Source organism: Martes martes, assembly GCF_963455335.1.
Source record: "Martes martes genome assembly, chromosome: 9".
NCBI classification, from domain to species: domain Eukaryota; kingdom Metazoa; phylum Chordata; class Mammalia; order Carnivora; family Mustelidae; genus Martes; species Martes martes.
Window position 1 is genome coordinate 78,959,919 of NC_137896.1, and position 111,153 is coordinate 79,071,071.

At 37.5% G+C, this 111,153-nt stretch overlaps 2 protein-coding genes and 1 pseudogene across 3 annotated transcripts; 2 read left to right on the forward strand and 1 right to left on the reverse strand.

Moving 5' to 3' along the window:
• Positions 1 to 6,759: 6,759 nt before the first annotated feature.
• PUS10 (pseudouridine synthase 10) lies at positions 6,760 to 81,954 on the reverse strand. The gene is made up of 18 exons (XM_080813118.1): positions 81,894 to 81,954; positions 78,025 to 78,165; positions 74,868 to 75,131; positions 74,031 to 74,117; positions 38,894 to 38,928; positions 31,907 to 32,018; positions 29,768 to 29,829; positions 29,410 to 29,455; positions 27,186 to 27,250; positions 25,748 to 25,833; positions 24,548 to 24,673; positions 19,262 to 19,318; positions 18,323 to 18,399; positions 18,174 to 18,229; positions 16,814 to 16,931; positions 12,574 to 12,716; positions 10,035 to 10,134; positions 6,760 to 7,801 (listed from the first exon to the last, which is right to left on the reverse strand). Exons 2-18 carry the CDS (start codon positions 78,148 to 78,150, stop codon positions 7,763 to 7,765), a joined length of 1,599 nt encoding a protein of 532 aa, XP_080669244.1. The 5' UTR covers positions 78,151 to 78,165; positions 81,894 to 81,954; the 3' UTR covers positions 6,760 to 7,762.
• On the forward strand, positions 46,234 to 69,674 carry LOC308349851 (annexin A2-like; annotated as a pseudogene). Its single transcript has 2 exons — positions 46,234 to 46,281; positions 68,689 to 69,674. The product of its transcript is annotated as an annexin A2-like (transcript).
• Positions 81,955 to 82,473: 519 nt separating the features above from the next.
• On the forward strand, positions 82,474 to 109,597 carry PEX13 (peroxisomal biogenesis factor 13). The gene is made up of 4 exons (XM_080812917.1): positions 82,474 to 82,603; positions 103,331 to 104,025; positions 104,596 to 104,721; positions 106,963 to 109,597. Exons 1-4 carry the CDS (start codon positions 82,512 to 82,514, stop codon positions 107,259 to 107,261), a joined length of 1,212 nt encoding a protein of 403 aa, XP_080669043.1. The 5' UTR covers positions 82,474 to 82,511; the 3' UTR covers positions 107,262 to 109,597.
• Positions 109,598 to 111,153: the final 1,556 nt, after the last annotated feature.

Here is a 111,153-nt window from a genome sequence, read left to right on the forward strand (position 1 = left end):
AGAAACCCATTAATGAACAAAAATCTAGCTCAGATTCAACATATCCGAAACTGAGTTCTTGATCTTTTCTCCTAATTTGCTTCTCCTTTGTCTTCCCCAAGTTAGTAAATAGCAGTGCTATGCTTCTATTGTTGCTCAGGTCCAAAACCATGGAGTCATCCTTGATTCTTTTCTTTCTCTTCCAGATTCAATCCATCAGCAAATCTGGTAGGCCCTGACTTCAAAATATACCCAAAGCTCACCACCTCTTTTGACCTCTACTATTAACTTCCTCTTCTAAGCCACTCTCATATCATCTCTTGCCTAGTTTGAAGCTATAGCCTCAGAAGATGCTCTTACATCCTTGTGCCCCTATAGTCTCTTCTCCCCAAAGTAGCCTGAATGAGTATTTTTAAAACAAGTCAAATGGTATCATTCACCCGCTCAAAACCATCAGGTGGCTCCCCATTCCCACTCAGAGTAGAGACCAGAATCTTTAAAATTGGCAGGCTCATACATACTCCGTCTCCTATCTCATCTCTTAGCGTTTTCTTCTCATTCAGCTCCAGGCATTCTCATAGCCTCTCTTCAAAAACACCAAGTATACTCGTGCCTCAGACTCTTTGTACTTGGTGTCCTCTCTGCCTTAACTATTTTTCTCTCAGATACATGCATAGCTCACTTCTTAACATCCTTCAGATTCACTCATCTGATACTGATCAAGGCCTTCCTCGAGTCTGTACATATCAGTACTCCATGTCTCCTCTCCTTTATATTGTTCTGTAGCACTTACCAGGTCTGACCTTTACTAAGCACTTATTTTTTATTTTAATTTTTTTTCCTTTACTGGAATATGTGCTCTACAAGGGTAAAAATTTTTATGTTTTGTTTGTTGAATCCCCAGTTTGTAGGATAGGGTCTGCCTCATATTAAGCACTCAGTAAATATTGGATGTTCAAAGTACTACTAATAGAACTTTGTTTTTTGAAAGAACAGCTTTAATTATTAGATGTTCATGATTTTTATAATTCTATTTAATGTGACATTGGGTTTATGTCAGAATCATACACCTTCAGGTCAAGGATTAATAATGGTAATCCAAACTGTTTGAAAGCAAAGTAATCCCAGTTGCAAAATGATGGTAGAATTTAGGCAGTAATCTTAGTTGTGATAGAGTTGTCATGATGCTAAGTAACTGAATTATTGAAGACTTACTCTGTTTTACAGCTAGAGCCTACCATAAATGTTGAGCATGTTCTGAGCTAGAAACAGTGTGTCATTTCTTTTACACAGTGTCCAACCAAACCAGTAAGTTTACTGGAACAATCAAAATGGGAAATGTATGAATGTCTGAATGTCTGAATCTCTAAAAAAATCTGAGTTGAATGATACTGGGAACTGGGAAGGAGAGTAAGATAAGACTTGGGGTTAGGATAGTCTAGGAAGCAGAAGAAGAAAAAGATTAAAGACACCTAAGTACCATTAATATTTCTCAGAAATTATGATTTAAAAATGAAACATTTGTTATATAATTTTAAAAACCATAAGCATGTAACATACTTTAGAAGAATTTACCAGGGAGAAAGAAAACCTTGGAAGGCATCATTTCTTTTCTGTTCAAAATATGAATGAACCCAGGATATCTCCAGATAGTGGTTGATAGGTAGTGAGCTTTTTAAAAAAAAAAAAATACAGAATCCTGTAATTTTGTAATAATTAGCACTGGCCAGCTTAAACACAGACTTTAGGATATCTGACTGGATTTTTGCATTAAATAAGCAATTCACTTGTTTTGCAGGGTTGTGTTTTGTCCACCGTCCCCCATCCCCCACCCCATGTAAGCTGAATTAAGGCCCTGCTACATCTGTGTTTAAAGTATTTCCAGTGGATTTTGTTTTTTCATTTTTCGGGTGCTACTTACTGATCATAGAGTTTATTTTATAATATAAAAAGAATTTGGCAACCTGCTTCTCATCTATCTCTAAATGTATTTGTGTTTTCACACTTAGTTTCTGAGGAAAAAGTACCCCTCTGCCTTTCTACATTCTACTTGCACCCTGGACCCTGCTCTGTCTCCCATCTTGTTTCTGTATCCTCACATCACCATTTAGTGGTGGTTTTCTTTGTATAACTGTGGTGAACATTTTCTTTACCCTTAAAAGAAAGGAAACAAAAACCTTTCCTACTACCTTCATGTTCTTTCCTTCACATCTGGACTCGGGAAATACTTTCAGCTTCTATTTCCTCAGCTCCCAGTCATTCTTTGGCTTACTAATCTTTCACCTCCTATTGTTTTTTCTTTTCTTTCTTCTTTTTTTTTTTTTTTCTCTTTTTTTGGTGGGGGATGGCATGCAGGCACGTGTACTCTCAAGGGTGGGTGGAAGGGCAGAGAGAGAGAGGGAGAGAGAGAATATTAAGCAGGTTGCAAGCACCCGACCTGGCATTCATCTTGTGACCCTGAGATTATGACCTGAGCCAAAATCAAGAGTTGGACATTTAACTGACTGAGCCACCCGGGTGCCCCCTCTTACTGTTTTCTTATGATATTCTGGGAAAAGTGACCAGAGACACTTTTCCTTGTCAAATCTAGTGTCTTTTTATCAGTCCTTATTCTGCCTGACCTATCCATAACCTTTTTTCCTATTGGCTACTCCCTTCTTGGATACTCCTCCAAGGTTTCTGTGGTAGATAGGATTCCTCTCTGAGGTTGACTTTTTTTCCAGAATCTCAACCCCAGCCCTCATTTGGTGCTATTTTTACCCTGGGTGACCTCATCAGTGCCTACAGTTTCAGCTTTCTCTCACGCTACCCAAATGCCTTTATAAACTGCCTCCCCCTTTTGCATTCCCTACTTTCATTAATGGCATTATCATTTATCCTGCCGTCCAAGATACTTAATTAGAACCTCAGAATCATGTTTTATTCCTTTTCTCCCTCATTGTCCTACTTAGTTATCAAGTCTTTTAAATTCTGCCTCATAAAAATGTCTCGCATTTGTCCCTCCTTCATTCCTACTGCCTTCTTAGTAAAGGCCTTCATTCCTTTTCCCCAAGAAGAATCTTCTATGTTGGTGCTTCAATAAATTGGGTTTTCAGGGGTATCAGCAGAGTAAATAAAATACATGTTTTTGATGAAAGTAAACATCTTACCTATTTTTCTTCTTTATTATCTAATCAAAACAGTATAGCTTTGCCTAAAATGTAGTAAGAAATAGGTTAAGATGGAGTATTGGAGATCTATGTATAGAAGTCTCTCAGGAGACTTCATTGGGGTTATGGTTCAGACTAGATGAACCCCTTAGTGAAAAATTCTAACTGATGAATTCAGAACCCTATAGAATGGCACTATTCTGTTTTTTACTGTGCTCAGTATTTTGATATGCTTTTTAGTGAGTATAATAAATTTAGAGATACTGAAAAAAGTATTTTTTTTATTTAATTTCTTTTCATTGTAACAGAATTCATTGTTTATGTACCACACCCAGTGTTTCATGCAATACATGCCCTCCATAATACCTACCACCAGGCTCCTTCAAAACCCTCAGAGTATTTTTAAAGTTCTCAGATTATTTAATGTTAAATGTGTTAAAAAGATGCAATCATTTGTAAAGTGTCAAAATCCTTTTTGTTGTACAGAATATTTTATTACCTTTGTAATATCTCTGTATACAGTGATTTTTTTGTGGTAATATAATAAATGGAAAAACTTTAAAATTCCTAAAATTTTGTTGTGATCTGACTTTAAAAATATTGGTGAGATTTTGTTATTTATACCATCCTCCTTGGGAAGGGTATTTTGGTTGCTAAGAAACATTAGGCATTTCTATGGAAAGCTATAGCTGAAAATACCTGCACATGTAACTATCCTTTGAAGTGATAATTTTTGTAGAGTACTAGAATGCATTTTTAAAAGATTTTCATTTTCTGCCTTCCTGATTTATTTCCTGCCTCTCTCCCTATAATTCAGGACAAACGTCATTTACTTATTCTGAGCAAGGTACAGGTAAGTACTACCACAGGGGCCAAAGGTGGTGGCCCAGTATGGGATACAGGGTGAAACCTGAGGAGCACATTTGAGGGCAGTAGTATGGAGGAGACTCTCAGGGATCTGGAATAAGGATGCAGCAAGAGTAGACTGGTTACTTATGAGGGGAACTGATCTATCAAGTAAAAATATTAAGGCTAATGGGAGCCAGATTTCTGTCAGAGAAAGGTATTATAAATTTAAAAAAAAAAGGGAGAAAACTAGAATAAGGTTGAATTGGATGTATTGGTATACAACTCCCAATTTTCAATATATGTAAAGAAATATATTATGTGTGCATGTATGCATTTGCATTTGTTATTATGACCTAGCAAATAAAACAGGAAGCCACAAATCCACAAGAAGGGGAAGTTCTGCCTTTCAGTGGAATGCTAAGCAATAAATGGAGAAGGAATGGTGGAATTAGATCAGTTTTTGACAAATCTTCAGTAAATGCTAAAACTAGTAGATCAATATTTGATGGTTTCCTTACAAAATACTTATTAATTAAAGGGAAAAAAGAGTAACTATAAAAGTAGAGGAGCTTGGCAGACACGACCTTCATTAACTGATTAAAATCCAGTCATCAGTAACTGCATAAATCAAAATTGTAGGACACCTGATAAGCAAGAAGATAATACCTCTTATGTGGTATTCTTGCTAGGAAGGTACAACCTCAATCTAATAAAAAGGAAACATCAGGCAAACCCAAACTGAAGAGCAATCTACAAAATAACTGACCTGAAATCTTCAAAAATGTTGAAATAATGAAAGCCAAGGAAAGACGAACTGTTTCAGATTGGTGGAGGACTTATGTGCAAAGCATGATCCCTTGCCTGTGAAATGTTACTGTTGAGACTCACAACTGGTGAGACTTGAGTGGGCTCTGTGGATTACATGGTTGTAATATCCGGGTTAACATCCTGAATTGATAGTCCTATTGTGATGAAGTAGAAGAATGTCCTTGTTTGTAGAAATTGTATGCTAAAGTATTCACATTCACGGTGACAGAGCATCACCAGCTCAGTGGGTTGGGGGGATATTTCTTTGTACTTCTTGCACCTTTCCTATAAGTTGGAAATTATTTCAAGATGAAAACAATTAAATGAGTGTCATAAAAGCAGTATTTTTTTCCATAATAAAAGTACCTTTTTTTTTTTAAAAAAAAAAAACGTGGGGCTTGAACTCACTACCCTGAGACCAAGACCTAAGCTGAGATCAAAAGTCAGACACTTACCGGACAGAGCCACCCAGACTCCAAAAGGGTACCAGTTTTAGAAATCAGAAAACCTTGCATCAAAGTTCATTCTCATTATATGGGCTTAAAAATCAAGAATAAAGCTTCAAAAGAAAAGATTAGCCTAAGTAAGATAAATAAGATTTTTCTCTTTAGAAATCAAAATTTAACTTCTAAGTTTATTTCATATAACTTGTTAATGTAACCAGTTATCTCACTTGCTTACTTGGGAAATTCTTCTTTTCTTTCTTTCTTTTTTTCCTTTCTTTCTTCAGCTTTTCCAGGTATTCAGAATTGAGCTGATGTTTTTCCTAAACTAAATCATAGACTATATTTGGGACAAAGAAATACTAAGAAGTAAAAAAGGGCTCTTTCTCTATGTTTTATTAAAGATTTAACTAGAATTTAAATGAAAGTTTGAAAAAAAAATAAAGCTATGAATGGGTATTAAGGAGGGCACTTGTTATGATGAGCACTGCATGTTTTTTGTAAGTGATGAATCACTGAATTCTACTGAAACCAATAGTACACTATATGTTACTAGAATTTAAATAAAAAATTGAAAAGGAAAAAAATTACAAAATAAAGCTATGAGAAAAGATCACAAAACTAATTTTAAAATAATTGTGTATAGGCAAAAGCGAAACTATAGTACTTTCATTACTTAATGTTCTCAGTTCTTGCATAAAACAAAGACCTACATTGATTTTTAACAATCTGTGTCTCAGAATATACGAACATATGGAATAAGTTAAGTATATACAGCTAATGTCTACTTTTTGCTGGAAATTTTGCATAATGTCAGGAATAGAAATTTAGGAAATAGAAATCTTCTGTTAAAGAGGTTCTTAATTTTTCCCTTTTTCAGATTCCACTAAATTCAAAGCTGAACCAAAAAGAAACATGGAAAACACTATCTCCCAAGTTATTTAAATCTTTTTTGTAGCAAAACTTTCCCAGAAAGGGAGAAACATTCACACAAAAGTTCTTACCTGTTTATCAGAAGTTTATTTCTATTATCTCTTTCTTGTTTTCTGGCATTGAAAATAGCAAAACAATTATTTGCTAGTATTCACATATGAAACTTCTAAATGTCAAATAATTTTCCTGATAAATGAATAATACATCTTGGTATCTATGAAGTATATTTAATAAAGAGATGGGAAACAATCATCCAATACTATCCAAGTCACATGTGTTCTAAAATAAGCTCAGATAGTTGAATCAGGGTGATAGGAAATACCCTTAAGTCTGAAATTTTAATGAGATTGCTGAAACGTTTCTCTTAATGACCCAACCGTTTTCTTTAGATTTAGCTTATTTCATTTTTTTCCTCTTCATAGTACCAACTGATGATTAACTTATTAACAAATAGTAGTCATATAAGATCATATGAAATATACTTGGGCTGTTTTTTGGCAACCTCCTTGATTTGGTATCTAAATTCCAAAAGTCATTTCTGAGGCTTAGTGCATTTGTTTTATTTGTTCATTTTAATTATTTTATTTATTTATTTATTTGGTTAGTGCATTTAAATGACATTCTCAGGTGCCTCCTTCACACAATGGGTACTCAATAACAAGATTTATTAAGAAAGGACCCTAGAGACAGGAAACTTCAGTTTAGCCCCTGATATGGAAGTAACTAACGATTTTAGATAAATCATTTAACTTTCATTCTTTGGTTTTTATATTTATAAAATGGAAATTATAATATCCACTTGATGAAGACGTTTGAAATTGGATAATACACTGAAGCACTCTGGAATAATAGCAGATTGTTTAGCAATCCTAATTTTTCAAAATCTTATCCCTGGGTTTGAAGTTACTGAAGGCACTTGTATCTCCTTATTTAAAAGATTTATGGAAGTCTCTTAATAGAGTATGCCTCAATTCCTAAGGTTTCATTTTCCGTCCCCAGGAAAAGTACTGATATTTTTAAGTTGTCAAAATAGTTACTTGAAGTCATTAAGGTTGTGATAGATTATATCAAAAAGTACTTATGTTGGTAGTATCTTGCTTAAAGCCTACTGGGAAAAATATTAATGATGTTAGATTTGCATTTGATATATTAGAATATTATAGGATACTGTGCTGTATATATCTAGATATAACTTTTATCAAGATCATTTAAGAAAGTTTGAACATGATTTCGAAGGTGGTTATGTCTTGTGGAGGGAAATTTTGCTAAACAAATGATAGCCTCTCAGATTATCAGAGAATGTAACCTGTTTGTGTACGCTCTAAGAAAGAATTAAGAGAATGTTTTCATTATTCATAGTCTAGCGTGTAGGGTTTGGAGAAGGAACAAGAAAAATCCTAAGACATCTTTAGAACATTAACACAAAATATACACATACATAGATCCTGAGATGTTACAACAGATTTTAAAATACATAGATCAACATGATCCAAATGGTTTCCAAGACACTGTAATGGTGAGTAAATAGCCATTATACAGTGTATGCTGAATGGAGGTCCGCATCGTTCCACAAAAACCCTATTCTGTTTCCACATTTGAAAGCTAGTCATCCAGAGCAGGGGGCCAGTCAACATCTACAGACTAGAAGGAAGGAAACAAGACATGAAAACATATTACTGTTCCGGTAAGCATTTGCTGGTAATGCATAAACTTAATAGTTTTAATATAAGGCAGCAGCAGAAGCTGAATTTAAAGAAAAGTCATTGAATACCACAATTCAACACTCAAAAACCCATGGTCGACGTTGAGATTCTTGGGCCCAAGGTCTGTATCTGAATGGTTACTCAGCTGTTTATATTAATCGTACCTTTTGGCCAAGAAGAGACTAGAGTACATCTAAATTTTGTAAATGTTATTTATAGGTAAAGTAACAATTTCAGGGACAACACCAACTTTCCCTCAGAAGTCTCAGCAACTTTTATTCTTCAGATCATTTCCATTGTCTCATCTTGCATTTAACAAGCACTCAAATAGTCTATACACTTATGGTTGTTATTTGTAACTTAGCAACCGAATGAGAAACAAATGAGTATGAAAGATCGCCTGGAACTAGAAAAGGATAAATGATCATTGTATATCATTTCAGAATTCTTGTTTCTTTTAAAATCAGATTTATCTGTCTCTACTCACTTGGTTTGGCTCTTCTAGAACAAAGCCTTGATTTAAGTCATAATGAAACTACAGTAACAGACTGGTTTTTTTCTCCACGTAGAACAATCATGTTCTAGGCTTTTAGAAGTACTTGAACCACCGTAGAAGGCCGAATTTGAGAAGTTTAAAAAAGTCCACTGTACCCATGTCTTGTTAAAACTCAAAATGCTTTACCACAAGTGATTTTTAAAATAAATCTGCAAGTCACTGCCAGAATCAGGAAATTTTATTAGAAAAGCCCAAATAACTGTTGTGTGTGTATATGCGTATCTTTTAGAAACCCAAGAAGATATTTTGGTTTTGTTTCAGAACACAGCCACATACTGAAGACCCATATATAAGCTAATGGGTTGTTTCTCATGCCTGAAAACTAAACATTTCAGGCCACAGTCTTGTAAGTGTTGAAAGCAGGGGACGTTTGTAAAGCTCTATAGGTGTTTTCAATGAACAAACATGGATGAGGAACACTGGCCTGTCACTCTGACATTGCTAAGTTGTTCTAAGAATTAAGATCAAAGAAGATGAATGCAGTTGAGATTTACTTTAACAGAAGGCTGTCTTCCTCAAAATAACAGTCCCTCTGAGAATGCTCCCTGCAACCTTGAAGGTGCTATCAATGGCTGAATGCAGGAGCTGTGTAAAATCTAATCTGAAAGCACTCGAGAATTGCCGGTAAGCTGATGATGCGCCAGTGATCATGGGATTACCATAGCTGTTTGCACACGAGGCCACTAAACCCACTTCTTTTGATAACTGATAATCCCAAGTGCAAAACACTAGCCTCCTAATATTTTCTTTATGCAGGGGGGAGGCATGGGAGAGGGACCCAATTCTTCAGATATTCATCAAGGAGCACAAGTTATGACTCAGTACCTATTGACGGTCAAATGAGAAAATATATTTATGGAGAACTGCCAGAAGGACCTATTAAATTCACTCTTTTAAATACTTAAGAATTTAACCTTGTTTCAATTCAGACCCTAGGAGCAGAAAATTTATACCACATAGGGGTCCCTTATAGAACTATTTTGTGTGTTGTGTGTTTATTTTTTTCCCCATTTTATTTTATTTTATTTTCAGTGTTCCAAGATTCATTGTTTATGCACCACACCCAGTGCTCCATGCAATACATGCCCTCTTTAATATCCACCACCAGGATCACCTAACCCCCCCATATCCTCTGCTTAAAATCTTTTTTTTATTTAATTTTATTTTTTTTCATTGTTCTAGTAAACATCAGCTGATCCCATTTTCTATCCCTGTCCTGAATGTATGTTTCTGAGTAGGCTGCCTTAAATTTTTTGTAAAACAAAACAGTTATGGGAATGAACTCCGTAGAGTCCGAAGGACATATGAAGGGTTCTTAAGTTTCACTTCCTTGACCCACTTAAGGGTTTAAGATCTCATGCCCCATGTAAATTAGCTATATATTTCCAAGGAGCTATATATTTCAATGAGATCTTGTATTTCTTAAGAAGATAAAAATTCCAAAGATGGTCCCTCCCTGCAATACAATGCTACTGTGAGATTTTGACCATTTTCAAATAGCCATTAATATGAGTGGAGATAGATACCTATTTGGCTTAATGCCCACCCCCCCCAAAAGCATAACCTTGGCTGAATTCAATGTACAAACAGCTACTTCCACAATAAAATGCTTTACCTCAACATCCAGCTCAATAATGTCTGCAGTCACATTCATTAGAGAGCCAATGTTCGGCTTGGTTCTCCCAAAGTCTCCATGTACAAACTCTTTAATGTAGCTGGGCTTTGTTTAAGGAAACAATGGAGATAGCTATGCTAGCTAACTGGTGAGATTTGATAGGTGAAAGGGAAATGACAGACGAAAGCAGAAATGTTACAAGGGAGAGGTTATTTCTGAGCTGTGACCCATGATGTATGTCTTAGAAAATAAGCTTTGGCAGACTGGTTCCTACCAGCCTGGCAGCTAACAGCAGGACTTGGCACCTGTGTTTACATCAAACTTACCAAAGTCATGCCTTTCTTTTTCCTTTAGCTCATCTCCAAGTGCCAAGGTTTGGATATGGATTTTTTTTTTTTTTTAGTTTTTTTGTTTTGTTTTTTTAACTAACTAGAATTTAAATAAAACATTGAAATAAGAAATGATTTTTTTTTTTTTTTAAGTAATCTCTACACCCAACGTGGGGCTTAAATCCATAACCCTGAGATCAAGAGTCCTGGGGCGCCTGAGTAGCTCAGTGGGTTAAAGCCTCTGCCTTTGGCTCAGGTCATGATCCCAGGGTCCTGGGATCGAGCCCTGCATCGGGCTCTCTGCTCAGTGGGGAGCCTGCTTCCATGCCTCTCTCTCTGCCTGCCTCTCTGCCTACTTGTGATCTCTATCTGTCAAATAAATAAATAAATAAATAAATCTTTTTTTAAAAATAAAAAAAAAAAAAGAGTCCCATGCTCCACTACCTGAACCAACCAGGCCACCCTGGATATGGATTTTTAAAATGAACTGTACTTCAATGCTAAACAAAACAAAACAAACTTTGCTGTTTTTTCTTTGCCACAGATTACATTTTGTCATCTTTTGGGTCCCATTTTTCAATAACGCCAGCTGGCATCTGCCAGAAGAGCGGTTTCCACAGGGTCACGCACAGTGACTCCAATGATGGTTTTCCTGGTAATGTGACCCAGTGACACAATAGCAGTAGGATGGGAGGGACAATGAGAATATCAATTTAGTTGTTGATAAAGACCTTTCAGAAGGATTATCAAGGGGCCTAAGTTTTAGCTGTTTGCACTCTTACATGGTTAGCAAGAGAATTAAGTCTTTTTTGAAAGGGGCGATTTCATGTTTCCCTTGTTAGTCTTCAAATTTTTATATCAATGGCCAATCCTGGAATTACTTATTAACATTACATTAACATTCCTTATACAGGACTCTACTACAGCCTTGAAAATTGTTATCTGAGAGATACAATTTTGCTAGCATTCAGTAAAAACCCGTTCAGTATTATGTTGTGTTCTATAAACTGGCACTTAGTATAAAAATTTAATATAATTCAAATAGGAAAAATAAGTTTATTCTCAGATGACAAATAAAAAACTTATACCATGAATATGCTGATATTATGTCCTCCTCACTTTCTGAAAGTGTATTCACTCTACTTTCACCAAATGTTTTCACTCAAGCTTAAGACATGTAATTATCTAGTAACTGCCTTCTTTACTGAACTCATACTTACTCAACATTTGTCATCCCTTTTCTCTTTCAAGAATGCTACTTCCAAATAGCAATGACGAGAGGAGATGACCAAAAAGCCCCAGAACAACCAGTTAAAAGGGTTCTTATTCATATCCAGAAGGATGAGGTGTAAGTCAAATGAACTAGTTCAGCATACTGAGCAATATATGTGGAAAAATTCGCATACTTTTGTGTATAACCACATGGTATCTAAAGCTTTAGCAGACGGTTTTTCTTGGCTAAGCCCATAAGTAACATATACATGCCTGGTCCTAAAAATGTTTAATAAGATTGAAATCAAGACATTTCTTCAAAAGACCCCTGCATTTCACCTAGCACTCTAAAATAAAAGCTGGAATTAGGTAAAAAGGTTTTCTTTGATGTGATTCCTTTGATGAAATGTGGATGAATATGGATGGCAACTCCCTGATGTATTTTAACTAAAAACTCAGATTGGATACAAAACCACACAAAACAGGTGAACACAAACCATATGAACCATATGAACAAGTGATCATTTCTGGACTATTCTCTTGTTTAGAGCCAGTGGCCAAAATGAAGTGAAGATCAGTATGTAAAGTAGGGCCACTCCCATCTACTATCAGTGTTTAGTGATTTGGGGCAAATGCTCAAAATGCTGAAAGGATCCAAATGTGGTTATGAAAATGTGAGTTGCAAAATGCATAGAGGCAAATCAATAAATGAATCAATCAAAACTGTTTCCTGAGTATTCACTACGCAGTCAGTATTATGTGACACACTTTTAAAGTTCACGCTCTATTGGCTGCTGCCTCGTGGTTTAAAATGTCATTTTGAAAGATACAAATTAGTTGGGAACCCTCCTTCCCCACCCCCCAAAAAAGGATTCTTCCCCAACCTAATCCTTACCCTAATCGTTCCTAGATCAAGTTGCACCTATTTTCTAGGGCAGCCTGAACTCTTCCAACAGGGTTCTGGTTAGAGTATTGCTATGTGGAAGGCAAAAGGATACGTTCCAGCTTGAGTCTTCAGATAGAGGCGGAAATGATGTTCATCCACATAGCGTGACTCCATGGAGTGAATGATGCGAGTTCTCACAGCCAGGGGCCTCCGGTGAAGGACCCGCAGAGGTGTTTTCTGGTCGACCTTTAAGTCCTAGAGGAGGATGTGTTACACAATCATGGAGTCAGCTTTGCTGCCCAGGGAAGCCTGTCTTAACACCTCTGTCATCCATGGCCCACCACAGATGTTTTCTTTGGAGGACCTCATCTATCACTGTCAGGGTAGGTACTAATAGTATTGTAATAGTAGTATAATAGTAATAGTAGTAGTAGTAGTAGTATAGTAGTATAATAGTAATAGGGAATACTAAGTAGTATTCCCTAAGGTTCAGGCTCTGTGGAACTTCTCATAACGTCGTCCATAGTTGCTCACTTACTGGGCCCCAGTATGCCATTTTTTTTTTTTTAAAGATTTTATTTATTTATTTGTCAGAGAGAGAGAGAGGGAGAGAGAGTGTGCGAGCACAAGCAGAGGCAGAGGGAGAAGCAGGCTCCCTGCCAAGCAAGGAGCCCGATGTGGGACTCGATCCCAGGACGCTGGGATCATGAGCTGAGCCGAAGGCAGCTGCTTAACCAACTGAGCCACCCAGGCGTCCCCCCAGTATGCCATTTTTAAAAAAGCTTTGAGGTAAATGATCCCCAGCTTCTCTTTTGCTCTAATATTTAATTAATTAATTAAATTGAGTAGGACCCTGGAGTTCTAGCCGGTCCTTCACTTTTAACAGAGTTCTTCTAGAAGACCTATTCTTCCCTTCCTCTCCCCTCAACCCAACAGATGACCTAACAGCTGAGGTGAGAAATGGCTGTTTGTAGAAGGTGAGACCTCAGCATCACTGGTGTGTATGGGCAGTGTGCATGTTTTAAGGATAACCATGACCTACTTACAAGGTTATTTTGTTGTTGCCGTTGTTATATGAAAAGAAATATCTAGAAAATTAATAGTTGCATCGCTGTTTAGGGTAATGTTTCAATATAATAATTACAAAGAAGCATGTACAATAAACCAGGACCTCTCAGTATTTGTAAGCCAGTTCAAGTTACTTTAGAATAATCATACTGCATGTCTTTTTTACAATTCAGATTTTTTTTAGGGGCGCGGGCTTATTTTTCTTATAATTAGAGATTTCCTTTTGTCACAAGATATATAATTAAGAAACAGAGATTAATATTGTAGAAGGTCAACTAATTCCAAATTTTAAAAATAGATATTGGGCATAACAAGAAATGTAGGTTCATAAGAACTTTGAATCTTCTGCCATTTCTTGTTGGAACAACTCCTTCCTAATTTACATGATTTGGGAGTGCCTGAAACCATGCTAAGCAGAGAAGGATTTCTGTCTGGTCTTCCCTCTATCCAGTTCTCCACCAAGAAAGAAAGAGCAAGTTCTGACAAAGACTATACTTGAAATGGTGTGACTGTTTTGATCACAGCAGTGAGTCAACGGCCCCTCCTAACTCATGGGTTTTATGACTCTCTAAGGCTTCAAATTTAGAAGCACTTTGTTCTGCTGATACAGGCTGTCTCCATAAGGTTTGACATTTCTCCAGCCAAAAAGACAAAAAAAGGACAAGGCTGAACTGTTAAGGAATCTGTACAGATATGGCCTCTGTACAGAAACAGCCGGTTTTAAATGAATGACTAAGGAGTGCTCTTCTGCCTGTTTCCTTTCTTGCTACTCACTCCCAGGCCTGCGAACCATGAACTAGTCAATGGAAGTACTAACTGAGCTGGGCTTCCAACATAACACTTGATCACCACACACTCCTGTGTGTGTTTTGTGTCTATTTTCAGTAGATGCAAGGGAACCATTTACTCTAACGTTGCACTCTGCTGGCCACTTTCTGCTGAATTTTCAGAAACACATATACACAAAAGTTGTTTTGTTTTGTTTTTTCCTTACAAGTAGGTTGCCCTTAAAAAAGAAGAGACAAATAGTTAAGTCTGAAGAGACTCTTTCTCAACATGGAACAGTAACTCAGTTTTTTGTATTTTTGATGACAATAGTAATATTTGAAAATAGCCTTAACCCCAACACAAAAAATCAGAAGTCAGCTAGTCCCATCAGTCTATTTGGGCTGTGAACCATTAAAAGAGACCCTTTCACTGTTTACTCTGAACCTCCAAAAATCATCTTTCAGCATTATACGGCATTATTTCTGAATTAGCTCTGAATTGGGCTACCTCCAAATAATGAATCAATTTTTTTTTTTAAAAGTAGTCTCCACACCCAGTGTGGGGCTTGAACTCATAACCCCAAGTTCAAGAGTCACATGCTATACTGACTGAGCCACACAGGTGCCCCTGAATCTATTTTTAAAATGAGTTAATTTTCCCCTCAGCATTCTGACTGACTTGTACACGTGACGGAATAGAGATTAAGAAATTTGTTTTGCAACCTTAAAGAGATCTGTCTAGAGTTAAACTATCATCCTAAAGACCCCAGATAATGGACGAAAAGCCAACAGCTTTTGATATAGCATCACAGAACCTGGGACCTGGAGGCCCTCTGGGGGTGATCTAGTCCACCCTCCAGGTTAGAGATGAACTTGTTTAAGCAGGTAAATGACTTGTATGCCTTCACCAAAACACTTATACTATAACCATGATTCTGCACTTCACTTTCTTTCTCATAATGTCTTGGGTGTTTCTCTAAGTCATAGACGTAGACCTACCTCTATCCTTTTTTACAACAATTTTAGGTATATAGACATACAAAAACATAAACTACGTGGGATCACATGCTGTTGTGTTTTTTTTTAAATAGCTTTATAATATTCCAGCTTGTTCTTCCCTTTCCTTTTTGAAGGAAATTCACTTTGTTTCTAGTTGTGTTGCTGATTTTGCCACTTTGAATAAAGTAAACATCTTTGCACACATATCCTTAAGCACTAGAGTTTTATTTCTTCAGGACAGATTGCCAGTAGTAAAAGTGTTGGGTAGAATACCCGTATATTTTTAGTTTTTATAGTCATCGCTACACTGTTTTCCAAAAAGGCTAAACACTTTACATTTCTACTGACTAAGTATACGACTAGCTTTCTCCTCCATGCCACCCATAAGGTGTTGTTAGTTTCAGAGGACTAAGTGAGGTCTTACTGTTACTTCAATCCAGAAGTGGAACATCTTTTCAGATGATTCTTGGCATTTGGAGTTGCTCATTTTCAGCTGCTTATTCATATCCTTTGTTTACATTTCTGTATTGGGCATTTGTATTTTTCATAAGTATAAATCCCATTTATGTTATCTTTTGCCATACAATTTGTTTTCTACGTGGTCATATATATGTGTACACATCACAATGTATCACCCTCTATGTACTCTTTATAGCTTGTTTTCTTCTCCCTTAGCATCTACCAGGAACATTTTCCTTTGTCAATAAATAGTTAGCTACTACATAATTTCTAACAACTGGCTAGCAATAATAGCTCATCACACAGATAAACCGTAAGATTAAGCCATTCTCCTTTAGTAGATCACCTAGATTATTGTAAAATATTGCCCATTTAAACAATGTTGTGATAACTGTACACATCTCTGTGCTCATTTAGGCTCATTCCTTGCATTTGAGAGTAGATTATCTTTACAGGAAGAGGTGGGGACAGGTGGGAAGAAATATGCAAATAAATAGGCAGACCCTCTACAGTGATATGCTCATAGGAGGGGAAACCTAGCAGGTGCCAAAATATTGGTGCTGCACATATACTATCCTTCTTAAAAATGTATAACATGTTTTATTTATGCACTTAATCTTAGCATCAATTCTATTAGATCAATTCTATTATGTATTTCCTTTTTACAGATGGCCAAATATAATAATAGGATTGCTGAGGTTTTCTATGTACCAGATACTGTTCTAAGTGCTTCATATGACTAAACTAATTTCATTCTTCTAACTAATAATATAGGTGAAAAAACTGAGGCATAAAGAGGATAAGCAACTTGTCCAAAGTCACACAACTATGAAAGGCAGATCCAGGATTTGCACCCTACCAATCTGTGCCCAGAGACAGGCTCTTCATCACTGGCATGTTGTCTCTCAAACCGGCCCAATGAATTGCCCCATCATTCAACCAGTAAATGGCAAGCGAGGTCTCACATTCCCCAAAGCCTATGACTTGCTAGTAATAAACTAAAAGTGAAAGGACTTTTTTATAAGCAATCAAAAAATAAGAAAGAGAGCACTTAACTACCTTTATGTCATTTAGGAATTCAATGTCTTTCTTCTGTATGGCGTTATTTGTCCATATTAAGGCACTATAGGACTTGGTCTTTTCTTCTTCACCTTCTTTCATATGTCCTATTGCCTCTCTAAACAAAAAAAAAAAGGGGGGGGGGGAAGTTTGTCTAAACACACAGAATACATACAAGCCTTGCCCCAAACTTCCCTTTCTCTAAAAATAGCTTTACTGAGATAAGACTTACATACAATTCCCATTTTAACTATACGATTCAGTGATTTCTAACATGTTTACAGAGTTGTGTAGCCATCACCACAATTTAATTTTAGAATACTTCATCAACCTAAAAAAGAAACTCCATAACTATTTGCAGTTATTTCCCATGCCCTACTTCCCCCAGCCTTTGACAACCACTAATTGACTTTATGTCTCTATAGATTTCCCTACTCTGAATATCTCATATAAAATAGAATCATAGAATATGTGGTATGTGGTATCTGGCTTCTTTCACTTCATAACGTTTTCAAGGTTCATCCATGTTGGAGAATGTATCAGGACTTTTTCCTTTTTATTACTGAATAACATTCCACTGTATGGAGATACCATATATTGTCCATGGACATTTGGGTTACTTCTTTTTTTTTTTTAAAGATTTTATTTATTTATTTGACAGAGCTCACAAGTAGGCAGAGAGGCAGGCAGAGAGAGAGGGGGAAGCATGCTCCCTGCTGAGCAGAGAGCCCGATGTGGGGCTCGATCCCAGGACCCTGGGATCATGACCTGAGCCGAAGGCAGAGGCTTTAACCCCCAGAGCCACCCAGGCGCCCCTGCTTCTACTTTTTTGCTATTATGGATAATGCTATTGTGAACATTCATGTGGAAGTCTGCGTGGATGTACATTTTCATTCCTCTTGGGTATATATCTAGAAGTGGAATTGCTGGGTCATAATGGTAACTCGACGTTTAACCTTTTGAGAAACTGTCAAACTGTCTTTCAAAGTGGCCACACGTACACTCCCACAGCAATATACAAGGGTTTCGATTTCTCCACATCTTTGCCAACATTTTTTTTTCTGTCTTTTTTATTATAGCCATCCTAGTGAGAGTACAGTGAGCTATCACTGAGGTTTTGATACGTCTTTTCCCAATGGCAAATGATACTGAGCATTTTTTTCATGTATTCATTCATTAATTGTACATCCTCTTTGGAGAAATGCCCACTTAACCATCTCCCTCATTTTTAATTGCATTGTTTTCTTATTATTGAGTTGTAAGAGTTCCTTATATATTCTGGACATAATTCTGTTAACAGATAAATCTTCTACAACCAGAACTTCCCTTCTGAGATCATCTCCTGTGAGTCCACTCTTACCTTGTGACAAGCTGCAAGTCACGGACTTGGATTTTGTTAGATGAATTATTAATTTTCTGTAGTAGCAGAAAAAGAGAAACAATTAGCAACTCCAGTCCAGTTATAGAGTTGCAGAAACATGACAATTTCCATGTCATGAAGTGGTTTACCTGCTGAAGTTCCTTAATTTCTTGTGAAGTGAAATGTACTCTATGAGGATTCACCAGCTCAATTGCAAAGGGCCTTCCTGGCAGCACACACCCCGTCATGAAACAGAAACGTGTTGATGGAGTTAACATTTGGGCTAATGCAAGAGGGTTAGGAGGTGTGAAAAAACGAGTTGAGCTCTAGAGGACTGAAAGTTTAGTGACGTGACTACATCTGGGGAAGGGAAGGATGTGTGAAAGAATCAAGGGGCTTTTTGGGGGCTGCTAAACCCCAGTACAGTCAGTATGTGAAAATGACTGCTTTCCCAAAGGCCCATGAACAAGCCTTGTTAATTACAAAATAAAATCCAAAGAGCTGCTAATTGACTTGGTTACACTAAGGTAACATTATCACACACGGCAATGCCCAGGTATACCAAACTGAAATCCATCCTCCTAAACCTAATCCACTAGTGAAATGGAAAAGCTATGATTCCATAAGGGGAAGGGACTATTAATCTCAAGTTTAGGATTAACTCTCATCATCTTTTTTGTAATGCAACAATATAAAATGAGAGAAATGGAGGCTAAGAGAGCAGAATCGCTTTTTAAATGAAGATGTGCACTTTGAAAGCTATACTGGTGCTGCTGAACTGTTATCAAATGGAACAATTAATAAGCGAACTTTTGGAAAAACTCAGGCACCGCCTTGTTAATGCACATGAAAGTCCCTTACAACCTACAGGCATGTAATAAGGATGACCTCTTAAGAAATGAATCCTGTTAAGACATAATCGTATAATTTATAAAGGTAGCTCCACAATCCACAAAGCTTCCTCGATGGGAGAAGCTCTGGGCTCTGCCCACTTTGGTTTTAACTAAGCGACTACAGCAAACCTGCTGTCTGAGAAGGGTGATAGTCTGAAAGTTAGTTCTAGTCAAGTGATGCTGTTGTAATCTTACCATTTCCTAGTGTTCTCACATCTACATCTTCTCTTCCAGAGGAGGAAAAATTAAAACCTTTGCAAAGTAGATAAAGAAAAGCAATCAGTAACACAGTAACCCTAAGACTTTCATTCTTAGAGACTTCATTTGTCTTGAACAATCTATAGGAAAATTCCAAGGGATAGTCATCCTACCTCTAATCCCAATCTCCAATAAAAGTAGCAATGATAGTAAGAAACACCATTGATGGAGTACTTGTTTTATGCTGGGCACTGAGCTAAAATTCTGCATACATTATTTCCTTTAATCTTTATTATAACCTTATGGTGTAGGTATTAAATAAAAGAACACCAAACTTCTAAAACAACATGTACTTTTCCCAAGATCCCATGATTGAATGGCAGAGCTGCTCCTCATGTCCAAGCCAGACTTTAACTGTCATCCTATGCCACCATCCTGTGGGAAAGCCAAAGGGAGAGAGCACTATTTGGAGGAAGGACCCACTATAAGCCTGGCCACAAGCTTATGGTGAAAAATCTATCCTTTAAATCCTTTAGAAATTTAACCTCTTTTCTTTTTTCCTTAAAGCAAAACAAAGCAAAAACATTTATTTGAGAATTAAACTCTATGAAAAGAAGAAGAGAGGAAAAGAAGGGTTTAAAAGCAAACTTTTATGTTAAACAAACCTAGGCTATCATAACAAAACTAGTGCTCATTCTAAGATAGATGGATCACACTAGCCTAAAAAGCTGCAAATATTAGAATGGGAAATGGCGTTTAAAAAAAAAAAGGCAGGGGTTATATGACAACTTTCCTAGACACAAAACTGACAATTTCACCATCATCACCATAGGAAACATTACCAGAGGCGGGCATTATCATAAATGTTTCATATATGTTAACACTATGAGGTAGGTATGCTCATTATCCTCATTTTGCTTACAAGGAAAATGAGACAGATGAGATAGGTAACTTGCCTAAGATCACATCACTGGTAGCTGGTAAGGCCAGGATTTGAACCAGACAATCTGACTCCAGAGTCTCTTAACCACCACAAAGACAGTTCAAACTCGTCCCAGGGAAAGCAAGACCAGTATTCTGAAAGAAGGGATTAGAAAAGGCTGGAATGTTTGGAGAACTCTGGTCAGTCCTTAGAGTTTGGCAAAGTGTAAGATCTCTGAACACATACTTTGGAGACTAGAATTCAGACTCACACCCTGATTTACTTACTCAGGAGCAAATATCTACAGTGGGCATGTGCAAGTCACTGTTAGATCCTGGGGAGAAAAACAAGATGGACACAGGGCTTACTGTTTGTGGAGGGATAAGAACTGTAATATAGCGAGTAGGGCTAGGACAGGAAGCATACAGGAACATTCCTGTTCTAAGACTACAGTTGCAGCATGAGCTATGAGGTTTGTATTTATTCCTCAGTGGTCCAGCCACCTTGAAGAGCACAAGACAAGAAGAACAAGATAGCTGGGAAGAACAAATGGGAAAGGCGGAAGGAGGGTGAACACTATTCTGACAGCCACCTTTTTCCAAGGAAAGAGTCTGCAGGTAAAGGTCCCATGTAGATTTTAGAAAGAGGAGAGTGAATAAGCTTAAAAAGTCCTATGGAAATCATACTGAAGATTAGCCCTCTTTCCTAGGATGTGTAGCTGTGAAGAAAGGAGAATTTCATTCTTCTTTCACCTCTAAGAAATCCCTTTTGCAAGCCAAGGTCAGCACGTTGGGAAAATAGGCTCTGAGCTGTTGTTTGTCATGTACTACCAGGGTCAAGTAGGCGCCTCTCTTCCCACAGGGCCCAAAGCTATAGGTCTTACCAAGAGAAGCAACACAGAGCTGGTTAGGTAAGCACTAGACATCCAAGGTAGGCCTAGAATGTAAGCTTCTGTGTTAACACCTGAGAACTGGCCAGGTAAGCAGCCATGAAACTACAGGATCAGGCTCTTCTTGAGGCAGAGAATCTAAGAAAGGCAATGAGTAGGATTCTGTGAAATATTAAGACCCCAAGAACCCTCCATTCCATGTTTACACTCCATTTTTAAACTGTTAATAAAACCCATAGTAACATCAGCGGCTGCTAGTCAGAGTCAACAGACTCAGGAGCAGCACTAAGCAGGGGTAGGGAGCTAAACGGAGAGTTCAGAGGGGCATCTGGGAAGATACTGACTCCCTCGGTCTGTGATCTGTCTTACACCTTCCCACCTCCATCTCTAAAGCAGCCATAATGTTAGCAAACCAGGGGATCCATAGTGACTGAGCCATAACCTGTGACAGGCAGGGGTGAAGGGAATGAACAGGACACAAAGAGATAAGTCTACCAGTGACAGCTAAATCAGACCAGAGATTTCCAGTTCATAAATTGGCCCATAAAACTTCCACAAGTTCTAGCCCATTAATAAGAAAGAGCTGCAGAAAACAAGGCTCTTGAGAAGTCCAGAGAAACACTAAATCTAGACAAAGGAAGAAGGGACACTTATTATATCTTTTAGAAAAATATTTCAAATTTGGACACTTCATTGAGAAATATTTTGGGGGGTAACCTTTAACCCTTTATTTCTGTGTAATTATGAAATTAGCTGACAACAAAAGGAAAAGGAGTACCACCTTAAGTATTAGGAAATACATGTTTAAAATTTGGTTGAGTTTTCATTCTTTCTTTTTTTTTTTAAAGGATTTTATTTTTAAGTAACGTCTATACATGGGGCTTGAACTCAGAACCCTGAGACTAAGAGTCGTATACTCCACCAACTGAGCCAGCCAGGTATCCCGCTTGAGTTTTCTAAATTCACATTATGCCTTGTCTTATCCCCCTAATCCTGTGAGTTCTTTGAGCCTTTTGCTCAAAGGAACAGATATTTCAAAAACCAAAACAAATCAAGTGCAAGAATGATCAGAACTATCAGCAGTTTAGCTAGTCAGCAGCGGCCCTCATACCCACGGCAGACCAATGATGGGACTGACAAATGGGCAGATGCAAGAGGATAAAGGCCTCAGAAGATCAAATTCAGTAGTTTGGACTTTAATCCTGTACGTAGTCATTGGCAAGTTTTCAGCAGGGAAATAACATGACAGATATTTATTCAATAAGTGAAATAATAAATGGGTTAGGGGAAAATTTCTTAGACACATTGACTTTGAGAGTGTGTCAAAGTTTATTACTCATTAACTAGGGGATTAACAAGTGGATAATATGATGTGCCCATTGAAAGTGAGAGAAACAAGTTTGTATCTCCCATTTCGGAGAAGGAATCTTTGGTTTTTTATTTTTTTTTTAATTTTTTGAAGATTTTATTTATTTGAGAGAGAGAGAGAGAGCACACATGGGTGAGAGGGAAGGGGAGGGAGAATCTGAAGCCAACTCTGCACTGAGCACAGAACACAGAGCCCTATGAAACCAAGCGAGTCGGATGCTCAAACTGCTGAGCACCCCATGGGGAAGAACCCTTTATGTAAGCAGCTAGACTACTTCATACAATATTGCTTATTTTCAGAGAGTTGTAAACCATAGAGGTACAACAGTCAGAACTATCTTCCCAGAGCCATCAGACATGAACCACAGAAAGAACAAGTAATATATCTCGAGATGCACAGGTTTAGCAAACTGATGCTACCAATCAGGCACTTCAAACAACAGGCTTATCCCCTAACAAGGAGCCAGTAGCACAGGGGTCCAGAGGTCTGTTTTTTTCTCAGGCAGCTCTCAATACATTCCTCAGGATAAAATTACGGATGCTAAACACATAGTTTGCTTCATTTTCAGTTTGTGTATAATTTTTTCCCCCTCAAATGGAAAATGAAACCAAGCTAACTGCATGAAAGATAGCAAGGGGGAAACAGACAGCTCTTTCAGAGCCTCCCAACAGCCCTATTGGTGATGGGGGCTTCCTTGGGACCCAAATAATCAAAACTGAAAGTTTCTTGAATCATCTCATAGAAAGAGAGTAAGGTGGCCCCATAGAATTTGAAAGAGACTTTTTATGCTAAAGCTTGATTTTTACTTCTTCATAACTTGGATAATTCTCATGGGATAACCAGTATGTAAATATTAAATAGGTAAAAGCTCATGCCAATATCGCAGAGTCTTGATTGCTGAGATTTTGGAAAATGTTAGGTTGTTAGGTTAATTTCTTTTTTCAGTAAACAATGTTTTTTTTCACGATGTTATTTATTTGACAGAGAGAGAAAGAAAGAGAGAGCACAACCAGGGGGAGCTTCAGGTGGAGGCAGGGGAGAAGCAGGCTCCCTGCCCAGCAAGGAGCCCAATGCAGGGCTTAATCCCAGGACCCTGAGATCATGACCTGAGTCAAAGGCAGATGCTTAACGATCTGAGCCATCTAGGCACCCCTCAGTAAACAATTCTTAAAGACCCTTAAAAAAAGGATCCACCAACCCAATAGGCAACAAATTATAAGAAGGATGTAGTTTTAAAGTCCTCTTTCCTCTTGACAAGGCAGAGAGCTGGAAGGGACAGCCATATCTCTTCTCAGTCATCTGCCTGCCATTCCTCAGGCAGGCCTGCCTTAAGGTTTTCAGAGTGAATGGTGGGTATCAAGCTGGTTCCTCAACAAAGGTGTTCTAATTATGCCAGGAGACCCACTTCAAAGTAAATCATTATTTACTGCCTACAGTTTTTCCTGATGTACAACATGACTTTCTGCAATTGAAATCTTGGCCCCTTTCCTCTAGTCTAATCCCAGGTGACATCACAAGGATCCATGCTGCCTATGACCCAATGGACCTACTGAGACAAAGAAAACATAAACCTGATAGGATCTGACTCATTCCACAAACCTGGGCTCATTAATACCTGGAAAATGAAACACAACATACTATCATTAGGTCTTTGTGAAATGAAGCTGTTGATCTCTTTTCTCTAGTCTTGAACTTCATCCCAGGACATGTTAGCAGTTAGGCTGGGAGCCAGGCATTTGCCAGTGATTGTTCTTGAACAAGCACTGGATGTGGAAGTTGGGTTTTAATTTCTTCATATTCCCCCAAAAGAGGCCAAGTCTGAGGTGTCCCAAGGTCAGAGGTTAAATACATTCACTTAAAATAGCTTGAGGGGTTTTGGATTTGCCCAGGAAAGAACAGTCATCTTGAGAAAGGAAAGAAATACTTGGCTCAAATCCAGCCCAAGTCAGAGGTGCTCAGGCCATGGTGACCCCTGTTCATGGGAAGCTGCCAGGTAAGGAGGCCAGATTCGCTGGGGATTTACAAAATTCAGAAATCCTTCCTGCCACCTCCAAGAAATCTATTCATGAATGACAATGTATTTAAAATATAAATAACACTTACTCTCTGCTTTGAATACTGCCAAAAGATGATCTGAGATTAATTCTTCCACTGAAGATTCCAGCTTCCTTTCTCCATCGATTATCCAAGGAGTCTGTGGTAGATTCCTAGAATATTTATTATATCTCCCTGCCAAAGATACATAAGGTAGCCTGGATGGAATGCTATAATTAACACAATAGGATAAAACAACTATTTATTGAGTGCCAATATCCTAGGTGCCACGACATAAAACAATGTTTAGCCTTCAACTTATAATAATCTTATAATCTAATTTGGGGAGCTAGCACACAGACATATAAATAATTAAATTAAAAGATTTAAGGTAACAGTAGAAGAGATGGCTAAGGACATGATATGAATCATCAAATAAGCTCTAAAAGAATGCTCAGTATATTTATTAATCTGATTGTCTGACTGAACAAGTTATATTATGGAACACCCCAAGGATCATCAGAAAAAAAAAACAAACAACAATTACTGCTTTTACACCTGATTAATAATACTTTTAATGCAATACTCATTGGTGATAATATATTCCAAAGAGTTCAAATATAGGAAATTTTGAAGTTTTTATAATTAAAAAAAAAAACACAACATGACCCTAATAGAATAGGATTCATTGCTTTATAAATAAAGCTGCACTAATGGCAGGTGGCTTTCATTACCATGGGGCATGATGTTATAGTTGAGACTAGAGAGCAATTTCATTTCAGCTATTACTGTGAAATCGATGCAGCTTTCAAAACAAAAACTATCTGCTAGATTACCTCTTGGGAAGGTCAATGCAACAATTTTTTTTTTTTTAAGGCAGAAGCTCAGTCTTCAGTCATTTTGCAGATAATAAAATTACTTTTTTTTCAAGTTCACTTTCATGCTCTCTGTGGCTAAGTTTCTCCTGATCAGTTTCGGGTTTCTGTATCTACCCATATTTCTATGGGTACTGGCCATCTCTGATGGAAACTATTAAAATATGAGAAGTGTCATTTCCCTTTGGCATGGCATTTTAAATAACACAACTAAGTGGACCTTAAAAATGCTTATAGAACCTAAAATAAGCTTGGCTATCATTCCTAATTCTCAAAAGAGGTAACTAACCAGAACCTAATGATAAATATAAGAAGGAAACAAAGGAGTCATTTGAGTTTTTCAGAAAGGAGAGTAAGTCGACAGTGTAAGTATATTCTAGACTAAATATTTTACCAGCCACAAAAACAGCACCATGAGCACACTCAATTTCAAGAACAGTGCAAACAGCCTTTGGTGAGTTTGGAGGACAAGGAAACTGCCTGCAAAACAAAATAAATTTTACAGCTACTATTTTCCAGACATGATATCGAACCACATAACTAGGATGAATCAGCATTGTCTGAGACACACAGAGCCCAAGCCTCTCCTGGATTAAGCCACTCCCTAACTTTAAGTTTTGGAATAATTGGGGTCTTTCAGGCCTCAAGTACATTTTAATACATGAGAGTGGCACTAAGCAAATCAGGGCTCTGCTACTACCTTTCACTTAGGAGGCCTCATGTTCCCAGATGATAATTTCTAACAGCCTTGGGGTTTGAGAGAAAAACCCATACTTACGAAGTGGAAGCCTTTCTGGGTTCTTTAGTCATTTTGCTATCCATGAACACTTGGTGCCATCTTACAAAACCCTTAATCATTTGGGTAAAGTTGGTGTGCATTGACAGACTAGTCACAGGAGTAAACCCCACCCATGGAGAGGGTCTCCGCCATTTTTCTTCTCATTCCAACTATGACCTCAGGGCCAGAAAAAGTGGAATGTGGCAGACTTTGCCCTTTAGCTAAGACACTTCAATCTAACTGAAGACAGAAAGGAAAGAGCAATATATGGCTTTATTTTCTGTCTACCATCTGGGAACTTCCAAAGCCATGGACTGGAGTCTACCTGTAAAAGACTAGATATGGATTTACTCCAAATGCTTGCCTTGAAAATGTCATAGTTTCCCAAGATGTCTTAACAAAAAAATCACTTAGAAACTCAGGAACTATTGCTTGTAGAGAGCAGCTAACTTTACCTTCTAAAATTTAATAAAAGTATTTCCATTTCCTGAGGCTTGCTTTTAGTCAGTAAAATAAATAAAACCTGCTTCAGAGCTCCATTATTTGAAATTTATTCAAGGATATTCTGGAAGGAAAACTACGATAATATTTTATTAAATAAAATGAGCACAATGAGAGTTAAAATGTAAGGTTTACTGTATTTCATTATATTTTAACCAGTGAAGAACTCATGAGCCTTTCTCTCCCTCTTCTGGAGATGGATAATACTCAAAACGCAGAATGAGGGATGTAATGGAGAGTCCAGAATCCTGGCTCTAAGTCCACTCTATTACCCAGCTGAAACCTTAGGCAAGTCAACTCCCTCAATATCCTCTTCTAAAGATAAAGAAGTTGGGTTTGATTCATGAATTCAAATGTCAGTTTGACAAACATTTATTGAACACTACTACCCACCAGGTACTGTGCCAGGGAGTAAGAATATAACAATGACTAAGACACAATCATCATCCCTGAAATACATCCAGTTTTGTTTTAGAGATAACCCAGATTATCTCTAACATCCCTTTTATTCGAAAATTCCATGATGCTCCCACGTTTCTATACTTCTACTTACTTGTGGAAATCCTCTTCTTTTATCTTATTCAACGCTTTCATAACTGCCATTCTAGTGAACACTGACTATATAAAGTAAAAATGAAAAAAAAAGACATTTTGTCACCCAGACAAGAAAACATCAGAGGTGAAACACAAAACATAGTTGGAGAAATTACATCATCTTAAACTATACTTACAGGAGAGAAATACTTAAGAGCTCCAAGAAAATAAAACACAAGCATTCATACTGTCAGTTCTCCCTACAACCCTTCTTTTCAATTTAGCCTATGTCAATAATACCAGGTAGGTCTAGCAGAACAATTTAATAGCAGGTTGCCAGCTAAGAGGTAAATACAGCCAACCAGCCTGCCCTGGGATCTAGCAACTCAACATCACTCACCAGCCATAGATAAATTAAACGAATTCACCATGCTGAATAGAAGGGCATCTACAACAAATGTCCCACATTGGGTTTTTCAAGATAAGAAAAGCCAAACCACATGGTAGATATACTAAAACAAATCAGTGCATATATACATGGCTTACTACGAAAAATCACAACTGTCTCTTCAGTTTGGAGTAATTACGCTTTACTCTAAAGAGGCATAATGTAGGCATCTCAATGGTTTGTCATCAAATCAACGGTTTTCTAAACCATATTTTGGAGAACCCAAAGATACAAGGTTAAAACTGAAAAATAAGTGCCTATTTGTTAAGATATGAAATCTCAAGCCTGAAAGAATCTCAAAAGGTCATGTAATTTGTTCCCAGCAAAAAGGCAGGAAAGCTACATACACCTATACTACTGGCCAAATGATGTGGTGTCAATGATGCTTTGACAAAAATTTCCTTATCCCATTACTTGGTGCTTGTACTTGTATATTTCCTCAAAAACTGAAACAAGATTTTTAATATAAATATGGCTACAGGTCTTTTGGACAGAGCTTTCCAACTGATATGACAAAGCAATAAGCTAAAGTTCTACACAAGATGTTGAGCCCTCTAATTCACAAGGGCAGAGGGGCAGGACCTGGATGGAAAAAACTCCCAGGCCCATTGCTTCCAACTTGGAGCAACTTCATCTGTTAACCTCAGGGTGCTGAACAAACATGCTAATGTTCTAGGTGTACCATGATGTGAGAAAGGTGGGAGGCAGTGCTTTAGGCTTCGTCTGCATTTGTAAATTATTTTCTCACAGGGCATTCAACAAATGTTACAAACTCTCCTCCACCCCACAACCCTGAGCCCAGTTCCAAAAGACTCAGCAATTAATCAAAACAAGATTAAAGACCAAAAGATGTATATTTGGTAATAAACTTATATATATACATATTTTTTAACAACCATAACAGCGAAATGGATGTTAGTAAAATTAAGAATGCTTGAGTCTCTGTATAAAACAGGCTATGTATCTGTGGCATGAAATCTTGCCAATACCATTGCCATGCCATTCCATCCTGGCATAGTAGAAACTAAAAATACATGCTAACTAATTCGCTCACTAACACGAAGACCAGCTTATATCAAATAAAGTGAAGTTTAAATAAAATGCCCTTTTGCAATATAGCCTGAAATAGGCCATATTAATTCAGATTGTCCTAAGTAAAATAATTTATTTTGGATTATATTTCTTTTTTTTTAATATTTTATTTATTTATTTGACAGAGAGAGAGATCACAGGTAGGCAGAGAGGCAGGCAGAGAGAGAGGAGGAAGCAGGCTCCCCGCCGAGCAGAGACCCGATGCAGGGCTCGATCCCAGGACCCCGAGACCACGACCCGAGCCGAAGGCAGAGGCTTTAACCCACTGAGCCACCCAGGTGCCCCTGGATTATATTTCTTAAATATCAATTCCTAGAAAATGAATATTAGGTAAAAGTTTGGAATGCTAATAATTAACATGGATTTTCTCCAATGAGGTAACTTTGGGATTAAAACCTAAAAGCTGGATTTCCCCCAAATGGAAAACAGTAACATCATTGAAACACTGGTTCTAAATTTAACACTAGGGAAACAACCCAGACAGTGACACAAATATGAGAATGTTTGTGTTATGACTTCCAAACCAGAGGCAAAGATATTCAGGGTTGAAAAAAATAAAAATAAATGTAGCAAATGAAAATATTTAAAGAATGATTCTTAGTATAACATATTACCAGGATTTCTAATGCATATCATTTTAATGCATATCTGAATATTCAGCTCAGACAAAACTCAATAAAGAATAAAAAGGAGGAATCCTTACCTGTTTGTTTTTGGCTGGCTTGAAGCAATCCGGGCATATCACACGTCTAAGTAAAATTCAAGTTTATAAAAAAAGTTAGTGGGTTTATTTTGGGGTGAATATAATTCAAATATATTTTATATATTTTAATATATATGGCTGCTAAACTCAACATATTAAGAGCAAACAAAATGATTCCCTATATCAGCTGTACTGGTATGCTTACGTAAACCTTTATATTAGACAGCACATTTAAACCTACTAAGACATGGTTAAGTTCTGATAGGCTCTTTACAAAGAGGAGGAACACTGTTTCATGAAAACCAAAAAGCATTAACAATGTTACACAACTGACATTGTTGTTTATGTAGCAACTTACAGGAAGTGGCAATCCTCAACTGTTTCTGGGTGAGCAAAGACCACACTCACTTCAAACAAGCTCTAAAAATTATAAAGACAGTTTAAAAATGAGCAAAAGGAAACCAACATCTAACCACTTATGAATGGAAATAGAAATTAATTCTCAAAGATTGGCTCACAAATAGTGACAAGGAAAACTGGAAATACTACTGTTCTCGAATCAGCTTGTGCACAGGGCAGCTGCAAAGGAAATAGTTTTGTTTTTTGCTTTTTACTTCTAAAGTTCAGTCACTAGTGATTCTACAAAAAAAATTTTTTTAATAAATTTGTATGATTTTTGTGTATGTATATAAATTCAATGTGAAGATGAAAGAGAATTCAGGGAACTGGAAAGAGATAACAGAAAGGAGAATTGTTCCTATGATTAGAATTATTAGCAAGGTGAAAGCATTTCATTATATACATGCTTAAAATCTCTATGGGAGCCTTTATTTTTTATTATTTATTTTGTGGCACTTTGAGTACTCACACTTCTTAGTGGATTTGAGTTTTAAAAGAGAGATCTTAATTTTTATTATAAAAATGATACATGCAAGTTATAAAATAATCAAACAGAATGTATTTTTAATCTCACACCACCGAGGTAAAACATAGTAACAGGTGTGTTTCCTTCTAGCCATTTTTATGAATATAAACATAAATATATATACTTCTTACAATATTAAACATACTTTTAGAAAATTGCTTTATTTAATTAACATTATGTTGTGGACATCTTTCATCTCTTCAACTCTAGGGACTGTTGGACATTTAAGTTGTAAACTTTTCCATTATTAAAAAATACTATAATAAACATCCTTGCATACAAAAAAAGTACAATTTCATACTCTATATACATTAATCTTCACAGAGAATAAAATTCCACATTGAGAAAAATGACAAATCCCATACCATGTAACAATTTTATCTTTTTAATTGAGTATTTCTGTATTTACTGATTGCATTGGATTGTTAACAAGCATATTAGCTTCTCTAGAATCATAATACTGAATAGCTAAATTTTTTCTTTCCTCTCTATTTAACAAAGTAAAATTAAAATTTTTTAGTAAAATTAAAATTATAAGACATTGCTTTTAGTCAAGAAAACTTCACTCATTCTGAATCTCTTAGAATATTGTTGCATCTTTTGTTTTCCATTTTCTGTTCTCACTAGCTCAACATGTAAAATTACTTATGCTTCAAAACTGAAGTTTGAGGTAAAAATATTTTGCATCAATGACTTCTCTAATTTCCAAAGTACTTTCATTACCTCATTTCCCCTCCATATATGTGTTATTCTCTATGCTGTCAGTATTCAGTTTAAAGGAGAGAGTTTATTCTTACTAACAGAAGGAAACAGAGCTATATAATTCTAAATGGTGAATAATTTTTAAACTATTTATCTTTGGAAGATGGTTTTGTGATTTTACTTGAATAGGGGTGTGTCTGATATTCAGGGAATTTCCTTCAAGCAAAATCATTAAGCAATGAGGCCATACTATTAAAGTCTAATTTAAGATGAGCTAGGAATATATCCTGTTTCCACATCTGGAAAACTATTGAGCTCTTCCCTAAACTTCAGTCCATTCTGGAGACTGAGGCAAGGTCCATTCTGGAACAGGGGAGATGACTAAGTGTTCTGGCTTCAAAGGCAGTCTTTACCTAAAATTGAATAGAGGGACTTGAGATACAACAAGGTGGGACAGGTTGAACCCATGCTCACTAAAGTTGACTGATCATATTTGAAAACAAGATTAGCCACAGATAACCAAATTTAAATAGTCTAGAGTTAACTCCACACTTATTCATAGTTACTTATGTATTGCTTTGTATCAGTATATGTGTCTCTCCAATTAAACTATAAACATATTGAAGGCTTAGATTTTTAAAGTCAATTAGGGTACACTACATTTGTTACACTCATAAATGCCTTAGATCACAAAGAAGTCTCTAAAAATGAAATCTTTCTCAATTTAAGACTGCTAGAAATTAGTATTTTAAAAGCTTAAAAATTCTCCATCGGGTTATTTAAAAAGAAGATTATTTTGGCTAATCAAAATTCTGCCATATAATGAAGTAAAACCAGAGAATGAAATTAACAATGCTGATGACCCAATACCTTTCCATCAATGGGAACACCCAGTTCCTCTGAAATCAGCGGGTGAGTTATCCATTTGTAGGCTTCTTTAAGCTGAACGATATCATTTCTTCCCAGACACAGACTCTGTTTTCTGAATAACATAAAAATTAATTCACTGACATGAAAAACTTCACTTTTTCTGCTAACGGCAAGAATTTATGCAATTATTTAAAAATATTTATTGAGTGCCTACTATGTTCCAGGCACTATTTTTTACACATTAGCTAGAAAACAGAGAGGAAGCAGACAAAAATTCCTCCACTCATGGACCTTATAGTCTAGTAGAATTTAAAAAATGGCTTTTTAAAATGGTATATAAGACAGTTTTTAAGCTTCAAAGACAAAAGTATACTGAAGAGTTTTTCTGAGCTACCAGATTCTAGGATTTATACATCAGAGGACAGAAAGGTGGAATAGAAGGGATTGTTTATTGCTCAGAAACAACAAAACTGTGTATTACAATAATCTCATCCAGACTAAAAATATTTACATCTACTCTCGTCCTGATAATGGGGCTTACTTTTGGGAAATCAGTATGAAAGCTATACTTCAGTGCTAAAGAAGAAACATTAAATCCTAAAGTATCAATGTGCTGTAACGCTTGTCACTTTAATATCAGAAAAATGTCTGAATAAAAATCTGATATTCCCCCGAATCTACTCATAAGCCAATAAATAGGTTTGGGGAAGTCCCAGTTATGATCTCAAGCTTTTAGTTTGTAACCCAAAATTGTTACAGAAAGGAAGTAAAGGGGGTGCCTCATGGGACGCTTGATCTCAGGGTCATGAGTTCAAGTCCCACGTTGGGTATGAAGCCAACTAAAAATTAAATAAAAAAGAAAGGAACTAAAGTTTTTAAAAAGAAAGAAAAACCTGCATGGTGTGATATTAATAAAAGTGCTTTGCTGGGGTGCCTGGGTGGCTCAGTGGGTTAAAGCCTCTGCCTTCGGCTCAGGTCATGATCCCAGGGTCCTGGGATCGAGCCCCACATCGGGCTCTCTGCTCCGCAGAGAGCCTGCTTCCTCCTCTCTCTCCCTGCCTGCCTCTCTGTCTACTTGTGATCTCCGTCAAATAAATAAATAAAAATCTTTAAAAAAAAAAAGTGCTTTGCTATGCCGAGAATACTATGATATCACTAATGAATTAACAAGTTCACACCATTCCAATAATTAGTCTTATTCAAATAATCAGTCTGATGGCTATAAACAGGGCTGCTTTTAACAAAAGAGATATTAGGACCAACTTGTGAATCACTTCTTTTATGTCCAATTTTCACTGATACAAATGACGGTTTATATCAAAAATTCATTGTAATTTAATTCTTGAAGATAAAAATACACTACTAGGGGTGCCTGGGTGGCTCAATGGGTTAAAGCCTCTGCCTTCGGCTCAGGTCATGATCCCAGGGTCCTGAGATCAGGCCCCACATTGGGCTCTCTGCTCGGCAGCGAGCCTGCTTCCCTTCCTCTATCTCTGCCTGCCTCTCTGCCTGCCTGTGATCTCTTGTCTGTCAAATTAAATAAAATCTTTTTAAAAAAAAATACACTACTAATATAGGTAGAAAACAAATTTAGCTAATGGCTAAATTTAATTGATCTAAAAAAACATATAACAACAACTATCCTCTAAGAATACAAATTAAGAGATGGTTGATGTACACTTTCTACCCAGCTGAGAGTGTAACTGGTTACACAGAATGCTTTCATATGCTTTGGGATTGTGGTTTAACAATGAAATACTCAGATAAATCCTACATCTGACAAATAATCAAACTACTCTCTATATTCAAGGACTTATTGAAACACTGTTTGAACTTTTCTTTCTTCTTTTTAAGATTTTTTATTTATTTATTTGACAGAGAGAACGAATAGGCAGAGAGGCAGGCAGAGAGAGAGAGGGAAGCACGCTCCCTGCTGAGCAGAAAGCCTGATGTGGGACTCGCCCCCATGACCCTGAGATCATGACCTGAGCTGAAGGCAGCAGCTTATCCCACTGAGCCACACAGGCACCCCATGAACTTCTTCTTCTTCTTTTTTTTAATATTTTATTTATTTATTTGACAGAGAGAGAGCACAATTAAGCAGAGCAGCAGGCAGAGGGAGAGAGAGAAGCAGGCTCTCTGCTAAGCAGGGAGCCTGATGCGGGGCTCGATCCCAGGACCCTGGAATCATGACCTGAGCCGAAGGCAGCCGCTTAACCAACTGAGCCACCCAGGCGCCCCCCCATGAACTTCTTAAACTGTTCCTAATCTCTGAATATCAGAAACTTTTAAAGTATTTTAAAAGACTATCTTGATATTATACCAACAGTTTAATGATATTTGCATAAAATAGTATCACAGTTGAAAAGGAATGTATGAGAACACATTTCAAAGGATAAAAAAGTTGAAATGTGAAACACAAGAATAGAAAACTATTTAAACATTGTTTAGACTCTAGGGGCGCCTGGGTGGGCTCAGTGGGTTAAGCCTCTGCCTTTGGCTCAGGTCATGATCTCAGGGTCCTGGGATTGAGCCCTGCATTGGGCTCTTTGCTCAGGAGGGAGACTGCTTCCCCCTCTCTCTCTGCCTACTTGTGATCTCTGTCTGTCAAGTAAATAAATAAAAATCTTTAAAAAAAAAAACCATATTGTTTAGACTCTAGAGAGCACAAAGACTTGCAGCAAAAAGCAATCCTAAATATGGGTTAAGACTACTGGTATTTTAAATTCTTCATAGTCTTTGAAATATATTTAGACATCTTAAAAGGAAAAAAAAAAAAAACTACAGGTATTTTTTTCTTTCCAGATTAAAGAGTAGTCAAAAGGAGTTAATAGACATCTTGGAAACATTAACCTTCTATACAAGGCAAAAATTTAACACTTAAAATACCAGATTTTCAATCCTGCAAATTCAGTGTGCCTTAATAACTCTCCTAATATAACTTAGGGTAAATGTTTTCAGAGGTTCTTAGCATATGCCTGATGGTCTTGCAGGGGAATTGTGGAGGCCAAGAAAAACAAGGCTGTACCCACCTCGAGTCTAGCCCTGACATAAGTGCAGCCATCTTGATTTTTTGGGTTCTGACCTACTCAGGTTAGCACTTCAAACAGTCCCTCTCTCCTTTAATGATTGATTTAAACCCCTGGACTCAGCTGCCTCTGTCTTTCATAACTTACCTCCACATTCCCCAACTGACCAGTGTTGACCTGAGTAGGTAGGGACAACTCTATGCCCCTATTCAGCAGGAAGAAATTACAGAAGATGAGACCTTCCACCTTCAACAACCTTAAAGATTTAAGGGTCGAAATTGTTCAGGGGGAAATGTGGAGGCTGAGAAAATTAAGGCCATCCCACCTCAAGTTTAGCTGATGTGGGAAATGGAGGCACAAGAAAGTCATTAAAATTCTTTACCTACTAACAAGCCCTTGAAACAGACAGAGTGGCTCTCCCCTGGGGACTTAACTGCCCTCACCTTGAGGTTTTGCTAAGGATAATCCTAGCCTGATTTCGGCCTCAGGGAACTTTTCGGACTCATGCGGGGGAGGGAACACAATTATAACATCAGAAAAAAGCGGGCTCTTATTGACACCGCTCAAGGACGAGCACAAGGACTCTGGGCCTGCCCTGGCAATTTAAGAAATGACTGGAAGACCTGTGGTGGCTTAGAGGGTGTTTACTGTAAGAGCTGGAGTTGTGTGACCTCTAATGATGGGCCCCGAAAGTGGGCTGTCAGGAATCGGGATTTAGTTAATTTCACTTTCAGAGACCCCAACAACAGGGTACCCCAAGTGCGTGTACAATTTAACCAGGAGCGGGCAGAAAGGGGAAAGTCCTGGGTGTCCGAGTGACTTGGGGTTTTCAGCTTGATATGGGCTGGCTCTCCTGGGCCGGCCCTTACCCAAGTAAACTGTTAACCGTTAAACTGTTATCCACGAGGCACAGAAAAACACGGCTCCTGTGGGTCCAAATCAGGTACTGGCTCCTCCCGCCCCTACCAAGAACCCAGGCACTTTGAAAGGGACCATGAAACCCCAGAAAGTAATGGATGGTGGGTATGTTCTAGGACTGGCCTCACCCCATGCCTCTCGACCTTGATCCTTAACGCCACTAAGGAGTTCTGTGTCCTAGTGACTGTGATGCCCCGCATTATCTACCACCCCGAGGAAAGCATGTATTCCCACTGGGATCAAGGCCTGAGCCTAAGGAGTAAGAGAGAGCCTTTCACTGCACTCACCACTGCTACCCTGTTCAGTTTGGGAGTAGCTGGGGCCGGAACTGGCATAGCCTCCCTGGTCACTCAACAGGCAGGGATGTCATCCCTGAGAGCAGCATAGATGAAGATACAGAAAGAATAGAGACCTCTATAAGTCATTTAGAAAAATCTCTCACCTCCCTGTCCGAGGTGGTACTCCAAAATAGAAGAGGGCTTGATTTGTTGTTCCTCCAACAAGGAGGACTATGTGCCATGTTAGGAGAAGAATGCTGCTTTTATGCCAACCATACTGGGGTAGTGAAAGAATCCATGGCTAAGGTGAGAGAAGGATTAGCCAAGAGGAAGAAGGAGAGGGAGGCACAGGAGAACTGGTTTGAGGCTTGGTTTAATAGGACCCCCTGGTTCACCACCTTGGTTTCTACCTTAGTTGGCCCATTTGTTTTGCTTGTGTTCATTCTAACTTTTGGCCCTTGCATTCTGAATAAGCTTATTAATTTTGTAAAAGATCGTGTTAATACCATCCAGCTCATGGTCTTAAGACAGCAGTATGAGAAGTTGCCTGCTCCTGAGGGCCCCTACGACTACCCTACCAATGAGCAGGATTTCTCATTATACAAAACTAAAGGGGGGAATGTAAGAATGGGTTAGCAGGAGAACGGCCATCTCAAAGGCCGGGAAGCCATTTTACTGAGCTGAAGGAAGAGGGACTAGGGGAAGCTTGAAAAACAAGTTTTGAACAACAAGTTTTGAAAAACAAGTCAATTCTAAGCACCAGAATATGGGCGGCTGCGGACTAGATGCATTGGTAGAGATTATCTCACTAAACCACCTGGGAGTGATGCAAAAGTACAGTCAGAGTGTGGCACCAGATATGAATGTAACTATGGAAAATTACCGTGTGTTAAGTGTTTGAAAATGCTATATAAACCCTTGGCTTTGAGTACTTGGGGTCCTTGTTGAAACCCGCTGTGCCGGGCAGATACTTGGACCCCAGCTAGCTGGAAATAAACCTTGCTGTGTGACTTGCATTATCGAGAGTGTTCTCTGTCTAATTGAGGGGTAGTCGACTCTGTACCCTAAAAGTAATTAGTTGTCACTGAGGTAAATTCAGTCCCAGTTGAGTACTTAGTAACTGCATTTCCCTCTCTCCTGTGTCCGATAACTACCGATGAGGATATCAACTACAATCACTGTTACTATAGATACAGCATGATGACCACTCCAGGGGAAAGAGGAGCCCAAATACCTAAGCACGATTAATTTTCCTAAGTTTCTTGAATCAAATCTTTAATGGTGATTCCTCCACAATATTTTGAATGTAGAATGAACTTACAGACATGGAGGAAAAGATTAGTATTCTGTATTTCCACTGTGCCAATATCTCTATATTGAACAGGATCTTTTGGAATAACTAAGCTTAGTTCAAAATTCTTCTTTTTTTTTATTTTTTTAAATTAATTTGACAGACAGAGATCACAAGTAGGCAGGGAGGCAGGCAACGAGAGAGAGAGAGGGGGGGAAGCAGGCTCCCCGCGGAGCAGAGAGCCCGATGCAGGGCTCGATCCCAGGACCCCGGGATCATGACCTGAGCCGAAGGCAGAGGCTTAACCCACTGAGCCACCCAGGTGCCCCTCAAAATTCTTTGATAAAGAATAATAACAGCAACTCACAGCCAATGTGGATGGCAACTGGAAACATTTAGAAAACAGCATGCCTTGACTATGCTAAAAATTTATCAAGCATAGGATCAAATTTTATTATGCCAGAATCACAAGCATTTGAGACTAATTTAACATAACCTAACCCCAAAACCTCTGATAGATACACTGCTACTACCCTTTCAGAAAAGCAGATGTAAAATAGAAAATAAAAAAACAAAAAACCCAAAGAATTACTTTTTTTTTATAAATCACTTAACCAAGTATAAGATTCTAATACAGAAATCTATACTTCTCTTTGTGCTTTCTCTTTTCTCTCCAGAGCACACAGGAAACTTCAGTAGTCACATGGCCCTTTTTATATTGGTATGGAATTTTTAGTCTCAAAATCTCAAAAGGTCTGGAAAATTAAAGATTTTCTTTTCTTAACTCAGTTGGCAACCAAACAGTGTCTTGAACATGCGAGGCTGTTTAGAGATTTTGTGTATCAAACTTAGTGTGAATATTCACGTTTCACTACAGAAACATTAATGTGTTTAATTATAGAGTACCACCTCAGACCATGGAGGGGAGGGGTATGTTATATATGATATTTAACACCGAATTACATTTCTAAAATCTAAAAAAAATTTCAAATTCCAAAACACATTTGGTCCCCAAGGGTTTCAGATAAAGGACTGTGGGCCTATGTTTTATATATTTTATTTATGTATAAACTCACTGTGGTTCCGCTTTAAGTAGGATTTTACTTTGTGTCTCTTATAGTATAGTTTTATAATTTAGTTTCTAAGATTAGTATAAAATTTATTCTTTTATAATAGCTTGCCAAGCTACATTATAAAAGCCTAATGTAAAAATATAAAATACATATTTACATTCATGTTAAATCTATAAAAAAATGAATCCACTTTAATAGACTACTAATAATGTACCATCCAAATAAACTAATTAAACAAAGATGACACCTAAATTCATACAATAAAATTTTTCTCTTTCTATTTCTCTAAGAGCTAGTGAACTCACTCTAAAAAAAGAGATAGTAGTAGTAAAAATACTTTAAGAATCAGGTAGCTTATATTTAAATGGTAGAAAAAATTCCCTACCTAAATTACTTACCCCATTTCCTGTTTTACCAGCAACCATGCAGCATGCTGTAGGCAATTTAGTCACACCCAGAAGAGAAAAGGAGAAAAAATGTTCATTGAAATGAAGTTCCAATATCATTACTAAAGTGCTTAGCTAATTTCCTAATCAAAGTCTCTTATTTAGGGGAGGAGTTAGTGTTCAGAAATGTGGCAATGACCTCATACTCATTTAAAATCAGAAATGAAGTAAGATGCCACTTTGCAGTGTTGGCTTGCTTGTGGCCTAGGAACCTAACAGGACTATCTTCCTCTTCCCTACAGATTTCTATTTCATTAATGAGGTATCAGTATTTAACATGAGTAGCTTATTTTTTTCTTAAAATATCTTACTAATTCACAGAGGAAGGCCAAAAGTGACCGAGGACATACTATGTCCCCCAAACAGAATTTGAAGGCCTCAGTTTTTTGTTTTCATTTTTTTTAATAGGGCTATCACACTTTTAACTGTATCTAATTAATGATATCCACATGTAAGTGTTTAGAAGTAAAATGTACCAACATCCGTAACTCACTTCAGAATACAACAAAAACTAAGATGGGTGGATGGATAAACTGGTGACAAGATATACAATAAAGGAAACGATTATAGAATCTAGGTGGGTATATGGGTGTTCACTGTACAATTCTTTGAACCTTACTGTATGCTTAAAAATTCTCTTTTTTTTTTATAAAAGATTTTATTTATTTATTTGACAGACAGAGATCACAAGTAGGCAGAGAAGCAGGCAGAGAGAGAGGAGGAAGCAGGCTCCCCGCTGAGCAGAGAGCCCGATGCGGGGCTCGATCCCAGGACCCTGGGATCATGACCTGAGCTGAAGGCAGAGGCTTTAACCCACTGAGCCACCCAGGTGCCCCTGTATGCTTAAAAATTCTCTTAATAAAATGTTAGAGAAAATGTTCTGGGAAGAATTAATAAAAAATTGAAAAAGTTGCTAAAATGGAGACAATAACATTCAAAATCACAATTGTCATAAGGATTAAATTAAATTCATATAAAATGCTTTACACAATAAGTGTGTGACACTAAGATTTCTGTTTGCCAGTAGGCTCCCAAAGCTGTCACTTGACAGAAAGCTAATGACATATTCTACCTCAGTATGTCATTTTCTGAACATGACAGAAGTATACATGCATAAGTCGATAAAAGACCATTATGTAGTCTCCACATCCACCTGTCACAAAAGTGGCCATTCATTACCACGCACATCTACCTCAAGACCTGCCCCCCCCCACACACAAATGTTACCATTCATATGTAGAATCCTGTCCTTTTACACTTCAAGTGACCACTGAGGCACTAGATATCTGTGAAGACTTATAATCATTTGGAAATCTTAAGTGTATTCCATTGTTCCGACATGAGTCAAGCAGAATAAATTAATTACTGGCCAAGTAAGAACTAGAACTGTTCCCAATGCCTAAACACCTCAACAGTACCTTCTGATTCAGTAGTATGTTTACTTTGCTAGCTAAAAGTCATCATGAATGGGGATTAGTATACTGTTTTGGAATAGAGGCTATTAGGACTTACAAGACTTTAAGATCAGAGAAAAAAATGAAGAATGGGGGGCGCCTGGGTGGCTCAGGGGGTTAAAGCCTCTGCCTTCAGCTCAGGTCATGAGACCAGGGTCCTGGGATCAAGCCCCACGTTGGGCTCCCTGCTCATCGGGGAGCCTGCTTCCCCCTCTCTCTCTGCCTGCCTCTCTGCCTACTTGTGATCTCTGTCAAATAAATAAACAAAATCTTAAAAAAAAAAAAAAAGATTTACAAGACTGATTCCTTTCCCTCACTTCCCAAACTGTCTGCTATGAATAGTCCTGGAACTTCTCTCATCAGTGAAATCCTCATGGGTATCTAAGCTATAGAGAATTATCTGTCCTTTCTTTAAGGGGACTCAGATTCCTCTGTCCTTTTTTAGTGACCTTTTTCTCTCCTCTTTGGAAGCAAATTCTGTTTTCTACAGTCACTTCCAGGTGATACCATCGAATTTGCAATGTGTCCTGCCATCCTCTGATTATAAAATAGGGCAGAACTGGAGGTTGCCAAGGGAAACCAGATTACCATGTATAACATATAAAATTAAATCAAATGTCTTCAGTACCTGAGATTTGCCAAAGGGTTTTTCCTTCCTAAACCTCTGCAGGCTTCCTGCTCAAGCATGCTAGCAGGTTGGACAGAACTAATCACACAGCAGGGGCTGGAAGGCTGAATCCCAAAGAAGTCAGTGTTGCTCAATTATTCAATTTTTACTACGTGCTAATAACGTCCTAGACCTGCTTCTGCTGGGGAAGAAAAGTACATTTTTCCCTTTCAGGTCACTAAGATAATTTTAATAAATGTTCTATTCCTTAGTCAGTGGGAAAAAAATTATTCTCTAGAGTAAGCAATTTAATTCTTCCTCCCCAACAGAACCAAGTGGCATTAAAGTTATCAAGTTTAATCAAATTTGGTACCAAAGGCAATATGTCATCTCCTGAAAATTCAGGAACCACACAACTTAATCCTTGACTCTGTTTTAACTTTATTGGAGAATTCTAGTCAAGTGCTAAAGAGAGCAGTTGAATAACGTGCTTACTAAAGTGCTCATGTACTCACTAGCACACGCACGCACGCACACATGCGCACCATGGAAAGTTGATGCCTAGAAATGGCTTTAGATCTTAAGAGTTCTGAGATGGGGGTTCATCTAGCACCAACCAATGAGAGTGTGTAACAGCAGGTCAGAAATTGAGGCTGATTTAAGCAGAGGTGTCAGGAAGGAAGGATTGAGAGAGAGGCATTAAAAAATGGCATGTTGATTGGGGAAGGTATGTGCTAGGGTGAGTGCTGTGAAGTGTTTAAGCCTGATGATTCACAGACCTGTACCCCTGGGGCTAATAATACATTATATGTTAATTTTTTTTAAATGGCATGCTGGGGAGCAACAATTCAGTAAAGCTGGTGCTTAGCATATATATAACGTACATATAAATGTGAGTAGGGGTTCAACAACTAGAGATGAAACTGGAAAGGTCAGCAGGTTTTAAGTGCCAACCTAGGGCATGACTCCAAAGAATGAAACTATAACAGAAGAAGTGCCACATTTATGTATATCCAAAGTCCTATGGACAACATTTGATCTTTTTCTTTTTTGACATTTGAACTTCTCTAATTCATCAAGTCACAATATAACTACCATCTGCACACTATTTTTCTTATATGGTAGCTTAAAAAGAAAGTAAAAGAGTTCTTATACCAAATTACTTCATTATCATACATGGGAAAATACAGTGTGGGGATGGAGAGGAGTACATAGCTTTAAGAGAAAATGGAGACAAACCACCAGGACTTGGCGACCAGCAGTGACACTATGGTTTCTAAATTACCACTAAGGCCCTTTTTATTTATTTTTTTTATTTTTTTAAAGATTTTATTTATTTATTTGACAGAGAGAGTCAGGGAGAGAGAGAGAGGAGGAAGCAGGCTCCCTGCTGAGCAGAAAGCCCGATGCGGGGCTCGATCCCAGGACCCCGAGATCATGACCTGAGCCGAAGGCAGAGGCTTTAACCCACTGAGCCACCCAGGTGCCCCACTAAGGCCCTTTTTAAAACTCTAAAATCTTTTGAATCTTATACATCTCCTGGACTCATTTAAAATAACAAAGATAATACAGGGGCGCCTGGGTGGCTCAGTGGGTTGAGGCCTCTGCCTTCAGCTCAGGTCATGATCCCAGGGTCCTGAGATTGGTGGTCCTGGGATCGAGCCCCGCATTGGGCTCTCTGCTCAGCGGGGAGCCTGCTTCCTCCTCTCTCTCTCTGTCTGCCTCTCCGCCTATTTGTCTGTCAAATAAATAAATTAAAAAAAAAATCTTTAAAAAAAAAAAAAGAATACAAATATAGACTTGTATCAACAGGAAAAGGACAACAGTTGTGTGGACCATTAGAGGTATTACCCCTTATTTTCTCTTCTTCCAACACACACACACACACACACACACACACACACACACACATTTATGTATTCTACTTGCACACAAACAGGCAGCTGAGAATTAGGCTCAACAACGAGGTCAGTAACAAGTCACTCTTCTTTCCTCCTCCCAACCATGAGTACCTGCCTCACCAGGGCCCGCTCCTCACTTTGTGTCAGGGTTGGTGGCAGGTTGGTGGCAGAAAGAGGAAGGTAAGAGAGGAGGGAGGAGAATGCATTCCTATAACCATTGCTGGACTCCACCACGTCAGGTGAAAACTCCTCGCCCATGTCTCCTAACCTCTACCACCTCCCTGCCTCAATCTCACCCTTCTTTTCCCAAGTCTCTGATGTCACATCCATGATGTAATGACAAACAGACTGAGTCTGAGTATCTCTTTTCATGAATAAAACATCAGCTATCTTTGAAAATCCACCCATATCCTCTACATTCTTTCCCTACAGGCTTGAGAGGGGAAAAAAATGAAGTGGGACATAAACCCTTCTCACTCCAGCTTTTACTACAGTCGATAACCCAAACCTTCGGATAGCATTAAAAATACTGAGCTTTTGGGGCACCTGCACGGCTCAGTGGGTTAAAGCCTCTACCTTCAGCCCGGGTCATGAGCTCAGGGTCCTGGGATCGAGCCCTGCATCAGGCTCTCTGCTCAGCAGGGAGCCTGCTTCCTCCTCTCTCTCTCTCTCTCTGCCTGCCTCTTTGCCTACTTGTGATCTCTCTCTGTCAAATAAATAAATAAAATCTTTTAAAAAAATACTAAACTTTTTATTTTTGACAGAGCAGGAAGGGAAAAGCAAGGACAAATCAGCAAAGACAAACTGAATCTGTGGGCCAAAATAGGTTGCACAGCTCTACTGATTTAGTTCCCAGGGGAATCCTATTTCTAAGATGTGAATTTTAAGAAAGAGAATTTCTACTGTGTTATCCAATATTTCAGGTGCTGATGTTCGCCTAGCTCTGAAGAATTTAATTGGAAATAATCACAAGAGGAAATTCTATGGGGGTGCGAAGTGAGGTAGGAATAGAGGTGGGAAGTGGGATCAGAAAAGACAGAACAGGGGCGCCTGGGTGGCTCAGTGGGTTAAAGCCTCTGCCTTCGGCTCAGGTCATGATCTCAGGGTCCTGGGATCGAGCCCCGCATCGGGCTCTCTGCTTGGCAGGGAGCCTGCTTCCCTCTCTCTCTCTCTGCCTGCCTCTCTGCCTAGTTGTGATCTCTCTCTCTCTGTGTCAAATAAATAAAGAAAATCTTAAAAAAAAAAAAAAAAGAAAAAAGAAAAGACAGAACAGCTGCAATGAATGAAAGGCTCTGGGACAGACATGAAGAGAGATATCACTCATGTGCAGAATCTCAAAAAAGAAAAAACCCAAATGAATAAACAATCAAAAAGCAGAATCAGACCTATAAATACAGAGAACAAACTGATGGTTGCCAGAGGGGAGGGGGCTGAGGGATGAGTAAGATAGGTGAAGGGGAGTGGGAGATACAGCTTTCCAGTTATGGGATGAATAAGTCACAGCAATGAAGAGTGTAACATAAGGAATATAGTCTTATATCCTGGTCATATATAATATCATTATACTATCAGAGTAAGGTATCAGAACAGATGGTAGCTACACTTGTGATGAACATAGCATCATGTATAAACTTGTCAAATCACTACGCTGTATACACCTGAAACTACTGTAACATGTGTCAACTATACTCAAATTTAAAAGTTAATAATAAAAAAAGATATGGTTCAGCCTTGTCCTTTAGTGTCATATGCTAATGAGAGGATAACTTGACAATTTCAAGTAACTCTGGTGTTAATATCACTGAAACAAAGACATCTCAACAAATACCTGTTAGCAATGGGGTGTGGCTGAGGGGATGCAAATATATTTCCTCCTAGAGTTTGATTTTAAAGAACTAGCATCCTCACTGAAATACCAGTTAACATAAAGTGAACTTGCAGATTCAATAGACATCGATGTATTTAAAGACGTTGATGTATTTAAAGCTCAATATCAAGTCATAAATACAATTTTACTTCAAAATTACTACCAAGAAAAACAGCTTTTAATAGTAAATGTTAAATTTTAGAATACCAAAGAGACAAATTAATTGTTAATTGCTGAGAATCTATTCATTGTTGAAAAGGTCTCTTCAGGGCACCTGGGTGGCTCAGTCATTGGGCATCTGCCTTCGGCTGGGCTCGGTCATGATCCCAGAGTCCTGGGATGGAGCCCCGCATTGGGCTCCCTGCTCGGCGGGAAGCCTGCCTCTCCCTCTCCCACTCCCCCTGCTTGTGTTCCTTCTCTCACTGTGCATCTCTCTGTCAAATAAATAAATAAAATCTTAAAATAAAAAAAGAAAGAAAAAGGTCTCTTCAATAAATAACTCAAGAATTCTATAAAAAGAACTATTTAAAAATTATTCCAAGTTATCACAAGAAAATTACAAGACTGAAATCATTCTGTGTTGAACTTGATTTGCACTACATACATTCTTAGGGATAAAGACTGAATTTTATTTAAAAAAAAAAAAAACAACTTAGGGGCGCCTGAGTGGCTCAGTGGGTTAAAGCCTCTTCCTTCGGCTCAGGTCATGAGACCAGGGTCCTGGGATCGAGCCCCACATCAGGCTCTCTGCTCAGCAGGGAGACTGCTTCCCCCTCTCTCTCTGCCTGCCTCTCTGCCTACTTGTGATCTCTGTCTGTCAAATAAATAAATAAAACCTTTTTAAAAAAATAAATAAAATAAAAATTATTTAAAAAAACCTTAGGTATTACTTTTTAAATATGCAAAAGTAATCTGTTATTATAAAATAAAGACTTGTGACCTGTAGAATAAAGCCCTTTCTGTCTGATTCTCCTTTGGAAAATCATCCCAAAATAAGATGGAGAATGACAAACAGAAAAAGGAACTCCATCTACAATGAAAAACAAAAAATTACTCATCACCCCAACTCTCCATATATGAAGACAAAAAGGGAATGTAGGAGTGGAAAGTGGCAGAGCCCAGGAAGCTGATTCTTAAGTGTTGGCAGACGGAAATACCTGCCCCTGTAAATCCAGCCAAACTGAAAATGGAAGTGTAAGACAACACAGGGTGAAACCGGCTAACAGAGGGGGAACGGAGAGACCCAGGTCCTCTCCCTGACACCAAGTAAGAGGAGATTTCAACTCTGGAGGCCAAACTAGAGGGATCTACAGTCAGCAGCTCCTGGCAAGGCCTGCAGGGGTTCAGTTGGAGTTCACCGTTCACCTAGAGCCTGCAGCTCCTACCCTGTGCTGGGTACTCAGGCAGCCAAACTTCTACCTCTGTGTTCAGAAGATTCAAGAGTTCATCTTTGGATAAACGGGATGGCTTCTGAGAGAAAACTTTCAGAAAATGGCATATGGTCTCTCCACGTAAAAAGTCAGGTTACTACCTGTTCTCCTCCAACAAAACCCAGTCAACAAGCCCACAAACCTGCTCCCTATAGACATAACTTTTCAATCAGTTTTTAAATGCCCTATGTTTAACAATGAATGGACAAAGATCGCTAGTCATTTAGAGAAAATCTCTAACATGAAAGGAAAAGAACAAAACAATAAACGTGAAAGTAGAAAAAATAATACATGAATTCCCATGCACCCTTTGAGCAGCTTCAAATTATCAACATTTTGCCAATCTTGTTTTATTTATCTCTATTATCTTTTTTTTTTTTTTTAAGAGAGAGAGAGATAGGCTCCAGTTTTTTGGTGTTTGGTTTGTTTGTTTGTTTGTTTTAAGAAAATCCAATCCTGTGAATACCTACCAATGGAAACATTTTTAAAAGTGATATTCTTTACTACCAATCCAATTTATAACTGAAATATTTTAAATGTCAATTTAAAAATATGTGAGAGAGTACATAGTTTCTAAAAATGCTTTTAGGGCAGGAGAAGGGTATATAAGCAAAAATGTTTGAAAACCACTGCATCTTAGTATAAGCAAGCACCATTAGAAATGAAAAAGGGGGGCGCCTGGGTAGCTCAGAGGGTTAAGCCTCTACCTTCGGCTCAGGTCATGGTAACGGGGTCCTGGGATCGAGCCCCACTTGGCAGGGAGCCTGCTTCCTCCTCCCTCTCTCTGCCTACTTGTGATCTCTCTCTGTATGTCAAATAAATAAATAAAATCTTAAAAAAAAATGAAATGAAAAAGGGACTAGAACCACACATTTGGAGAAGGTTTGGGGTTTTCCCCCTCATTTACTTTTATTCTTTTTAAATAACATGTTAGAAAGTACAAATACACTGTCATTTCTCTTGGAACGTAATTTCTCTGTCTCTTTCTCCACTGTATATCATCTCAACCTCAAAGGTTTTCTGTTTCTTCGGCAAAGAAAAGAAGTGGGAGGAACGCTGCGGGGTATGGGAGAAGGTAAGACCTCCCTCCTCCTACTCACCATTTCTTCCTTTTACTCTGACCACTGCATAGATATAAAATGCTGCTGTTACTGCTGGGCACTTGGGCAAGACATGCCGAATATGGTTCAGAGTAACCACAGTATGATAAGTAATTGTGCATACCCCTGTGTGTTAGGCATCGATGAGTAAACAAAACAGACAAGTATAAGTAATTGTGCATACCCCTGTGTGTTAGGCATCGATGAGTAAACAAAACAGACATAAATCCTTGCCCTTGTAAAACTGATAGCCAAGAATCAGAAAACAAGCAAAACAAGTAAGTCACATATCATTTTATGAAGTAAATACAATGTGAAGTGATAAATAAAGTGCAGAAAACTAAAAAAGGAATGGGGAATAGAAGAAGTGATTTGCAATTTCAAATAGCATAGTCAGGGAAAGCCTCACTGAGAAGGCCATATTTGAAGAAAGATATGAAGACAGTGAGGCAATAAGCCACGAATATATCTGAGGAAGAAACATTTTAAGCAGAAAGAACAGCAAGCAAAGGCCTTGAAGTACAAGTTTGCCTGGTGTGTCCAATGAATAAACAGCAAGGAGGCCAATGTGGCTGAACCTTGGAAGAATAGAGAAACAAGCGATGAAGTCAAAGAAAACTGAGGTACAATGCTAGGGTAGAGCCAGTAGGGGCCCTTGGAAGCAATTAAACGACTTTGATTTTACTCCAAGGGAGATGGGGAGACTAGGAGGGTAAGCAAAGGAAGGACTTGAACTGACTTTTAAAGTGAGAGGCGACAAACATGGAAACAAAGACAGCTGTTAGGAGATTATTATAAAAATCCAGGTAATTGCTCAACCTATCTATGCACCCTCCACGTCAGGATAAAGGAAATGACTTTGAAAGGTACAGCAAGGAGTATTGGGGTCTTTTCCAGTCTAGGATCTCACTGCCTTCAAACTAACTTTTGCATAACAGTCCTTAGTCCATTTCCTGAAAGAATAACCTGAGGCTTTACCAGGCTACAACCCTGTTCTTGGTCTTAGTCTTGGCCTGTGACTCTATGCCTCACACTGTATCCTTCCAAGAAGGAGTTTCTGGTGCACGGGTGGCAGTTAAGAGGTCCTGGGCCCACAGAACTGTGCCCTTCAACAGTCTCTGTGGGTACTGACCTTTAGAGCCAGAGGCTTCTGAATAGTCATTATAGACAAGATCAAATAGTCTAGCTCAGTGGAATTGGAGAAGGGAGTGCACTGAGGACAGATGGCTGGTAAGCATAGACTGCAGGCCCCCAAACATACTGGTCATGGTAGGTATAGTGGCCAAAACTGTACCATGCAGCTTCAATCTAGGGACACCTCTGAATTCTTACTTTGAGCAAGATATGGATTTCAAGAAATCCAGCTTAACCATCAGAGGATGAGATTGGTCTATGAGACAAACTTCTCTGGGGGGACTCCCACCCTTCCTGCTGGGGCTAGGAAACTCTGTGCCTTTCATTCAGGCCTCCTACCTGAAATGTGCCAGCTCACAAGTCTAAATCACTTCTGAAAACTTGGCCTGTGGACAAAATCAGCCACAAAGACCCAAAGCACCAACGAGGCCAGTGTTCTCATCTAAGCTGGGGCTCTGCTCATGAGCACACAAAGAGACACAACAAATATGTAAAAACAAAAATGCATGCACATCCATATGTGTACACAGAGATGCAGTTATATATACCTGTACAGTAGAATACTCTATTCAAAGATTATAAGAATTACAGAAGAGTACATGCATCCTCAAAAAAATTAAATTGTTAAATCTAGATCAGTGGTTCTCAGTTTAGTTTCAGGAAACTTTACCCTCTTAAAATTTTTTGAGAGACAAAATAGCTTTGTCTATGCTGGTTATATTTAGTAATAATTATAATATTATCAATTAAAATGATGAATTTAAGAATATGTATTAGCTCATTTAAAGTTAATAGCAAAAGTAATAAATTCATTACATGTTGACATAAACATTAAAAAATTATATTTTTCAGACAAAATAATTTAGTTAGAACAGCAGCATTATGGCACATTTTTGTTATTCTCTTTGATATGTCTTAATAAAAGATAGCTATATTCTCATATCTGTTTCTATATTCAGTTTTCTGCAGCAGTATATAGCATATAGCCTCTGGAAAACTCTACTGCACAATACTGAGAGAGTGAGAATGAAAAGGTAATTATGTATTATTATGAAAATACCTTTGACCTCATGGATCCCTTGCAAGGACCCCTCAGGGTCCCTGGACCACACTTGGAGAACTACTTATCTGAATGTAATGGACAATTAAGGAAAATACAAATAATTAAAAATTTTCTTCATTTATTTGAGAGAGAGAGGGTGAGAGAGAGAGCATGAGAGGGAAGGTCAGAGGGAAAAACAGACCCCCCATGGATCTGCGAGCCCAACGTGGGACTTGATCTCGGGACTCTGGGATCATGACCCGAGCCGAACGCAGTCACCCAACCAACTGAGCCACCCAGGTGCCCCCAAATAATTAAAATTTGACTCAAGAAGGAGGAATAAAACCAAATAACTTTCAACAGAAGAAACTGAAAAAGTAATAAAGATCTATCCTTAGTAGCCTCTCAACTGGTTTTATAATTGAAATCTACTAAAACTTCAAGAAACAAAAACCGATTATTCCTCTGTTGTTAAAATTTTCCAAGAAAAAGACAGACAGACTGGCAATTCAGAGCGCCTGGATGCCTCAGTCAGTTGGGCCATGACTCTTGATTTTTGGCGCAGGTCATGATCTCAGGGTCATGAGATGAGCCCCGCATTGCGCTCTCCCTGCACTCAGCAAGAAGTCTGCTTGAAGATTCTCTTCCTGTCCCTCTGATCCTCCCCTCACCCCATTCTCTCTCTCAAAGAAATAAATAAATCTTAAAAGAAAAAAGACTGACAATTCCACAATGCTTATATAACCTAATACACAAACCTTAATCTAATATATGACCTAATTGCATAATATCCAAACCAAAGATAGCAGATAAGATTCATACAATGAATGACACTGTACTTCACATGTAAATGTGCCATTTTTAGAAATATTTAATGTATGTAGCTGTGCAAAGTGAAATAAATGTATACTGTGATGAACACAACTTTCACTGAAATAACATTAAAAAGATCCAGAGTGCCTGGGTGGCTCAGTCAGTTAAGCATCTGCCTTCAGCCCAGGTCATGATCTCAGGGTCCTAGGATAGAGTCACACATCAGGCTCCCTGCTCAGTGGGGAGTCTGCTTGTCCTTCTCCCTCTGCTCCTCCCCACTGCTTGTGCTCTCTCTCTAATAAATAAATAAATCTTTTTTTTAAAAGATGCAATACATTTTAATTTAAAAGTAGACAACAGACTAGTCTTATATATACATATATGTATAAATATGTAAAAATTTTAACAAAATATTAAGAAGTCAAATTTTTATTAAAATAAAACTAAAAAATGTTTATTTCAGGAAAATAAAAGTTCAACACAAGAGAATCTATTCAATATAATGATTGCAAATACCCACTTCTGATTTAAAAAAACTTACTAAGCTTGGAATAGAAGCAAACTTCCTTAAATAAAAAGTCTCTATCAGAAAAGAGTTAACAATATACTTAATATTAAAATTCTAGAAACATTATTGTTATTGAGGGTCAAGGCAATATATAAGTGATTCATTTTTAAGAAAAGAGCAGTCAGAAGAAACTGACTCTGAGAAATTTAATTTAGCAGAAAGATCTTGCAGAACAGCTATAAAGAAAACAATACTGAAACCAGACAGACAAAACACCACATTGCATAGAGAGGAACAATAGTACCATTAATGACAGGCTTCTCATCATAAAAAACAAAGAACAAAAGATACTGGAACAACATGTTTGAAGTGCTGATAGGAAAAAATTTTGTCAACTAAATTTTCTATATCCAATGAAACTATCTTATAAAATTGAAGAAGAAATAAAGACATTTCAGATAAGCAAAAACTAGGAGAATTCAACACCAGTAGATCTATATTAAAAACAAAAATGGGGGTGCCTGGGTGGCTCAGTCATTGGGCATCTGCCTTCAGCTTGAGTCATGATCCCAGGGTCGTGGAATCAAGCCCCACATTGGGCTCCCTGCTCAGGTGGAAGCCTGCTTCTCTCTCTCCCACTCCCCCTGCTTGTGTCCCCCTCTCTCACTATGTCTCTTTCTGTCAAATAAATGAAATCTTTTTTTTTTTTAGATTTATTTATTTACCTATTTGACAGACATCACAAGTAGGCAAAGAGGCAGGCAGAGATAGAGAGGAGGAAGCAGGTTCCCTGCTGAGCAGAAAGCCCGATGCGGGGCTCAATCCCAGGACCCTGGTCTCATGACCTGAGCCAAAGGCAGAGGCTTTAACTCACTGAGCCACCCACACATTCGTTTGTGGGGGTGCCCCACAAACAAATAAAATCTTTAAAAAAAACAAAAACAAAGAGACGCCTGGACGGTTCAGTTGGTTAAGTGAGTACTTTCAGCTCAGGTCACGATCCCAGGGTCCTGGAATTGAGCCCCACATCAGGCCCCTCCTTGGCAAGGAGCCTTTCTCTCTCCGCCATTTGCCCCACTTGTGCTCTCTGGCTCTTTCTATCTCTCTGTCAAATAAATAAATAAAAAACCTTTAAAAAACAAACAAACTGTATTTCTATAGACCAGCAATGAAAAATTGAAAAACGCAATAAAAATATAATTCCATTTGCAATAGCACCCAAAACAATGAAATTCTTAAGGATAAACTTTTAAAATATGTGTGAAATCTGTACACTAAAAATGGTAAACCACTGCTAAAAGAAATTAAAGATCAAAATAAATGAAGAAATATACCACATTCATGCACTGGGAAGTGCAATATTGTCAAGATGTCAATTCTTACCAAGTTTATCTATAAATTCAGTGCAATCCCAGCCAAAATTTAAGCAAATTGAAAAGAAATTGACAAGCAGATTCTAAAATCTGTATGGAAATGCAAAGGACCTAGAATCACCAAAGCAAATTTTAAAGAGAACATAGCTCAAAGATTTATGCTATTTTCATGAAGACATATTATAATGTTGTAGTAATCAAGACAGTATAGTATCAATATATGGATGTACCAATATATCATTGGAATTGAGCAGGGAGTAAGAAAGACATATATAAATATATACATATGGTCATTTTATTTTCTATAAAGGCAGCAAAGAAATCATGGAGAAAGAAAAGTTTTTTATCAGGTACTGAAAAGAAAAGAAAAACATCAACTTTTACCTCACAGTATAAAAAAAAATTAACTCAGGGGGTGCTTAGTTGGTGGGGTGTCTGCCTTCAGTTCAGGTCATGATTCCAGGGTCCTGGCATCAAGCCCCGCACTGCACTCCTGGCTCAGTGGGAAGTCTGCTTCTCACTTTTCCTTTGCCTTCTCACCCCTGCCGCTCCACTCATGTTCTCTCTCTCTCTCTCTCTCTCTAATAAATAAGTAAAATCTTTTTAAAAAATTAACTCAGAGGGGCACCTGGGTGGCTCAGTGGGTTAAAGCCACTGCCTTCGGCTCAGGTCATGAACCCAGGGTCCTGGGATCGAGCCCCACATCGGGCTCTCTGCTCGGCAGGGAGCCTGCTTCCCCCTCTCTCTCTTCCTGCCTCTCTGCCTACTTGTGATCTCTGACTTTCAAGTAAATAAATAAAATCTTTAAAAAAAAAATTAACTCAGAATGGATGATAGATATAAACATAAAAGCTATAAGGAAGAAAACTTTCAGAATAAAACATCAGAGAAAATCTTCACAAAATTGCAGCATACAAAAGATTTGTTAGCTAGGACACATATAACTAACATGAACCATAAGAATAAAAAGCTGGTGAATTGGGCTTTATCAAGAGTAGAAATTTCTCCTCTTTGACAGATATCATTAAGAAAATTGAAGAACAAGCCACAACATAGAAGATAATATCTGCAATATATATATACATATTAAGGGTTTGGATCTAGAATGTATTAAGAACTGTTACAACTCAATGAAGAGCAGCCTAATTTTAAATAGGCAAAGATTTGATGAAGTCAAATGTGAAGAGACTTCACAAAGATATATGAAAGGCAATTAGCCACATAAAAGATGTTCCACATTATTAGTCATTAGGAAAATAAATACACAATCTCTACACACCCACAAGAATGGCTCAGCTATAAGAAAGAGACAATACTGGGACGCCTGGGTGGCTCAGTTGGTTAAGCAGCTGCCTTCGGCTCAGGTCATGATCCCAGCGTCCTGGGATCGAGTCCCGCATCGGGCTCCTTGCTCCGCAGGGAGCCTGCTTCTCCCTCTGCCTCTGCCTGCCACTCTGCCTGCCTGTGCTCGTTCGCTCTCTCTCCCTCTCTCTCTCTGACAAATAAATAAATAAAATCTTTAAAAAAAAAAAAAAAAAAAAAAAGAAAGAGACAATACCAAGGGTTGCCAAAGATGTGAAGCAACAATAATGCTCACATAACTACTGGTGAAATATAAATGTAAACTGGTAAACCCACTTGGGAAAACTGTATGGCAGTTTCTCAGAAGATTAAACATATACCTACCATATGACTTAGATATTACACTCTAAGGTATTTATCCAAGAAAAATGAAAACATCTATCCACATAATAGGAATTATTATGTAATAAGAATTACACATAAAAGTTTGTACAGACCATCTTTATTCATAATAGCCAAACACTGTAATGCAGGAATGTGTAGGAATGCTAGACATTCCTATACATTCCATAAACAGTAGGAATACTGTCAATATAGTTAATATCATTAGGTCTAATTGGCTTGAGATGGAAAAAGTAACAACCTTTTTAATATCATTTTGAGTTAGAGCACAGATTGCTAAAAATAATGTGGTGACAGCTCCTAGGCAGAGTGTTAATGTTTGAATGGCTTTGTTGTTTTCTATTAATGGGTGGAAACAGATTTGTTTCCACCTGCTGCAAATATTGTACTTGAATAAAGTAGGGCTGACATGGGTGTAGGCCCCTCAGTGGCTGAGGGAAGTTATGGGTGAAAGCCAATTTGGTCAAAAGTAGCTAAGTCGTCAGTTGTAGCTTAAAGAAGTCCAATTAGTAGGTGATTAACATGGTTAAGGTTGAGTTTAAAAATTTGTTGAAAATCTCAGGACTTGGGGCACCTGGGTGGTTCAGTTGGTTAACCATCTGCCTTCAGTTCAGGTCATGATCCGAAGGTCCTGGCATCCAGCCACATGTCAGGCTCCCTGCTCAGTGGGGAGCCTGCTTCTCCCTCTCCCGCTCTCCCTGCTTGTGTGCTCTCTCTCTCAAATAAATAAATAATATCTTTTAAAAAAACAAAATTTAATTTATAAAAAGAAAAAAGAAAATCTCATGACTTTAGGTTGAATAGCAATCCTGATATTGATATAATAAATCCAACATATGGTTTCACTTACTTGTGGAGTATAAGGAATAAGATGGAGGACATCAGGAGAAGGAAAGGAAAAGTGAATTGGGGGAAATCGGAGGGGGAGACGAACCATGAGAGACTGCGGACTCTGAGAAACTGAGGGTTTTGAAGGGGAGGAGAGTAGGGGGATGGGTGAGCCCGGTGGTGGGTATCAAGGAGGGCACGTACTGCATGGAACCCTGGGTACGGTGCATAAACAATGAATCTTGGAACACTGAAAAAAAAAAATTAAATGAAATCCAGCATCTCTGATGCAGTTATACAGAATAGTTTGGAGGGACGCAGTGCCTGCATCTGTTCAGCTATGTTATTATCTGATTAGTAGAAATGACATAATTCCTACTCCTTCTCATCAGATGAAATGTTGGAAGAAGTTAGCAGAGACTAAGATTAGAATAGTAATAAGGAATAGAAGTATTTGAAAAATTGGTTAATATTGGGATCTGAATGTATATATCATATAGAGAATTCTATAATTGCTGTAATAAAACATTATACTAGTAGAAATATTTTTGAGAAATAATCTAGTTTATTATTTTTTTAAGATTTTATTTACTTATTTGAGAGAGAGAGAGAACACATCTAAGAGTTCACAAGAGCGAGGGTTGGGGAGGGAGAGGGACCAGCGGACTCCTTGCTGAGCAGGGAGCCCCATGTGGGGCTCATTGTGGGGCTGGATGTGAGGCTCAATCCCAGGACCCCAGGACCCTGAGACCATGACCCCAGCCGAAGGCAGACACTTAACTGAGCCACCAAGGCACCCTGAGAAATAACCTAGTTTAAAGCTAAGCAATAGTTTAAGGGTTTGAATGGTTATTTAGTGTCAGTTTGAAATAATTTTTTCTTGGCCTGAGTAAATGTATGTTGTGGGATGAAAGCACAGGAGATGAGACTTTTTACACAGTATGGATATAGATTGCTTTTGTAGATTTTTGAAGAGATTTGTATGATTGGGAAAGTTAAAATAAATAGTGAAATTAGTACAAGAGGTGAATAGATTCATTACTTTTATTTGGAGTTGCACCAATTTTTTGGTTCCTGAGACCAAGAGATTATTACTTTTACCCATTAAAAGTTTGAAAACAGGGCGCCTGGGTTGCTCAATCGGTTAAGTATCTGACTTCAGCTCAGGTAACAATCTCAGGGTCCTGGGACAGAGCCCTCCATTGGGCTCCCTGCTCAGCGGGGAGTCTGCCTCTCTCTTTCCCCATGCATGTGCACTCTCCCTCAAAGAAATAAAATCTTTTAAAAAATAAAAAAATAGGAGCTCCTGGGTGGCTCAGTGGGTTAAGCCTCTGCCTTCAGCTTGGGTCATGATCTCAGGGTCCTGGGATCAAGCCCCTCATCAGGCTCTCTGCTCAGCAGGAAGTCTGCTTCCCTTCCCTCTCTTTGCCTCCCTCTCTGCCTACTTGTGATCTCTGTCTGTGTCAAATAAATAAATAAAACCTTTTAAAAAAATAAAATAAAAATAAAAGTTTGGAAAGCCATATTATTATAAATGGAAGCATGAATTAATTCTTGCATACTTTCTCAGTAAACAAGCTTTGAGTTTCTATTACTAGATTCACGATCTAATGTTTTTATTAAACTATATTTACAATAAATGGATGTCAAAATAATTTGTGGGTTAAATGATAAAAGTAGAAAGGGTAGGAAATGTAGGGCTATGAGACCATCTTCTCATATAAATAATGGTTAAAATTTTTGACATGGTACATATACTTGCCTCATTGCATTATAGTTAATATAGGCTAATAATAACTATGTTAATTCCTTAGGATAATGGTAATGTTGTATAATGATAATGTAACCACAAATAGTTCTCCAATTAGGTTAATTGTTGGAGGTACGCCAAATTGGTAAGGTTCACTAGAAGTCATCATGGTCCTATTAGTAGAAGGAGAGTCTGTAATTCCTGAACTAGAATTATAGTTCGGCTGGAAATCTGTTCATAGTTAGGAAAAACAGTGTTGATGCTATAAGGCTGTGGGCAATTATCAGAGCTGTAGCTCCTATATAACTTCGTGGTATTTACATAATGGCTACAATTACTAGTGCTATGTGGCTGACAGAAGAATATGCAATGAGTGATTTTAGGTCTGTTTTCCACTGACAGATGGAGCTAGTTATAATTAATCCCTCATAAGGATAATGTAAGAAAGGATATGCATGTAATTTGTTAGGGGGGTTAGTGTTATAACTCATAATATCCCATAGCTGCCTAGTTTGAGTAGTATGGCTATAAGCACTTTGGACCCAGCAAAGCGGGGGTTTCAAATGTGCTTTTGGTAATCAAAGGTGCAGGCCATAGAGAAGTATTTTTACTATAAATGCTATGTGCACGCTAGTCATAAGAAAATATAACATCAAGAATTAGCAGTTCAGTACTGAATTATCAGAAAGTTCAATGAACCTGTAAGATTTTGGATAAAGATTAGGACAGTGAGAAGTGGGAGGGATCCTACTAGCATATAAAATAAAGTCCTGCATTTAAAGATTTTTTTTTTATTTTTTTTTTATTTATTTGACAGAGAGAGAAAGATTACAAGTAGGCAGAGAGGCAGGCAGAGAGAGAGAGGGGGAAGCAGGCTCCCTGCCGAGCAGAGAGCCCGATGCGGGGCTTGATCCCAGGACCCTGGGATCACGACCTGAACCGAAAGCAGAGGCTTTAACCCACTGAGCCATCCAGGCGCCCCTAAAGTCCTGCATTTAATTGTTCTGTTTGGTTTCCTCAGCAGGTGATGATGATTAGGGTTGGAACTAATGTGGCTGCAAATAAAATAAAAAATAAAAGATTAATTCTGTAGCAAAGTTGTAATTAAGAAATTTGTAGCATAACTTGTATTGTAATATATAGTTTTTTTCTTTTTTCTTTTTTAATATTTTGTTTATTTGACAGACAAAGATCACAAGCAGGCAGAGAGGCAGGCAGAGAGAGAGGAGGAAGCAGGCTCTCCACCGAGCAGAGAGCCCAATGCGGGGCTCGATCCCAGGACCCTGAGATCATGACCTGAGCCAAAGGCAGAGGCTTTAACCCACTGAGCCACCCAGGTGCCCTGTAATGTATAGTTTTTAAGGAAGGCTAGTGATTCTTTCATCTAGTAATAGATGAAACTGACCAGTAATGGGTATTAGTGGAAGAATGTCATTAATGTTAATAATGGCACTGACAGGGAGAAAGTGTGAGTGAAAAGCTAAGGCTGTTGTCAAGTTGACTTAGGAAGAATGAGCTAATAAGCTCATTAATAGGCTATAAATTATAGTGTTAATTCAGATTATATTATTTAAATGTATTCCTTATGACACAGCAATTCTACTCACAGGCATATACCCTAGATAGAGGCCTGCACATGTAGAATACATCGAAAAGAATGCTTATGGTTTTACTTTTGGAAGAAGCCAAAAACTGGAAATGAACTTCATATACATTTATAACAGTATGAATAAATTGCAGTATATTCATGCAACTGAATACTATACAACCATGAAAATGAACAAATTATAGCTCCACATGGCAATACAGAAGAATCTCTCCAAAATAATATCAAATGAAAGAAGCCAGACACAAAATATTTTCATGTTATGATTCCATTTCATATAAAGTCCAAAATTGGGCCCATTTAAACTCTAGTTTTAGGAGCAAAGACAATAGTTACCTGTGAGGAGAAGATTGGAGTTAACCAATGATGAATATAAAAACAAAAACTTATTAAAAAGAAAATAAAACTATTTCTATTCTGGGATAGATTTCAACCTCAAGGACCCATCATGTAATCCGTGCTTTTTGTGTGTGTTTTCTTTTTTGTTTTTTAAATCTTTTTTTTTTAAGATTTATTTATTTATTTGATAGAGATCACAAGTAGGCAGAAAGGCAGACAGAGAGAGAAGGAGAAGCAGACCCCTTGCTGAGCAGAGAGCCCGATGCGGGGCTCCATCCCAGGACCCTGGGATCATGACCTGAGCCGAAGGCAGAGGCTTTAACCCACTGAGCCACCCAGGCGCCCCATGTCATCTGTGTTTAAATGGATTTTTTTTTTTATTATTTAAAACCATGAGAAATGAAAGACTAAACAAACTGGAATAAGACTTTACCTAAGATAACAATACATTAACCAATAGATATACTATGTCACAAGCGCAGGGGGAAAAAAGTCTATGCACTGACAGAATATTGTTTATCTGAACAAACACACACTCTGATTCATTACACTATACCTGTGATGAGTGTGATTAAAAGCTCTTCAGAAGACTCATGTGGTGCATCTCAATCTTATTTGCAAAATAACTCAGATTGGTTACATCATGAATTAAAATGTTATCCAACAGAAGTGTCCTGAATACATGTCTGCATTTTAAAAAATCTTTTGGAATGCCAATTTACCATTCATAATTTGGAAGTACTGATTTACTTAGTAAGACTTGAGTCCATATGCCTACTTCCTTGATAGGACAAGGATTTCTGAGATGCTTTCAGAAATATGATCTAAGTCTCACTAAAATCACTATCTCGCAGTTTCTAACATGAACTTATAGTGATAATACCAAATGAATATCATATAATCATTACACATCATAATATCCTAGTTTCAGAGAAAACTTAAATCCTAGATGTGAAAGGAATTCTGAAAAGAACCACATTATGACTCTTAATAGAAGCATAAAAGGGCTACCTGTGTTGACACCTTAGCATCTCTTTCATTACTTCCTTTCCTTCTGCATGCTTCATGACTACATTTAAATAAAATCCATTTCATTTTTTCCCACCCAAGTTAGTTCCCCTTACATTATCTCTGCCCAGATACTCACAGTAACATTTTAGCAATCACTTCAGAGACAGATCCCACCAGAAAAAACCATCAAGAGTTTCAATCATAGCAATACTTGAACAGTCACTTACATGAAAAGCTTTTAAATTAAAATACAATGAAAACAATATATGACTCTTTAATTCGCCATATATTTGTTTTGTTTTTAAATTAAAAACTTGACCTCTTCCTTCTGCTAGTGTCTGATCTCTCACCACGATTGTAGAGGCTGCCACACATCCAGCTGATCTCTGACCCACCAAACAATACAAGCAGTAAAAAGGAAGTAGCACTGTGAAATACACCCCAATGTTCAACTGAAGTCTTTTACATGAGAGTTTTATAAATAGAGTATCCAAATTGGTTGAAAAATATAGTATTTAAAAAGCAGGACAACTATGCATAATAAAGGGGTGCCTGGGTGGTTTAGTGGGTTAAAGCCACTGCCTTCGGCTTGGGTCATGATTCCAGGGTCCTGGGATCGAGCCCTACATCGGGCTCTCTGCTCAGCAGGGAGCCTGCTTCCTCCCTTCTCTCTCTCTGCCTGCCTCTCTGCCTACTTGTGATCTGTCTGTCAAATAAATAAATAAAATCTTTAAAAAAAAACTATGCATAATAAAAATAATGACAAAGATTTCATTCATTTGTGAAATTTAAAAAATGAAGCAAAAAAGCAAAGGAAAAAAAGAGAAAGAGAGAGACAAATCAAGGAACAGACTCTTAACTCTAAAGAACAAACTGATGGTTACCAGAGGGGTGGTGGGTAGGAGGATGGGTAAAACAGGTGATGGGGATTAAGCAGTGCACTCATCATGATGAGCACTGGGTGATATATGGAATTGTTGAATCACTATATTATACACTGAAACTAATGTAACACTGTATGCTAAACATACTGGAATTTTTTTTTTTAATTTAAGATTTTATTTATTTGAGAGAGAGAACATGAATTAGGTGGGAGGGAGCAGAGGGGGAGGGAGAAGCCAACTCCCCACTGAGCAGGGAACCTGACCACTTGGGGTTCAATTCCAGGGTCCGGGGATCATGACCTGAGCTGAAGGCAGACACTTAACTGACTGAGCCACCCAGGCACCCCTGGAATTAAAATAAATAAATAAATAAATAAATAAATAAATAAATAAAGGCAAGGAGAAAGTTTTTCTTAGAAAAAAATTTCTCAGATAAACATTTCCATTTGCGCCCTGAAGGTATCTACTCTAGAAAATGGATTCCATTAGTATTGATCCCATATTAAGGAAGAAAAACAGAGCAGGATTTATTTAAAAGGGAAGATTTGTAAAGATAACTTTCAATATTTTAAGCAGTAGGGCCTATTCTTTAAAAAAGAAGCAGGAACAGCTGCAGCAGTACCATTAATCAACACCTTTTAACTGAGCTAGTCTAAAACTATTTCGTTGATCTTTCCTTTTTCTAAAAGGGAAGAAAGTCCTGGCACTATTTTTAAAGAAAGAGATTTCAGACAAGTCAGTAATGAAGTTGGATGAGTCTGAGTTCAGAGGGGCACCTGCCACCAGTCTCTCTTCTTGGACGTTTGGACACATCTGTGATTTGCCTGAAAATGTCACTCTTATTCCCACCTCCAATTATTAAGGGACTATAACATCATAATTCATCATCTCACACACATAAAGCCTCACATAAATGACTGGAAATTCCTCTATTTTAAGATATCTGGTGTAATAAAATATTTGATGCAAAACCTCTTCTGCACATGCTCCAGGCATCTAATAACAAAATTTGAACACAAGTGTGGTGGAAAAGTCTTTTTTTTTTTTTAAGATTTTATTTATTTAAAAAAAAGGATTTTATTTATTTATTTGACAGAGATAGAGATCACAAGTAGGCAGAGAGGAAGGCAGTGGGGGCGGGGGGAGCAGGCTCCCTGTTGAGCAGAGATTCCTGATGCGGGGGCTCGATCCCAGGACCCTGTGATCATGACCCGAGCCGAGGGCAGAGGCTCAACCCACTGAACCACCCAGGCGCCCCTGGAAAAGTCTTTAAAAGTGATTTTTATTTTATTTTAAAGATTTTATTTATTTATTTATTTGAGAGAGAAAGAGAGCATGAGCAGGGGGAGAGGCTGAGGGAGAGGGAAAAGCAGACTCCCTGCTGAGCAGGACCCAAGATCATGACCTGAGCTGAAGGCAGATGTTTAACTGACTGAGCCACCCAGGTGCCCCTATAATTTTACTTTTAAAGCCATATTTTTAGAGAATCACCAAATCAACTAGTGATTTATCCTTATTCTTGTTAAAATATGGTAAATGCTGTTTCCATATTTTCCCCCCAAGGATCCTTTCTCTAAATGTGAAGATACTGCACACTCTGAAGAAACAAAATACCAGTGAAGGTCAAAACCTAGGCTAAGTCTCTCCTATAAACACAGCAACAAAATAACCCACTTTTGAAATCTTATCAATTCACAATGTAGGCAGCAGGGTATAGTAATAATCATCAGCATAAACTTCAGAGTTGGACAGATGAGTGTTCAAATCCTAGGTTTGTTATTTATTAGCAATGTGACCTTGAGTTGCAATTTCATCATCTGTATAGTAGGATAATAATACCACCTACTTCAATGGGTTATGATGATTCAATTATATATTACATATATCAAAAATATATATCAAATTATATAAAAAATAATCACAACTTAGTAGGTTAGAATTACTAAATCTAAAACATGGTGGTGATATCAGAAAAAGAATAGTTGACATGACTTCTCTATGTAACAAAAGAAACCAAGTCTGAAATAGGCAGAGCCTAAATTAGAAGTTCCCTTTTCCTGAAACTTAGTTTACTAGGCCACAAAGTCCTAAAATTAATGAGAAAAAAAGTTTGATAAGGAACTCAATTGTTGGTAAATAGCAATGCGATAATGTATCACATCTGAAGGGGAAACTGAGTTTTAAAGAAAAGTGATTTCCTTTATCTTCTATTCCTTATCATATTTCTTATTTCTTATATTTCTTATTGTAAATTTTGAAGATGCAAAAGTGTGACAATTCACAAGAATGAGACCATATAAAATGAAACAATAAACTTCAAAATTTTAAGGCTGCCTCATGTTCCTACTGTTCCCTGCTATCTCTCAACTACCCACATGGGTTGATCAGCCCCAGCAACCTCTTCTTTCTTCCTGCCTGCTCTACCTCACTTAGCTAGTTCGAGCCAAGAAAAAAACAAAGGTAGGAAGTAAACACGTGCATATTCAAGTACTTAAACATATGTCCAAATACCCGCCAACTCTGTTCCTGAATTCAATCCTACATTGTATTTCTGTGGTGGGCTTTAGAATTAGCCTTGTTTGTAGTCCAGCTTCACCATGGCACCTCATTCCCAGGAACAGCATTCCTCTTTGCTGCATGTTGCAATGACCTCAGGATTAGGTTTCTGTTTTTGTACTGGGCTCTCCTGTGCCTACACCCCTAATTATGGGTTATTATTCCTCTTCAATACCTGCTGTGACTCCTTGACAGCTGGACATCTGATTCACCCAATCTAACCAAGACTGGGGTTGTGTATAGACTTTGACTAATTGCATGTCACTCTTCCTTTCTCCCTTGGAACACATATCCCAACTATGCGTTGAGTAACAGAATCCAGAACCTACTACCATGTCTAGTCCCACATTCCTCCTGATGCAGCATCTTGAGTATGCAAGATGAAAAGATGGTATGGTCTAGGGGTGCCTGGGTGGCTCAGTCTGCTAAGCTTCTGCCTTCCATTCTGTTTATGATCCCAGAGTCCTGGGATGGAGTCCCAAGTCAGGATCTCTGCTCAGTTGGGAGTCTGCTTCTCCCTCACCCTCTGCCCCTCCTCCCTGCTTGTGTTCTCTCTCTCTTTAATAAATAAATAAAATCCTAAAGAGAAAAAAAGAAAAGAAAAGATGGTACGGTCTAAAAACATAAAGGGCACAATCTGGGAGGCACACCCAAATTCTGACATGCCATATTTCACAAGTTTTGGTTTTCTCATCTTCAAATGAGGATGAGTGAGATGATTAGTGAAGTAGTTCCAATCTAAGGCTGAAAAAAATCATCCAAGCATATCTTCTTTCTAAATCACAGATATAGGGGAGTCATTGAACTGTCAGAGATTAAAAGGGGATCACTTTATACACAAAGTGGAGAACTCTTGGATTCTCCATCACAGATTCCAAATGGATTTACACTGAGGGTGGGGCATACTCAGAGCTCTGACAAATCACAGCCATATACATTATCATCACTCTTCAATGAGGACCACAAAGAGCTGGGGGCCCTGTTCTAGATCACCAAGGTCTCCTACAGATCTATAATTCTGTGATTCTCATGATGCAGACCTTTATACACTGGTGGTGTGCTCACAGGGACAAGCTTTGGGAGTTACTTTTTATAAGGAAGATAGGTTTAAGTTGCTTCATGTCCTCTGAAGGGTTTTTAAAGTTGCAGCCTGTATATCATAGCAAGGTTACAATCCCCCCCCAACCATGAAGAGTCCATTGAAAGAGGCAGAGATAGTGATCACTATAATTTTGCATGTTTTTCAGTGCCTTGTGCAGCAACCTTATAAAAACATGTTCTGAGTGATTTAGTGGACCACAAAGGAATTGAAGCAAGGTCTAACCAACTAAGCTAATGAAAAATAGGACTACAGATTCTGAAAACTCCTCAGTAAGCTCAGAAAAAGTTTGTTGGTCAAAGTGAACCTTGAGTTGCTTTTAAATGGTAGGTGAGAGAGAACAAAAAGTGATTTAGGTAAGGTGCTTGTCATACAAAACAAGACTGTGAGAAGTCACAGAAAATGAACAAAAAGCTGACAATACGCATGCTAAATCAGACGTTAATGAATGAGCCTGCACACATAATATGAATTTGAAAGTGTACTCTCTATACTTGAAGTCAAAGTGATTTCAACAAATTCTGTCCTATGACTTCAACATAATTAGAAAAAAACATTGCCCTTTAGAAAAAGTAAGTGCATCAATCAAGTATTCATGGTGGGAAGGTGAATAAAGACGGTGTGGTGTTCTAGAGTATCCAATTAAGAAAAATCCTAGATTAATGGCTGGGAGTTTAAAGGGCCCTATAAGTACAAGCAAAATTTTGAACATATGCATTTTTAGGAAAGGAATTCAATTGTTTTCTTTAGATTCTTAATGAGATAATGATCCAAAATTGGTTAAGAATCCCCAGATTTAAGGAAAAATCCAGTCTTTTGAATGCCCATTTGTCAGAATTTAAGAAAAATATTTATAAATATAAATTGCTACCACAGAAATGGTGCTGCTTTTATTTTTGGTTAGATTTCTAGGGCTGTGTATAATTTATAGTACCTAGTGTAAAGCATGGAAACACTACCAATATAAAAATGAAAGGGAAAAGTTTTGATTTGACAAATAAAACTCCAACTGTATCAACTGTATTAAGAAGCAAGTGTTTCACACAACCAAAGTAACATTTAAGAGACACTATATCCGTTTAAAGTCAATAAAGTGAGCCAACTGTTTCCATATACTACCAAAAAGTGAAACTGATAGTGCAATATTGCCCTCTACTGGACCACACTAGTAAAGAAAAACCTAAAAAATCAGCAGGACCTTAAAGTTTTACTTTGAATAGAACTTAACTGAGTGCTTCTTTTCCCATAAATGTGAGTTTAGCCTAATATTAGCATAAGTCTGGGCCATTCATTCTATAATAATTTTAGTGTGGCACTAATTTAATGTGATACAGAAGTTTAGAAGATTTAATTATGAATATAAGTTAACAAATAATAAATGTAATAAATATTTTTCTTAAAACTATATAGGATTGGGGTGCCTGGGTGGCTCAGTGGGTTAAGCTTCTGCCTTCAGCTCAGGTCATGATCCCAGGGTCCTGGGACTGAGCCCCGCATCAGGCTCTCTGCTAGGCAGGGAGCTGCTTCCTCCTCTCTCTCTCTCTCTCTGCCTGCCTCTCTGCCTACTTGTGATCTCTCTGTGTCAAATAAAACAAACAAACAAACAAACTATATAGGATCTTAGAGTTGAAAAGACTGAACAAAGTCTAGTCTAGCCAACTGTATGGGGACACCTTCCTTCTCTTCATTCTCTGCCAGGTAGTTACCCAGCCTTGGCTTAATATTCTGGTAATAGAAAACACCATCCCCGAAACAGTCTATTCTGTTCTGCATAATTCCTTATAACCGAAAATTATTTCCCTCCTGATTCCATCTCTGTAGCAGAAAAACCCTCAAATATTTAAGAAGAGCAAATTAATGGGGTGCCTGGGTGTCTCAGGTGGTTAAGCATCTGCCTTCAGCTCAGGTAATGATCCCACTGGGATCTAGCCCTGCATCTGACTCCCTGCTTCTTCCTCTGCCTCTTCCCCCAGTCATGCTCTCTCTCTCTGTCCCAAATAAATAATATCTTTAAAACACACACACACACACAAATTTATTATCTTATAGTGCTTTAGGTCAGAAGTCCAAGATGGGTCTCACTGAGCTAAAATCAAGTTGTCAACAGGGGTGCATCCCTTTCTGGAGGATCTAGTCTAGGAGACTCCATTCCCTTGCCTTTTCTAGCTTTTAGAGGCCACCCATATTCCTAGTTCCCTTCCACTGTTTTCAAAATGAGCAACATTGCATCTGACTGTTCTTTCATAATCACATCTTCCTCTGGCCCTGACCTCAGAAGAAAGGTACTTTTAAGGACTCATATAATTGGATTGAGCTGACTCAGATAATTCAGGAAGCAGCCATTCCTGCTTCATCCTTTACGTGGCAGTTGTTTTTCTAACAACTTATGTTTACTCCTGTTAAATAGCATCTTGTTAGATTTTCCCTTTTTGTGAGATCTTTTGGATCTCAATTATAATACTCAATCTATCTGCTATATTCTCGATTCTATGTCATACACACCTGTTGTCAGTGTTCCCATTATATCATCACTCACAGAATCATGAACAAGACAAGGTATGAGTAGTCTTGCAGAACATCACAAATCTCTCTGAAGTTCCATGATTCTTGAATTTCAGTGTGCACTTTAACTCTAGAAGGGCTTCCATCCCCCATATCTAGAGATTCTGATTTAGGAGGTTTAAGACAAGGCCCAGCAACCTGCTTTCAACACCTTTCTCCAAGTGAGTTTCAGATCTGCAGAGTACACTTGGAGAAATACTGTCCAGTTTGAAATCACTTATTAATCAGTTCATTTTGGGTATTGCCAGGCAGGTACAACCCACTCAACTGTCTTCACATTCTACTCATGTTTCCTGCCACTTTCAGGAAGTTACCATAAGAAAGAAACCTGGGGCACCTGGGTGGCTCAGTCAATTGGGCGGCTGCGTTCAGCTCAGGTCATGATCCCACGGTCCTTAGGGTTGAGCCCCACATAGGGCTCCCTATTCGGCGGAGAGCCTGCTTCGCCCTCTCCCTCTACCTGCCGCGCTGCCTACTTGTGCTCTCTATCTCTCTGTCAAATAAATAAAATCTTAAAAAAAAAAAAGAAAGGAAGGAAGGAAAGAAACCTGCTCAAATGACTAGCTGAATTTGTCACAAGGGGGCTTTACCCCTACCTTCCCTGCTCTATCAGTCCTGCTAGCCTATAAAAGGAAGAAATGATGCAGACATAATTTGTTCTTAATGAATCTGTGTGTTGACCATGTGTTCCTCATCCTCAGTGCCTATGATGTACTCTTTAGCTCCTGATCTAGAATCTTGCCAGGGTTTTAGGGTCAAGCTCACTAGTTGGTAGTTAACAAAACCACCTTTAGAGAGTTGAAACTGCTGGGGCGGCTGGGTGGCTCAGTTGGTTAAGTGACTGCCTTCAGCTCAGGTAATGATCCTGGAGTCCCAGGATGGAGTCCCACATCAGGCTCCCAGCTCCATGGGGAGTCTGCTTCTCCCTCTGACCTTCTCCCCTCTTATGCTTTCTCTCTCTCTCTCTCTCTCTCTCTCTCTCAAATAAATAGATAAAATCTTTTAAAAAAAGGAAAAAGAAAATTGAAACCACCTTCTCTGTCTCCAGTCATTTGGAAAATCTGCTATCCTTTAAAAGCCCTCAAAGATCACGGACAACTGCAGGTTCTTTCTGAATCCATCCTGGAATGTCATTCAATCAGTCCCAAATACCTGAACCCATTTAGAGAAGCTTTACCATGTGGAGCTTTCACTCTCCCTCACCAGCCAATGATCAATCTAGGGATGCCTGAGTGGCTCACTATTATGCCACTGCCTTAGGCTCAGGTCATGATCCCAGAGTCCTGCGATCAAGTCCCGCATTGGGCTCCTTGCTCAGCGGGGAGCCTGCTTCTCTCTCTGATTCTGCCTGCCACTCTGCCTGCTTGTGCTCAATCTCTCTCTCTGACAAATAAATAAATAAAATCTTTTTTAAAAAAGAAAGTATTTTTTAAAAAATGATATATCTACACATTTAGGTTGAAGATCATTTTCCTTGACAGAAAGGACAGATGCAAAATTAAGATTTTTTAGAAATTCCACTTTCTCTGTTTCATCCATCAATAATATCAGTTCCAAACACATCTTCTTTTTCATCTCTTGCTGTAATCATAACTTAAAGTGCCCCCCAAGTCTTCCTTGACAATTCTTACAAGCCACTACTCATTCAAGATTTTGTTTTCCAGTTGCTATTACAGAACTAAGCCTCCTTCTTACATTTGCATTACTCTGGCTTTCATGTATCTTGTTTTGGAAACTGATTTCAGTTTGGCAAAAAAAAATTACAATTGGAGCTGGATGATACATACAAAGGGGTTCACTAGGCTAGTCTTACTATTTTTTAAATTTTCTAAAATAGTCAAATAAATACATATAAATATATAAATATATAAATACAAATATTTATGTAAACACAGAGAGAAAGAGATGCCCCATTTTCTTCTTCATTGGGATGTACTTTGATCCTTAAACTTTCTTTTATTGGTTGGGGTAATTTGGTTTTAATTGAAGTGTGAATTGTACTTTCTCTGAACCCCCCAATATTTTTATCTTCCAGCGTTGATTCCTCTGCCATTTTTCTCTGCTTTTTCTTTGCATTGTTTGACATCTACCTCTCAAAAATGAAGGATAAAGGGCTCCACAACTAGGGGTGATTGCAGCTCTCGGCACCTGGCCCACCTTCAAACTGTTTATTGTTCAGGAAATTCTCTACAAGCTCAGCTTGGAGGATGATCACTCCACGCCCCAAGTGCATATGGTTGGTCAAAGCATACAACAATTTTGATGTTGAGCATGATGCTCTGAACACTGAAATGGCCATCAATGAAATGACCAGAGGTAAGGATGAGATCACCATTGTCAACATTTTGACCAACAGCAGCAATGAACAGAGATGGGATATTGCTTTGCCTACCAGAGAAGGATCTAAATGGAACTTGAATCAGCACTGAAATCAGCCTTGTCCAGTCCCTTGAAGACTGTGATTTGGGGTCTAATGAAAACACCTGCTCAGCCTGATGCTTCTGAGCTGAAAGCCTCAATGAAGAGGTTGAGGACTGATGAGGACTCCCTCACTGTGATGATCTGCTCAAGGACCAACCAAGAGGTTCAGGAAATGAACAGGGTCTACAAGGAAATGTACAAGACTGATCTGGAGGACATCATTTCTGACACATCTGGTGACTTCCACAAGCTGATGGTTGCCCTTGCAAAGGGTAGAAGAGCAGAGGATGGCTCTGTCATTCATTATGAACTGACTAACCAAGTTGCCTGGGATGTCTATGATGCTGGAGTGAAGAGAAAAGGAACTGATATGCCCAAGTGGATCAGTATCATGACCAAGTGTGTGTCACCTTCAGAAAGTATTTGAAAGGTGCAAGAGCAATAGCCCTTATGACATGCTGAAGAGCGTCAAGAAGGAGGTCAAAGGAGACCTGGAAAATGCTTTCCTGAACTCGGTCCAGAACATTCAGAACAAATCCCTATATTTTGCTGACTGAGTGTATGACTCCAGGGACTCGTAATAAAGTCTTATTTAGAATTATGATCGATCATGATCTCTCTCAGTAAAGTGGAAAGGTTGGAAATTAGGTCTGAATTCAAAAGAAAGTACAGCAAGTCCCTGTACTACTGCAACCAACAAGACATGAGGGTGACTGCCAAAAAGCACAGCTGTACCTGGGTTAAGGGGGTGGGGGTGACTGAGGCTTATGACAGCATGAACATCCAGGAGTGGTGCTCCTTTGTTTCCAGCTAACAGTTCTAGAAAATAGCCCTGCAAGGATGACATTAGCATCATCCCTCCCTATCCTTATTTCAGTTGCCTAAGCATTGCCTGTTTCTCATGTTTAGTCTCTTCTCTTAGCCAAAGAAATGAACATACCAAAGAACTGGAAGTGAAATCTATGATATGAAACACTTTGCCTCTTGTGTACTGTGTCATAAACAGATGAATAAACTGAATTTTTACTCTTTAAAAAAAGGGTAGGATACATTCAATCATGCCTGTTTCTCTCATCCTATCAGGAATACAATTTTTTAAAAGTTATCAGTTTATTATCAGACTAGATTATTTCTGCCATTATCCTTTGGAACAGTGGTTCTCAAAGTGTCCTCCTTTGTAGCAGAACCAACCTCACCCATGAGCTTGTAAGAAACACAAATTCATGGGTCCCAACAACCTACTGTTTCAGAATCTCTAAGGAAGGGGCCTGGGAAACTCTCCAAATGAGTCCTATGCATATTAGAGTTTGAGAACCACTATTTTATTCAAGAGCTGTCGATGTGCTTTTAACCAAATGTGATTTCTATCAAGTGCCTAGACAATGGGAGTCCCTCATACTACTGTAAATACTAACCTTTAGGACTATCTTATAATCTGTAATTCATTATCTTCTTCCCTTGGCCAAAGGTCATTCAACACACTTCCATTCCTGAATCCATCTCATTTCTCTCTTTTTTATTCTCCTCTGGATGGTGTGCAGCATCCTTCCATTCACAGGATCTCAAATCTCAATGTAGGTATATAATTTCTTGCCATACCACACTATTATATATCTCCTCTTAACACATCTGACTCTCATAAAAAAGATATCCTACCATTGCTATATTCAAGTGGTGAGCCCAAATCCAGAAAGTCATCATGACAGTCATGACATACTTATTACTATTCCTTATAATCTCGACTTTATCATTCAAATTTTGTTCACTGTTATAAAGATTTGGAGACTCTAAGTACTACACCTAGCTAGAGTCCATATTGTTGTCTTTTGTGAGTTTCTGGATACTGTTCCCATTTATTCTGCTTACCATGTCTTACTTGATGTCTAACAGGTTTTATCAGTTAATCCGCTTGTTTTTATCCTCTCTAGCATTATTCAATCTAAAACTGTCCTAACCAGATCAGTTCCTAAGAAAACACACACAGGTGTATTCTACCTCTCCCTCCATATTCTCCAAAACTCAGAGGAAGACATTGATTATATAATCTGCAAGCTTTTCTTCCTAAGCTTTCAAATTAGTGCTTTTATAATGATGATAAATAAAAACTATAGCTGTAGCCAGAAAGGGATTGATAGGGCTGAAAATGAAGGAATTAATATAAATTTAATAGTTTGATTTTTTTTTTAAAAAAACCCTTACTTGAGGTCATCCTTTTCCTTGGTTCTTTTGTAAGCAGATACATAATACTACCATGCTGATAAAAAATTATCTGGTTTCAAATCAATACACCTGTGATCATAATTTTCTTCTCTAGAAGTGGAAACACTGAATCATTCAAATTCACTCAATTGTATATTCCACTCTGAATTATGAGACAACTAGCATGAATCAACTCCAACATAATAATTTATTGTACACACAAATAAGTTCTAAGTTTTACAAGATCTAAATTGAAAAACTACCATGTAGAAGAAACATGTCACTAGAGAAGTCACAGAATTTATATTCAAAATGTAAGAATAATCTGAAAATGTGTAATTTGTTTAAATTAGGATATGTTACAAGTAAGTTAACTAGTTTGGAAAGCAATTTATATTCACTCTGCATAACATATCTCAACTCCAAGGAAGTAACAAAAGACAGCAATAAAGAAAGTAAGCAAACATAATAATATTTAAAAATCACAAAATGAACCATAACCACAATTTGTTAAAGAAAACTGGGTTCTGAAAATTCTATACAGTGTGTAACACTGTGTACTTTTTGAATAAATTATTCTTAAGAAATGAATGAGTAAAAATATACTACTCAATACAAAGGAAAACAATGAGTCACATAACACACTATACTGTGGAAATGTATTAATTCCCCAATAATTGGAATAGTCACATATTTCTGTTAAATAGTTTAGTGGTTAAAATCAGTTACAAGAAATAAGTAGAGCTGTTTTTTTTTTTTAAGATTTTATTTATTTATTTGACAGATGGAGATCACAAGTAGGCAGAGAAGCAGGCAGAGAGAGAGAGGGAAGCAGGCTCCCCACCGAGCAGAGAGCCCGATGTAGGGCTCCATCCCAGGACCCTGGGATCATAACCTGAGCCGAAGGCAGAGGCTTTAATCCACTGAGCCACCCAAGCGCCCCGTAAGTAGAGTTTAATCAGAATAATTCTTTTTAAAAAATAGCATTTTCTATTTCTAATATGGAATATAAACACTTCATAAGTATTCAATAAATATTAAATGGATATGTTAAAATGATCACTTAAGTGATAAAAATGGAAAATACAAATTTTAATGTCAAAATATAAACTCTGAGAGAAAGAGTTTGGTGGCAAGATATATAACCACACTCAGAAAATATGCTTCTTATTTCTACTTTTGTTACTCAAACACTGCAACTTTTTACAAGCCACTCAGGTTTCACAAGTCTGTTTCATGCTACCAAAATTGGATCCTGAAAATGACCTACCAATGAGAAATGCTTTGATGACTGACTAGAAAATGACTTTATGTGTTTATAATCCTCCATACATCATCATCCCCTTTCTCCTATTTGTTCCATCATCTTGCCATTGACAGAGATACTACTTAAAACCATTCTACTTCTTCACTTCCCAGCTCTTCTCTACCATTCATGTAGCTTCATCAGGTCTTAAATCTTCAGCCTTTTGGGAGCTAATAAACATATTATTTGCTCCAACATATTTTGTTCAGCCAAAGAAAGGATAGTATGAGATATAATGTTCTGGTGATGCTTTCAGATTCTTATGGAAAAGACACACATGTAAATGGGTATGTTTAGAACTCGTTGTAATTTGAAATTACAAAAGTCATTTTCCCTATAGGATAGTTTTATGTTTTCAGGTCAGTTTTGACACACAAGAATGTTACAGTAATGACTACTATTATTTTTTTCACTTAACAAAGGGAAAAAGTTAAAATAAACATGAGGCTATTTCTTTCCCTTTTCCTGTTGACTAAAAGGGGTGCCATCTTTTTACATTTTACTCCAGAAAATAAGATTCATCATAACTGAAATGACCCTATCCCCGGACTATTATAACATGCATACATCTATCTCCATAACATTTCTGAAGTCCTGGTCAAATATCTTTCTCTGACCAATATGCCTCTTACAGATCTACTTAATGAATATGTGCTATAGAATGAGGACCTTTATTTTATTTTTTTAAAGATTTTATCTATTTATATGATCACAAGTAGGCAGAGAAGCAGCCAGAGAGGGGGGTGGGAAGCAGGCTCCCTGCTGATTAGAGAGGCTGACGTAGGGCTTGATCCCAGGACCCTGAGATCATGACCTGAGCCGAAGGCAGAGGCTTAACCCACTGAGGCACCCAGCTGCCCCGAGGACCTTTAAAAAAAAAAAAAAAAAGACAGTCCTTTCAACGGCCTAAGGAACACTGTCTTCTTCACTAAGTCTTCAAAAAGTGACTTAAACTAGTCACTTTAAACTAGAAAATAAACTTGAAAATAAGAGAAATTCTCTGAAATCTCTACCTTTCAATTCCTTTAGAGGACTCCTGACCTTTGGGATTTTCATGCTCAAAGGCACTATGTTTTTATTATATAACTTCCCACAGAAAACTGAACCATGTGATATTCTCAGTCCTGGTGACACAGTAAATATTAAAAACTAAAGCAAGGGGCACCTGGGTGGCTCAGTGGGTTAAAGCCTCTGCCTTCGGCTCGAGTCATGATCCCAGGATGCTGGGATCGAGCCCCGCATAGGCTCTCTGCTCAGCAGGGAGCCTGCTTCCCTTCCTCTCTATGCCTGCCTCTCTGCCTGCTTGTGATCTCTGTCTGTCAAATAAATAAATTAAAAAAAAAACAAAAAACTAAAACAAAACAAACAAAAAAACCAATCCTATGATAAACTAACTTAATTCGTTTTCTCACCCATTCATTCAACATTATTAAGCAGCTATAATAATGCCATGTTTTCAGTCATCAATCATTCAATAAGTACAAAAAAAACCCCTAGAAAATACAACATTGTAAGGAGTATTTTTACATCTCCATTTTTTGAGATATTTCTAGCATGCATTTCACATATAATTTTATGCATTTAAATGACCTTACCTCTCTTACAGATAGTTGTGGTGGAAAGGAGACCGAAAATACCAAGTTGGTAAATTCAAACCCAGAGGCCTCAACTTTTTGGCACACCTAAAAAAGTATTACATAAAAGCATTTTTTATTACATAAAACAGTATTTATATATATAAATTCTCAGGAATTGATGACAATTTTACATTTATCTTCATGACATGGATTTTTGGTCCACGAAATGGCACTACACTTCTAAACTTTCACCTCAGGGAATTCTCATAAGCATCCCAAAATCCCAAAATCAAGCATTTGCTAACTATGATCCTGAAAACTGGTATCATGAGATGTCAGCACAGCCAGAATTTACTTGCAGAACAATCTGTTGAATGTCACAATAGTTTTCTTTTAGATCACCTCACAACTTAAAAAAGATTTTTAAACAAAATTAAGCCAAATTTGGCACTCCTGACAGCTGAAAACAAAAGGCAATCCCACAATCATGTACCTTCCACAAGACTGTAACACTTGTCTTCAAGACACTAACAGGTATGATTAAGAGCTTTTCTCTAACTCCTTAGCTATGTTAAATAGCAGAGGGAAAACCACTATATCTTTCTCCAGTTGAGTAGCACTCATGACTCAAATACATGGACACCTACTTCATTAATTTTCAGTTATCTTGTTAATAGAAAAGTAACTGGAGAATAGTAGGCTTGTTTTATTTTTTAATTAAGAAATCTTTTAATGATCCACTGGTGTAAAACAAGTTGAAATGAATGGTATTGTTACTTTAGATACAAGAATTCTAGGCTTTAAGACCAAAAATTTCTACATAATTGCACATATAATAAAAAACAAATTATTTACCTTTTTAATGAACTCCTTTTCACAGAATTCTTGAAGAATTCCTAGACACACATTGCACACATTTAAATTTGAGTTCTTGGAAGCAATGCTATCATCTTCAGTAATGGAGACCCTTCCCTCTCCATTCTGACTCAGATTATCAATCCCATCAATCCCATCTTCTAGTTCTTGTAGTCGAATTTTCTTGGGAGGTGGGTTTGGAACTTCCAAAATTAATTCATCTTTCTCAGTTTCCAGAAATTTCTGTAGTTCATTGAGCAACTCCTGGAAAGTTAATTCGAAAAAAGTAATAACCCTTTTACAATGACCTTAAGGTTAAGATGAAAATAGGAGTGAAATTATGATATACTGCAGACTTACACGATGTTGATTTATATCAATTTTGGAGCAATGTATTAATTTTATTAGCCAGCGTTGGCTTTCTGGGGAATTTAAAGAAAACTACCTAACGCCCAAAATATGTGTGAATATTTTTCCAAAAGGGTTTCACATATTAGTGAAGCTAAGTCCTAAAGCTGAGGCAGAAGATTCCATTAACAAATTTATTACAGGCATGACTTGTTTTACTATGCTTCAGTATATTGTGCTTTGCAGATACTGCATCTTTATAAATTGAAGGTTTGTGGCAACCTTATATCAAGCAAGTCTATCACACCATTTTTCCAACAGGATTTGTTCACTTTGTGTCTCTGTGTCACATTTTAGTAATTCTCACAATATTTGAAACTTTTTCATTATTATACTTGTGACAGTGATCTGTGATCAGGGACCACAACTCGTTGAAAGCTTAGATGATGGTTAGCACTTTTTAGCAGTAAATTATTTTTTAATTAAGTATGTACATTTTTTAGATATAATGCTATTATACAATAGATTACAGTATGTAAGATCCATCTGTACTGGGAAACCAAAAAATTCATTTGACTCACTTCACTGTGATACTTGCTTTATTATGGTGGTCTGGTACCAAACCCACAATATCTCTGAGGTATACCGGTGATTTCGTTTGTAGTTATGTTGTGAGGGTCATTTACTTGCTAATTTTAGTAAAAACAAACAAAATTCAATTCTAACCATTAATAAATAGAAATACAAACTGAATTTCCATTCTTGCTAGGTTATTTAATAATCTCACAGTCACTAAAACATCTGTACAATATTTATTAATATGAAATCTGAAAAATTAGAAATTATACATCTATGAAGTAAAAGTGATTTCAGGACAAGTCACTAAACAAAGGTAAACAGTTGCTGGCAATCTGAAAACTGGCAGAGTAATTACAAAAACCATTTTTATGCACTAACTGAAAAGAAGCCCTCCACTACATTCTGATTTGCCTCATTTCTGTGACCCTTTGTACTAGAATGTTAAAAGTTGCATTCTTTTAAAACCATTCTCATATTTCAGACATTCCACCCACCTAAATACTCACAGGACTTTTTCTCTGTCTTGCCTAATTAGACAGATTTTATTGTTCAGTTATTAAATAGATGTCCTTTTAAAACTTACTCAGATTACAATTTACTGACTTTAAAGAAAAAAATATTTCACTCAAACAAATTTAATCCATTTTATTAGGACAGTAGCTCTATTTCATCTTTAACAGAAATACTAATATATACATACACATATAGGTATATTATGACCCACACAGATATGTTTATTACCTAAGTTCTAAAATTCCAGTATAACATAGTACATGTATATGTATGTGTACATAGTTAGATGACTACAAAGATCAAAATTTAAGTACATTTACAAAAAAATTGTCTTAAAATATTTTCATGTTTATTTACATAAAATGATACAAATAAAAGTTGGCAACACTAAGTCTCTTTATTTAATATATATTTTAAATCTTAAAACATATTTTAAATATGAAAACAAAAGCATAGAATAACAGAATCATATAATGTGTCTGAAAAATGTGTAAGGAGAATTACACAAAACCAATCTGATTACTTCATAGTCATAGTGTATATAAATGAATATACACATATATATTAATCATCATAGCATATGTACCATTTTCAAAGTGTTTTCACATACTTTATTAGAAATTGTCCCTTAAAATCCTGTGAGGTGATGTTATCATCATTCCCATTTAGAGAGGAGAAAACTGAAGCTGGAACTGGAATTCAAATCCATGTCTTCTAGCTCCAAATTCTAGGCTTTGGATTCAGACAGACAGTTCATATCCTAGCTTGCTCACTTAATAGCTGTGTAACTTTGGGCAGGTTGTTTAACCTCTCTGTGCCTCAGTTTCTTCATCTGAAAATAGAGACAATCATAGCATGTACTTACCTAATAGGTTATTATTAGGATTAGATGAGAGCTTGACATATAAAAATGTTATTTGAATATTAGATATAATTATTATTTCCAAAATAATAGAAAGAACTAATACATAAGGAAAATGACTGATTACTTTTAACTTCTGAGCAATTTTTAAAAAATTGTAAGAAACTGAGTATGCATATGTGTGTGTACATACTGTTTAGATAGGTATATATTTTTATATATATATATATATAAAATTACTATCTGTCTCTAAAAAGAATGTCACTAATGGAATCAAGTATACTTCACAAAATATGTTACATATTTTTTGTGAAAGTATTCTGTTAATAGTCAAAGCTCTCTGCACATTACCATAAATGTCAAAGATCCCTGTATATTATTTTTGCTATATTAATAGCAGTAAATAACAATGATAAGCATTTACTTCTGGAAGGTTGCAAATACCTATTTGTAAGTACAAATGGCAATACAGAAAATAGAAAAAGAAAAAAATGCAGCCAAATCCACAATGCTTCCACTTAATAGAAGATCTCAGGACTGTCATCCTCCTCCTGTCACATCTCACTAATATCTGGTTAGAAGTACTATTTTGTGGTATCTGTGTTCTCTTTAGGAAAGGTATATACAAACAATAAATACACCAGGGACTTGCTCCACAAAGATCCCACTACATTAAGTGTTAAATATAATCACTTAAGGTTTTATGGTACTAAAAGAAAATTCCAAATTTACCATTATCATTAATTATTATAGTTTTTTAATTTAATGAAGAGTTATGGACAGATACTTGCCCTCAAATGTACAGGTATTCATTTTAGAATAGAGAAACTTTCTTCAGAAACAAAATGGAAGTACCTTGTAGGGAAGTTTGTAAGGTGCATGAAAATCCACACCACAGAATCTGAAAATACATCTTGGACAGGTACCAGTACTGAGCAATAACTGGGCCACATGCTTGTTTTCCTCCACCAGTGGAAACATATTGACTAATTGTAACTAGAAAGAAAGAAAAAGTAAAAGTAATGAACATCTTTTGTGTTCTACTTTCACAGAGAAGTATGTCAACACCTTTAGGGATAAGACTAACTTTTATTTGAAAACATTATTTTGTACTCTCCAATAATAACCTTTTCATGATATGCATATTGAAACATAAACTTGAAAGACATTTATTAGATGGGCCAGATAAAAGTTTCTAATTATCAAGGAATTTAATCTAGCATTCTGGATTATGATAAAGTATATCAATATAACTAAATCAATAAAAGGAAATAAAAATAAAAATAATCGGGGCACCTGGGGGCTCAGTGGGTTAAGCCTCTGCCTTTGGCCCAGGTCATGATCTCAGGGTCCTGGGATCTAGCCCCACATCGGGCTCTCTGCTCAGTGTGGGACCTGCTTCCCCCTCCCCCTCTGCCTGCAACTCTGCCTACTTGTGATCTCTGTCAAATAAATAGAATCTTTAAAAAAAAAAATAAATAAATAAATAAATAAAAATAATCAAGAATGGTTGTCTCTGAGGAGGGTAATAAAAACAAAGAATACAGGGACACCTGGGTGGCTCAGTGGGTTGGGCCACTGCCTTTGGCTCGGGTTGTGATCTCAGGGTCCTGGGATCAAGCCCCACATTGGGCTCTCTGCTCGGCAGGGAGCCTGCAACTCCACACCCCCCACCCCTGCCTGCCTCTCTGCCTACTTGTGATCTCTTTGTCAAATAAATAAACAAAATCTTTAAAAACAAAAACAGAAACAGAAACAAAGAATACAGAGTGAAGTTTTGTTATATTGTACCATACACTATTGTTTGAGAACACAAAGTAGTAAAGTCAATATAAGCTTTTCCTATTAGAAATTAAAAATGAAAAAAAAAATGAGTTTGCTAGGAAAAAATAATCAGATCAGTCTACATATTTTACTATCCTCAATGAGAGTTAAGCAGTCAAGTATTCAAAACAAATTGATCAGCAGATCTAAAAACACCAATTATACTTTGATGAAATAACTAAATGGCAACCAACTATTAGCAAAATGGGAAGAATCTGTTCCTTTCATGCACAAGTAAAACCTCCCCCCACCAAAAAACACCCACAAATTAAGTGCAAAATAATTTAGAGTAATTCTCATCTAAAACAAGTTGTTACTTTTTATAATTTGAATAAATGCCCTTAGAAACAAATTAGAGAATAGAGTAAAATCTGATATAACTCTCTCGTTGCCAGGAATGAGGTGTACAAAAATTAAATTACCCATTCTGTTTTGCAAAAATAGATCTTCTGACTAATAAATCAGCTCACATTACTTTAAAACGAGGAACTATCAATATTTTATAAAATAATGATTGCATGGCAATGTTGTGGTATGGTGCTCATACAGATAAAAAATAGTGGCGCTCTTTAATTCATGCAGTTTCATAATTCAAATGAACTCGGTTGAAATTTGTGAGAGGGTGGAGCTCTTACCAATTCCTTACTGTGAAGATGTAATTCTTAGAATTAGTTTGTTTTCCAACCCTTTAAAACCCACTACTTACTTGCAAGTTTCTACATGTTTGTGGCCACTTATCAAGAGTATATCCTTGACACAAAATAATGAGGAAGGTGAGTGTATACTTCAACAAAAACCCTTCACCATAAAAATCAGCCAGGACTACAAAAGCAGATTGCCTCTGGCTAAGTTCCAATTCAGGTAAATACAGGTGAATACAGTATGGGAGCTGGCAGACAGGAAGGGAAAAAAGTAAGACTTTGCCTGGATACACTAGTGAGAACTTTGAGACACAGAATGAAAGCTCTGATCTAGGGTAGCCTAAGTATATTTGGGCTCAAGGGCATTTTCACAAAAGGACACAGAATATATGGAAAACACCTTGTATACAGAGAAGTTCTGTGTGGTCATCATTATATACAAGTGATCTGAATTCCTTCTGCCCAGCCATTTACTCTGTTAGTTTGATTCTGAGAAAGGGTTGGGATTCAGTGAGGGGCTGATTATCAGCATTTAAGGTATAACCCTGACTACAATCCCCTCCCAGAGAAACTATTTCTGTCTCACTCTTTATCTTTTCTCTATCTTTCCATTGCTTAAGACAAGAGATTTCATTTAATTCAGAATTAACCTTTAACTCAGAAAGAGAAACCCTTTGGTAAACAAGTGCATGAGTAAGGTTTTGTTTTTTGTTTTTTGTTATGAGTAAATTCTTTAAAAAACACTCTGTATCAGAGCTTTCCCTGGGGATTTAAGTTAAATACTATTATTAAAGTGGACCATTTGCATAAGATGGATGGACGCAACAGGTTATTATGCTAAGTGAAGTAAGTTAGACTGAGAAAGATGAATACCATATGATTTCACCCATAAGTGGAATTTAAAAAGAAAACAAAGCAAATGAATAAACAAATAAAACACAGAATCATTATAAATATAAAGAACAAACTGGTGGTTGTTAGATGAAAGAGGAGTGAGAAATACAGTTCCAGTTACGGAATAAGTCACTGGAATAAAAGGCAATGATTTGTAATAGGTTGTAGGGTGATAACAGATGGTAGCTGTATTTGGGTGAGCACAGAATATCCTATACAGAAGTTGAACCACCATGTTTTACACCTGAAACTAATGTAACATTGTATGCCAAGTACACTTAAATTAAAAGAAAATTTTTTAAATTGAAGGAAATGGATGCTCTCTTTCCTTTGGCTCAAAGACAGAATATTTATTTCTCCGATAGATACACTTAGAATAAAGGTTATCACGCAGTCTATAAATGACATATTACAATCTCTTGGCTCTGAGAAGTTCCCAAACCTGTTGAGAATTAGGAAACCTCCTGTCCTAAATAATTTGAAGCGGTATTTTAAAAAAAAACAAAACCCTCTCCGTGTGTATGTGTTAATAATGGCATGGTCTTCCAAACCCTCAGGATCATTTTCATTTAGCAACAATCTAGCGACTTCTCAAACAAGTTAACTTTAAAAGGAGGAAATGCGTTCTGTCTCAAATTTGGTCGTTTCATCTTGACATATAGCCTGACAGGATTTCATAAATCATCAGAAATCAGTTGTTCATATGAGATTTATTATCCCTGAAAGCAAGCCCTGAGAAATGCATCCCACATTGTAAGGTTTTTATTGTCAGTTGCCTTCGTTAAGATTTTCGTTTTTCGTTTAGGCGCTTCTTTAACATAAAGAACTGGAACTAGTCATTGCAACAGAATATCTTCCCACGTGCCAGGATCCTTACGGGGTTTGAGTCCCTTCTCCACAAACCTATGATAACTGGAGAAGACGATGGACTTCCTTTTCACCTCTTGGACTCACAGAAACCATTCGTTGCAAACAGAGCAGGGCATGTGAAAAAACACCAAAATGGCCAGACCGAGTCTCACATCCCGTGATCTTTTCAACACTCATTTCCATTCAGAAGTGTGTCATTCGTCTCACGGGGGTGGGGGAGTGTGTGGATTTTTCAAAGGAGACCCTCACAGCTTTATTGTGCCACCGTTACACTTAATTGTAGAATCTACTCTAGACTCTCGGAAATTCACCCAAGGTCTAACCTCCAGTCTTCGGTCAAGAAGGCCCTTCCCCTCCTTCAGTAAGGTCCAAGAAACTCCCCGCTCTCCCCTCCTTGCTAATAAGGCCGTTCCAGCAGGAAGGAATCTGTCCCCTCCATCCACACCTCTCCTACGCCCAGGTTGTACCCCCACCCCTCAGACCTTCCTGCCTCACCTTCTCCCGCGACGCCGGAGCCTGAGGTTTAACCCCTTCCGGCCCCCCAGAGGGAACGGGGAAGACTAAAGACAACGCACCTACTGCGTGTAGCAATTCTGTTCCCCGAGGAAACGAGAGCTTTAGAACGAAAGTACCAGGCCCTCCAGCAAGGGCTGAGGGAACTCTCTCCTCTTCTTGTTTGTGGGGTAACCAGAAAAACTGCCTGGGGCGCCGCCACAACCCCACATCCCACTGCCACCCACGCTGGGGTATTAGTGCGTGGGACGGAACTCCCGGCCAGATCCCCACCAGTCCAAGAGAGGCCTCCGTGGGACTCTGACGTCTAGGACGTGGTAGTCGCTGCCAGAAATATCGATGAGCCCTTACCCTCAGGTTTAGAATGGAAATTCTTGCTAAGGCAAATAAAAAGAGAGTGTTCCCCACCCCGGTGGATTAGTGACATCCTCCTTTCCTCAGGTCCCGGCTGGCAAAGAACCACAAACGACGTCCTAACTGCCGGGGAGAGCGGGGTGGAGGACTCGATGTTCTGCCCATTGTGCCTGGCGCGCGAGGGGCTAGTGTATCCGGGCCTGGAGAGTCCCAGCGCGAACCGGGAGCCGAACGGAGGTGGAGGAGATGGCTTCCCAGCCACCTCCTCCCCCAAAACCCTGGGAGACCCGCCGAATTCCTGGGGCCGGGCCGGGACCAGGACCTGGGCCCTCTTTTCAGTGAGTGTGGCATTTTTCTGGCCGCGGGTTTGGTGGGCCGAAGAAGGGACTTGGCAGGAGGCGGTTGAGGCCGTTGTTGCGCTGCGGTGTCCCCTCCCCCTCTCAACCAGCTCTCAGCGTTGAGGGGTTCAGGGTAGAGACGGGACGCCAGTGTGGGGAATTTCAATGTCAGCAGCTGTTTCTGACTCGACGGTTCTCGGTGTAGATAGTCTCCATGGAGCCCCTGGGAGCCTCACTGGGTCCCCGAGCTTGGGAGAAAGGGGGCGGCTTCCTGCTCCTTTCTATTAGCGGAACACCGTGACAGAACCGCTTGATCCTCTTAAAAGCGTTAGACTTTTGGTCTTTTCGGGGATGAGAATAGCTGGCATTTGCCCAGCACCGGCTGGACAGGGAGCAAAGTCTCCCCAGAGATTTCGACAGCCTCTCGAGAAGTTGGTGAAAGCCCAAAAGGTCGCTTTTACGCAACTGGAACCTAAGCCTATATACTTTGTGTTGTTTTTCAGCATAACTCAGCAATGTTTTGGATTGGAGACGCAACTTTAAAGCGGGAGTTGTAACTCCAAGGCCTATGGATGGACTTTGTGTGCAAAATAGTGTGTCACTTTTCTAAGGCCTGCGTGTTTTTTGTTTTTAATGAGTGTTTAATGGGGAAAAGGTTAAAAGAGAATGAAGGAGAAGAGTTTTCACATGCTTGTGTGCTTCGTGTTGGGTGGATCTGGACATCGAAATTTAGATGATGAGATTCGAATGGCAGATCGCCTACCATAGTAGGTTTAGAAAATCCCCAATATACTGGAAAGTATTTCTGCTATGTTCTAAAATCTTGTAAATCTTGTAATCCTTATTTAAGTATCAAGATGCTTGAACACATTAGCAACTTAATTTAATAATGATAGATATATAACAAATAAAAGCTTTAATTATACTGTTAAGCTGGGCAACACTTCCTGCTACCTTTTTTATGCAAGATTTGATTTTTTTAAAAAAATTTTTTGGACAATTCTTTGGAAGACGGGTTTTATACTTTGGCATCTTGTAAAAGTTCTGTTTATGTAAAATTAACCATTTTCCCACTTTTTTTCATTGTGAATTTTAAACACGTAGACTGGTAGAGTATAAGAGTGAATACTTGTGTATTCACACTTAGCTTTTTTTTTTTTTTTTTAAAGATTCTATTCATTTATTTGACAGACAGAGATCACAAGTAGGCAGAGAGAGAGAGGGAAGCAGGGTCCCCGCTGAGCAGAGAGCCGGACTCGGGGCTCGATCCCAGGACCCCGAGACCATGACCTGAGCCGAAGGCAGAGGCTTAACCCACTGAGCCACCCAGGTGCCCCCACACTTAGCTTTAAGAAAATTTTTCCAGGGGCGCCTGGGTAGCTCAGTCAGTTAAGGGTCTACCTTGGGCGGAGGTCATGATCCCAGAGTTCAGGGATGGAGCCCTGCATTGGGCTCCCTGCTCAGCAGGGAGTCTGTTTCTCCCTTTGCCCCTCACCCTGCTCTTGCTTTTTCGTTCTGCTCTTTGTCAAATAAATAAAAAATTTTTTAAAGATTTATTTATTTATTTGACAGAGATCACAAGTAGGCAGAGAGGCAGGCAGAGAGAGAGGAAGGGAAGCAGGTTCCCTGCTGAGCAGAGAGCCCGATGCGGGGCTGGATCCCAGGACCCCGGGATCATGACCTGAGCCGAAGGCAGAAGCTTTAACCCACTGAGCCACCCAGGCACCCCAAATAAAGTATTTTTAAAAAATTAAAATTACAGAAACAGTTAAGCCTCCCACTATTCTTTCCTGCTGTAACTACTGCCCCTGTTTGCTGTTTAGTGTACCCAATTATGTTTTTATACTTTATACCTTGGTCCTTAAGTTTGTGTGTTTTTTATATATGTATGTATAGTGTTTAGTGTGTTTTTAGAGTTTAAATAAATATGTTCAAAGTATGTATCATTTTGCAAAATGTTTTTCCATTGCATACTATTGATTTGAGATTTATCTTGTTCATACATACAGCTGTAGCTCATTCTAATTGCCATAGGATATTCTATTATATAAAAACAAACTATTCTGTTGTAAGTATTAAAGTATTAATTATGTATTAAAAACTGCTGCAGTGACCATTTTTTTTTAAGATTATTTATTTATTTGAGAGAGAAGGAGAGAGCCTGAGCATGCATCAGCAGAGTGGAGGAAGGGAGGGAGAGGGAGAAGCAGACTCCCCGCAGAGCAGGGAGCCTAATTTCTGGCCTGATCCCAGGACCCCAAGATCATGACCTAAGCCACCCAGACACCCCTGCAGTGACCGTTCTTGTGCCTTTCTCCTTGTCCACATTTCCAAGGGATTTACTAATAACGAGTTAATGGAAGTGGAATTACTTGGTGGGAGGTACACTTAACTTCAAGTACTAACTACTGCCACATTGCTCCCCAAAGTGGTTATATGCCAGTTTTTACATTTTCACTAGCTGTTTCAGTTTCTCTACATTCTTTCTAACACTGATGATGTTATTTTTTAGTTCTATATTTGCCAATCTAATGGATGTGAAATGATATTTAATCTTTAATTCGCACTTCTGGTTAGTAATAAGATTGAGCATCTTTTTGAATGTTAAATTAGCCATTTGAATTTTTTCTCTTGATATTTTTTGCCCACTTCTTTATTGGCTTTAGGTTTATTTATCAACTTGTTATGAGTCCTTTGTTCATACTAATTATATTTTTGTTTGTATGTTTTCAATTTCTTTCAGTCTGTGGCTTGTCTACTTTGTTTACATTCATGTTCACTTCTGTTGTACAGATACTTCTAATTTATAGTGAAAATTTTCATACTTTGTGTTTTTTATGCCTTGGTTAAGAAACCCCTTCTGGCGGGGCGCCTGGATGGCTCAGTGGGTTAACTCTGCCTTCGGCTCAGGTCATGATCCCAGAGTCCTGGGATCAAGCCCCACATGGGGCTCTCTGCTCCGTGGAGAGCCTGCTTTCTCCTCTCTCTCTGCCTGCCTCTCTGCCTACTTGTGATCTCTGTCTGTGAAATAAATAAATAAAATCTTAAAAAAAAAAAAAAAGAAAGAAAGAAAGAAACCCTTTCTGGGGCACCTGGGTGGCTCAGTAGTTAAAGCCTCTGCCTTTGGCTCAGGTCATGATCCCGGGGTCCTGGGATCAAGCCACACATCGGGCTCTCTGCTCTGCAAGGAGCCTGCTTCCTTCTCTCTGTGCCTGCCTCTCTGCCTACTTATGATCTCTGTCTGTCAAATAAATAAATAAAAATCTGGAAAAAAAAAAAAAAAGAAACCCTTTCTGCCTCAGATCAAGAAATTTTTTCTCTCTCTTATTTTTTTAAATGTTCTGCATTTCACATTAATATCTTTAATCCACCTGGAACTGACTCTGTTGTACAAAATCAGTGCAAAATAGAGATATAGTTTCCCCCCCATGGGGATAACTATCCCAGTACCATTAATTTATCTATGCTGTACTAGTTTATAATGCTATCTACATCCTATTAAGTTTTCCTAAATGTGTGGTTCTGTTTGGGGGACTTTCCCATCTGTTCTGTTGGTTTTTCTATTAATATGCTAGCACCACTCTTTTTTTTTTTTAAGATCGTTTTATTTATTTTAGAACAAGCAGAAGGAGGGGTCGAGGGGGGAGGAGAGAATCTCAAGCAGGCTCCATGCTGAGGGACCCCTGCTAACAACCCTGAGATCATGACTTGAACTGAAATTGAGTCAGACTCTTAACTGACGGAGTTACCCAGCCACCCCTACACTGTCTTTTAGTAAGTTCTGATACCTGCTATGTCAATAGCCTCCACACATTGCTATTCTTCAGAATTGCCTTTGTTACATTTACCTTTTATAAAAAAGGCTTACTGGGATTTTTATTAGAACTTCATGAGAATTTGGACCTTTTTTGCCCTAAATAATGTTTTATAAATATCTCCATGAAGTACTTTTCCATCTTTTATATCCAGCATAAGTCAGACTTAGTTTATTCTAGTGGTTTAGTTGAAATTCTCTTGTGTTCCATGCTGACAGTCCTGTCATTTACAAATAAGCCAGCATAGATAACCAGCATCCTTGTATTGCTCCTGGCTTTCATCGGATAGCTTCTCAAATCTCACTGTTAAGTGTAATGTTTGCTTTTTTGTTTTTAATAGGTTTCCTTTTGAACCTCTGTCTCCTTACCTTGATAATATTTTTATTATGGAGTATTAAATTTTATAAATGACTTTTATGCATTTATTGAGATAATCATATGTATTTTTTAAGTTTGAAAATGTTTATTTCATCAGTTAACTTTCTAGTGTTGAATCATGAGTAGATTTCTGGATGAAATTTACTACTTAATTGTGATTATTTTGTAAAATTCAGTGTTGAATTCTGTTCTAATATTTTAAGATCTTTGCATATATATTTCTAGATGAAATTAGCCTGTAATTTTCTTTCTTTGTACTATACTTTTTTGGCTTTATATCCAGGTTGTATAGCTACAGAAATTTTTCTATTGAGTCTAATTTTTATTCCTTTATAGGTAGACTGTTTTTTCCTTAGTAGGCTTTAAGATTTTACCTGATACCTTGGTTCCCTGCAACTTTATTATGCCCTATTCAGGTGTGAATATACAGACATGTATATTTTTTCCTCCTGCTTAGTACCTACATTGTTCATGCTCAGTACCTATGATATTTACTCTAAGAATTCAATCTTTAGTGTAGGAAAATTTTCACTAGTTATATCTTTTAAGCCCTATTATTTCCCATCTCTTCTTCCCTGAGTTCCTATTAAACATTGTATCAGGAATAGTTTGTGCTAAAGTAACAATGTATGACTTACTCCACTTTCTTGTTTAGTTAATGGGAAGTCTAGAGAGTCTAGGGATCTGCTAATTCAACATTGTCTTTAGGGGACCTACATTTTTCCTGGCTTCCTTTTTGTTTTCTTTAAGCTTACTGAGAGTTTGGGCCATTATGTCTTATTCTTGCTTCTTTGAAAGGAATCTCTTTTTTCCTTTGGCAGCTTTAAAGATTTTTCTCTTTGTTTTTTGTTTTCAGCAAGTATACTTTGTTGGGGCCTCAGTGTGAACAGTTTCGTTGTGTTATTTGGGATGGAAGTCACAGAGATACTTACATCTGACTTGATACCATTCATTAATTTTAGAAAGTCTCAGCCATTATCTCTTCAAATACTGCTTCTGCCCATCATCTTTTTACCCCTTTGACTCCCAACCCCCTATAAGCTGTTTATTTCACTGTACAAACCATAGCTTAAACTCCTTTCTATGTGTATTCTTTTGGTACTCATGCTTCATTCCGCGTATTTTCTTCTGAGCTCTCTTCTGGTTCACTGATGTTTTTCTTTCAGAGTGTCTAATCTTGTACTGAGCCAATCATTAAATTCATAGTTTAAGTAATCTTAATTTTTTAGTTTTAGAATATCCATTTGGTCCTGCTTTATAGTTTCTATTCTCTGCTAAAAAAAATCTCAATCTTGTCTTTTTTTCTTTAATATCTTAGTCATAGTTTTTTTAAAAGTCTCTGCCTAGTAACTCCATTATCTGGGCCCTTATGGATCTCTTTGTATTATCTGATGTTTTCCTTTTTTTTTTTTTTTTTTGACATATAGTTTAGTGTTCACATAGGCCAAATTATTTTTCAGTGATAGTTGAACATTGTATGTAGATAATTTAAAGCAATTTGAGGCCTAGGATGCTGGCTATCTTGAGAGTTTTACCTTTGACAGGCACCTTTCCCCACTAGCAGTGTAAGATCATTTTAATGCCTTCAAGAATTGAGCCAGTTTGAAGCTGTGGTTTTAGTTCCTGCCAGGGCTAGCTTATTTCTTGTATACCATTTTTCCCTTATTCCTAGTATATGACCATTTAAGGTCCCAGTCTGAAGTGTGGGTTTTTACATTGGCCCTCGTCTTTACAGGTTCTGAACTCTAGTTTTTGTCTCCTGAGCACAGTGAGTCTATTGAAAGCTCTGCACAGCTTCTTGCCCTGTCAGCCATCTCTTCCAGATTGATGCTTGTGCCTTGAGAAACTTTTCAAAATGGACTCTGAGTTTTCTTTCTCCTGGATAATAACTTCTTAATTCCTCAATGCCTTGTTCTTGCATGTTTTAAACAGGTAATGTTATATTTTTTTAGCCTTTCTAGTTTTTTTAGTGGGAGGATTAGTCTGATTACCTAGAATGATGTTACTTGAAGTGGAATTCCCCAAGTTCTGTATTTTCCACTGTGTTCCTTTATGTACAACAACTAATTTTCTTCTTCCCATATAGTTGCAAGACAATTCCTGTGACTATGAGCATCGTGTCTAAGATTTGTAATGGATTTTTTCATATTTACATGTTTTTATTTCATTTCAATTTTTATTTTATGAAATAAAATGTTATTGCTTCATTGAACTCTTCGACTATTTTAATGTTTGGCTGTTATATAAAATTTGTTTTTCCTTGAATGAATTCTCATTCTTTTTTTAAACTGATATTCAATTAATTAACATACAGTGTTTTATTAGTTTCATAGGTAGGATCCAGTGACTCATCAGTCTTACATAACACCCAGTGCTCATTACATCACATGCCCTCCTTAATGTCCATCACCCAGTTACCCCATCTCCTAGCTCCCTCCCTTCCAGCAGTCCTCAGTTTGTTTCCTATGGTTAAGAGTCTCTTATGGTTTGTCTCCCTCTCTGATTTCACCTTGTTTTATTTTTCCCTCCCTTCCTCTATGCTCTTCTGCTTCATTTCTTAAATTCCACATATGAGTGAAATCATATGGTAATTGGCTTTCTCTGATTGAGTAATTTTCTTAGCATAATATGCTCTAGTTCCATCCATGTCATTGCAGATGGCAAGATTTCATTTTTTGATATCTGAGTAATATTTCATTGGGGGTGTGTGTGTGTGCATGTGTGTTTACTACCTCTTCTTTATCCATTCATTGACATCTGGACTCTTTCCATAGTTTGGCTACTGTGGATATTGTTGCTATTAACGTTGGGGTGCAGGTGCCCCTTCAGATCACTACATTTGTATCCTTGGGGTAAACACTTAGTAGTGTAATTGCTGGGCCGTAAGGTAGTTTTATTTCCAACTTTTTAAAAGATTTTATTTATTTATTTATTTATTTGACAGACAGAGATCACAAGTAGGCAGAGAGGCAGGCAGAGAGAGAGGGGAAGCAGAGAGCCCGATGCAGGGCTCAATCCCAGGACCCTGAGATCATGACCTGAGCCGAAGGCAGAGGCTTTATTTAACCACTGAGCCACCCAGGCGCCCCTATTTTCAACTTTTTGAGGAACCTCCCTATTATTTTCCAGAGTGTCTGTACCACTTGCATTCCCACCAATAGTGTAAGAGGGTTTTCCTTTCTCTGCGTCCTCACCAACATGTGTTGTGTCCTGACTTGTTAATTGTGGAGTGGTATCTCATTGTGGTTTTGATTTGTGTTTCCGTGATGCTGAGTGATGTTAAATATTTTTTCATGCTTCTGCTAGCTATCTGTTTGTCTTTGGAGAAATGTCTGTTCAAGTCTTATGCCCATTTCTTGATTGGATTATTTGGTCTTTGGGTGTTGCATTTGGTGAGTTCTTTATAGATTCTGCATACTGACCCTTTGATAAAATATTTGTAAGTATCTTCTCTCATTCTGTAGGATGTCTTTTGGTTTTGCTGACTGTGACCTTTGCCGTGCAAAAGGTTTTTATCTTGTTGAAGTCCCAATAACTCCTTTTTGGCTTTGTTTCCCTTGCCTCTGGAGATAAGTCTAGCCAGAAATTACTGCAACCAAGGTTACAAAGGTTGCTACCTGTGTTCTTGTCTAAGATTTTGATGAATTCCTATCTCACATTTAGGTCTTTCAATCATTTTGAGTTTATTTTTGTGTATAGTGTAAGGAAATGGTCCAGTTTCATTCTTCTGCATGTGGTTGTCCAATTTTCTGAACACTGTTGAAGAGACTGTCTTTTTTCCATTGGATATTCTTTGCTGCTTTGTTGAAGATTAGTTGACCATAGAGTTGAGAGTCCATTTCTGGGTTCTCTTTTCTATTCCACTGATCTGTGTGTCTTGTTTTGGGGCCAGTACCATACTTGCCTGATGATTACAGCTTTGTAATAGAATTTGAAATCCGAAATTGTTATCCCTCCACCTTTGGTTTTCTTTTCAACATTCCTCTGGCTATTTGAGGTCTTTTCTGGTTCCATACAAATTTTAGGATTATTTGTTCCAGCTCTGTGAAAAATGTTGATGGTATTTTGATAGCAATTGCAATGAATGTGTAGATTGCTCTGGGAAGCATAGACCTTTTAACAATATTTGTTCTTCCAACCCGTGAGCATGGAATGCTTTTCTGTTTCTTTGTGTCTTCCTCAATTTCTTCCATGAGTGTTCTGTAGTTTTCAGAGTACAAATCCTTTACCTCTTTGGCTAGGTTTATTCCTCAGTATCTTCTGGGTTTTGGTGCAATTATAAATGGGATCAATTCCTTAACTTCTCTTTCTTCTGTCTCATTGTTAGTGTACAGAAATACAACTGATTTCTGTGCAGTGGTTTTATATCCTGCCACTTTGCTAAATTCCTGTATGAGTTCTAGCAATTTTGGGGTAGAGTCTTTTGGTCTTTCCACATAAAGTATCATGTCTTGTGCATAGAGTGAGAGTTTGACTTCTTTGCCTATTCGGACATCTTTTATTTCTTTTTGTTGTCTGACTGCTGAGGCTAGGACTTCTAGTACTATGTTGAACAACAGTGGTGAGAGTGGACATCCTTGTTGTGTTCCTGAGTTTAGGGGAAAAAGCTCTTAGATTTTCTCCGTTGAAAATGATATTTGCTGTGGGCTTTTCATATATGACTTTTATGACATTGGAGTATGTTCCCTCTATCCCTACACTGTGGAGAGTTTTATTCAAGAAAGGATCCTGTATTTTGTCACATGTTTTTTCTTTGTTTATTGAGAGGATCAGATGGTTCTTGTTCTTTCTTTTATTAACATGGTATATCACACTGATTTGCAGATGTTGAACCACCCCTGCAGCCCAGGAATAAATCCCACTTGGTCGTGGTGAAAATCCTTTTAATGTACTGTTGAATGCAACTGGCTAGTATCTTGGTGAGAATTTTTGCATCCATGTTCCTTAGGGATATTGTTCTGTAATTCTCCTTTTTGGTGGAATCTTTGTCAGGTTTTGGGATCAAGGTAATGCTGGCCTCATAGAACAAGTTTGGAAGTTTTCCTTCCATTTCTATTTTTTGAAACAGCTTCAGAAGAATAGGTATTAATTCTTCTTTAAATGTTTGGTGGAATTCCCTTGGGAAGCTGTCTGGCCCTGGACTCTTGTTCGTTGGGAGACTTTTGATTACTGCTTCAATTTCCTTGACTGGGTATGGGTCTGTTCAGGTTTTCTATTGCTTCCTGTTTTAGTTTTGGTAGTTTATATGTTTCTAGGAATGTATCCATTTCTTCCAGATTGCCTTTTTTGTTGGCATATAGTTGCTCATAATATATTCTTATAATTGTTTGTATTTCTTCAGTGTTGGTTGTGATCTCTCCTTCCGTTCATGATTTTATTAATTTGGGTCCTTTCCCTTTTCTTTTTGATAAATCAGGGGTTTATCAATCTTAGTCTTTCAAAGAGCCAGTTCTTAGTTTCCTTCATCTGTTCCCCTGAGTTTTGTTCTTGTTTTGTTTTATTTTTATTTCTATATCATTGATTTCTGCTCTAATCTTTATTCTCTTCTCCTGCTTGGTATAGGCTTTATTTGTGTTCTTTCTCCAGCTCCTTTAGGTGTAGGGTTAGGTTGTGTATTTGAAACCTTTCTTGTTTCTTGAGAAAGGCTTATATTGCTATATACTTCCCTCTTAGAACTGCCTTTGCTGCATCCCAAAGGTTTGTTTTTTTTTTTTCTTTAAAGGTCTTATTTATTTATTTGACAGCGAGAGATCACAAGTAGGCAGAGAGGCAGGCAGAGAGAGAGAGGAGGAAGCAGGCTCCCTGCCAAGCAGAGAGCCCGATGCGGGACTCGATCCCAGGACCCTGACATCATGACCTGAGCCGAAGGCAGAGGCTTAACCCACTGAGCTACCCAGGTGCCCCATCCCAAAGGTTTTGAAGAGTTGTGTTTTCATTTTCATTTGTTTCCATGAATTTTTAAAATTCTTATAATTTCCTGGGTGACCCATTCGTTCTTTAAAAAGATGTTCTTTAACCTCCATGCATTTGTTTTCCTTCCAAATTCTCTCTTGTAACTCAATTCAAGTTTTGAAAAGCATTGTGGTATGAAAATATGCAGGGACTAATTCCTGTCTTTTGGTACCAGTTGAGACCTGACTTGTGACCCAGTATGTGATCTATTCTGGAGAATGTTCCATATGCCCTCGAGAAGAATGTGTATTCTGTTGCTTTAGAATGGAATGCTCTGAATGTATCTTTGAAGTCCATGTGGCCCATTTTGTCATTCAAAGCCCTTGTTTCCTTGTTGATCTGCTTAGAAGATCTGTCCATTGCTGTGAATGGGGTGTTAAAGTCCCCTGCTATTGTTGTATTATTATCAATGTGTTTCTTTAATTTTGTTAATTGGATAACAGGCTGCTCCCATGTTAAGGACATAAATATTTATAATTGCTAGATCTTCTTGTTGGATAGACCCTTTAATTATGACATAGTGACCTTCTTCATCTCTTATTACAGTCTTTGGTTTAAAATCTGTTTTATTTGATATAAGGATGGCTACCCCAACTTTCTTTTGGTGTCCATTAGCATGATAAATGGTTCTCTGCCCCCTCACTTCTTTTCTTTTTTTTTTTTTTTAAGATTTTATTTATTTATTTGAGAGATTATGTGAGTGGGAGAGCACAAGCTGGGGAGCAGCAGAGGTAGAGTAACAAGCAGACTCCCCATTGAGCAGGGAGCTCGACGTGGGGCTCGATCTCAGGACCCTGAGATCGTGACCAGAGGCAAAGGCAGCCTCTTAACCAACTGAGCCACCCAGCCGATCCCCCTGCCCCACTTCACTTTCAATCTGTAGGTGTCTTTGGGTGTGAAATGAGTCTCTTGTAGACAACATATCGATGGATCTTGGTTTTTTGTTCAGTCTGATACCCTGGGTCTTTTGATTGGGGCATTTAGCCCATTTACATTCAGAGTAACTATTGGAAGATACGAATTTTGTGCCATTGTATTACCTGTAAGGTCACTGTTTCTGTATATTATCTGTGTTACTTTTGGGCTCTCTCTTCACTTAAAGGATCCCTTTTTAATATTCCTTGCAGGCTTTTAGTTTCTGTTTGTGCTGTAAGCTCTTTACCTCTTTCTGTTCTGAATGATAGCTTTGCTGGATTAAGCATTCTTGGCTGCATATTTTTCTCTTTTAGCACCCTGAATATATCATGCCAGTCCTTTCTGGCCTGCCAGGTCTCTGTGGATAGGTCTGCTGCCAGCCTTATCTTTCTGCCTCTATAGGTTAATGACCTTTTGTCCCAATCTGCTTTCAGGATTTTCTCTTTGTCTTTGAAACTTGAAACTTCACTATTATATGTCAAGGTGTTGACCTATTTTTATTGATTTTTGATGGAGGTTCTCTTTGCCTCCTGGACTCAAGTGCCTGTTTCCTTTCCCAGACTGGGGAAGTTCTCAGCTATAATTTGCTCAAATATACCTTCTGGGCTCTCTGTCTCTTGCTCTCTTTCCTCTTCCTCTGGGACCCCAATTATTCTAATATTGTATCACAACACTTGGGAACTCTGCTGCACTCAGGCACCCCTGTTCTTTCTGTGACCCCAGGGATCCTGAGACCACACTGTCCCATCCAGGATTCCATGTCCTTTGCCACCTGAGCACCTTTTAAGGCAGGGATATCCCCCACCAGAGCATATTTCTAAAAGTTCCAATTTTACACTTTTGATCCTTATCACTTTCCCGTAGCCAGCTTATGGGAGTGCCCTTTCCCCACAGTTTATATTCTAATATATCACCTCAAATTCACTTCTCCTCACCTCCTGCCTTGCAAAAAGTGGTCACTTTTCTATTTGTAGAATTGTAGCAATTCTTTTCTTAGATGTCTGGTTGAGTTTGATAGCTATCTAGCTAAATTCCATAGACTAAATGAAACTAGAGTCCTCTACTCAGCCATCTTCCCAAGAAGCTGAATTTTTATTCTAATTGTTGATTTTCATTAGTTTGGTTTCTTAGTGTTTTTATTTATTCTTTGTGTGTCTTCTTGATATGTTTGTTTTGAATAGGTTCTGTTTCCTTTTTGAGTTTTTGAGTTGTTTCCCTTCCCTTCTTCTATATTTACCTCTTTCTGTCTAGTAGGTTTCCTGTTGCCTCTCCACCCTCCCATGTAAGAACAAGTATAAAAATGGTAGCTTAAATTAAGGATATCAAAGATCAAGTCACTGAGTCAGTTGTTAACTTGTTTCATTTCCTGCACTTGAGATGTTAATGAGTCTTACCCTTCATAGTTCTGTAACTTTCTAAAAATCTTAAACTATTGTTAGCAAATTTATAATTGCTTTTTAGAAGCCAAGGTATTGCATTCCAACCCACAGCTTCAAGGAATGAACTAGTTTCATTTGTTTGTTTTGGTTTGGTTTGGTTTGGTGTTTTGTTTGTTTGTTTGTTTTTAAGAGAACCAGTGAGATTTCTTTTTTTTTTTTTCTTTTTAAGGTTTGTATTTATTTGACAGAGAGAGAGCACAAGCAGACGGAGAGGGAGAAGCAGGTTTCCTTCTGAGCAAGAAGCCTGATACAAGGGCTCAATCACAGGATCCTGGGATCATGACCTAAGCTGAAGGCAGATGCTTAACTGATTGAGCCACCCAGGTGCCCCAAGCTAGTTCTGTTTGAGTGGAGCACTGTTAGTTCTTGTTATTTCCTAGAAACCTATGTCCTGGCTGTCACTGCCTGATTTCAGACCCAGAATTGAGTAGGCCCATAGCTTCACCCCCATAATCGTCTTTATATTTCTGTTCAGTTTCTATTTCATAAATCTAGATATGCCTGTTTATTATTTTTGTTGTATCTGTTATTGCTCCTACTTTAGAGCAGAGCTGCTTTATGAAAACTAGAAAATAGTATACTATTTCTTAGTCACTATTTCTTTCATTATTTCTTAATCTTTTCTTTAAATTCTTTTTAAAGTTTGGTTCCACTTTTTGTGATGTGATACAATATGAAATAAACAAAACCTATGAATTATTCTTGCCAAAAATGTTAACCTGATTCTAATTAAACCTTTAGATGCAGTGTTTAATTTAACTGGAAATGTAGAGGATAGAGATATATTTAAACAACATTTTGGGGTCTCCTGCATGGCTTAGTCAGTTAAGCATCCAACTCTTGATTTTGACTCAGGTCTTAATCTCAGGGTGGTGAGGTTGAGCTCTGTGTTGGGCGGGGAGTCTGCTTGACATTCTTTCCCTCTGCCTCTCTACGCACATGAACTCCCCTCCCAAAAAACCCAAACAGCATTTTGGGGAAACACAGATCAAGAAATGTAAGATAATTCTAAAACAAAACTGACTCGGGATGCCTGGATGGCTCAGTCAGTTAAGCATCTGCCTTCAGCTCAGGTCATGATCCCAGAGTTCTGGGCTCAAACCCTGCTTTGGGCTCCCTGCTCAGCGGGAAGCCTACTTCTCTCCTTCCCACTGCATGGCGCTCCTCCTGCTTGTGTGTGCACATTCTCTCTCTCTCTCTCTCTCTCTGTCAAATAAATAAATAATTTTAAAAAATGAATAAAATGGCTCTACTCTTCAAAAAGTCAAGGACATTTAAAAGAAGCAGGATGATTCTAATTTAGAAGAGGTGAGGAAACAACCAAATACAATGTGTGAACCTTAATTGAATTTTTCTTCAAAGAAAACCACAGTAACCTAAAAGACATTTGACTCTTACAACTCAATGATAAAAAAGCAAATAACTTGATTTTTCAAATGGGCAATATCTCTAAATAGACATTGCTCCAGAGAAGAGCTAAAAGTGGCCAATAAGCCCATGAAAAGATACTCAACATCATTAACCATCAGGGAAATGAAAAACAAAACCATAGTGAGATACTACTTTATACCCACTAGGATGGCTAAAGTGAAAAAGATAAATAATAACAAGTGCTGGCAAAGATGTGGAGAAATTGGAACACTCATACACTGCTGGTAGGAATATAAAATGTCCCAGTTGCTTTGGAAAACAATCTGGCGATTCCACAGAAGGTTAAGCATAGTTACTGTATAATCCAGCAATTCCATACCTAGGTATATATATACGCAAGAGATAACAAAAACATACATCCACACAAAAATTTGTATATAAATGTTCATAATAACAGCCATAATAGCCAAAAAGTGGACACAATGCAAATGTCCATCAACTGATGGATGGATAAACATAATTCAGCAATAAAAAGGAGTGAAGTACTGGGGCACCTGGGTGGCTCAGTGGGTTAAGCCTCTGCCTTCGGCTCAGGTCGTGATCTCGGGGTCCTGGGATCGAGCCCCACATCGGGCTCTCTGCTCTGTGGGGAGCCTGCTTCCTCCTCTCTCTCTGCCTGCCTCTGCCTACTCATGATCTCTGTCTATCAAGTGAATAAATAATAAAAATCTTTAAAAAAAAAAAAAAAGGAGTGAAGTACTGGTAAACGCTACAAAATGGATGAACCTTCAAAACATTATATAAGGTGAAAGTAGCCAATCACGAAATACTACATATTGGTATGATTCATTTACAATAAATTCTCATTATTTGCAGATGATGTATTTGCAGATTTTCTTACTAAAATTTATTGTAACCCCAAAATTAATACTTAGGGCACTTTCATGATCACTCACAGACATGGATAGAGTGGCAAAAGATCTGAGTCATCTCTCAGCTGAGGTTGAACAAAGCAACCCTGTCACTTCTTTTTTTATATATTTATTTGTCAGAGAGAGAGAGAGAAAGTGTACAAGTGGGAGGGCAGCGGGTAGAAGGAAAAGAAGGAGCCACCCCACTGAACAAGGAGCCGGATGTGGGGCTCGATCCCAGGACCCTGGGATTGTGACCTGAGCCAAAGGCAGATGCTTAACTGACTGAGCCACCCAGGCTTCCTGACACTCGGGGTTTTTGTTTCTGCATTATGCTATAAACAGGTGTCCTTTTCACAATTTGATGGAGGCCACATTTTTCATATGTTGGTAATTTTGCTGTTTTAAAATGGCCCCTAACCATAATGCTGAAGTACATTGTTTCCCCCAGGAACAATGATTTCATATTTGCTAATTCAATGTTCACAGCAACTTTACAGAATGACTATTAAAAATAAGAAGAATTGGGGCGCCTGGGTGGCTCAGTGGGTTAAAGCCTCTGCCTTCGGCTCGGGTCATGATCCCAGGGTCCTGGGATCGAGCCCTGCATCGGGCTGTCTGCTCAGCGGGGAGCCTGCTTCCTCCTCTCTCTGCCTGCTTCTCTGCCCACTTGTGAACTCTGTCTGTCAAGTGAATAAATAAAATCTTTAAAAATAATAATAATAATAAAATGGTTTCTTCTTTAAAAAAAAATAAGAATTGATGATACATGAGAGATCTAGAATAGACAAATCCATAGACACAGAAATTAGATCAGTTTTTACCTAGGATTAGGACTAGAGCAGGAAATAGGTAGTGATTGCTAATGGATATGGGATTTCTTTCTTTTTTTTTTTTTTTAAGATTTTATTTATTTATTTGACAGAGAGAGATCACAAGTAGGCAGAGAGGCAGGCAGAGAGAAGGAGAGGGGAGCAGACTCTCTGCTGAGCAGAGAGTCCGATGCGGGACTTGATCCCAGGACCCTGAGATCATGACCTGAGCCGAAGGCAGCGGCTTAACCCACTGAGCCACCCAGGCGCCCCTGGATATGGGATTTCTTTGTGAGATGATGAAAGTGTTCTGGAATTACATAGGTTGATGGTTGTACATCTCTGTAAATATACAAAAGCTCATTGAATTTTATACTTCAAATAGCTCTTTATACTTTAAATAGCTGAGTTCGGGGCGCCTGGGTGGCTCGGTGGGTTAGGCCTCTGCCTTTGGCTCAGGTCTCTGCCTTCCGCTCAGGTCCTGATCCCAGCATCCTGGGATCGAGCCCCACATGGGGCTCTCTGCTCAGCAGGGAGCCTGCTTCCTCCTCTCTCTCTGCCTGCCTCTCTGCCTACTTGTGATCTCTCTGTCAAATAAATAAATAAAATCTTAAAATAAATAAATAAATAAATAAATAAATAAATAGCTGAGTTCATGGTATATGAATTTTATCTCAAAGCTGTTTAAAGACATTTGATGGTATTTGTTATCTGTGTCTGTTCAGATGTTTAAAGCCATTTGAAGGTAATTATCTGTTGAATATCAATTGGATAATGATGAAATTGTTACTTTTTAGAAATGGGAAAATGGTATGGTTTTGTATGAAATATCTTTGCTCTTAGAAAGTACATGCTGAGGTATTTAGTAGTAATATATCAAGTTTAGGGACAACTGGATGGCATAGTCGGTCAAGCATCTGCCTTAGGCCCAGGTCATGATCCCAGGGTCCTGCAATCAAGTCCCTTGTGGGGCTCCCTGCTCAGCGGGGAGCCTGCTACTCCCCTCTGCTTGCTGCTGTCCCTGCTTGTGCTCTCCCTTTCTCTCTGACAAATAAATAAAATCTTTAAAAAAAAAAAAAAGGTATCAAGTCTACAAGTTACTTCCAGTGGTTCAGGAATTTTTATTAAAGATTTTATTTATTTGAGAGAGAGCATACATGTTCATGAGCATGATTGTGGGGCAAGGCTCCCCACTGAGCAGGGAGCCCTACGACACAGTTCGATCCCAGGACCCTGGGATCATGACCTAAGCTGAAGGCAGACACTTAACTGACTGAGCCATCCAAGAGCCCCTGGTTCAAGAACCTTTAAAAGACTAGAAAGTGAGAGAAAGAAAGCAAATACAGCAGTTGTTGAATCTAGAGAGAAGGAATATTGGTATCCATTGTACTTTCAACTCTTTTTGTGTTTGAAATTTTTCAAAATAATAAGTTGGATTGGGAGACTTTTGGCACATATAGCACTGAATATACATCTTTTGTTATTCAAAGTCATAGGCCTGCTTAGTTGCTCTTATTTTGCTGGTTGTAACAGAAAGCCAGACTATATGTGGACACTGATTATACTTGTATATGCCAGAAATAGGCAGCATTCAAATCAGAGAAGAGTAAGAGGAAAACTTTCTTTTTTTTCTTATTATGTATTTACATTTAATTATAATTTTTAAACTATCATATTCATTGAAATTTATAAAATAATAGAAGGATATATAAAGAAAAAATGTATTAATACTCTAGGTGATATGTGTGTTTTAAATATTCACTAAAGAGAGACTTCAGCATAGTGTTTGTGTCAGTACCTGTTACATGCTAAGCACTGTAGTAGGTGATGGTGAAACAAGAATAACTCCTGTACCTGTGAGGAGCTCATTGGTAGAAGAGGCAGACATGTATATGAATGTAAGATACTGTATATTGATGGACAGAGAATTATGGGAAGGGCTTCTGATGATGGCAGAAGCATTAATTTAAGGGGGGAAAAACCCCTGTTGAGGACAAATGGAAAAGCTAAGCAGAATATAAAAAGATTTGTTTAAAAACATCTGCTTGAATGCATTATAGAACAAATAAGAAGATAAAGATTTGTGGAGCCCAGATCTAGAGAAAGATGGAAATCCACAAAGGTGAGAGTGGATTCACATGGAAGCTGCTGCTGATTCCAAAAGAAGCAGTTTGGATGATGAGAAACTAGTTGAAGAGCACTTTTGACAGACTCTTGGAGCATGGTTAGAGTCTAGTGGTCTAGAAGTGCTGGTAAATTACCCACACCTTGAGTTATGACCCTGAAGAGATACATCTAGGTATAAGGGTATAAAAGAAGCAAAGAGGCCCTTAACAGGAATATACGCCCAGCTTCAAATCATCTCCATTCCCGAAATTAGATTAAGGATATCATGAATTGATAATAGCCTTAACAGCCTGCCCGAAGTAAACAAGAGGATAATTAAGAAACCAGTATCCAGAATGAAATACATCTGGAGAAAGAGCATCATCCAGGGGCTCAAATTATTGCTACAGTTCTTTGTGTATATCTGATACATAAGCAAAACCGAATAACAGGACCCAGAAAGACATTAGATAACAGAAATGGAAATTAAGTATAACAACAGATAAAAAAACAGATTCATGGGGCTCCAGAAAATGAAGTTACCAAAGAGACTTTAAGTTAACATTGTTTTTAATATGTTGAAGGCGATCAATAGAAGGAAACATAAGGAATTTTGGCAGATATTTGGAAACTATTAAAAGGAAAAGGAATATCTAGAATAAAAAATACAGTAGCCAAAATTAAGAACTCATTGGGTTTAACCACAGATTAGACATTGCTGCAGAGAGAATTAGTGACTTAGAACAGTGTTCTAAGTGTGTCCTGCGAGAGTATGGAGCAGCTGTTGGTTTTCAAACTGTGTAATAGCAGTCCACAAAATAATGAAACTTAGGCCAGGATGTAAAGAAAGCAACATTGACACTGAGCACACTGTTTAGTTTAATTGGCATTAAGAATTCATTGATTTACATTATGGTACAAGATACTTATTTTGTGGTGGAATGGCCCTTGAATAGCAGTGACCTGAAGGATAAGAAGAAAATATCCAACATATTTTTGCACAAAGAGACAAAGTACAGAAAATACAGAAAGGAAGGGAAGAAATTTAGGGGATGAGGCAAGGTATAATTTACAAATAGAGAAGATAGTCTGATAGCAGTTCTTCTCAAAATACTTATGCTGATAACCAATACTTTTTCTTTTTTTTAAGATTTTATTTGTTTATTTGACAGAGAGAGACAGCGAGAGAGGGAACACAAGCAGGGGGAGTGGAAGAGGGAGAGGTAGGCTTCCTGCTGAGCAGGGAGCCCCATACGGGGCTCAATCCCAGGACCCTGGGATCATGACCTGAGCTGAAGGCAGATGCTCAATGACTGAGCCACCCAGGTGCCCCACCAATACTTTTATAAAGTACAGTAAAAATATAGCAACGTCGGATAACTTAAACAGTGTCATTTGTTGTACTTTACTCATTATAGGTGGGAACATATGACTTATAAATTAGCACTGGCCCACAGACCTTATTTTAAGTAGCATTCAAGAAATTGAGTTCATAATTAAAATCATAATCTTGATAGATGCTGAGAAATCACTTGATAAAATTGGGTGTTCATTCATGCTAAAAACTCTTAGCAAATAGAAATGGAAAAGGAACTACTAAATTTACAGCAGCCCTGCAGCAAACATAATAATCAATGGTGACAGGTTGAGAACTTTCCATTTGAGATCAGGAAAGAGACTGTTATCACTTCTATTCAAGATTGTATAACATGTCTGAGGTATAATAGCTTAATCAGAGCTGTAAGAATTGAAAAAAGAAGAAATAAACCTACTGGTATTCACATACAAAATGACTGGAAATCCTTAAGGCTTTTGAAAATCCAATAGAATAAAAAACAAGATTCCTGGACACAAAGACCAAATTTTTTTTAAAAATGCATTATTTCTATGTAATAGTATCAAAATGAAATTTTAGAAGACACCATTTATAGTAGCATCAAAAATATCAAGTATGGGGGCGCCTGGGTGGTTCAGTGGGTTAAAGCCTCTGCCTTCAGCTCAGGTCATGATCCCAGGGTCCTGGGATTGAGCCCCGCATCAGGCTCTCTGCTCAGTGGGGAGCCTGCTTCCTTCTCTCTCTCTCTCTGCCTCCTGCCTACTTGTGATCTCTGTCTGTCAAATAAATAAATAAAATCTTTTTAAAAAAAAATATCAAGTATGTATGAATAAATTTAGAGAAAACCTGCCACATGGAAACTATATAAAACATTATGGAGACTCAATAAAGTTATCTTTAAAAACCATTATTGAGAAAAATCTTTCAGAGACCTAATAAATGTGAGTTGAAACTCACTTGATGTGGTTTATCTCAAATTAACCTACAGATTCAGTGTAATCCCATACAGTCTCAATAGGGTTTTGAGGGGGAGAATGTGTGGAACTTCAAGCTCTGATACTAAAATGTGTGTAGAAATTTAAGGGGTCAAATAGCCAAAACATTCTTGAAGTTGAAGAACATTGTAGGAGGACTTGCTTTATTGGATACTAAGACCTGTTATAAAACTATAATAATTAAGATAATGACATTTAGGTGCAAGGATAGACAGATACATGGTTGTACCCAACTCTGAGAAAGTAGATTAAGAATACTTCTAATAATGCCGGCATAAGTAAACAAGAAAATAGCAAAGTTTAGTCAGCTGTTTTACTTCTTCATTTTGTTTTAAGACTGAGGGGCGCCTGGGTGGCTCAGGGGGTTAAGGCCTCTGCCTTCGGCTCGGGTCATGATCCCAGAGTCCTGGGATCGAGCCCCGCATGGGGCTCTCTGCTCTTCGGAGAGCCTGCTTCCTCCTTTCTCTCTGCCTGGCTCCCTGCCTACTTGTGATCTCTGTCTGTCAAATAAATAAATAAAATCTTAAAAAAAAAAAAAAGATTCTAAGCATGTGGATATTAGTGACTGTTTCTTATTCTTACACATCTTCAGTAGATCTGTTGTTAACACTAGATCTGTAAGAAGTGTTTAATAGTTACTTTGAATTGAATTTATTATGTGCTTAAGTTGCTATTTTGAATCTTTATCTGGTTTTAGATCTGCTGATTTGGGTCCTACTTTATTGACAAGACCTGGACAACCTACGCTTACCAGAGTGCCCCCACCTATTCTTCCAAGGCCATCACAGCAGACAGGAAGCAGCAATGTGAATACTTTCAGACCTGCTTACAGTTCATTTTCTTCAGGATATGGTGCCTATGGAAATTCATTTTATGGAAGCTATAGCCCTTATAGTTATGGATATAATGGGTTGGGCTATAACCGCCTTCGTGTAGATGATCTGCCACCTAGTAGATTTGTTCAGCAAGCTGAAGAAAGCAGCAGAGGTGCATTTCAGTCCATTGAAAGTATTGTGCATGCATTTGCCTCCGTCAGTATGATGATGGATGCTACCTTTTCAGCTGTCTATAACAGTTTCAGGGCTGTATTGGATGTAGCAAATCACTTTTCCCGATTAAAAATACATTTCACAAAGGTTTTTTCAGCTTTTGCATTAGTTAGGACTATAAGGTATCTTTACAGACGATTGCAGTGGATGATAGGTTTAAGAAGAGGCTCTGAGAATGAGGACCTATGGGCAGAAAGTGAAGGAACTGTGGCTTGCCTTGGTGCTGAGGACAGAACAGCTAACTCAGCAAAATCTTGGCCAATATTCTTGTTCTTTGCTGTTATCCTTGGTGGTCCTTACCTCATCTGGAAACTGCTGTCTACTCATAATGATGAAATAACAGGTAAGAGTAGGAGAATGGGCTCAAAAACCTTTTAACAGTCTCAAATTTCAAGAATGAATTTGTTAAGTTAGCATTCTTCATATTCATTTGTATTTAATATTTTGATCCAGTTATATCTTCAGTTAAGAACTTGAAAACTGGAAAACAAATATATAGCAAAAACAGGCTTATTGATTTATTTATTGTTTGCTTGATATAACGATACACATTGCCTGACTACTGTTTACAAGGTACTGAACTTGATGCTGTAGAGGATGCAAAGATACAGAGGACATAATTACCTTATCTTTCTTTTTTTGTTTGTTTTTGTTTTTTCTCCCTTATCTTTCTAATACTTATTGGCAGGGAAATGGCTAAGACTATACACAGGTAATTGTAATTTTGGCTTGAAGAAAAAGAGAAAGTTCATAATAGAAATCCTAGTGAACATATTGTTGGATTTTATATGGTGTTAATTATAGAATTTACTTGGGGGGTACTTTTCTCTTGGCAAATAAATTTGTGCAGTATATAAACCATAGAGAACTGTAAACCCTAATCCTTAATCTTAATTCTTAATTTGGTTTGTAGACAATACGAACTGGGCAAGTGGTGAGGATGACCATGTAGTTGCTAGAGCAGAATACGATTTTGCTGCTGTATCTGAAGAAGAGATTTCCTTCCGTGCTGGTGATATGCTAAACTTAGCTCTCAAAGGTAATAAAATGTGAATAAATTGGAATTATCCATGAACTTTCTGAATTTGTAAATAGAGTATTAAAAACTGCAACAAAGAATCTTGGTCATTGTTAGTTAACTCAGAAATAATTGCTAGGATTTCTCTTTCGTGTCAGTTTAGAACTTCCAAACCTGAGGGTGTGGGGGTGGGGAATGCCCAACAGGTTTGTTCCAATAATATTTCACTGAGATGAGGAAAGATTTTGTTCATATAATCTCTTCTAAACTCAAAACTTGAATTCAAATTCTGTTAATCCCCACACAAAAACATGAAGTAAACACTATATGTAATAAATCTAACAACCCAAAGAAATTATCCAGTGTCATGTAAGTATCCCCGTCAGTCTTTGATTGCTCAGACTGGTATTGCTTTCTTTTTTATTTGAATAGTGTTTACTTCAGAAACTCCAACATGAATATTTTAGGAATTACTCTCATGAAGTATTAAAGAACCTCAGCAAAAAATTTATATACATCTCAGGTTTATTTTTAGACCAGGTCACTAATAGTTTGTAATGGCTCCAGACAAAATGGCCTTTTCCCTTTAGCTTTCCCCAGTAATGATGATCAGAATTTTTAATGGATTTCGGGGGGGAAAGAAAAGATTTTTGTGTGTTTGTGGAGATTGAAGTTTGCTAGGAAAAGTAACATTTTGTTGGTAAAGATACTAGTGACAATAATAGCTGTCCTTTGTAGTACAAGGCACTATAATTTACATCTTGCATTATCTCTTATAATAATGATATGATGTTGGTACTCTTATTATACTGTTCCTATTTTACTTATGAGAAAACTCAGAATGACTAAATTGTCTAGGATCACAAAGCTGAGATGTGATGGAGCTAGACTATGAACCTAGGTTTGTCCCACTTCAGAACCTATACTTGTAACTAACTATGTGATCTCTTAATGGAAACTTGAGCCTTTAATTAGTTTTAGTCATTCTTTATATAGGGAAAAATATTGTCTACGTTCACATTATTTGATTATTATATAAATAATTGAAAAATATCAGTCAAATTTGCTAAATCTCTGCCGCATCCTCAGACACAAAACCTAGGCTTCTAAGTATTATATTCATGTTTCTCTTCTAGTGAAAATAGCACTTTCAAATAATTAGTTTTAACTAATCTAAATAAAATATTAAAAAGTTCAAGTGTGGTTTCTTTCAATTACATTATACTATTTAAGGAAAATTTTATATCTCAAATTACTCATCCACTAATGATGCTGCTTAACACTGTGGCTTTGCTTCTTTGCTTTTCTCCATTGCTCACATAAAGTATGTTTGAGCATTTAGAACAAAATCAGTCACAGAAATGGTTGATTTTAGATGTTTTATATTTTTTCCCTCTATTGTAAAGTATTAAACATAAAAATGTCATACTGTGCCTGACTTACAGTGTTGAACTAAAACTGAAAGTTAAACAGCTTTTTAAAGATACAGGCTATCTTGAAAGTACCAAAATACAAAATTGAATATACTAAAAAACCTTTTCTTCTTTAAGCTTAGAGTATTGCCTTACCTTTTTTGTTATGTGGCTAGAGATAACTGAGGTCTTTATCTTTGCCCATCTTGTATTAAAATCAGCAGTATTCACTTTCTTGAATTGTTCATCACGAGGGTGCTTGACTGGCTTGGTTAAGCCTCCAACTCTTGATATCAGCTCAGGTGTTGATTTCAGAGTCATGAGTTCAAGCCCCACAGGGACTACATGCCAACACGGAGCCTACTTTAAAAAAAAAAAAAGAAAGAAAGAAAGAATTTTTCATCACAATCAAATACAATGAATTTTATATAGTATATAAAGAAATTTGTCATGTATAAAAGTAGATATTTTCTATACTTGCTCTTAACTTTTGAGAAGGAATGAGAAATTCATTTCTTAAATTTCAATTTAAAATATGGAAAACACTGATGTTAGTTTTAGCTTTTGGGAGAACTGAATCTCCTTACTCTATGAATGGACCAACTGATAGAAACTTCATGTTCTTCGAGGTTGAAAATATATTTGGTAAGTATAAAATAAAAAGTGTAAATTATAAGAAGGGATCCTAGAACTGGTAAGCCTACTCATCATTTGATTTGGAATATATATATTGTTTGTTTATATATTTTAGTATGTAAGTATAACACAGATTTTACTTAATATTTTGTTATCAATATTTTTTGGACTCCAAAGTGTGTTATAATTACAAGGCTGTCTTTTCTTCCATCAGAACAGCAACCCAAAGTACGTGGTTGGCTTCTGGCTAGTCTTGATGGCCAAACAACAGGACTTATACCTGCTAATTATGTCAAAATTCTTGGTAAAAGAAGAGGTAGAAAAGCAGTGGAATCCAGCAAAATTTCCAAGCAGCAACAACCTTTTAACAACACAACACTAACTAAAGGAGCCACAGCTGCTGATTCTTTGGATGAACAGGAAGCTGCCTTTGAATCTGTTTTTGTTGAAACTAATAAGGTTCCAGTTGCACTTGATTCCACTGGGAAAGGTGGAGATAAACAAGATCTTTGATATCTTTCATGTTTGCCTGCAGTTGAACTATACTTTTTAAAAATTACTTCTTACAAAGAAATTAATCTACAATCCAATGAACACATTTGTTAATGGCTATTCCAGGTGTTTTGCTGCTAGAAATTATTAAAGTTGTACACTAGTGTGTTGGTCTGATGACCTGGTTACATTTTACAAGTTATTGGACCATGAGGATATTTGTTTCACCTAGATTTTAAGATTATGGAGACTGCTATCATTTTCATCTTATTTAAAATCCTGTTTTATTGGAAGTAAGATTGATGAACTATAGAATACAGTGTTTGCTATAGTAGGGGTCTTAAATGCTTTTTTAAGTTAGAACTTAATTGATTTGGAATCCTCAGAAATTGAGTGATATATAAATATGAAAACAGGCAAAAGTCTACTTTTTTTTTTTTTTTTACAACTTTAAACTGAATAAAAAAATTTTCTGTTCTGTGTTATATCCAGTCTTGGGTTTGCTTTAGACAGTAATGTGTTTTTACCTACCAGCAATTGGTACTGTTACCTTTTATTGTATTTTTAAAAATTTATCTTGAAAAGGTCACTTGAAGTATTCTGAAGGAGATGGTTCTAGAATGATGTTTAGCCCTTCTAGTTTTTCCTGCTAGTAAAAAGGCTGAAGTTTCTCTTACAGATTATTTCAGTTTCTTCTGAGGATCATAGAACTTTTTATCCCTTTACAATATGACTAGTTTTCATCCTGGGTAAATCAGAATATATGAAAGATTTACTTTCTTTTTCTCTAGCCAAGACTCAAATCCTTTGAGTTTGCACATAACAATATAATCAGTTCTAGCAGTAATGATTTAAATCTTTTCACGGATTTTCTGCTTTTCCGTAGTGTAATTACTTTTTAAATTCCATAGTCAGGCTGTTCTTTAAACCTTGAAAATGTGCCACATTGGATACACATTTCTTTTAGGTTTAGTTTTTACTACTGAGACTATAAATAAAATGGTGGATTGCCATTTAGCATATGATAATACTATATGACTTGTTTTGTGTTTAATAATGACTTTAAATGCAGTTAAATTTCAGTACACTGAGTATTTCCCCACAAAATTGGAAAATCCATATACTTTCTGTGATCATACTACAAAATAATATTAGGAATACAGGTATACAAGAATACATTTACAGATACGGTTCAAAATGTGGAATTATTTGATAAAGATTTTGATTATTTTCATCTTTTTATAGACTTTATGTTCATCAAATAAATAATTCTAGAACAGTTCACACAAAAACATATAAGAACCAAATACATACTCAGCATAGAATTTTACTGAAGGCTTTTTGGGAACCTCTATTTTGAAAGAACAGTATAAGTAACATATAATTTAAAATATAAATATTGACCCCATGCAGAAAAAAATTATTTGATAGTACAATTTCTTTATCTTAGGCCTATTTTTTAACACCCAGATATTATTTAGTCTTCAAGTTGAGATAAAGTTTCTTGTATATTATTTTACATTTGTGTTCTACAGTTACAGATTCTGCTTTTTTTGTTGTTGTTAGAGTAATTTATGGAAATTTTGCCCTTGAAACAATTTTCAATAAAACAGATTATTTAATTTGATGTTGAGGCTTCTAAATTGATTGCTAGAAATGAAGTGAGGGTGAAATGTTGAGTCAGCACTATTTAGATTAGAAAAGGTGAATCTCAGATAGAATTTTGACTACTATTAAAGGTGTATAAGGAGAAGCATATAGCACAGAATGAATGACAAAAACAATTTCACTTTTCTTTGGTTTTCAGCTAAGTACACTAAATTGCAGTATACATTATCTGACTGATAACTATTTGTGTCTGAAAATTCCTTTTCTATTAGAATTCTGGAAAAGGAAAAAAGCGAGAAATTTTATAGCCTTTTTTTATCATGACAGTTTTAGTATAATCTTTTGGGTGAGATTAAATGTAATGTTCACAGCTCTAATACTGTTTTTAGGAACTCATCTAAGTACTACTTTACAGAAATTACTAACTGAAACCAAAACATTTTCAATTAAATAGAACAATAAATCACAAGTTACAATAAGAAAAGTTTCATGTACATTTTTTTTCTGATCGTATTTTATCAGTTTAGAAAGGAAAAGGTAACAGGATTATAAATTTTTATGTTTTAACATTTTTTTGGATATTTGATTCAGCCTGTCATTATGTCATTATTATACATTTACTTGAACACAGCTGTCCTTTATCTTACGCTTTCTTTAATGGAAAAGGAACAGAAATTGTTCTTCAGTTAAAATTCCATTTTTAATAGGTTGTGAAGTTACTTTTACTGGACAAATAAAAGTATATTGAACTTGGTTGACAGTTTTTTGGAGATAAACTTAACTCTTTTTGCAGGATTGAAATTAACATAAAAAGTGTATTTTTCTTCATATTGTGTATATTAACTACTGCAAACCAGTTCTATTTCCTTGTGATTTAAAGAAAAATATCAGATTTACATTTACATAACAATTACCTAGTGGGTTATAAATAAAACAAGACCACAAATCTAGGTTCTGGGAAATCTAGATATTAGTCTGAATATCACTCTGAACTTACTATAAGACTTAACTCACAATTATTTTTTGCTTCCTCATTGACAACATTGGGGATAGCTGCTACATCTGCCTCCTGAGAGAGTGCTCTTAAAAAATGTAAAGCAAAATCAAAAGTACAACGTTACAGCAAGTATATATGTTTTGTAAATTTTTCTGTATATATTGAAACTCCTTACATCCTGAAAAAGTCAGGAAGAATTTATATCTATCTTGAATTTTAGAATTGCATATATTTAATTAAGAAACAAAGTTCACTTGTACTTATAACTTTGCCCAAGATGTAATTTAAAATTATTTTGCTGAATACGAGAATGGCCTAATGCAGAAAAACACATTGGAATATTTATTCAACACGAGAAGTTTTGTTTTTTTAGCATTGCCTTGAAATGTTCTTTCGTATCAGTTTTTTATTTGGCTTATCTTATTTGGGAGAATGAACTGTTTCTTCAGTTCATAACTCAGCAAATGCATGAATCCTGTGGAATACTTAACCATATGCCCCATGAATAGTTCTTCACATTTAAAGAAATAATGTTTAAACATTGTTAACAGTGTTTCTGCTCATGTAAAGTAAGTGTTTTGGTTTGTAAGGATCTCAGGTGTTCAGAATTGAGTCAGTCATTGGTCATACTCTTTATTTATGACACCCATATCCTTGGTATGGAAAGGCTACACTTTTGTTCTGTTGTATTTTACCTTACTAGTTTTTATTCCTCTCCTGCCTGCAAATCCATACTCTCTATTCCCTACTAAATGTTTATCCTTCCCAGCCATTTTCCAAATTTTGGATATATTTCCTTGGAAAAACTATATGTGTTTATGTTTTCTATATAAATGATACTGTGGTATAAATCTCATTTTGCTCCTAACTTTCATAAAATATTAGGTTTTAAGACTATTCATGTTATCTTATATAACATGCTCCTAACTGGTGCATGTTCTACTGCAACTTTTTTTCCAGCTAGTCATTAAAGGAAAAGGGTTAATGAAACCCATTCTCTCTATGTATGGAAAAATGATCTTGATTTTACCTTCTCCTTAGCACAATTTCCTTGGAAATCTATTGAGTTAAGATAAATATGGAGTGCCAGCTATTTATTCAGCAACATGTTTGTTTTGTATAAAGAAAAAGTACAGGCTTTTAGACTTCGCTGAGTAAGGTAGGACTGGTAACTGACCTCATTCCTCATTATAGAGACTTGGAACCTACTGTCAGGGATTTTTACAAGATAGTGGTTCCTATGGCACATAAGGCTTACCTAAGGAGAATGCTTCCCTCTACATGGTGTGTTTACTGTGGTATATCCTT

Bases quoted from the DNA above. Each gene is read 5' to 3' on its own strand.
- PUS10 (XM_080813118.1), bottom strand. From the start codon at position 78,150: ATGTTTCCACTGGTGGAGGAAAACAAGCATGTGGCCCAGTTATTGCTC. The intron at 29,456-29,767 runs GTAAGTTGCTAC...AATTTTACTTAG, and splicing joins GTTGAGGATTGCCACTTCCT to ACGTGTGATATGCCCGGATT. The intron at 18,400-19,261 runs GTAAGATTACAA...GTGTGCTGCCAG, and splicing joins TGTGAGAACACTAGGAAATG to GAAGGCCCTTTGCAATTGAG.
- PEX13 (XM_080812917.1), top strand. From the start codon at position 82,512: ATGGCTTCCCAGCCACCTCCTCCCCCAAAACCCTGGGAGACCCGCCGA. The intron at 82,604-103,330 runs GTGAGTGTGGCA...ATCTGGTTTTAG, and splicing joins GGACCTGGGCCCTCTTTTCA to ATCTGCTGATTTGGGTCCTA. The intron at 104,722-106,962 runs GTAATAAAATGT...TTCTTCCATCAG, and splicing joins GCTAAACTTAGCTCTCAAAG to AACAGCAACCCAAAGTACGT.